The following is a 144,179-nucleotide window of genomic DNA, read 5'->3' as shown; positions in this document are numbered from 1 at the left end:
AGCTGTCACTTGGACTTAATTGTTATCCCGGGAGGTCAGACTGGAGGAAGAAGCCGGGAGTTAGCGGTAAGTCAGAACTTTGTTTTTTTTTCTACAGGTTCATGTATATTGGGATCGGAAGTCACGGTCCATGGTGCTGAAACAGTTTAACTCTTTCAGCACCATGGACAGTGACTATCTCCTGACGTCGCGTACCGATAATTTTTTTGCCGGGTTCGGCCAAAACGAGTTCGGCCGAACCCGGTGAAGTTTGGTTCGCTTGTCCGGATTCGCTCATCGCAAAGACACTCCGTTTGGATGTTCGGAAACAGAAAAGCACGTGGTGCTTTTCTGTTTTCATTCATCCTTTTCACTGCTGTTGCGTGAATCACGCTCGTCCCACGGAAGTGCTTCCGTGTGGTGCGCGTGATTTTCACGCACCCATTGACTTCAATGGGTGCGTGATGCGCGAAATACGCAGTTATTGAACCTGTCGCGCTTTTTGCGCAGCAGACAAACGCTGCGCAAAAAGCACGGACTGTCTGTACTGCCCCATAGACTTGTATTGGTCCATGCGTGCCGCGTGAAAACCACGCGGCCCGCACGGACCGAATACACGCTCGTGTGAATCCCCCCTAACATATATGTTTTTATATGTTTCTGATATTTTTCAGAACTTGAGATGTGTGGGATAAAGTAGTGATCATGGGCCCAGACATTTTTGCAGACTTCCTGTTTGTCACACCGTTCTACATTTATCCTCCTTTTAGCCTGAAATTTCTGCTCACAGGGAACAATAGAATGTATTCAACTGCACGGTAGAGGAAGATATATACCTTATGTTTAGTATCTTGTTTTATGCATGTATAGCGACCTATTATAAGTCATTTTTTAACTTTGACAATTTTATAATGTTTTGTAAATATTGGAAAACAATGAAACTCAAATTAGGCAAATTATGTGTTTAATCACAAATAATTCCACAATAAACATTACAGGGCATGTTTTGACAGATCAGTATAAGTAATTTCAGCACAGTCATTCTCTGACAAATAAACAGACTGACTAATTCCAGTTCCACCGGGACACTTGTTAACTCTTTTTTTAGGACATCAGGTAATGTTGACTTACTATGATTGGCAGACAAATAATTACAAATCTTGTGCCTAGGCTGCCAGGGTTTCTATTCAAATGAAATGTCAGAAGGTACTTAAACAAAATCTAAAGCTAATGTGCTCTCCTAGCATAAAGTTGTTTTACATTCATACACATACATGGACTAAAGTAATGGGACACCTAAATATTACACCTACAGGAGCTTTTATGATATCCCATTTTAAATCCATAGGAAATAATATGGAGTTGGTGTCCCCCCCCCCCCCCCTTGCAGCTAAAATAGCCTCGACTATTCTGGGAAGACTTTCTACAAGATTTTGGAGGGGGGGCTGTCTAAATTTTTGGCCATTCATCGAGATGAGCATTTGTGAGGTCAGACACTGATGTTGGACGAGAGGGCCTGGCTCGCAATCTCTGTTCTAGTTCATCCCAAAGGTGTTCGATGGGGTCGAGGATTGGGTCCTCTGCGCGGGCCAATCAAGATCTTCCACACCAAATTCACTCAATCATGCCTTTATGGATCTTGCTTTGTGCACTGGGGCACAGTCATGCTGGAATAGAAAATGGCCTTCCCCAAACTGTTCCCACAAAGTTAGAATCATACAATTTTCCAAAATGTCTTGGTATGCTGAAATATTAAGATTTTCCTTCACTGGAACGGAGGGGCCTAGGCCAAACCCTGAAAACAAAATCCATGGCATCATCCCTCCTCAACCAAACTTTACAGTTGGCACAATGCAGTCAGCCAGGTAACGTTCTCCTGGCATTCGCCAAACTTAGACTCGTCCATCAGACTGCCAAATAGAGAAGTGTGTTTCATAACATTGCAGATCACGTTTCCACTGTTCCAGAGCCCAGTGGCGGGCACTTTACACCACTCTATTTGAAGCTTGGCATTGTGCTTGGTGATGTAAGGCTTGTGTGTCGCTGCTCGGCCATGGAAACCTATGCCATGAAGCTCCCGGTGTCACGAAGGGTCTGTGGACCCACTGGGCCATACCGCATTGGCGGTAAGGCAGCTGGTCAACAAGGTGCAGGTGAATGTCTATAGTTCGTATAGGTACCTGTGGCAGCTCAGACAGCAGCAGGGAAGGCTCGGCTAGGACTAGGCAGCAGGTAGACATCATGCGAGGTGAAGCAGGTCAGACGTGGTATACAGCACGACACGACTTTGGCATAGCACAGTGCTCGACCAGGATAGTATGGAATGCAGGTAACAGGAACAGAAACAGGAACACACTAGGAGGCCATCACATAGACAAACTAGAAAACATCAACAACACTCAGGCATAGAAGCAGGGGGCTGGACCCCTCTTATAGTCCAGGGTACTCACGGGTCATAGTTCATCCTATTATAAAAGTCCGGTACACGTGCTGCCCCTATAAGAGCGGGCATGAGTGTGCGCGCGCACCCTACGGGATCCGGATGAAGTGAATGGAAGCGAGCGCTGGTGTCTCCTGAGGAGGAGGCTGGCGCCAGCGCTTGCCGACTCGTGGCTGCGGCTGTCAGGAGGGGATTGGAGCTGACAGCCCGCAGCCACGGACATTACACCCAGCGAGCAGTTTTTGTGCGGATGTTAATGGCAGAGGAGGTTTGGAACTCTGCAGTTATTGAGTCAGCAGAGCGTTGGCTACTTTTATGCACTATGTAGTAGTGGTGGCATCCTATTACATGACCACGCTCTAATTCAGTGAGCTCTTCTTTCACAAATGTTTGTAAAGGCAGACTGCATGGCTAGGTGTTTGATTTCATTTACCTGTGGCAATGGGACTGAATGAAACACCAGAATTCAGTGATTAAGAGGTGTGTCCCAATACTTTTGTCTATATAGTGTATCTTCATTTGATGTTTTTTATTTATTTTATTAAATGGGTAGACCAAGATTAGAAGAAAGGGCCTCCTTTTTTCCACAGAAACCGTGCCACTTTTGTCCATGTGCTGTATCTGGTATTACAATTTCTTAACATATCTTTAATGGCTGTTGGAGCTCTGTTTTTCTGATACAGAAATTCAAATCCACTTCATAGACATAAAATATAATATGTGTGCTCCATTTAGCCACCACTATAGGGAGTGATAACTGCATGCTGTTGTATATTGAACTCAATAATAGCACAGTGCTCAGTGAACTTCCATGCTACCTCTAGTAACCTTTGTTAATGAAGGGGATTTGAAGATCTGGATCAGAAAAATGGAGCACTGACTGCTACAAAGATACGTATACTATGAAATTTATCAGCACAGAATTTTGGACCTAAAAGCTCAAATATGTCCCTTGAATAGCTGGCTTGGCTCTTATATATGACTGTAATATTACAAGCCCTCGTTTTCACTAAGCCATGACCCTTTTTGGGCATTTCATTGATGAATTGATCTCAAATTATTTGTACCACAAAGCTAGTGCAACTTAGGCCAGAATTCTGGTGCAACACCAAAAAGTTAGTCTGCCCAAATGTTTCAGTATGTTAACCTTCCCAACTATGGAATAATGGTAGCATATATCTTTGTATTTACTATTGGCAAAAGTTAGTGTTGCTTGCTGCAGATGTTATTCGTTTTGTGGATTTAAGTGTAGACACTCGGCAGCCTTAAAGGGCTAGACAGAATAGATATTACTTTGCAGGCTTCCACTTGTAATAATGATCTTCTTTTAAACTTCTATTTACAGAGAACAAATGAATATGTTGATAAAGGTGATTTGCATATCGGAAAAAATCCTTGCCCTTTTTCTAAGGCACATTTTCCAGCTATAGGAGGGGAAAGCCCACTATCATGTACAACACGACTCCCCATAGAGAAGACAGTCAATTTATTACGGTATCTGCCTATCTGTTTACTAATTAGATGGCGCTCTATAAGAGCTGTGTATAAAATACAGTACATGGAAACGCCGCTTACTGGATTAGTAATGTGAATCACATGACACATGTACGAGGTGGATGCACCTGCTGCTCCATGATCACAGACTACAAACCAAACTGTGTTCAGTCTAAGGCCAGTTTCACACATGCATAATATGGACGAATTTTGGTGGCTGTATTATGTCTGCAATTGTCCTGGGTTGGGCTGGGATTTGTGACTGTAATACAGCCTTCCACTAGAGGGAGCTTACTGCATACTTTTCTATTATTGGGTTCAATGAACTCCTAAGCTACCCCTAGTGGTATATTTAATTTAAAGAGTGACTGTCATGACAATGGCACTATAAATGCCGAAATCTATTAGGTGTCCATGAACTGCTTGGAATCACTGATTGGAGGAGACTGACAGGACTCTCTTCACCTTTATGGCCCCTGCACATCTTGTCACTGGGACTGTGGGAGCATTGAACAGCACCCCTGACATATGTAGCATATGATTTGAGTAATTTCCTATTCTGATGCCCCCTTCTTCTCAAAATTATGTAATTTGATTAATAGATACGTACAGAAGGACATCACTTCCGGTCTCAGTGACTATAGATTCTAGTCCCCTAACAGACCTAACTTGTGGTGACCCTCAATAATGCATATAGGGGCCTGGGAAAGAACAGGACAGGGAGGCTACACGCAGTGGCGTAACTACCGCTATAGCAGCCATAGCGGCTGCTGCGGGGCCCGTGGCATGAGGGCCCATAAAGCCATAAAGCCCCCTCTGTAGAGAACGCAATACAGCCCCCCTGTAGATGGCGCCATAGAGCCCCCCTGTAGGTAGCGCCATACAGCACCCCCTGTAGAGAACGCCATACAGCCCCCCTGTAGATGGCGCCATAGAGCCCCCCCTGTAGGTAACGCCATACAGCACCCCCTGTAGATAACGCCATACAGCCCCTCTGTAGATAGCGCCATACAGCCCCCTCTGTAGATATCTACAAAGCGGGCTGTATGGCGTTATCTACAGGGGGGCAGTATGGCGTTATCTACAGGGGGGCTGTATGGCGCTATCTACAGAGGGGGCTGTATTGCGCTATCTACAGAGGGGGCTGTATTGCGCTATCTACAGAGGCGGCTGTATGGCGCTATCTACAGGGAGGCTGTATGGCGCTATCTACAGAGGGGGCTTGTGCGCATGCGTGACCAGCGCTCCTTTTTATTTAGCTGCGCAGACGCCGGAAGTCAGAGGTTAGTCATGGAGAACTTCAGGGGACTTTCGGTCCCCCGTTCTCCCTATCGCTGCCACAATCACACATGTATCCCCTGTCCTGTGGAGAGGGGATACATGTCTTCTGTCCTTTCACACTGTAGGTTGCATTTTTTTGGGGAGTTGGGGACGCTGTATGGCGTTCCCTACAGGGGGGGCTGTATGGCGTTCCCTACAGGGGGGGCTGTATGGCGTTCCCTACAGTGGGGGGGCTGTATGGCGTTCCCTACAGGGGGGGCTGTATGGCGCCATCTACAGAGGGGGCTGTATGGCGCTATCTACAGAGGGGGCTGTATGGCATTCCCTACAGGGGGGGGGGCTGTAAGACGTTCCCTACAGGAGGGGGCTGTATGGCGTTCCCTACAGGGGGGGCTGTATGGCGTTCCCTACAGACCCCCCCTGTAGGGAACGCCATACAGACCCCCTGTAGATAACGGCATACAGTCCCCTCTGTAGATAACGCCATACAGTCCCCCCTGTAGATAACGCCATAAAGCCCCCTCTGTAGAGAACGCCATACAGCCCCCCTGTAGATGGCGCCATAGAGCCCCCTGTAGGTAGCGCCATACAGCACCCCCTGTAGAGAACGCCATTCAGCCCCCCTGTAGATGGCGCCATAGAGCCCCCCCTGTAGGTAACGCCATACAGCACCCCCTGTAGATAACGCCATACAGCCCCTCTGTAGATAGCGCCATACAGCCCCCTCTGTAGATATCTACAAAGCGGGCTGTATGGCGTTATCTACAGGGGGGCAGTATGGCGATATCTACAGGGTGGCTGTATGGCGCTATCTACAGAGGGGGCTGTATTGCGCTATCTACAGAGGTGGCTGTATGGCGCTATCTACAGAGGGGGCTGTATGGCGCTATCTACAGGGGGGCTGTATGGCGCTATCTACAGGGGGGCTGTATGGCGCTATCTACAGAGGGGGCTGTAGGGCGCTATCTACAGAGGCGGCTGTATGGCGCTATCTACAGAGGGGGCTGTATGGCGCTATCTACAGGGGGGCTGTATGGCGCTATCTACAGGGGGGCTGTATGGCGTTATCTACAGGGGGCTGTATGGTGTTATCCACAGGGGGACTGTATGGCGTTATCTGCAGGGCGGCTGTATGGCGCTATCTACAGGGAGGCTGTATGGCGCTATCTACAGAGGGGGCTGTATGGCGCTATCTACAGAGGGGGCTGTATGGCGCTATCTACAGGGAGCGCTGTATGGCGCTATCTACAGGGGGGCTGTATGGCGTTATCCACAGGGGGACTGTATGGCGTTATCTACAGGGGGGCTGTATGGCGTTATCCACAGGGGGGCTGTCTGGCGTTATCTACAGGGGGGCTGCATGGCGTTATCCATAGGGGGACTGTATGGCGTTATCTACAGGGGGGCTGTATGGCCTTCTCTACAGTGGGGGCTGTATGGCGCTATCTACAGGGGGGCTGTATGGCGCTATCTACAGAGGGGGCTGTAAAAAAGGCACTATCTACAAGGGGGGGGGTTGTGTGACACCCAGGGGAGGGGGGGGCCCCAGTCAAAAGTTTGCTATGGGGCCCAGTCTTTCCTAGTTACGCCCCTGGCTACACGTATGAACCCACAAGCAGTGTTGAAGGGTGACTCCCAGTCTCAGGGGTAAGTTAGGAGGACACAGGCTTGAACTAGGGAATGGAACGTAGATAATTCTAAACTAAAGGTGTAAATGAGCCAAGAGCTTGGGGTTGCATTAGATTGGTAAGGGGAAGGTTTTTTTTTTTTGTGGGGAATTTGACTTTATGGCATTTTTCCTGTACCTACTCTATATACCTTGTTTCATTCTATAATTCTTTACAAATAGATTGGATGAATTGGAGACTTGTGATAGACTTGTTTTTGTCTGAATTGTGAATTATTTTTATTTTAATTGTTTGAAACAACAATTTCACTTGCCTTTGCACACTAAGGAGTATTGAGAGGTTGCATTGTAAAAAAGGAATATTTTAAAAGTAAAATAACAATTGTGATGTTTTAAAATTAGATTTTTAAAAGACAAATGTATTGATACATTAATACTTGAAAACACTTATTGTTCACAGTGGACATGAATGTGCCATTACTTGAAAGATAGAAATATATCCCAGTACTCCAGAGGCTTAAATGTCTAATTCTCTTTCCATGCTATACCATCTACTGTCAGTGGAAAGCAAACATCCAGAGTTTATCCCAGTGGTGTCCACGGAAAATAATGTCTGTGATAGACTGAAATAAAACACGTAATATCTTTTATTAACTGCAAACGGCAACGTGTCAGACAACGCTTTATTCATGTTTTGCTGAATCCCAGTTCCATATTTTTAAATATATATTAAAGAAATCCGTGTCATGAGGGGTTGAAATAATAAATTACATAAAAGGGAATAAGACTCTCAGAACAAATTAAAGGATTGATTTTGTAAAGCGGGTAGAGAGCTAGTAAAATGCAGCATTTTTCTTGCCAAGATTGTGATTGCTCTGATTTTATATTTTTGTTCTGAAGCTTTAAATGAAAGAAATAATAGTAAAGTAAATTAATCACTTCAATTGTTTATCCAGTGAGGGATTCGAATATGTTAAGCCATGATTTTATATCTCTCAGTTTTTAAAGGAACAGTCAAATCTAATTCTATGTGTAGAGGACACTATAGATCACCACATTTACTCAACAACGTTAAGTAGTAGGAGGATAATTTTAAAAATACATAGACTCAAGACTATTTGGCCTAGAGTGCAGCTGAAACATCTGCCATATCTCCAATACATGCCTATATTGCCATCTTACTTTTCTGAGAGATCTCCATTTAGAAAAAATGATGAATTCCAGAATGGTTAATAGATGATATAAGAATGTCAATGGTTCCATGAGAAATATATATGGTCTCTAACTCGTACAAATCAAATACGTAACTTTACATTGAAAAAATACATATATCCATCCAGTTCCGCCTATTATCTTGCATTCATGCATGAGGCTATTGTTTCATGGATATATACATGGAGACCATGGTCAATCCCCTATGCATTTCAGATACATTATAGAATAAAAAGGATTTTGAATTCAAGGTGAAATCCGGTCAAAGTGACTTCTTGATATGTCATAGATACATGAAAGTAAATCAAATTGGTGAAGACTGTGATCTTGAACAACTATTGATTTCCAGAATGAGGGGGTCTATATTTCTGTTATTGTTACTAATCAGAGATGTCTGTTACTTGAATCAATGGCAGTGGGCCAAAGTAGTCTAAATGTTCCCTGTAAGTACCGTAATTGGCGGTCTGAGATCCCAGACTCCATTAATGCGATCTTCTCACATCTATCACAAGATCATATGAACACATACTTGCATATAGCACAGGTATATACCGTTATTGTATGCCCATGTAGTTTATGTTGCTTTTTTGGTTGCATAAAGGGCTGTTCGATGCACCCTCTTTTTCCTATGAGCAAACAGCTTTTCACATGATTAAACTTGTACGAAAGTGATAACATTTCTTTTCTATAGCCATAGCTTTAAAGGTAAAGAAATAAAGCCTTTTTTGTTATGAAAGAAGTGGCAAATTCACTTTACTACCCAACTAGCTGTTCAACCAGCTCATATCATAAATGTGTGAGGTCAGTAAGGCCCAAAATACCTTGTCTTTATATGGTTAGGGACAGTTTTAACAGTGTGTCTGAATAAAGGTGCCGTTGTTATTTTTACTATTATACCGCATTCATTTGCCAGATTTGTCTTTTTATATTAAATGATTTTATTAACCATAAAATTATTTTTGATAAATGTACTGCTGATAATACCAACCAGCGTTGTGAAGTATGGTTCATACACTTAAAGCATATGTGCATCTTTGTAAAGAAAAACAAATATTTTTAGACATGTATTTGTATGCTTGGTGAATTTCAAGCTATATTATTCAGACGGATTTCTGTATTGTTTCTTTTATTTTTATGATTCGCTGCATTTTCTATTTGCTTGTTGGCCTACAAGTTCAGATCTCATTGGGTGTTCCCTGCAAAGCACATTATCTCTATCCCTTTCCCTTCTCTCAATGTTGTTTCTTTTTAGTCTGTCTTTCCTACTTTCCTCTCCCACACTGATATGACTGTGCAATCTGTAATAGCCCAGATCAGAGTAACCTCTGATCCCGGCTGTTTTATCCCCTGGATGCTGCAATCAATAGCGACCGTAGCATCTAAGGTGTTTAACAGAGGGAGGGGGCTCCCACTATCAGCCCAGGAACGCGCTTGGAGGCGAACACGGGGTACCAATGGGTTATAATGGCAGCCAGGGCCTAACAGTCTCCCAAGTCTGCCATAAGCATCTGCCTATTAGACCATGGCATAATAGTCAGTCTGGCAAGGATACACTGACAGGAAATAATGCCTTGGAATACAAAGTAATTCAAAGCATTATATAAACGATCAAGCGATCGCAGCTTTAAGTCCCTTAGTGGCACAAAAAAGTAAAATTATGTTTAACCCCTTAATGATGAAGCCTAGTGGCCTTAAGAGTCGCTCCCATTTTTTTCAAATCTGACGTGTCACTTTATGTGAGAATAACTTTATAATGCAGTTATCTATCCAAGTGATTCAGAGATTGTTTTTTCGTGACACATTGTACTTTATGTTGTTGGTAAAATTTGGAGGCCACGCTATGTGATTATTTATTAAAAAATGTGAAATGTGTTGAAAATTTAGAATTTTTTTAAAACTCTTCTTCGTGCTAGACAGATAGCCATACCACCCAAGATAGTTAGTTAGTATTTAACATTTACCATATGTCTACACTATACTGGCATCATTATTTTTAACATCCTTTTATTTTTGTAGGATGTTAGAAGGCTTATAAGTTTAGTAGCAAACGTGTCAGTCACTGCACTGGTTGCCCATACTCTTCAGAATTAACCCCTTAAGGACGCAGCCTAGTTTTGGCTTCAAGGCTCAGAGCCCATTTTTCAAATCTGACGTGTCACTTTTTGTGGTAATAACTCTGGAATGCTTATACCTATGCAAGTGATTCTGAGATTGTTTTCTCGTGACACATTGGGCTTTATGGTAGTGGTAAAATGTGGTCTATATATTCAGTGTTTATTTGTGAAAAAAAGCAAAATTTAGAGAAAATGTGAAAAAATAGCATTTTTCTGAATCTGCTTGCAAGACAGATCGTAATACCACACAAAATAGTGACTAGTTAACATTTCTACTATATGGTGGCATCTTTTTTTGAACATTATTTTATTTTTCTAGGATGTTACAAGGCTTAGAACATAAGCAGCAATTTCTCATATTTTGAAGAAAATTTAAAAAGCCTCTTTTTTTTAGGTACCAGTTCAGTTCTGAAGTGGCTTTGAGTGCCTTCTATATTACAAACCTCTATAAAACACCACATTTTAAAAACTAGACCCCTCAACATATTCAAAACAGCATTCAGAAAGTTTCTTAACACGTTAGACGTTTCACAGGAAATTATAGCAAAGTAGAGGTGAAATTTACAAATTTATTTTTTTTGTCAGAAAATCCTTTTTATTACATTTTTTTCTGTAAAGCATAAGGTTTTACCAGAGAAAGACACTCAATATTTATTGCCCAGATTCTGCAGTTTTTAGAAATATCCAACATATGGCCCTAGTGTGGTAATGGACTGAAGCACCGGCTTCAAAAGTAAAGGTGCACCTAGTAGATTTTGAGATCTCCTTTTTATTAGGCACCATGTCCGGTTTGAAGAGGTCTTGTGGTGCCAAAACAGTGGAAATCCCCCAAAAGTGATATTATTTGGCAAACTACACGCCTCAAGGAACTTATCGAGGGGTAAAGTGAGCATTTAGACTCCGCAGATTTTTTGCTGCATTTTGTGGAATTAGGCTGTGCAATTCAAAATCACCTTTTTCCAATAAAAGGTACAAATTGTCATTTTTTAGAATGAATAACAGACAAAAAGCACCACAACATTTGTAAAGCAATTTCTCCCGATTACGGCAATACCCTATACGTGGTCATACACTGCTGTTTGGACAAACGGCAGCGCTCAGAACGGCAGGAGCGCTATTTGGCATGTAGATTTTGCTGGATTGGTTTCTAGGCGCCATGTCGCATTTGTAGAGCTCTGAGGTACCAGTACAGGGGAAACTCCTTAAAAGTGACCACATTTTGGAAACTAGACCCCTTGAGGAATTTATCGTAGTTTTCATGGGGTACATGCGACTTTTTGATCAGTTTTATTCTATTTTTTAAGAGCCGTAGTGACTAAAAAACAGCAATTCTACTATAGTTTTTCGTTCCTTTTTTTTACAGCGTTCACCGTGGGCTATAAATGACATATTCACTTTATTTTGCAGGGCGATAGAATTACAGCAATACCATATGTTTATATTTTTTTCATGTCTTATGGCGTTTGCACAATAAAATGCCCTTTATCAAAAATAATTTACTTTTTGTGTTGCCATATTCTAAGAGCCATAACGTTTCTATTTTTCCATCAAAAAAGCTGTGTGAGGACTTGTTATTTGCGTAACGAACTGCAGTTTCGAATACCATTTTTGGGTACATGCAACTTTTTGATCACTTTTTATTCAATTTTTTGGGATGTGAAGTGACAAAAAAATTGTGATTCTGGTATGGTTTATTATTATTATTTTCTTTTATGGCATTCACCATGTGGGATAAATAAGGAAATACTTTTGTACGTCCAGGCTGTTACGGACACGGCGATACCAATTATGTATCGTTTATTAACTTTTTTTTAACCCCTTCCCCCTGCATTCGAAGAGCTATAACTTTTTTATTTTTGCGTCGACATAGCTGTATAAGGTCTTGTTTTTTGCTGCACAAGTTGTACTTTTTAATAGCACCATTTTGGGGTACATATAATTTATTGATTAACTTTTATTAACTTCTTTTGGGGGGGGATAGAAGAAAACCTGACATTTTGCCACTCTTTTTTGCGTCCTAAATCTACGTTGTTTACCGTGTGGTATAAATAACAAAATAACTTTATTCAACGGGTTGTTACGATTGCAAAGATACCAAATTTGTATAGATTTTGTATGTTTTACTACTTACACAGTAAAAACACTTTTTTTTTCAACATTATTTGTTTTTCTGTCTCCATATTTGAAGAGTCATAAGTTTTTTTATTGTTCCTCTGATGCAGTTGTATGAGGGCGTTTTGTTTTTACGGGACGACTTGTAATTTTTATTGGTACCATTTGAGAGTACATGCAACTTTTTGATCACTTTTTATCACATTTTTTTTAAACAGCAATTTTTCCATTGTTTTTTATTTTATTTTTTACAGCGTTCACTGTGAAAGTTAAATAATGTAACAGCTTTATAGCCGGGGTCGTTACAGTCGCGGTGATACCAAATATGTGTAACTTTTTTGCTTTATTGTGTTTTTTAATAGTAAAGCATTTTGTAAGGGGGGAAAAGTGGGTTTTTAATTTATTTTTTTTCCACATTTTTTATTAACTTTATTCAACTTTTTTTAACTTTTTTTACTAGTCCCACTAGGGGACTTTAATATGCGATCCTCCGATTGCTTTTATAATACACTGCAATACTTTTGTATTGCAGTGTATTACTGCCTGTTCATGCAGGCATTTACTACGGGCAGACCTGGGGGCCTTTATTAGCCCCCGGCTGCCATCGGAGACACAGATACTCGGCGATCTTATCGCTGGGTGTCAATGGGATTAGAGGGAGCTCCCTCCCTCTCTCCAAAACCACTCCGATGCGGCGCACGCTATTGAGCACCGCATCTGAGGGGTTAAGCAGGTGAGATCGATACTAATATCGATCTCACACGTTCGAGCAGGGATGCCCTCAGCCCTCAGCTACATCTACATTTATCGGCTCCCTGCTCTGTTTACTTTACTCTGATGCAGCGCCGTGAAAAGGCTATTGCATCAGAATAAAGCCCACTAATGACCGCCGTGAAAAGGCATATTGGCGGTCATTAAGGGGTTAATAATAAAGGACTGATAAGAGAAAAAAGGGGAATTTTTACTTTTATTACACTAAAACGTTTTTATTTTTACACAACTTTTTTTATTTTGTCCCACTAGGGGACTTGAAGGCAGGAGGCTGTGATTGCAATTCTAATAAACTGCACTACACGCGTAGTGCAGTGTATTAGAGCGGTCAGCTACTCGCTGACAGCAAGCATAGTGGGTCCTGACTATGTCGATGACCCCTATTGTCCAGATCCTCCAAGTGTTTCTGATAATCAGAAATAGCAATATGTTGTGCCACCCCAGTAGTTTGAAACTGGGAGACGTATTGGCGGGTAGAGTTATGGTCATCTTCTAAGGACTCCATTCTATTGGAGATTTTCTTATTGTCTTGTCTGACAGTAGCGATAGCTGCATTGCATGTATCCTTCACCTCAGCAATAAGTGACTTAAAGTCATCTCTGGTACGAAGCTGTCTTAAAAAAGACTGCCAGTCATGTCGGTTGGGAGTGGGACTCTCAGAATCTGACGAAGATAGCCATGGCTGCGAGTCTGAGCCATGACCGCATGGCTGCGGAGATCCAGAAATGGAGAGGTTCTCTAACTCAGGTTCCCGCCCTGACCGGCCTGAGTCTCTGGGGCATTTAGAAGTAAAGACATCACTTTTTGGGGTCTTGACGGTTTGGGAGAGAGTGGAATGTCCACAGGGTGTATCGGTGAGTCACTGACCTGAAAATCCTGTCGTGGGGAAGAGGATGACCCCTGAGAATCAAGTGCCTCCGACTCCGGTTCTTCAGAATGTAGAGTAGAAGCTATAATAGAAGATGGCGGCAAGCCAACCCCATTGCCATCCCGGGAATCCAGCTCAGGGAACTGGTCAGGAGGTGGTGCAGCTCCGACCACCAGCGGTATTAACTGAGCTGTGTCCACAAGGCGATCTCGCTCATCAAGCTCCGATGGACACCAGGAGGACTGTGACGCAGCATCCTGGGAAGGTGCGGGCAATGGCGCCTGTCCCGCTGGCATGTCTGAGCGCAGGAAGGCGTCCATGGTTCCAGCCATCGAAGTTCCAGAGGATGCCAATTTGATGTCTGGCTTCTTAGCAGACCGTCTCGCCATCATGGGTACATATTTGTAGGCTACAACGAGTATGATTTTAGGCTGTGGGACGGAGGAGCTATTGACTGTGCGACCTACTCCATCGGCTTCCGGGAACGCCCCTAAATTTGCTAATTTTTAAGAGTTTTAAAATTCTGTTTTTTTAGGGAGCAATTCAGTTTTGAAGGGATTTTGAGGAGCGTATATAATAGAAAAACTCCATAAATAACCCCATTATAGATACACCACCCTTCAAAGTATTCTAAATGGCATGTATGAACTTTGTTAACCCTTAGGTGTTCCACAGTAATTAATGTAAAATGGAGATACATTTAAAAAATTAAATTTTTGGGGAAAATGTTCAAATTAAAATCCATTTTTTTCTGTAATACAGCAGGCGGCTATTCAGAAACAAAGGTCAATGTTTGTTACCCCGATTCTGCAGTTTGTACAAATATCCCATGTGTTACCCTAGTGTGCTACTTGACTTAAACACAGTCCTCAGAACGGAAGGAGCCCTTGTGCATTTTGATGCCTTCATTTTATTAGGATGATTTTCAGGCACCATGTCACTTTTGCAGAGGCCCAGGGGTACCAGAACAGTGGAAAACACCCAACAAATAACCCAATTTTGGAAACTACAGCCATTCTGGAATTTATCAATGCGAATAGTGAGCCATAGGAGTATCATAAAATGTATTAATGTTGGGCATTAAAAAATTTGGGGCTAAAGTGATGTTTTTTTGGAAAAAATATCATTTTTTATTTTCTTCACTGACAGCTGGAATTACAGCCCCCTGGTATCCTGCTGCCGATGTTCTCCTGCAATCGCTTAGCTGTACTCCCCAGCTGTCTCAAACGGGATAACAGCCCCTGCTCTACGGCTGCCTCTTCTATAGTGTCAGAGCATTGTGCACTCAGGGCTGGCTTTATGTAGGACCTTGGGCGACACAGACTTAGTGGGCTCCTTTGTGGGGAAAGTCACGGCGGCAGTAAAACATCAGAGAATGGCAATTTGTGCCCCCATATAGAAGTTAGGCCCTGTTTATGCTCCCATATTGAAGTTAGACCCCCAGTTTGTGCCCCATATATACAGTGCCCTTTGTAGATCGTGCCACACAGCCCCTGTAGATATTGCCACAGTGCCGTTTGTAGATAGTGCCACAGTGCCCTCTGTAGATAGTGTTACACAGTGGCCTCTGTAGATAGTGCCATAAATGTCCCAAATAGGAAAACCCCTTTAATATTACAAGATTGAAAATATATTTTTGTTTTAGTTTGTTTTATTTGACTTTGCATGGAACCATTTCATTTAAAACAGTCCAGTTTAATTGCACCAAAAGTAAAAGCCCATTTATACGGGCCTATAGTCTGCCGAACATTGGCCCGTGTAAACATGGCATATTTATCATCCTTACAAATATGACATAAATTATGTACAGTGGATATAAAAAGTCTACACACCCCTGTTAACTGCCAGGTTTTTGTCATGTTACAAAATCAGTACAAGATTAATCATTTCAGAACTTTCTCCACCTTTATAATATGTACAATTCCATTTAAAAACAAACTGAAATCATTTAGAGGGAAAAAATAAAAATAACAAAACTAAAATAATGTGGTTGCATAAGTGTGAACACCCTCCTACAATTAGGGATGTGGTTGTGTTCAGAATTAGCCAATCACATTTAAACTCATGTTAAAGGGGTTTTCCCACGAGGCACATTTATGACATATCCACAGGATATGTCATAAATGTCAGATAGATCCGGGTCCCACCTCTGGGCCCGCACCTATCTCTAGAAAGGGGCCCCTAAACCCCGTTCTACCTCTTTTTGTATCGTCTTATTTACGACCATGAAGGTAAAAGCTACAGCTACACTGTCTTCGTAAACGCCATAGAACTGACTGGAAGTTACAGAAACAGCGTAGCTCGCATGCTACGCTGGTTCCGTAACTGCTATTCACTACTATGGGACTTACGTGAACTCCCGACCATGAAGACAGGAAGTGGCCGGGAGTCAGTGATAGCAGTCAAAGCTAGGACGGGGTTTAAGGGGCCCCGTTTTAGTGATATGTGCGGGTCCCAGAGGTAGGACCCGCATCTATCAGACATTTCTAACATATCCTGTGGATGTCATAAATGTCCCTCGTGAGAAAACCTATTAAAATGGTAGTCAGTACACAGGTGCCATTATTTATAGTCATTCTGAGTAACCCCATATAAAGTTCAACTGTTCTATTAGGATTTTCCTGACATTTTCTTTGTTGCATGCGACAGCAAAAGCCATGGTCCGTAAAGAGCTTACAAGACATCCAGGGGATCTGATTGTCGAAAGGCATCAGTCAGGAGAAGGGAACCAGATAATTTCCAAGGCATTAGATATACCATGTAACACAGTAAAGATAGTCATCAAGGAGTGGATTACATTATGCACAACATTGACATTACCAAGAACTGGACGTCCCTCAAAACTTGATGAAAAGGCAAGACGAAAATTGGTCTGGGAGGCTACCAAGAGGCCTATAGTAACATTAAAGGAGCTGCAGGACTTTCTGGCAGGTACTGGTTGTGTGGTGCATGTGACAACAATCTCCCATATTCTTCATATGTCTGGGCTGTGGGGTAGGGTGGCAAGATGGAAGCCTTTTCTAACAAAGAAAAACATTCAAGCCCGGCTATGTTTTGCAAAGACTTTCATCAAGTCTGCCAAAAGCATGTGGGAAAACGGGTTATGGTCTAAGACCAAGGTTGAACATTTTGGCCATAATTTCAAAAGGTATGTTTGGCACAATGCCAACACTGCACATCACCAAAAGAACACCATTCCCACTGTGAGGCATGGTGGAGGCAGCATTATGCTTTGGGGCTGTTTTTCTGCAGCTGGAACTGGGGCTTTAGTCAAGGTGGAGGATGAAGAGGAATTTCACATTTCAGCACAACAACAACCCAAAGCATACCTCCAAATCAACAAAACAATGGCTCCAGAAGAAGATCAAAGTTTTGGAATAGCCTAGCCAGAGCCCAGACCTGAATCCCATTGAAACTTTGTGGGGTGACCTGAAGAGGGCTGTACACAGGAGATGTCCTCGCAATCTGACAGATTTGGAGCGCTTTTGCAAGGAAGAGTGGGCAACAATTGGCAAGTCAAGATGTGCCATGCTGATAGACTTCTACCCAAAAAGACTGAATGCTGTCATAAAGTCAAAGGGTAATTCAACAAAGTATTAGTTTAAGGGTGTGCATATTTATGCAACCACATTATTTTTGTTTTTTATTTTTATTTTTCCACCCTAAAAGATTTAAAGAGGCTCTGTCACCAGATTTTGCAACCCCTATCTGCTATTGCAGCAGATAGGCGCTGCAATGTAGATTACAGTAACGTTTTTATTTTTAAAAAACGAGCATTTTTGGCCAAGTTATGACCATTTTCGTATTTATGCAAATGAGGCTTGCAAAAGTACAACTGGGCGTGTTGAAAAGTAAAAGTACAACTGGGCGTGTATTGTGTGCGTACATCGGGGCGTGTTTACTTCTTTTACTAGCTGGGCATTGAGAAGAGAAGTATCATCCACTTCTCTTCAGAACGCCCAGCTTCTGGCAGTGCAGATCTGTGACGTCACTCACAGGTCCTGCATCGTGTCGGCACCAGAGGCTACAGTTGATTCTGCAGCAGCATCAGCATTTGCAGGTAAGTAGCTACATGGACTTACCTGCAAACGCCGATGCTGCTGCAGAATCATCTGTAGCCTCTGGTGCCGATGTGTCCTCGCTCGTCTGACACGATGCAGGACCTGTGAGTGACGTCACAGCGTGATCTCTCGAGAACACGGCTGTGTCTGCACTGCCAGAAGCTGGGCGTTCTGAAGAGAAGTGGATGATACTTCTATACACAACGCCCAGCTAGTAAAAGTAGTAAACACGCCCCGATGTACGCACATAATACACGCCCAGTTGGACTTTTACTTTTAAACACACCCACTTGGACTTTTGCAAGCCTCATTTGCATAACTACAAAAATGGTCATAACTTGGCCAAAAATGCTCGTTTTTTAAAAATAAAAACGTTACTGTAATCTACATTGCAGCGCCGAACTCACATTATTACACTTGCACATACACTATTCATTTATTATTTCTTACTACACATCCCATGCACCACATACCACTCCCCTCAAGACTAGTGGGAGTGGCTATTATTATTTAAAGCACCTGCTCACTCGCCTTCATCAGCGTTTCAGACCTGGCTGTGTCCATTTGTAAGTATGGCCTTTTTCGGTGTTGTTGCATAAATGTCCTTGTTTTTATCTGTTTTGTCTAGAAGTCTTCTGCTGCTTGACGCCTCCACTGGACTCAAACCTCCAGCTGCCTTCATGAAGTCTCTCCTCCACACACGTTGTCACACCGCTGTGGAGGAGGAGAAGGGGGCGGGCCCTATGTGAACAGTGGGCCCTTATGGTTTTGCTTTGGTGTAAAGAACGGGCCCTGGCTCCGTGATGGGACCTGTTCCTTTCACCAAAGTGAAATCATAAGGGCCCCTCTGCTGTGAGCAAATAATTTCAACCAGTCGAGAGCGGGCCCCCCTTTTTTCAAATTTATGACTGGGCCCCTGACTGCAGTACCGCCAGTACAGCCCTGATGGCGGCCATGCACACAGGGACACAGTGCAGAAAACAGAATGTCCTGTGCAAAAAATTGAGCACAGATGCTGATCAGTGTGGCGGTCACTGATCAGTACTCAGCAGCCGCAGGACATAAAAAGGGGGAGTGTTGGGAGGGGGAGGGGTACAGCAACAGGTCTGGGAAATTAAGGGACAGAACTAGTACTGCTGCTAAAAAAAAAAAAAAAGAATCAGCAGCACAGATGATGATCATCATTCAGTGAGTGATCACACATCATGATGCAGACCACTCAGCAGGATGCAGAAGAGGATCACAAGACCATAAGGCCTCAGAATCGGTAAGTATAGATCACAGATGGTAGTGCACCAGCTCTGAGGAGGGCGGAGCTGGTGCAGGGTGTTTGAAACACCCACCATGACTGCAATTGGTCGGTCTAAGCAGATCGTAGCGATCAGGGAGTGGCACCACCGCCACGGCCTCATGAATACATGGTAGGGATTGGTGATGTCCTAGACAGCACCCTATGCCCTGTTGCACCGGCTTTCCATTACGTATACTTACGACACATGTCGGGAAAGAGGTTAAAAAATCCAAAAACTCGTAACAAATTCGTTATGTGTGCAGGGCGCCTAACTCGTCCCACAAAAAACAAGCGGTCAAACAGATACATTGCCATAAAAATAAAAAAGTTATGACTCATGGAATGCGACGTAGAAAAACTATAAAAAAATGCTTGGACTTTAAGGCCCCAAATAGGCCGGTTCTTAAGGGGTTAAAGATATATATTTTGTAATTAAAATGTGTTTATGCTTGATTATATATTATAATACATTTAATTACACTTAAATGAAATACTGTAATTCCTTATTGCAGTTGATTTAGTTGTTTGATATCCTGTATACATTGAACGGGTACTTATAATGATGCAATCCATGATATGCAAAGTCAACATACTCAGAACCTAATAAACATTTATTTTCTTTATCAGTGGTTCTATTAATCAGGGTTAAAACCAGAACAAGCAAGTTAACTGTCTAACACGATAAACTGGTTTACCATACGCCATATCACTCATTCCAATAACCTTCCTGGATCATAAAGGGCATAGTTGTGAATGTCTGCATATGAATGACACTACAATTCTCTTGAACTAGCAGCAACTTGTCCTCAATCAGCTTGTAGTCTCATATTCTAAATGAACTAGAATAAGATGCACATTCATATTCCCAAGCAATCTCCTAAAACTTTCTTTAATATCTTCAGCACAAAATGTACGTTGCAAAATGGTTAATGACCTTCAGGTTTTTAAACTCAATTATATTTTTTCTACTACTTGCCTCATAGATGTTTTTCTGCAGGTTTAGTCCCTAAAGAAACTTTAGTCTTTGTACAGAGATCTTAACATCATCATTCCTTTCTAAAATATTTGACCTAATCATTAGTGATTTTATAATACTCCTGGGTTCAAGACACAAACAGAAATGAAGAGATTATAGAGAGGTACCAAGAATTCGTATAAAGTGGCAGTGCACATGCCCAACCGCTTCTCCAGACAAATTCCTCTCTTTACTGTGGTCGTGTAGTGTGGGTTCTAGTGATCGGTGTGGATAAAAGCTGTCAGAACCCACAATTTAAGATTTATTATCTATGCAATGGATACTAATATACCCCTTTAATAAGGAAAAATGTATTTAATTGTTTTTTTTCCCCCTTATTTTAACCCCTTTTCGACATATATTTTTAGTGAAGTTCCATTCATCTGGATCTGCCGTCAGTTGAAGGTCCGAGCTGATCACCAAATCTAAGACTATATTCATACTGGTCGGATTTATCATAGGCCATTTTGACTCGTGGATCTGTGGCAGAAATCTGAGGCTTATCTGCCACAGAGTCCCGTATAGAGACTGCCAAACAGTTCCCTCTGTAGATAGTGGCACACCTAGTGTCCTTTGTAGATAGTTACCACGCAGTGCCCTCTGTAGACAATGCCATACAATGCCGCTTTTAAATAGTGCCAGAAAGTGCCCCTTAGGGCTTATTCAGACGAACGGGATATACGTCCGTGCAACGCGCATGATTTTCACGTGAGTCCGCTGCGAAAAACTCACGACATGTCCGTTCTTTGTGCGTATTTCGCGAATCACGCACCCATTGAAGTCAATGGGTGCGTGAAAATCACGCACACCACACGGAAGCACTTACGTGGGACACGCGTGATTCGCGCTACAGCTGTAAAACTATGAATGAAAACAGAAAAGCACCACGTGCTTTTCTGTTTATAAACATCCAAATGGAGTGTCATAATGATGGCGGCTGCGCGAAAATCACGCAGCCGCGCATCATACGGGGCTGACACACGGAGCTGTTAAGTACCTTTTGCACGCGCAAAACGCACACGCTCGTGTGAATCCGGCCTTATAGATAGAGCCTTACAGCTCCCCCTATCGTTAGTGCCCTACAGCTCTCCCTGTAGATAGTGCCCTACAGCTCCCCCTGTAGATAGTACCCCCAAAAAAATAAACTTGTACTCACCTAGCCCCATTCCCACGACTAACAGGCCTCCACAACAGGCCTCCTCAGCCTTGTTAGGTCTGAAGCTTCTGAGAAGTGACCCTTGTGTAGGCCGGCGCGATGCAGTGATTTCTATGTGCCGGCCTGCACAGGGATCCTGTCCCAGTGCTTTTTAGGCTGCAGGCCTAACGTGGCCTGTAGCCTAGAGAATGGCTGAGCAGGGGGCTGATAGCTCTCTGTTCTGCCATTGTATTTGCTTCCTGAGGATGCAGATACCATTGAATGTGGCTGTCGCAGTCCGTAAATGTCTAGAATATTACAATATAACATTATTTAACCCAGGGGCGTAGCTAGGGGGGGCAGGCGGGGCATGTGCCCAGGGAGCAAGGGAAGGGGGGGGCGCCGAAGAGCAGCTGATCGCTGCTGACAGGCACCCCGTATGTTGGACACCTGCAGCAGCTTAGGAAGAGCCAGGAAATTAGGGCGTTCTGACTGGGGTCTGTGACGGCCAGGGAAAAGACCAGTCCAGTCACCTGACTTGTCACCTGACCTCACATCAGTGACATGAGGTCAGATGACTCAGGTCAGGGGACAGGTCCACTCCCGTGCTGCAGCCTTCCAGCTCTGAAGTTACTCATGCCGAGAAGCAGAGAGGAAGCTCCGCCCAGAGCCTGTCCTGACCTGTCAGCAAGGAGACATGGTGAGTGTCTGTGTGTATATGTGTGTGTAGTGTGAATACAGTGTGTGTCTCTGTGTTTGTATGTGTATATGTTACAGTGTGTGTGTGTGTGTGTGTGTGTGTCTCTCTATCTGTCTGTGTCTCTGCATGTGTTTGTCTCTTTTATATCTACTACATTAGCTGTACTCAGAGAGTTATCAGTGTGCTATCTGTAGTGTTACATAGGACTGCAGGTAACACTACTACATTATCTGTACTGTGTAGCAGAGCTGAGATTATAATTTAGCACAATGTGTTATCTGTGGTGTTACATAGGACTGCAGGGGACACACCTACATTATCAGTACTCAGAGAGTTATCACTGTGCTATCTGTAGTGTTACATAGGACCGCAGGTAACATCTACTACATTATCTGTACTGTGTAGCAGAACTGAGATTGTAATTTAGCACAATGTGTTATCTGTGGTTTTACATAGGACTGCAGGGGACACAACTACATTATCAGTACTCAGAGAGTTATCACTATGTGTTATCTGTGGTGTTACATAGGACTGCAGGCAACAGCTACTACATTATCTGTAATCAGAGAATTATCACTGTGTTATCTGTGGTGTTACATAGGACTGCAGGCAACAGCTACTACATTATCTGTAATCAGAGAGTTATCACTATGTGTTATCTGTGGTGTTACATAGGACTGCAGGCAGCAGTTACTACATTATCTGTACTCAGAGTTATCACTGTGTTATCTGTGGTGTTACATAGGACTGCAGGTAACATATACTACATTATCTGTGCTGTGTACATATGTGCCTGTGTGGGTATATATGGGTCTTTTTGTGAATGTGTCTTTGTGCTTGTATATTTGTGCCTTTTATGTATTTGGATATGTTCCTGTCTGTGTACTTATCTGCCGGTGTGTGTGCGTATATGTGTCTGTACGTCTATATATTATCCTGTATGTATGTATTCCAGAATGTGTGTATGTATATTTGCCCGAATGTCTAAATATCTGTCTTTATGTATGTACAGTATATATGTTCTAATGTGTCCATATATGTGGTTACGTTTTGGTTTGTGTAGGGGGCAGCAATAGAGAGTCCCGCACAGGGCGCCATCCAAGCTAAGGCCGGCCCTGGCTGTCACCAACCCTAGTCAGAAGGAACTCCGCCGCTGCCTGCGCCGCATGACCTCCTCGGCTTCTCCGGTAAGTCACACCAGGCAGAGCGGAGAGTGGTAGCGGTAGGCTACCGCTCACCGGTCTGTTCACAGTGTGGCGCTATTTAAAACGGGGGAATGTGGCGCTATTTACAAGGGGGGGGAGTGTGGCGCTATTTACAAAGGGGCAGCGGGCTGTGTGTGGCACTATCTACAAGGGGGGGGAGTGTGCCGCTATCAACTAGGGGGGAAGCGGGCTGTGTGTGGCACTATCTACAGGGGGCTGTGTGTGGCCTCTTTAATTTATTTTATGTTAATTTATTTTTATGTTAATTACATTATAGAACTATATTGCTTGTAAAATGTAGAAATGCTTTTATACTCGCGTCACATTAAAAAAATTGTGAAAATAAATTACACCTCATTGATTGGTAGGGAAAGAAAACATGGCGAGGGGGAAGTAGATGTCGAGAAATAAGTTGGGGAGGGGGCGCCAATCTGAATCTTTGCCCCGGGTGCAGGATAACCTAGCTACGCCTCTGATTTAACCCACACTGTGAATGCACATGACAAAATATTATAGCGAGCCGCAGTATAGACCCACTCCGCATGACATACTATTACATCATGGGTCAGGATGGGGGCTAAATTGCACACACATTTACTGTAAGCTGCTGCAGGACACTTCTGCCAGTGCTTACTTCAAGGATAGACACATTGAAATCCATCATGCCCCACACTTGTTTCCCCAACAGTCTGGCTGTGCCATGCACGCTAGATTGTTGAGGGGTCAGATTTATTGACAATTACCTAACGCTTACGTATGGCAGCTTAACACTGATCTCAGTCTGTCATTGGGAGGCCCATCATTTATATGCTCACAACAGAAACATTTTGGCCTCATGCACACGACCGTAGTGGTGTGCGCGGCCGTGATTTGCGGCTTGGACGGCCACGAAGTGTCACTTGCGGGCTGCCCGCAAATCACGGGCCGCCCGCAAAGTACATTCATTTCTAGGAGCCTGGACCACAAAACACGGCCGTAATAAGACATGTCCTATCTTTTTGCGGTCCAGGCTCCTGGGCAATGTGCGCGCGCATGGGCCCATTGAAATGAATGGGGCCACAATTCACCGGCAGAATTGCGGGTGAATTGCGGTCGCAGAAATACATTTGTGTGCAAAGGGCCTTTCTATTTACAAATGCTGATCACCACAACATAGCTTATGTTATCACACAAGATATTACAATGACAGTAAAATTCATCAACTGAAACCACTTCAAATCAATCATCTACAGTGATTATGGTTAGATCTGGTTGGAATTCCGCTTAATACACACAAATTCTGTGGTGCATGGTTGGTGTATAGGCTGAAATATGTCTCTCAACGTATATGCCGACAAGACTTCAATGGTCAAAAATTTGCCAAACAGTTGTACTATTGGAATACGTTTGGCTAGTATATGTGGTGTTCCTGGAAATCCAACTGTATTGAAAAGCATAGTCAACTGGTGCTTTTTTAGTACAATTGCATAAAAAAAGGTATACGGCAGAGTAGGATCTTTTTTTTATATAGCAGTTAATGTAAGATGCATGCAACTGTATAGGCAACAAGACGGGACTGTTTCAAACATGGCAAACATGTCCGTGTGAATTTAGCCTTAGCTGAGTCATATGCCCACTCATAGCATGTAAACATTTTGCCTATGATTCCAGCTCACATTTCAGCTGAATAAATCCTACAGTCCCAATCAGAGTCTAGATACCATTGTGGTCTGATTTCCCAACCTCTGATTCTAACTGATTTATTAGGGTATGTGCACACGGCAGCGTCCGATACGGCTGAAATTACGGAGCTGTTTTCAGGAGAAAACAGCTCCGTAATTTCAGATGTAATTGCTCGTCCTCGCATTTTGCGAGGCGTCATTGACGGCCGTAATTTAGAGCTGTTCTTCATTGAATTCAATGAAAAACGGCTCAAATTACGTCCAAAGAAGTGACCTGCACTTCTTTGACGAGGCAGTCATTTTACGCATCGTCGTTTGACAGCAAACCCATTCAAATGAATGGGCAGATGTTTGCCGACGTATTGGAGCCGTATTTTCAGGCATAAATCGAGGCATAATACGCCTCGTTTACGTCTGAAAATAGGTCGTGTGAACCCAGCCTTACCGTTCGCGTCAGTGGTCAGAACCATTCACTTCTCTGTATACACTTTGCAGTCATTTATGTTAATGAGACAAAATGCCTATTTGAACTGGCCAATTATCCTTCATTTCTGATTGAAACTATACAGATCAGCGAAATTATTGTTATCGGCGGCACTATCGGTAAATGTAAATACTTCTCATAGTGACATTTAACAACCAGATTGAACAGATTGAAGAATTCATGCTGACGCCCTGTTCTTGTGATCCATTGCTTATGAACAAATCAGGTGCATAACTAGGAAAGACTGGGCCCCATAGAAAACTTTGGACTGGGGCCCCCCTCCCCTGGGTGTCACACAACCCCCCCTTGTAGATAGTGCCTTTTTTACAGCCCCCCCTGTAGATAACGCCATCCATACAGCCCCCGCTCTGTAGATAGCGCCATACATCCCCCTGTAGAGTACGCCATACAGCCCCCTGTAGATAACGCCATACAGCCCCCCTGTAGATAATGCCATACAGCCCCCCTGCAGAGAACGCCATACAGCCCCCCTGCAGAGAACGCCATACAGCCCCCCCTGTAGGGAACACCATACAGCTCCCCCCCTGTAGGGAACGCCATACAGCCACCCCCCCCCTGTAGGGAACGCCAGGTGCGTATCTAGGATAGACTGGGCCCCATAGCAAACTTTTAACTGGGGCCCCCCTTACCCTGGCTGTCACCCCCCCTTGCAGATAGTGCCTTTTTTACAGCCCCCCCTGTAGATAATGCCATCCATACAGCCCCCCCTCTGTAGATAGCGCCATGCATCCCCCTGTAGAGTACGCCATACAGCCCCCCTGTAGATAACGCCATACAGCCCCCCTGTAGATAACGCCATACAGCCCCCTGCAGAGAACGCCATACAGCCCCCCCTGTAGAGAACGCCATACAGCCCCCCCTGTAGGGACGCCATACAGCCCCCTGTAGAGAACGCCATACAGCTCCCCCCCTGTAGGGAATGCCATACAGCCACCCCACCTGTAGGGAACGCCATACAGCGTCCCCCCTCCCAAAAAAATGTGACCTACAGTGTGTCCTACAAAATACATGTATCCCCTCTCCACAGGATCTCCACAGGATAAGGGATACATGTGTGATCGCTGGCAGCGATAGGGAGAACGGGGGACTGAAAGTCCCCTGAACTTCTCCATGACAAACCTCTGACTTCCGGCGTCTGCGCAGCTCAATAAAAATGAAAGGAGCGCTGGTCACGCATGCGCACAAGCACGACCGGCGCTCCATTCATTTCTACGTAGCTGCCGACACAGACGCCGAAAGTCCGAGGTTTGTGATGGAGAACTTCAGGGGACTTTCAGTCCCCCGTTCTCCCTATCCCTGCCAGCGATCACACATGTATCCCCTGTCCTGTGGATGTCCTGTGGAGAGGGGGGGGATACATGTCTTTTGCTCTATTTTGCGCCTTCAGGACCAGACACCGTTTAGCCATTTTTAGCACGTGTTAGTTAAATGGCTATAACTTTTTTATTAGTTGGGCTAACGACGTGATTTTTGCGACGTTTTTTCCGTAGACAATGCAGGTTTCATTTTATATCGTTTTTATACACACCTTTTTTTGCTATTTTAGAATTTTTATTCATAAAGTTTGAAAATAATAGTAAAAAAATAAGCTTTTTTACATTTCAGCTATTTTTTTTTTTGGTAATAACATCGTTTTATCCTAAAATAGACCTTTTATTTGTGATCGTCATTGTCTACCGTAAATTTTTATATATTACATGTCTATATTAGGGTAATTGGGTCAGCGCTAGCGTTACAACAATGATTGGCGGGGGGGAACGTTTTTTTTGGGGGGTGGGTATTTTATGTGTATTTATTATTTACATTTTTTTTGCACTTTACTTTATTATTTTTTTATTACTATTGTCTGTCCCCCAAAGGTCAAAGAAGACCTTTGGGGAACTTTATATATTTTTTTTCTTTCTTTTACACCATGTTTTTCCACTGTAACTGGAGCTGTTACAGGGGAAATCAGCCCTCTCATAGTGACGATTGTCACTAATAGGGCTGTGCTGGGTCTAGTAAGACCCAGCAGCAGTCTGCCACTAACGGCACCCGGCGATCATGTGACCAGTCACATGATCACCGGGAGGAATAGAGACAGCGACGCTGCTGCTGTCTCTATTCCTGTACACAGCGCGCATACAAGTGATCAGAGAAGACAGAAGCAGCGAAAGCTGCTTCTATCCTCTCCTCAGGTTCCCCGGCAGTCACTGACAGCCGGAGACCCGACATTCAGCTGCCCGATCGCGCGGGCTGCAAGTTAAAACCTGAGCCGTAGAAAGTCTATGGCTCGGGTTTTAAGGACCCTGACCGCTGGCCGTAAAAATACAGCCAGCGGTCGGGAACCAGTTAATGGCAGAGCGGGGAGATACCTCCCTGCTCTGCCGTAGTGTTCAGTGGCGTCCCGCTGTAGCAGCCATAGCGGCTGCTAGCGGAGCCTCCGACCATGGTGGGAGCCCGTGCCGGCGGGCGACACGGGCCCCCTCATGCCGCGGGCCCCGTAGCAGCCGCTACTGCTGCTACGGCGGTAGTTACGCCACTGGAACAAATATAATAAAGTGAGTGGCTCCCTTGTCAGGCTCATGATAAACCATATCATATTGCACATCTCTGATGTAAAGAATTATATTAATGGTACTAAATATTCATTATTTCACCAATACACACATAACTCTGCTAAGCCACACTAGCAAGAAATGTTTCCTAATTAGCATGTGTGTAAAACTTGATTCATCCCTACGCTGCCTCAGTCATAATTTGTTATTTTTTAGGAAGTTTTAGTTGGTATACATTTTTGCAACAAATGTAATTATTTACCTTGAAGCTCAATACAGATCTGACATTTCTCTTCTGCAATATGTCCTAAATATATCAATATATGTCAGTATGTAGCAGAAATGTAGCAAGATGTGAGGCTTTTGATTTGATCTTTAGTCATGTTGAGTGTAAGTTACACTACCGTTCAAAAGTTTGGGGTCACCCAGACAATTTTGTGTTTTCCATGAAAACTCACACTTATATTTATCAAATGAGTTGCAAAATGACTAGAAAATATAGTCAAGACATTGACAAGGTTAGAAATAATGATTTTTATTTGAAATAATAATTTTCTCCTTCAAACTTTGCTTTCGTCAAAGAATGCTCCATTTGCAGCAATTACAGCATTGCAGACCTTTGGCATTCTAGCTGTTAATTTGCTGAGGTAATCGGGAGAAATTTCACCCCAAGCTTCCAGAAGCCCCTCCCACAAGTTGGATTGGCTTGATGGGCACTTCTTGCGTACCATACGGTCAAGCTGCTCCCACAACAGATCTATGGGGTTGAGATCTGGTGACTGCGCTGGCCACTCCATTACAGATAGAATACCAGCTGCCTGCTTCTTCCCTAAATAGTTCTTGCATAATTTGGAGCTGTGCTTTGGGTCATTGTCCTGTTGTAGGATGAAATTGGCTCCACTCAAGCGCTGTCCTGAGGGTATGGCATGGCGTTGCAAAATGGAGTGATAGCCTTCCTTATTCAAAATCCCTTTTACCTTGTACAAATCTCCCACTTTACCAGCACCAAAGCAACCCCAGACCATCACATTACCTCCACCATGCTTGACAGATGGCGTCAGGCACTCTTCCAGCATCTTTTCAGTTGTTCTGCGTCTCACAAATGTTCTTCTGTGTGATCCAAACACCTCAAACTTCTATTCGTTTGTCCATAACACTTTTTTCCAATCTTCCTCTGTCCAATGTCTGTGTGCTTTTGCCCATATTAATCTTTTCCTTTTATTAGCCAGTCTCAGATATGGCTTTTTCTTTGCCACTCTGCCCTGAAGGCCAGCATCCCGGAGTCGCCTCTTCACTGTAGACGTTGACACTGGCGTTTTGCGGGTATTATTTAATGAAGCTGCCAGTTGAGGACCTGTGGGCATCTATTTCTCAAACTAGAGACTCTAATGTACTTGTCTTGTTGCTCAGTTGTGCAGCGGGGCCTCCCACTTCTCCTTCTAATCTGGTTAGAGCCTGTGTGTGCTGTCCTCTGAAGGGAGTAGTACACACCGTTGTAGGAAATCTTCAGTTTCTTGGCAATTTCTCGCATGGAATAGCCTTCATTTCTAAGAACAAGAATAGATTGTCTAGTTTCACATGAAAGCTCTCTTTTTCTAGCCATATTGAGAGTTTAATCGAACCCACAAATGTAATCCTCCAGATTCTCAACTAGCTCAAAGGAAGCTCAGTTTTATAGCTCCTCTAAACAGCAAAACTGTTTACAGCGGCGCTAACATAATTGCCCAAGGGTTTTCAAGTGTTTTCTAATCATCCATTAGCCTTCTAACACAATTAGCAAACACAATGTACCATTAGAACACTGGAGTGATGGTTGCTGGAAATGGGCCTCTATACACCTATGTAGATATTGCATTAAAAACCAGACATTTGCAGCTAGAATTGTCATTTAGCACATTAACAATGTATAGAGTGTATTTCTGATTAATTTAATGTTATCTTCATTGAAAAAAACTGTGCTTTTCTTTCAAAAATAAGGAAATTTCTAAGTGACCCTAAACTTTTGAACGGTAGTGTATGTCAGACTATTACATTACATCATGTTTATCCTATAGTTCAATTTCATTCAAGTTGATTAAATGACAAAGCTGTGTATGTAGACTCTACGTCTTTTAATGTTATAGTTTTCACCCTTAGGGTCAGTTCACACTTAGTTTTTTGGTGCTGATATTGATGCGGAAACCGAGTCGGAATTAGCGCCAAAAAACTTCCTAAACCACCTCCGATTGACTTTAATGGGAGGCAGAGGCGGTTTTTTCCTCAGCGGCTTTCAGCTGCTCGTGGGGGGAAAAAAATGGCATGTTTTTTCTTTCCACGGTCCCGCCTTTGACCTCCCATTGAAATTGATTGGAGGCAGAGAAAGTGTTTTTTGCAGCATTTTTTGCCTGCGGCCCTCATTGGTCATGGGCGAGAAATGCTGCAAAAACCGTGGCAAGAAAGTGCAGGCAGGTCAAAATCTGCCTCCAAATTCCTTGCAAATTTTTTTTCTGCCTGCAAGTTCCTCTGTGTGAACAGGGCCTTACATTTAATAGTAACCGTTAAAGTGGGGTCTATAGTTTAATACCACATTCAGACGTCCATACTGCGATTAGCGCCCAAATTCCGCCCATAAAACAAAGACCCCTTTAGATCATTAAACTCATTTCACTTTTATTATGACATTGATTCCATTTAATCATCACCACTGTTGCCAAACCCACTGTATCCTTTTCATCCATGTCAACTAACAGAGAAGAGCCTGTCAAGAATGAAGCCGAACTAAAGCAGGAGGGCGACACTTGTATTTGTGTATATCACCTATACATCCTCCTGCTCCAACTCCGAATTATTCTAAGCAGGTGCTATACTAGAGCTCATTTGGCGCATGTGGAGAGACTGGAGCTTTTGAAGCCTGTTTCTGCACCTGCACCAGATGCTGGAAGATTTATTACAGTGCCTGCACAGAATAAAGCCAAGCAGGAGGATGAAGTGGTTATGTGATATACACACTTGTAAAACCTTCACCCTGTCGCTCTCACTCCGCTTCATAATGTTCAAACTCTTCTCTGTGATGTGACAAGGATGAGGAGACCATGGATCCAGTATTTATATTGGCACCAGTTGTGGTTGCTGCTCAGAGGCAGAAACATAATAAATGGGAATTGACACAAAATATGCAGATATTTTACTCACGAAGGGTATGTTTACACACACACGATACACAGTGGAATTTCAGAAATTTTTCCGCACAACTTTTCTGTTTTTTTTCCCCTGCAGCATTTGTGTGTGTGTACATGTATGTATGTATGTATATATGTACATATATATATATATATATATATATATATATATATATATATATATATATATATATATATTAATACACATATATATATATATATATATATATATATATATATATATATATATATAGTTAACCATTATGGATTGTTATACTCTACTCTATATCTATGCATTTCTAACCAGCTAACTATATATATATATATATATATCAACAAAGAAATCCAGAAGTGGTTGCAAAAAAGAGTGTGGTTTATTAACCTATGAAAAATTGCTAGGTTTCAGTCCTCTCATTCTATTAACAGGCACTGAAACATAGCAATTTTTTCCTGGGTTAATAAACCACATTCTTTTTTGAAACCACTTCTGGAGTGCTGCGATAATTTCTTTGTTGCTGTGTCTAAAGGACCGTGTGGATTATGGTCAAGTACGCACAGCACCATATACTTTTGAAGTGCTGCTTTTTTCTATACTCTCTCTCTCTTTCTCTCTCTCTTTCTCTTTCCCTCTCTCTCTCTCTATCTCTCTCTCTCTCTCTCTCTCTCTCTCTATATCTATCAATATATATATATAAATATATAAATATATCTATAAATATATATATTTATTTAGCTGGTTAGAAATGCATAGCTATAGAATAGAGTATAACAATCCATAATTTTTATCCAGAGGTCTTTATTATGAATTCTTAACCTTGAATGAAGGATGTAGGAACACTGTACTAAAGCAATTGCTATTATTCACTTAGTTAGGGTATGTTCACACGGCTTAGCAAAATACGTCTGAAATTACTGAGCTGTTTTCAGGCGAAATCATCTCCTGATTTTCAGACGTTTTTTTAACTACTCGTGTTTTTCGCGGCGTATTTTACGGACGTTATTAGAGCTGTTTTTCAATGGAGTCAATGAAAAACGGCTCCAAAAACGTCCCAAGAAGAGACATGCACTTCCTTGACGCGGGCGTGTTTTTACGCACCGTCTTTTGACAGCGACACGTAAAATAACACCTCGCGGGAACCGAACACCGTAAAACCCATTGAAAGCATTGGGCAGATGTTTGTAGGCGTAATGGAGCCGTTTTTTCAGGCGTAATTCGAGGTGTAAAACGCCCAAATTACTTCTGAAAACAGTGCGTGTGAACATACCTTAAGGGCATCCCCAGACGTGGCGGATTTCTTCCGCCACTGTCCGCATCAATACCACACAGAATCTGCGTTGCACTTTCCCTAGTGAAAGTAAAAGAATGTCATACTCACCCGGCCGTTGTCTTGGTGACGCGTCCCTCTTTCGGCATCCAGCCCGACCTCCCTGGATGATGCGGCAGTCCATGTGACTGCTGCAGCCTGTGATTGGCTGCAGTCGTCACTTAGACTGAAACGTCATCCTGGGAAGCCGGACTGGAGGAAGAAGCAGGGAGTTCTCGGTAAGTATGAACTTCTATTTTTTTTACAGGTTGATGTATATTGTGATCAGTAGTCACTGTCCAGGGTGCTGAAACAGTTACTGCCGATCGCTTAACTCTTTCAGCATACTGGACAGTGACTATTTACTGACGTCGCCTAGCAATGCTCCCGTAATTATGGGTGCACACACGTAGTCACCCGTAATTATGGGTGCACACACGTAGTCACCCCTAATTATGGGTGCACACACGTAGTCACCCGTAATTACGGGAGCCCCATTGACTTCCTCAGTCTGGCTGTAGACCTAGAAATACATAGGTCCAGCCAGAATGAAGAAATGTCATGTTAGTAAAACCAATACGCTCCGCAGCACACATAACATCTACATAACATCTGCGGACTTCATTACGGAATTTTGAATCTCCATTGAAGTCAATGGAGAAATTACGCAATGAGTCTGCAACAAGTCCGCTACACGTCCGCAACAACCATTGTATGCAGCGGACACAAAACTCCGCTCCGCAGCCTATGCTATGCAGCGGAATTGTCCGCAACGTGTAAACGAACACAACCACAAAGCTGTGGAAGGCAATGGAAAAACGTGTACGCTTCGGATTTCCGCTGCGGACTGTCCGCAGCGGAATTCCAGAGCAATTCTGCTACGTGTGGTCATGCCCTTAAAGTGTTAAACGCTCTCTCTAATCCTGTCGCTACATGCTCTTCTGGCAGAGATCCTGTATTCCTTGTGCTTCATCCAGCAGTATAAAAGGTGCAGTCATATGGTGTAACCCGATCTCAATGTCTTTGAAGGACATTGTTCACATTGTGAAACGTTTTAAATATTCATTTAGTTTACATTTTCACAGGGTTTTAAGCACGATGCCAGATGTGGCGGATTTTTTCGGCCGCAGATTTTTTGGTGATTTTGTTTTTAGATTTTGCTATGGATTCTGCTACTGATTTGCCTTAGGTATTGTCATTTGCATTGCAAGGAGTAAAATCTATGGTGAAAATCTGCAAACTTTCCGCAACATAATGAGCATGCTATTGATTGGAAAATCCACATTGCTTTTTTCAGCTATGTGTGGATAAGGTTTCAAAACCTCACCCACATGTATTATATGGTAAGTTGTTGCAGATTTTTGCTGTTGAATCTGCACTGAAGATCGACCACAATTCCATTGGCTCAGTTCACACGTTGCATAAATACTGGGGTTTTTCCGCAATGGAATTTGTTGCGGAAATTTCACAGCAAATACAGTAGCAGCAAAGTGGATGAGATAAAACAAATCTCATCCACACGTTGCGTAAATACTGAGCGGAAAAAACACTCAGACATTGACCTGCGAAGTTTTATTCCACAGCATGTCAATTTTATTTGCGTAAATGCTGATTATTTGTTGCAGGTTTTCCCTATTGAATTCAATGGGAAGGTACAACCCGCAACAAATCGTAACTCAGAAAAAACAAAAACTCAGAAGTCTGACGTTTCATCCCATGTGACCACTGCAGCCAATCACAGGCTGTAGCGGCGGTCACATGGGATGAAACATCATGCCAGGAGGATGGCCTGGATGACGTCAGAGGGCCTGCCTCCTGGGATGACGCTTCATCCCGTGTGACTGCCGCTGCAGCCAATCACAGGCTGCAGCAGTCTCCTGTGATGAAAAGTGCTGCAGTTTTCTGCAGCGGATATTCCGGGCGAAAAACTGCACATGGCGGATACGCTGCGTGCCATTACGCAGCGTATCCACCCCGTGTGAACACAGCCTTAGGCTTTATTCACACAAACGTGTTTAACGTCCGTGATACGTGCGTGAAAATCACACATTCCGTGTCCGCTGCGTAAAACTCACGACATGTCCTATACTTGGCCGTTTTTCGCACATCACGCACCCATTGAAGTCAATGGTTGAGTGAAAATCACGCACAGCACACGGAAGCACTTCCGTGTGTCGCGCGTGATTCGCGCAACAGTAGATCAAGAAATGAAGGAAAAAATAAAAGCACTTCCTTAATTTCTTTTTCTAAACATCAAAACCGCATGTCATAAGGATGGCATATGCGTGAAAATCACACAGCCAGGCACCATTCACTGATGACACACTAAACTGCAACGCGCGCAAAACGCTGCGTATTTTGCGTGCGCAAGACGCACACGTTCGTGTGAATAAGGCCTAATAGAAGTTTTTGTTAGTTTTTAGACTATTGTCTGTCGTGTTATATTATATTTCATTCATGACTATATTCATGAAATTATAAAAAGCAGCTGAAGTTCTTCGTTGTCTTGGGTGGAAGAATTATTTGTCATTAGACTTCAGTGACCTTGAAAGAAATGTTAAAATCTAAAGCTGGAATCCACAGTGTTTATACAACCTCCAACTATTTATTTAGTATACATTTATAAATGATTGCTGACTTTTCCCTGAAAATCAAATGTAAACTGTATTGTCATAACCATAACACTAATGCCTGTTGCACACGACCGAGTGCCACTCGGGTAGTTTTTCACGGCATCCCAGTGGCACCCGATAGTTTTCACGGTCCCATGCACTTTAGCAGGTGAATCGGGTCCGGGAAAACAGACCTGGCTTTTCAATTGTCAATTGTCCTATCTTTCTACGAATCACAGACAGGACCCGGCCGGCACACACATGTTGTGTGTATGAGGCATTGGGGCGATTGCTCCTGATTTGCAGCACAGCTTTGTTATTAAGGGTGCTGTCCAGTTTAGACAACCCATTTTCATATACCATATTAGGAAATTCTAAGGCCGGGTTCCTACGTAGCGTAAAAGCGGCGTAATTTCCGCAGCAGGTATTCTGTGTGGAAATTCCACAGCATTTACAGTTGCAGAAAATTGTATGAGATTCAGAAAATCTCATGCCCCCGCTGTGGAAAAAATACGCAGCAAAACCATTCATAAATTGACCCTCGGTGCGGATTTTAAATCCGCAGCATGTAAATTTTTGCTGTGTTTTTTTTGTTGCAAGCTTTCCCCATTGAATTCAATGGGAATCTAAAACCCACAACAAATAGCCAAGTGTTGCGTCTTTCGCAAAAATCGCAACTAAGAAAGAAAAAAAACCTTATATTTACAACCTGGGCGTTGTCATAACAACACTTTCTTCTGTTCTTTTTCCAGGCCTCTTGGGATGACGCTTCATCCGATGTCTGCTGCAGCCAGCTACAGGCTGCAGCGTTGACATGGGCTGCAGTGTCATCCCGGGAGGCCGGGCTACACATCAACTGAGGGACGCGTTAACATTACTTTTTCTAGCGATGAAAATTCTGCCGAAATCTGCACCACAATGTGGTGTACTTTTTCAGACGGAATGTACTGCGAGTTCAATGTCTGCAAGGCCGGCATTAGGGCGGGCAAACTGGGCAATTGCCCAGGGCCCCATCCTCTCAGGACCCCCTACCTGTGGCTGCTATGGGGCCTGAGGTATGAGGGGGCCCCACCGCCCGGCCCATAACATTTATGGAGTGGGTGGTATGGGCCACTTAATTCCCGGTGGTATCGCTAGCACCGGAGGGGGCCCCCGGTGCTTGGGACAGCCACATTCACTTGTATCTGTGTCCTCGGGACACAGATGCAAATGAATACTATAGGCTGCAGGTCACTTTAGGCCTTCGGCCTATAAGTCGCTGCAAAGATCCCTGGAAAGATCCCTGCACAGGCCGCCTGGAGGCTGTGTGTTGCACCGTCCGTTGAGGGAACGGGGCAACGTAAGTACAATATTTTTTTTGGGGGGGTGTGGCAATATACAGGAGGGATTGCTGTGTAGCACTATATACAAAGGGGGGGGGGGCTGTGTGGCACTATATACAAGGGAGGGGGCTGTGTGGCACTATATACAAGGGGGGCTGTGTGGCACTATATACAAGGGAGGGGGCTGTGTGGCATTGTATTCAAGTGGGGCTGTGTGGCACTATATACAAGGGAGGGCTGTGTGGCACTATATACAAGGGAGGGCTGTGTGGCACTATATACAAGGGAGGGCTGTGTGGCACTATACAAGGGAGTGCTAGGTGGCACTATATACAAGGGGGGCTGTGTGGCACTATATACAAGGGGGGCTGTGTGGCACTATATACAAGGAGGGGCTGTGTAGCTCTATATACAAGGGGGGCTGTGCAGCACTATATACAAGGGGGGCTGTGTGGCACTATATACAAGGAGGGGCTGTGTAGCTCTATATACAAGGGGGGCTGTGTGGCACTATATACAAGGGGGAGCTGCTGGCACTATATACAAGGGGGTTGTGTGGCACTATACTAACGGGGGACTGTGTGTCACTACCACCTCAATGTGGTGAGGTTTTTCAGACTAAATATGCTGCGGGTTCCAGGTCGGCTACGCTGCGTAGTTTTTACACAGCGTATCGACCCGTGGGAACCCTGCCTTAAAGAATATTTCCACCACAAACAACCAATATAGAAGCACCTGTTGTCACTTGTCTTTCATAATGAAAGAGAAAAAAGCCCAAATCTCTGTTAGCAAGCCATATCTAATCTCCAAACTTCGACCACTGCTTTTTCTTTTTTAATTTACTAATATATGTCCATTTATAACATTTTGTGTGCAAATCCTTTTGAATATGTTAGTGTAATCTGCCTTTTGGGGAAAGACATGCCTTCCATATAGCCAGCCATTACAGATGGAATTGGCCCATTGAAGAGCTGCTCAAGTTAGTCCCAGCCGTCTATTTCCAAAGGTTGAGTTAAACTCTGATGACTACTCCTATCTGCCCAAAAAGGAGAAGGAGGTTTGTGAAGAATGTCCAAGCCCTCGTGCACATCACAAACACTGGAAGAGGGAAAAGGGGGAGTGTATTTTTATATTCTTCTTTTAAAGGCATGTTTCTAAGGGTATGTGCACACGGCTTATTTTTGGCGATTTTTCGGGCGGTAAACGGACAAAAAATCAGAAGCAGAACGCCTCCAAACATCTGCCCATTGATTTCAATGGGAAATACGGCGTTATGTTCCAACGGAACACCCACAAAAAAGAAGTGCATGTCACTTCTTGAGACGTTTTTGGAGCCGTTTTTCAATGAGGAGCATCTGTGGTCATTTTTTCGACATGGCACCTGAAAACCAATCCAGCAAAATCTGCACGCCAAAAAATGCTCCTTCCATTGTGAGCCCTACCGTGTGCCCAAACAGCAGTTTAGGACCACATATGGGGTATTTCCGTGCTCAGGAGGAATTGCTTTACACAACTTGGGGTGATTTTTCTCCTTCAGACCTTGTGAAAATGAAAAAAACTTTACCTAAACTATTGCTTTTCAGAACAAACAATTAGGAGATGTAGGTCACTGCTTGTGTCTGGATATTTATACATTTTCTCTGCTTCTCTTTATTAAAAAATTTAAATCCTCTGACGTCACCTAGCAATTCTCCCATAATTACGGGTGCACACACGTAGCCATCCGTAATTACGGGAGCCCCATAGACTTGTATGGGCCTGCCTGTGCCGTAATTACGGCCTGAAATAGGACATGTTCTATATTTTTTAACGGCCCGGGCACCTTGCCGTACGCAAACGGGAAGTCTAATAGATGTCTTTTTTTACGGTCGTGTGCATGGGGCCTACCTGTATGTTTCTAGGTAACAAATCTTATCACAGACGTGGAAGTAGCATGGTGTTTTAAAAGCCCGGGCTACACCCAGGCTATTTGTAGTGCTGCTGATTTATTTAAACTACTGAGCTACCACTGAAGTCCAAATGAGTACGTGAAATCTTAGACTGCAGTTGTCACTCAATAGTTAAAATCAATCAGTAGCACTACAAAAAGTCTCAGTGTAGACCTGGCTCTAGTGTGATGAATAATCAAGTGATACCTGAAGATGCGTTTACATAAAGGAAGTGACCTTGTCTTTCTATCTTTCGTTCTTTTGTTCTTTTTTTCGTTCTTTCTTTTCGTTTCTCTTTATTCTCATTCTTTAATTTTTTTCTTTCTTTTCATTCTTTTACTTGCTTTTTCTTTCTATCTTTCTTTCTTTCTATCTACCTTTCTTACTCTTTCTCACTCTTTCTCTATCTTTTTCCTAGTTTTTAAAGTTCGACACTTGGGCTGTAAATATATTTAAAAGAAAGCTATAAACATATGGTAGTTTTGAAACGTGTTTTTTCTTTTTGCAGTACCTGAGGAAAAATGCAAGCTGTTAGAGTATTTACAGTCAGGGAACAGCATTTATTAAGTGGTGAGCATATTGTTTGGAGACCTACATAGTTCTAATAAAACAAAATATATATATTCTGCTGTAAAGTTTTATTACTTATGACATCTGCAAGGTTTTACTAATGTTAATGATTTCGCCCAGAACAGAGATGACCCCCTGAATATCCTCTGCACTGAATCCCATGTAAGCAGCCATCTGTAAGGATCATTGGTTTGGGCACATTCCCTTGTATTCCGTTTGGAATGAAACGTAATGTAACTGCTTTGAAAATATTGAAGGATAATAATCAATGCACATGTAGGTGTTTGCGCTTGTGTTAGGTACTACCTTGTAAAATATAGGAAAAATCATAGCACCATTACAGGGATATAAAGGAAAAAGGAATCGATGCCTGTGCTTGCAATATTTTCAAAGCAATTTCTGCTTTCTTCTCAATTTAAAGGCCATGTACACCTTTGAAATTGCGTTTTATATATATATATATATATATATATATATATATATATATATATATATATATAAATAAATGGCTATCAATGTGTTTAGTGCAACTTTCTAAATACTTTTTATAAAAAAATATTTTAACTTTTTTAGATACAGCTGCTTTGTATTCTGTATACAGAGCAGCTGTATCTAGCGCCGAGACCTGAATCCGTCAGGTCCGCGGGACTGATGGGTTCAGTGTCAGCAGGTCGGATCAACCTGTAATCCATCACATCTAAGTTATGAACTTAGATGTGATCGGTAACATCTCGATCCTGCGTGTCAGAAACACTCAGTACCGGCTGTCACTGAGTGTGAGCTGTAAAAGCTTTTTGTTTTACTTTGTCACTGAACCCGTCAGTGCCGTTGACCTGACAGATTCAGGTCTCAGCGCTAGATACAATTGCTCTGTATACAGACTACAAAGCAGCTGTATCTCAAAAAGTTAAAATAATTTTTTATAAAAAGTATTTCAAAAAGTTGCACAAAACACACAGATAGACAAACAATTTCAAAGGCGTACATAGCCTTTAATGTGACACAATTAAAATGTTCCTATTGAATTTGTTTGAAGAACCCTAAAAGCATTGTATCTTTTATGCTGGGTTCACACGTACTGATTACAGTACGGGACAGCTGTCCTGCAGAGAGGCAGGGACTCCTAGCGTCGTACATAACTATGATGCTAGGAGCCCGGCTCCCTGCATTGTGTTCGGTCCGGGTCTTCCGGCCGAAATACATTCCGTACATTACGGACGTAACATGGTCGTGTGAACCCAGCCTTATATGTATCTGTATGTTTCATCCAGTCCCATTGCCACAGGTGTATAAAATCCATCACCTAGCCATGCCGTCTACCTTTACATACATTTGTGTAAAAATGGGTCGTTCTAGAACTCACTGAATTCCAGCGTGGTACTGTAATAGGATGCCACCAGTGTAATAAGTCAGTTTGTGAAATCCCCCCCCCCCTAGCTAGTCCACGATCAACTGTGAGTTGTATTATTGCAAAGTGGAAGCGTTTAAAAAATGTAATTGTGAGCTCCACTCTGGGCAATGCATTCTCTGTACAGTACTACAGGTATATATTGTATATATAGCTATTATTTCTGTTGTAGGTATTTTCCACGCTTATTCTATCATCCATTGCAGGCGTCTCGTTTTCCATTAGTACATTACATCTGGGAAAGCATTTGGGTTGGGTTGCCTTAGGCATAAGTGAAAATACTGCTAGGAATCCCAGAGAGTGAACCAGCATCTGCAGGACCAGCTCAAACCGCTCTTAACCCCTCCCAATCCTTCAGTAAGATCATTGTGAGCCTACTCCTCCTACTAAAACATTTCAAACGTCAGTGAAACACTCTAGTGTATTCATTCATACTTCTAAAAAAAAGATTTAAAAAGCCAGACGTGAGTAGGAATTCCCGCATTACTCAGGTAACCAGATTGAGCTTATTTTTTTCTCCTGTTGTCAAGTGATGTGTGTTCAGATTTAACATACAGCCTTCACCGGTCTGCTTTCTCCTATTCAATCCCATGGATGTAGTAATGTGTACTGTAATAATTCCTGGCCTATTGTTCTACAGGTTATTCTGGTTGCTTGTGTCTGTCTTTGGTGTTCCTTTGCAAAATATTTGTACAATGTAACTTCCATTGTGGATAAACAGACTGCTCAGGCTCTGCTGTGAAATATTTCTGTGTCCTACATTTCAGGGGGCGGTGAGCGTCTTCCCTGCTGCCAATGGAGAGGAATAAATGTGTCATTGTGACGTAGAATAGTCTACACACAGACTCACTGTGCCATGTTTACACTCAGTAGGGATGAGTGGCATCGGAGATATTTGCAGACTGATTTATTTACATCCCTAACAATTTACAGGCAAATACCTTCATACAATAACACAAATATTGTAATGATCATTGATACTAATCTTCATCAATCTGTACTGTATGCTTGATTTAGTTTGTGTGTAAACGGTAAAAAAAAAATACCTTTAGTACTCATTGTACAGTACGCTCTGCTTATGTAATACACATGAAAATTTGTGACCATATGGTATCATCAAAAGTGCTGTTCAGAGGTTGAGAACTGCATGAGACATATCCAGAATGTGGTAATGCATCTGTAATGAATGTAGTACGTTAGTGGGAAGTATGGCACAGTTTTGCTTGGTTAATCATACCCTTATGTAGGATAATCAAATCCAAATTTGCAGATGAAGCAACACAACCAGATTGTATCCGAGATATCAGCCCATAGAACATTGGCTTTCCTCCTCATTTGCCTACAGATTCCGTCATTGTGATTATTATACAGAGATCCTGATATATATCAGTATATTGTTTCTATTTCTATGTATGGTGCTTATAATTCATGCCGCCTTCCTTGAAGGTTTTCAGATGTTATTGTGTAACGACAGTACATAGATGTAATTCGTTATTTTTTTTACAATGATGAACAGAAAAAAACAAAACACCTATAATATCAAAGTGAACACAAATCTCCTCAGTGATCTATATTTATTAGAAATATTCAATTCTATTGTATACAGAACTCTTCATCCAACTTCTAATATGTATTTAGTAGGCCTCAATAGAATCAATTTGGCATCAGTGCACAGGTCTCCATCAGCATTACATGCATGCTGTTTTTCTCTCTATCTCTTTGCAAAACAGAGCTGTGTCAAGTTTCATGAGGTCCAATCACAAATTCTCATTTGGATTTTGGCTAAATTCACATACAGAGTTTAAAGAGGCTCGGTCACCACATTATAAGTGCCCTATCTCCTAGATAAGGAGATCGGCGCTATAATGTAGGTGACAGCAGTTTATTAGCGTTTTTAGATTTATGCTAATGAGTTGCTTAAAGCCCAAGTGGGCGTGTTTTTACTTTAGACCAAGTGGGCGTTGTACAGGGGAGTGTATGACGCTGACCAATCAGCGTCATTCACTCCTCTCCATTCATTTACTAAGCGCATAGGGATCCTGTTAGATCCTTATGTGCTGTGTTATACTAACACATTAACAATACTGAAGTGTTTAGACAGTGAATAGACATTCCACGGGATGTCTATTCACAATCTCTGCACTTCGTTACTCTGTCTGTGGTAGTTACAGCAGAGGACGCGTGATCTCGCGAGATTACGCGGTAAATGACAGGTTACAACGAGATCACGCTTCCTCTGCTGAAACTACCATAGAAACAGTAACGAAGTGCAGCGATTGTGAATAGACATCCCGTAGAATGTCTATTCACTGTCTAAACACTTCAGTATTGTTAGGCTGGGTTCACACGAGCACATTAACGTCCGTAATGGACGGACGTATTTCGGCCGGAAGTCCCGGACCGAATTCAGTGCAGGGAGCCGGGCTCCTAGCATCATAGTTATGTACGATGCTAGGAGTCCCTGCCTCTCTGCAGGACAACTGTCCCGTACTGTAATCATGTTTTCAGTACGGGACAGTAGTTCCACGGAGAGGCAGGGACTCCTAGCATCGTACATAACTATGATGCTAGGAGCCCGGCTCCCTGCACTGAGTTCGGTCCGGGAATTCCGGCCGAAATACGTCCGTCCATTACGGACGTTAATGTGCTCGTGTGAACCCAGCCTTAATGTGTTAGTATAAGACAGCACATAAGTATCTAACAGGATCCCTATGCGCTGAGTAAATGAATGGAGAGGAGTGAATGACGCTGATTGGTCAGCAGATATAAAAAAATGGCGACAGCACCCTGCAACACTAATGCCACCTAAACCACTAAATATAAATAGATATGCACTAAAGCTCAATCTACCTACAAATAGGGAGGTTCTTAGTGCACATTTTGATCAAAAAGTGTTAGCCCACCTGCCACGACAAGGCGACCTCTGTAAGGTGGGAACCTACGCTGCACATACACCCAGAACTGGGACTAAGCCTACATATATACCTGGGGATGGTAGGATCCAGCATTGAACTGATTAAAATCACCCAGGGCAGAGTGGGAGGAGTGCAAGAACAACAAGTGGAGGCAGTCACTAACCCCACATATATGGATACCATAAACACAACAAAAATTGAACAGCACATTCCAACTAAATGATACAAAATACGCAGGTGCAAGAACACCTGTGACTGCAGATATACAGCAGATATATTGGTCAGCGTCATACACTCCCCTGTACAACGCCCACTTGGTCTAAAGTAAAAATACGCCCACTTGGGCATTAAGCAACTCATTAGCATAAATCTAAAAACGCTAATAAAGTGGTAAAAATAGATTGTTTTTTTAAAAAAAAAGCATTACTGTCACCTACATTATAGCACCGATCTCCTTATGTAGGAGATAGGGCACTTATAATTTGGTGACAGAGCCTCTTTAACAGTGTTTTTCATTGCGTTTTTTTCTTGTTTGGTTAAAATGCTGCAGCCATATAAAGTTGGCTAAAAGTCTATAGCAAAATATGACATACAAAGTGGGGACTTTTCTAAGACAGGCTGTGTAAACACTAGCCTAAACTAAACTGTAAGATACGCGAATCTTAAATGAAACTGTAAGATGCAACAAACTTATTAAAACGTACCTAACATTTCAAGTGACTTTTCAGAATATGCTGTTATATGTGCACATGAGAAGTAACTCTATTTCTGGCTATAATATGACTTGTATTCTGCATGTTTTAGCAGTTTTCCTTTCTGCAGGCACTATCTCGAAGTCTCAGTTTCCTCTTAGCTGGTGTGCGAAGCCTAATGGCTATCATGTTTTCTATACACTGCTCATATAGAAGTAAAGAGAATCCTGCTCTTCTATCTCTATCTTTCACACATATAGAAACAGCAGCAAAAATGGAGGAGATTACACAGCAGTAATGAGCAGTGTAGCTGTGAACCCTGCATAGCAGGGAGCAAAAACATCTACTAGAAGTTGCAGCACGGTGTGTGTGTCTCTCACCGTCTGCTCGTGCTCCCTTCTCTCCATAGACTTGTATGGGCAGATGTCACCTGATCCCACAGTGAGCTTGTAATGACAGGATAGGGAGACAGACAGGTGAGCCCTAATCTACCCGCCACTCAGTCCCTGCCTACTTGCACAGCCCGTCCTAGGCGACGGTGTACAACTGGGCGACGGTCCCTACGCTCAATATGTGCACGACAGACAAACAAGACAAGGGAACACAAAAGCAAAGGAATGTGGGGCAGTTGCCCACGGCAACACCGTGAGCAACATAGTGGACGAGCCGAGTCAAACCATGTGTGTACGTGGTAACAAATGCAGAGCAGGAGAATAGTCAGTCAAGCCAGGGTCAATATGAAGCAGAGGTCAATAGTAACAGCAGGAACAGCAGAGCCAGGAAACGGAAGAATCACAGGCAAAGGACAAGCAGCAAATGAAGGTATAATTGGACCAAGGGCGGGAGCTAGAACCGTCTGGCCAGGCTGCGATAGACTCTCCCACTCCTCAGCCTACCAGCTTGAGTGGTAGCAGATCGAGTCACTCTAGCAGACCTAGGAATAGATGCAAGCTGATTAACCACGGGCGTCGACACAGAAGCTGTGTCAGGCAAATCCTTCACAGAGCTGATGGTCCTGATGGAAAAAGCATTAAATTCAGGGTGATTTAACAGTTAGGGGAGGAAGGGAATCTTATAAGGGAACAGAGAGGCATTTTTCTATAATAAGGCATAGTTATTTTAAGTCCCCTGAAGTTCTCCATGACAAACCTTGGACTTCCGGAGTCTGTCGGCAGCTCCATATAAAGGAATTGTGAACCAGTTGTGCCTGTGCGCATGCGTGACCAGCGCTCCTTTCATTTTTATTGAACTGCGCAGACTCCGGAAGTCCGAGGTTTGTCATGGAGAACTTCAGGGGACTTTCGGTTCCCCGGTCTCCTTATCGCTGCCAGCAATCACACATGTATCCCCTAGCTTGTGGATAGGGGATACATCTCTTTTGTAGGACAGGACAAACTATAGGCTGTTTTTTTTTTAGGGGGGGATGGTTGGGGGCTGTATGGCGTTGTCTACAGGGGGGCTGTATGGCGTTATCTACAGGGGTGGTTTGGGGCTGTATGGCGTTATCTACAGGGGGGCTGTATGGCGTTATCTACATGTGTGGTTTGGGGCTGTATGGTGTTATCTACAAGGGGGTGCTGTATGGCGTTATCTACAGGGGGGGTTTGGGGCTGTATGGCGTTACCTACAGGGGGTTTGGGGCTGTATGGCGTTATCTACATGGGGGTTTGGGGCTGTATGGCGTTATCTACATGGGGGTTTGGGGCTGTATGGCGTTATCTACAGGGGGGTTTGGTGCTATATGGCGTTATCTACAGGGGGAGTTTGGGGCTGTATGGCATTATCTGCAGTGGGGAGGCTGTATGGCGTTAGCTACAGGGGGGCTGTATGGCGTTATCTACAGGGGCGCAGTATGGCGTTATCTACAGGGGCGCTGTACGGCGTTATCTACAGGGGGCTGTATGGCATTATCTACAGGGGGGCTGTATGGTGCTATCTACAGGGGGCGCTGTGTGGCGGAATCTACAGGGAAGCACTATCTACAAGGGGGAGTTGTGTGATACCCAGGGGATGGGGGGGCCAGTTAAAAGTTTGCTATGGGGCCCAGGTTTTCCTAGTTACACCCCTGGTTGTAAGTTTCATTGTGGTCTACGACGCTCTGTGAGACACGTGAAGAGAAGGGGCTTGCTTTATTTATACCTGAATATTCTTTCATGCTAATCAGCCGTATACTGGGTCAAGCCATGCACATAAACACGCACACACAAAACATGCATAATAAGGGGCCAGGTTTTAGACCCCCATTTAGCTTTGTAATGTTGCCATGGTGAGATGCCAAACATAAAATCTATACATTTACATGCCTTCCTGACTGTCATTACAGTTCAATCATACAAACTATTTAAGTCAATGGTATGGTTACCTGCCCTGTCTGTAAAGTAGTATAATAGTTATTCAACAATTACATTCCACATAAGAACTGATGTCAAAGTTTTTTTTTCTAAGAAATAGTTGAGTATGAATTATGTAATTTATTTAAAGAGAACCTGTCAATTTTTTTTGGTGTTATTGTTTCTATGGATCGATCATTGTATAGGAATGTTATAATTACATATTTTGTGTCATTATATGTTTGGATTACCTGAGTACTGAATGTCTGTATACACCTGAATTCAGACTTTGAAATCTAAGATAGACCACACCCACTGATATGTGTCATGTGACTGGCTGCAGCCATATATATATATATATATATATATATATATATATAAAATTAGGAGTAGTCAGGAAGGTAGAAAGGCAATCCATGGTTCCGTAGCGGTGATATAGCAGAGCTCAGTTTGTGGTACAGTGATTTAAAAGAGTTTGCAGTAGAAGAGATTGAGAGAGAAGTCAGGGACAGGTCAACCATAAAGTTTAAGTTCAGCCTATAGCAACACCAGGTGCAGGAACAAACACTTATAACTGGCACTGAGGCCGGTATGTAGGGGATTTAAATAGAGCGCCTAGTAGGGATGTCACGATACCAGAATTTGGACTTCGATACCGATACTTCGTTTAGTATTGCGATTTCTATACCAATTCGATACTTTGCCAACAGTAATAATAAAATAAAGTTCTTCCGTTTTCTGATGTGAGGCGCGAGGTGTGATGAATTTTGAATGTGCCTCACATTCAGGCCGGATTCACACGAGCGTGTGCGTTTTGCGCGCGCCAAAAATGCGGAGTTTTGCGCGCGCAAAAGGTACATAACAGCTCCGTGTGTCAGCAGCGTATGATGCGTGGCTGCGTGATTTTCGCGCAGCTGCCATCATTATGACACTCTGTTTGTATGTTTGTAAACGGAAAAGCACGTGGTGCTTTTCTGTTTTCATTCATAGTTTTTACTGCTGTTGCGCGAATCACGCGCGGCAGCCAGAAATACTTCCGTGTGCTAGGCGTGATTTTCACGCCCGCTTTGACTTCAATGGATGCGTGAAGCACGAGAAACGCACAAATGTAGGACATGTCATGAGTTTTACGCAGCGGACACACGCTGCGTAAAAATCACTAACTGTCTGAATGGCCCCATTGACTAACATAGGTCCGTGCGAGGCGCGTGGAAATCATGCGCGTTGCACGGACGTATATCACGTTTGTCTGAATAAGCCCTCATAGTAATGAATCCCATCATGTTTCTCAGTTTAATGTGTAAGGTACATGATGGGGTTAATTACTATTAATGTGAGGCACCTGGAGGTTAAATTCATCACACCTCGTGCCTCACAATAAGTGAAAGAAAGCAGTTTTTATTTTATTTTTTTACAGCGTGCACATCATAAATTATGCAAAAAAATAATTGTGAAGGTTATTACGGCCGCGCCAATACCCAATATGTGAATATTTTATGTATTGAGACTTATTTTAATGTTTATTGTAAAAAAGGTGTATGTGTATTTTTTTTTTATTTAACATTACTTTGTTTTTACTTTATTTTTAAACTTTAATGTACTGGCATATATCTATATGCCAGTACATTAGCCTGTGTACTGATAGTACACAGGCAGTTGTTAGGACATACCTAAGTATTCCCTAACAGGAAATATGGTAGGACAGCCCTGGGGTCCTTCAATGGACCCTGGGCTGTCTGCCCATACATGGTATGTCCCTCAATCGCGTCACAGGGAATTTCTGTGACGCGATCCAAGGGGCATCCCCCTTCTCACTTCCTCTTGAACGCTGCAGTCAGCTTTGGTCGCAGCATTCAGGGGAATAGCGGCGGAGATGAGAGGTTTCTCTGATCTCTGCCATTATAGAGCGGGGCTGTGGTTGTGTAATACAGCCATTGCCCCGCTCCTGACAGGAAGTGCGCGTGCGGTCAGCATGAGGTTATACGGCCGGCCCTGCACTATAATAAGCGGCGGCGCAGGCACTGAGGACAGAACAGGGGGGTGTTCTGCAGTGTGCCCGCCATGTTCTGTCTTCAGTGCCGCCACTCATTAGTGTAGCGCCGGCCGCATCACATCATCCTGACGGCGCACATATGTCAGGACTCAGGAGCGGGGCAATGACTGTATCACACAGTCGCAGCCCCGCTCTCATACATTCATGTGTTAATATACTTAGCTGTGCGGACGCACAGCTAAGTATCGAAATACATGAAATAACGGTATCGAACGGTTTGGGGATGCACAGTATCGAAACAGTATCGAAGTTTCGATGCATCGTGCATCCCTAGCGCCTAGGGCCGTGCTCTTGGCACATGTGCAAACCAACATCCCTGCCAGCCCTAACACGATACTTATTGCGGTGGCCAGCAGGGAGAAACGGCAATGGACCGCCGAGAGGTTAGTACATTCTATGAGGGGCCATTGGAAACTTAGAACTAGTCTTGTGAGGGTTCAGAGAATGAAATTTCCTTTTTAATATCTCTGCATGGACTCACTTGGCTGGTACCATAGGCCTTCCAATGGATCAAATACTGAAGGGAGCCCCTAACCATTCCAAAAGCCACTATTCACAGGATCTCAAATTCCTGATGTCCTTCTACAATGACAGGAGGAGGCGGTGGTTTTATTATGTGAGATGGAGACCGGTAAGGTTTCAGCAGGAACATTTGGAATTATCAGGGATGTAGGAAATTGAAGGCAGAACGTAATAAGATTGATAACCTTTAGAATCTGGTACAAGCCTATGTACTTAGGACCTAATTTAGCAGAGGAAACCTTTAACTTAAAATTTTTTATGTCCGATTAGACTTTATTGTCTCTTTTAAACACAGGACCTGGGGAATATTTCCTTATTTTGTTTCTCTATGGACCTTCCTTGAATTCGCTGGACTTCCAACCAGATGGATCTCAAACAGTCAGATACTGCTTCAGCCTCAGAAGTGTCTACCTTTATGGGAATGAGAACACATTTAAGGACTAAACCCATAATTGCAGAACAATGGGGATGTTTTAGTAGATATTTGGTACCAATTATTTAAGACCAACACTGCCAGTGGGAAGTAGAATACTATTAATTCACCCAACAACACCTCATTACACCTTCATACAGATGAATGGACCCAAAAGGAAAATTATAAAGTATTGATCACTCAAAAGCGAAATCTAAAACTTAGCTTTTAATAGCTTTCAACCAATCATCCTGCCACATCAGATGGGTTCCTTCCAAAATATCTCTTTTAAGGATTTTAGGAGGACAACAATTGGCCCGCAATTTATGCGAATTCATCCTATTTAGCCCTACAAAGGAATTTTGTCCTCTGGCGGAAATGGGCAACTCCACAGATATTTCCCTCCGCAACAACCTAAATCACAATCAACATCACCACATAAAACAAACAGTGGTTATAAACAATAGCGCAGTTAAAACTCCCTATACGTTTTCACGCCCTATTACGGACATTTTATCTGAGAATAAACAAGTACAGGTCTTCAAAACTCCACATCTATCATCGTATGCCTCACCAATATCCCATAGTACAGACCAGTGTATAGCAATGTGACCATGTGAAAATGGGGATGTCTAAATAGATTCAGACACAGCACGGCAGATATTGGTCTAAAGTCTGATTCTGGCACTCTGTCTGTCCGTTGGTCTCAGGATGATAAGCAGAGGGGAAAGATAGGTCAATGCCAATTCTAGCACAAAAAGTCCTCCAAAAAATAGGTTTCCGAGGCAATATTTTCACAAACCCTATGTAGCCTGGCATGTGTTAGATGAAGAGTCTGGATAGTATCTGCGTGTTAGGTGGTTGCGGCAGAGATATGACATGACATTGCTTACTAAATCGATCAACCACAGCACAGATTACAGTTTTACCTTTGGAACTGGGAAGATCTATGATGAAGTTCATGGATATATAAGCCCAAGAGCCATGGTCTCTAGGGCACGGGGAGAGGCTTCAGAAGATCTGTGGGCATCATTTGATGTTATTTAGAATGGGCACAGCTCTTACAAGTGGAAACATAGACCATAGTATCCCACAAAAATGTAGGATACCAAAATAAACGTAATACTATTCTACAAGTACCCGAGATGCCCGTTTCCCAAGCCAATACAGCGTCTTGCGCTTCTTATAGTAGAAGAAGCCGTCGTACCCTAAGTTGAGATGGCACAAACAATCAACTGATAGAAATAGACTCAGGGGAAAGTTTCTGGAAAGCCTTATTCTCCCCTATCAGTTCGACAGTAATGGCAGAGACCACAACTCCCTCTGGCAAAATCAGATCCTCATCGAGGCCATCTGACTGTATCGGAACAAAACTTCTGGACAATGAATCAGCCTTCACATTCTTGCTACCTCGTCTCAATGTGATAATGAAATTAAGTCTGGTGAGAAATAAAGCCAACCTATCCTGTCTGGGATGTAATCTCTTTATTTGATTCAAGATACAAGATACAAAAGGTTTTTATCGTCAGTGATGCCAACAACTTAATGTTAAGCCCCCTCCAGAAAATTTCTCCACTCCTCAAAAACCCATATCATGAATAACAATTCTCCGTTCCTATATAGTACAGCATACCACATGCCAGGACAGCAACAGACCCAAGCAATAGAAGGACGCATCTATGCAAAAAATGGGAAGGCCTTCAGTCCAATACGATACACAGGGAGATGTGCTGCCAACAACGATAATATTTTCTGCTGTGTAAACTATACAATCAGCTGATAAACAAGCGTTTGTTCGTTCATCGGCTGATTGTTGAAGCATTCATATTCGTTTGCCTGATCATTGGCCCGTTTAAAAAGGTCTTTAGTCAATGGAGGAGGATCTTGGGACAAGACTGCTCCGACCCCTACGTTATCTAATTCAGCGATAAAAGGCTGGTGTGGTTGTGGCTGCATGAGCACCGGAGCAGACATAAAAGACATCTTCAATCTCTTAAAGGCATCTATGGTCCGCTGTAGGTGGTGTCCCTGATGTCACTGTCCATATATGGACAGTGATGTCAGGGACTTCTCCAGGAACGTAATCCCCAGCTAGAGCGTCGGCAATGCTCTGGCTGGGGATACCGCTCCTAGAGGGAGCCCCAAAGGCGCTACCTACAGGGAGGGAGGCTGTGTGCCACAGGAGGGGGTATCCGCTTCTAGACAGGGGCTCCCTTTAGGAGCGGAATCCCCAGCAAGGGCATTAGCAATGCTCTGGCCAGGAATTCCACTCCTAGAGGAGTCATGATGGCAGCAGCAGCACCCGGTGGCCGAGTAGGCCCCCCTCAAGGATAGTGAGCCCCGGCACTTGGTTACTTATGCTGGCCCTGTAACCAGATATTCATAATGCCCCTCTGGAGTATTAAAAGCAGTCTTCTATTCATATTCTCTGTCTGATCCAGAGAAGATTATATGCCCCTCTAAATTCGAGTTTGGTAAAGTACAGAGCAACCTGTAGTTGGTCAATAAGTCTTGTATCGAGATTAGAGGATATTGGTGCTTATTTGTGATCTTATTTAGTTCTGGGAAATCAATGCAGGGTCGTAAACCATCATATTTTTTTATCTAGAAAGAAAAATTCTGCCCCTATAGAGGAGGTATAAGGCCAACTCAACCCTTTTTGCAAACTATCAGCAATATAATCTTTCAATGACTTATTTTCAGGAGGTGAGAGATTATAGATTTATCCCTTAGGAGGGCAGGACCCATTAATAATATCAATAGTGTAGGAATGTGGGAGTAACCCATTCTTAAAGGGTCATTAAATATATTTATTTTGCAATTGTACATATAGAAATCCTATGTAGATATTGATGTGCCTTTTTTTGTGTTTTGTGTGCTCTAATGTGCTCTTCTCTCCCGTGTTGGGTTCCATAGGAAAACATGTTCCTGCTGTGTATTGCATTTTATGTGTGTCGTTTTTATTGTATTAGCTGTGGTTCATGGGCAGTGATGGCTTGCTGCCGTTGCTTTAGGGCATTTGGTGCCAAGAGAAAAGGTCCAGATGGTTCGGGTTGTTTTGCTGCACCTTAGCAGTGTTGGGGATGTGTACACAGCGTATCACATGAGGGTGTGCTAAGCATTTATAAAGTGGCTATTCCCACCTCACAAGGTTCAGTGCATGAGCTGTGGACCATTGTTAGCAGAGGTGTTGCTGCGTATTGCCAGAGAGCATCACTGTTATGTGAGCACCCTGAGTATTGGAGAGGGTCTGGAGCTGTGTCGGGAAATGGGAGCATCCTGACATGAGTATTCTACTTTTTGTGAGAGACAACATGTGTAGTGGGTGACATTGGAAGGAGCCTCTAAATTTTGGTAGGCCAGAAGTTCAAGCAAGGACCTGTATTTTAAAAGGACTTACCCCTTTATCAGGAAGGACTGCCCTATACTGAGTGAACTATACCTCTCATGTATCCTGAGAAGTGTTGTGTTGCGGTCTGCTGTGGTCATGTGTGAGTGTAACGCCGTAGCGTTATTTTGGTTTTTGCCATCAATTCCCTCCACACATTTGAACTCACGACACCACCACCAACTGGGCCTCACATTACATACTCAGAATCATTACAAGGTGGTAATTTGTCACATTCCTTTTCAGAAAAAAACATCAGAAAACTTCTGTAGTGCTCCGGCAACACGACAGCTGTTGTCTCAATTGAACTAAATAACAAGGCCAAGAAATGTGCGTGACATTCAGGATTCAACTTAATTATATTCCCTAGTCACTAATCTACCACTGGATTGTGTTTGCACAATCATGGCAACCCCAAGACAACTGTGACAAACAATGATTTAAAACCAGAAAATTACATTGATTTTATAGACATTCAACCCATCAGGACAGGTTTTTCTTGGTTGAAAAATTCACTATTCTCCTGAGACAGCGGGGTATTGTCAACAGCAGTAATACAGATGGGACATAGCAACTAATCAACCATAAATTTAACATCCTGACAACACTGGCATCAATAGAGTTAGCGGCCACTGCACTACGGAGGATGACCCTAGCTCAATCCGAATTAGGGTTATGTGATAGCTTGATAGGCAACATAATTGTAAAAGTATGGAGTACCTGTGTGCCTAGGTAAGCTTTCCTGGACTCACCTGGGAGCTGAAATTTTCTGTCTGTCATCGCTGGGAACATGCGTCGATTTGGTCTCCAGCCTCAGCTCAGTAAAGCAGGGTTCCTTGCCCGAGCTGCATGGGTTTACTAGCAGATGATTGAGGCACCTCAACGGCAGGAGTGGAAGTCTGAAAAAAGCCACGCTCTCTGCGACATTCTCACAATCTCCGATCCGGCTTAATAGACAATGACATGGCCAACTTGAGTGACTCAGGTAGAGCAAATGGAACAGCATGTCCTTGATGGCTTCAGATAGACCCAAACGGAATTGAACTCTCAGAGCAGGATCGTTCCACTTAGAGTATGTTCACACGCAGTGATCAAAAAAGTCTGAAAATACGGAGCTGTTTCCAGGCGAAAACAGTTCCTGATTTTCAGACGTTTTTGTAGCAACTCGCGTTTTTCGCTGCGTATTTTATGGCCGTTATTGGAGCTGTTTTTCAATGGAGTCAATGAAAAACGCCTCTAAAAACGTCCCAAGAAGTGACATGCACTTCTTTTTCATGGGCGTCTTTTTACGTGCCGTATTTTGACAGTGACGCGTAAAATTAAGGCTCGTGGGAACAGAACACAGTAAAACCCATTGAAAGGCGTAAAACACCTAAATTATGTCTGAAAACACTGCTTGTGAACATACCCTAAGACTCAATAGCCTAGCATCTAAATTCATGCAGTGTTCTTCCACTGAGAACTTTCCCTGAAACAGAGAAGAGACCCTATTTCTAGCCGGGTCATCATACAGTAGGCCCAAAGCAGAAAAGAAGGTATCTAATGAAGAAAGTGCTTGAGAATCGGGAGGATCTCCCTAGAGCAAGGAAATCACCAGACCAACGTTCTGTTGCTTAGTTCCAGAGGAACAAGGACATAGTTTAAAATACAGATGGCAATTTTCACAAAAAGCAGCGAATTCCTTGCAATTACCATATTTTTTGGACTATAAGACGCAGTTTTCATCTTAGAATCTGTGCTGTAATCTTCTGCTGCATCTTCTCTCATGAAAGGCAAACAGATGCCAGGAGCAGGAGACTGAGCGTTGGCTTTCCGTTCCAGGGTTCCGTCAGAGGTTTCGGTCGGGTGAACCCCGCAACGGAAAGTCAAACTGAAACCACAGCTTCCGTTTCCGTCACAATTGATATCAATGGTGACAGAAACTTTGCTAATGGTTTCCGTTTGTCACCATTCCGGCAGGTTTCCGTTTTAACAATGGAATCAATAATGCAGTCGACTCCACTATTGATTCCGTCGGAAAACCGGAAACCTGCCGGAATGGTGACGAACGGAAACCATTAGCAATATTTCCGTCACCCTTGATATCAATGGTGACTGAAACGGAAGCTATGGTTTCAGTTTGACTTTCTGTTGCGGGGTTCACCCGACGGAAACCTCCGACGGAACCCCGGAACGGAAAGCCAACGCTGATGTGAACAGGCCCTAACCCAGACATTTGTACACACAGCACAGTAAATCCGTGCAGGTACTGATCTGCAAGGACCTTATAGTCACACCCCCTCCTATGTACAGATCCACAAGAAGAGCAGATTCAACACCATTAACCCCGGCCACTCCAAAACTCTGATGTCTTGTGAGTTCAGGGGAGGGTGAGAGCACTATAGCTGCAAAAGGCAAAACTTTTTTTTCTCCTCTTTCATGCTACAATTCATGGGTGCGTCTTATGGACCAGTGCGTCCGATAGTCAGTAAAATACTGTAGAGAACCAATGAGACAGGTTTATCTTGGGTCCAGGAGTAGTGGCAGCAATACCCTAAAATTGTGACGCCTCTTGTTCAGCAAGGCGTTCAGCCAGTTCATGCATCATTTGCGTAAGGCTCTGCACTTGATCCACCAATAAATATACTTACTCATACTTGGCTGCCACTTATACTGGTGCGGTCTGGTTCCTAGGATACTCAGAGAAAGACCCAACCAGGCTGCACAATTCGCCTATAGCACCCCATTTTCCATGAGCTTGGTTAGGGTCAAGGTACACAACAATAAAGTTCAAGATCAGGATTTAGATAAACTAGGTAAGGGAACACACTTATAGCTTACACTAAGGCCAGCATGTAGGGGATCTAAAGAGAGCGCTTAGCGATTGTGACTAGCTGGGCTGGCATGCGCTTTGCGCATGCCCCACCGACATCCCTTGAAAGTGGAGGATGGGAGTAACAGTTCACAACAATAAAGTTCAAGATCAGGATTTAGATAAACTAGGTAAGGGAACACACTTATAGCTTACACTAAGGCCAGCATGTAGGGGATCTAAAGAGAGCGCTTAGCGATTGTGACTAGCTGGGCTGGCATGCGCTTTGCGCATGCCCCACCGACATCCCTTGAAAGTGGAGGATGCTCCGTATTTCAGCCACCACTAGGGGTAGCTTAGGAACTTTTGACTTACGCTTATACATTGAACTCAATAACAAAACAATACGCCACAAGCTCTCTCTAGTGGTAGCTGCAGTTACACAGAATTTCCTCATTTAAAGTGGTTTTGCCATCTTAGACAGACAATATGCCATAATTGTCTAATAGATGCAGGTCCTCACTCTGGGACCCGCAATTATATCAAGTACAAGGGTTACCGGACCTCCGTGTAGCCGGCTGCAGAATCTAGACGGAGACTAGTGGAGAGGGGGTTGCGCATGTGCGTGGCTCCCTCCATTCTGATGTATCACTGTTACGGAAACAGCCGAGTAGAGCTTTCCCAGCTGTTTCCGTAACTTCCATTGAACGGAATGCAGAGAGCCACGCACATGCAAGATCCTCTTTTCACTAGACCCCACCTGAATTCTGAGGCCGGCAGTCGATGCACTAGGCTACATGGAGGTCCGGTAACCCTCATTCTTGATATAGGTGTGGGTCCCAGAGCTAGGACCGGCATATATCAGACATTTATGTCATAACCTGTGGATATGCCATAAATGTCTAAGATGGGAAAACCCCTTTAATCACCCAGTCATTAGAGATATATTAAGAAATTAAACATCACAGAATGTTGGACCTAAATACTACATCATGTAAAAATAAAGGTGGACATTCACTTTAAAGCTAAATGCAAAGCGTTGTTTCCGAAATTCATGTGATACCTTCCGTATTATGGAAATATTCTATGGTGCCAAGTTAAACAAGTAATGTGGATCCATACGGGGTTCGTGGACAAAGCGATGTGGTGTGCATAAAGACTTAATAAATAACATAGCTACGTGTTGGATTGTGGGGGCAGTTCAGATCAGCGGAAACCCTTTAATTGACTGGCAGATACAGAATGAAATGGTTTTGACAGGTTAGCCTTGTTATTCTGATTAAATATAGGTAACTGCAAAGCGAACTATTCACATGCAATATGTAAGTTTAGCAGGAATGCAAAGTCCTTTCTCTACCCATGCTAAAAGCTATGCATTAGCTTTGAAAATCCATGAAAAACAGACTTGAATGTGAATATCTGCTGTAAAGGTCATTCTCTTAATAATAGGTTAGCACTTATATGGAAACAATGAACAGGGGTGTGAATGATAGCAACCAATGAGTAGCAGGAGCTAGTGGAATGAATGGAACTCACTCCTCACATGGTACGACACTGTGCAGTATAGGACATTACAGGGATACAGTATCCTTGTTCCTGCTGCATTACCAGGTTCTGTATTATTTTCTTATTTTCAGAGTTTTGTTTTTATTATGTAACAAATGTAACTATAAACTGTGGTTTATTATTTTGTGTTTCACCTTCTTAAACATCACTGCACGATGGTTGTGAAATCAGTTTGAGCCAAAAGAAAAAAGAATTTCAGTTAAAAGAGTTCTGCAAACAAATTTATATGCAATGTTAAAATATTAGTATCTATCATATACAGTTATTTTAGCCATGTCTGTTAGTTACTAGTTCAAGCTTGCCTCTATAAATATGACATTATTGACATGTCAAATGAATCATTGTGACAAATCAGTATTTTGATTCTTTACTCTATTTTTATATATGTATATATATTTATTTATGTATTGATGCCCATAGAACATAGAAGTTATTTTATGGATTGCTACATTCAGCAATACACCACTTCCCACTCAAAACTAACATGCCTGTTTTCATCAGCCTTTCTAATATGTCCCACCACATTACAGACACACTTGATGGAGGGGAGTATTAGATTGGCTGTCATTCCAGGGAATGTAAATGCCACTGTCCTTCTGATTTGGGACCACACTAACAGACTGGCTATGTTTGTAATTTTTCAAGGCTACAGATACTGGGACATAGTTGCTAACAGTTCCTGCTTTAAGAACTCATGAAACTCTTGTTTAAGGTCTCTTTCACAAAGAGTTTTTGTAGACTTTTTAAACCATTTTAAAAAATAGCTGCAGTTTGTAATATAATTTTTAAATGTGTTTTAGTGACATTTTCAATTTGTGTCATTTTGTACAAGCATTTTTCCAGGCATCTTTTAAGTTCTATTAAGCAGCCTATGGAGAAAGACATCAGGGAAAAAAACGCCATACCTTCAGCATATTACGTTTTGATAAAAACGTTGCTGCCCTTAAAAAGTCACTAAAGAGCCACAAGCCAAAAAGCTGTGTATGTAGACTTTCTCATATTTTACGATAGACATTTAACGATCATCCGGCTAAAGCGTTTTAATCTCCCTCCAAAAAAAAGAAAATACTGTGTGAGAAACTGCCCATACCTTGTGGTTGGCCTTAGTAAAGTCATACTCTCCTCCTTTATTAGGGGGCCACTAGAGATACAGGGGCCAGCGCAGGTGCTCCCTTGCACTAGTGATAAACTGGCCTTACATGTTATGTACTTACTTATTTGTACAAGTGGTTGGACAAGTAAATATATGCTAGGATCTGCATGTGGAATATCATTTAGATTTTGCTTAGTAGACATTTGTGCTTCTGACTAAATATGAAATTGTGGTATGAGCTGCCATGGTAGCAGTAGTAGATGATGTTGTCTCTGGCATCTCATAGATGGATCTATTTTTATCTGCCATCAGTAGTTGGCCATAGATTTTATCACTTCCTGTTCCACTGTCACCATTTATCAGACGTCCTGGTCAGCCGAGCAGTTTAACGTATGTGATATCACCAGGGTGAAACAAATCTGCAGGCCACTGAACAGCCTGCTGCTTTAATGGATCTACAGCCCCTCATCCTGAACTGCCAATCTTCCCAAGTAAATTTGGCATACCTCCTCCAAGCAGACAATTCTGAATCCGTCAGGTTAGCAACACTAACACTGACAAGCAGGATCCACCTGTAATCTATCAAATCTAAATTATCAACTTAGATGTGATAGATAGCAGCCCGATGTCAGAGACACACAGGACCTGCTGACAGGGCTGGCATCAGCACCCGGCGAACCTGGGCAAGTGCCAGGCCCACTACCCTTGAGGGGGGCCTATTCGTCCGCCAGGTGCTGATGCTGCCGCAATACCTTCTCCAGGAGTGGAATCCCTGGCGAGAGTCTTGCCGGGGATTCTGCTTCTAGAGGGAGCCCCTATCTAGGAGGTGGCGTAACTACCACTGTAGCACTGTAGCAGTCATAGTGGCTGCCACAGGGCCCTCTGTAATGCACGACCATCGTGCCCAGTGGCCCCGCTAGCAGCCGCTATGGCTGCTACAGCGGTAGTGACATCGCATTCAATAGGACACAGATACTATTGAATGCTATGGCAGAGCAGGGAGGTATCTCCCCGCTCTGCCATTTACTATGCTACAGACTCCCAGACAGAATGCTAGTAGCGCTCTGCCCAGGACTCTGGCTCTGGGGTTGCCCCTGACATCACTGTCCATATATGGACAGTGATGTCAGGGTGAGAGAAGGAGTCCCAGGCAGAGCGCTAGAAGCGTCTCTGCTCCGGGACTCCGTCTTTGGGGAAGCCCCTGACATCACTGTCCATATGTGGCTAGTGATGTCAGGAGGAGAGAAGCAGTCTCAGGCAGAGTGTTAGAAGTGGCTCTCATCCGGGAAGCCCCTGACATCACTGTCCATATATGCTAGTAGTGCTCTGCCCGGGACTATGGCTCTGGGGTTGCCCCTGACAACACTGTCCATATATGGACAGTGCCTTCAGGGACTTCTCCTGAAGCAAAATCCCCAGCCAGAGCATCGGCAAAGCTCTGACTGGGGATTCCACTCCTAGAGGGAGCCCCAAAGATGCTACCTAGAGGGAGGGGGCTGTGTGGCACTAGCAGGGAGAGGGGCTGTGAGGCACTAGCTGGAAGGAGGGGGCTAATGGGCACTACCTGGGAGGGGGCTATGTGGCACTACCAGGGAGGGGGTTGTGTGGCTCTACCAGGAAGGGGGGCTGTGTAGCACTGCCAAGAAGCGGGGCTGTGTGGCAATACTTGGGAGGGGGGACTGTGTGGCACTACCAGGAAGTGGGGCTGTGTGGCACTACCAGTAGGGGGACTGTGTGGCACTAGCTGGAAGGAGGGGGGCTGTGTGGCACTACCTGGGAGGAGGTGGGGGCTGTGTGGCACTACCTGGGAGGTGGGGGCTGTGTGGCACTACTTGGGAGGGGGCTGTGTGGCACTACATGGGAGGGGTGTTGTGTGGTACTACCAGGAAGGGGGCCTGTGTGGCACTACCATGGTAGGGGGGCTGTGTGGCACTAGCTGGGAGGAGTGGGCTATTTGGCACTACCTGGGAGGGGGGCTGTGTGGCACTATCTACAGAGGGCACTGAATTTATGACGGTACAAAATGGGGCCTAACTTCTATATGGGGGCATAAACAGGGCCTAACGTCTATATAGGGGCACAAAGTGACATTTTCTGTCGTTTTACTGCTGCCGTGAGTTACCCCACAAGGGGGCCTACTAAGTCTGTGTCTCCCAAGGGCCCACATAAACCTGGATCCCGCCCTGCTTGCTGAAACCGAACCCTTCAGGTCCACGGGACTTACAGGTACAGAATTCAGTAAACAATACAGCTGCTCTGTATACAGTAAACAACAACTTTTTGTATCTCAAAAAGTAAAAATAATCTTTAATAAAAAGTATTTTGAAAGACACACTGATAGACATTTTTATTTAAAAAAAAAGAAAAAAGGATTTGAAAGGTGTACATAGCATTTAACTAGGGCAAAACGACCATGTTCTGCTTCCCTGGCAGACACAGCTGACTAGAAACATTTTAGATCAAGTAAGACAGGCAACAGGAGCAGACCTCTAGACCCCAGATATTAAAAGTTGCAGGCCACCTGGCCACCAAGGTTTAAAATGCCACTGGGTCTTTGTTAGCATCTATGTTTATCACCAACCGGACTCTAAATATATAATTTCGTCCAGAGACCGGACACTAAATTACCAGTTGACAACCAGACTGGACAAACCACTGACCACCATAATCCACATGCTGAATATCCTAATGCTTTAAGAGGTGTACCTGCTTTATGGTACAAGTGGCCTTTACCTTGCATACTTATCTATACCTATGCTGGTATAACAGCAGTTCAGTCTTCTACCTACAATGAACTAGGTAAAAGGGGGGCACCATTCCAGGCTTTGGTATTGGGCTCTGTGAATACTAGTTATGCCCTTGAGTGGGATGCATAAACTCATGCTCTTCCTAAGTGGTGCAAATGCATTAATAAGATTTTGTTTTCAGCATAATATAATTAGATTCACGAGTTAAGCAAATTCACTTAGGAAAATGTTGCTTTATTTGTAGTCACAGATGCAACAATGGCAATAACCAGCAGTTGTCTTTTAATAAAAAACGTTATACGTTCTGTAGACTATAGACTGCATCAGACACAGATGTCAGAAGAATATTCAATATACGTATATCAAGACTGCTCATTTACATTGATTTGTTTAAATCAAAACGTGTTCATATATAAAAAACGATTTGATAAATCGGTAACATTTTGTAGGCATTTTGTGTGATCAGTCTGAGAGCTGTATAAGTGCTCTTTAAAAGATGGAAATATGGGCATGTGGGAGATTGTGGTGTGCCTGTTATGCAGGGGAGGCTGCTGTGCTTGAGCGAACAGTCCCATCATCTATACATCATCTCTTTGGTTTTAATCCTGATTGCAGAGTCCTTCAGTAAGATTAAGTAGAAAATCTGCTGTTTATAACAAATGCCTCCTCCATAATCAGTGAATGTCACGTACAATGTGTCATTTAAAAGCTCTGAAATCCATAATAGAGTAACATGACATTCCGTTTTGTTTTTTGCTGCTTCCAAATATTTGTGTGACTCCAAAATTGTAATGCAAGATCAAAGGAATAATAGAAAATAGAATTGTTGCATGATCATTTAAAGGGACAGGCTTTAGGGATTATGTTTATTTTGGACATTGTGTTGGACAATCATGAGACACTTTAGTTCAATCTTTTCCTTTCTTAATGACAACCACCATCTATTTCATTATAGTGAATGGGATGTTGTCACAGTCCCATCTATGTCATATCAAATCTATCGATCGATCTATCGATCGATCGATCTATCTATCTATCTATCTATCTATCTATCTATCTATCTATCTATCTATCTATCTATCTATCTATCTATCTATCTATCTATCTATCTATCTATCTATCTATCTATCTATCTATCATCTATCCATCTATCTCAGCTAAACTTTACTGTATTGTTTCTTATTCAGGTTCTTTTCACAGCGAAGCTAATACTAGTTTGGGACTTTCAACCCTTAAATGTGTAGCCTAACTAAACTGCATTCTTCAGACGTTACAGCATTTCAATATTCCATTTTAGGAATGTATTCCTTTTTAAACTTTAAGCTGAAGTACATCTAAAGCAATTATTCTGCCTAAATCTGGATGTGTTGCCATTACAGTAAAACTTAGATCAGCATAATAAAGAGACATATAGACAACATGAATATTTATAACCAATTTGCAAGCCAAGGTCAAAAGAACAAATCCTCTAATTATTTGGTGCTGGGACACACACAGTAAACTGACTGGAGCACAATAACAGTAATGTCACACGGATGCACCACTGGCAACCATATTCCCTTGTACTGATGCCAATCCTGGTTTATTATCATCATACATACCTAAGAAGTACGGTCTGGTGGTCTACGGTTGATTCCCCAGTTGCAGAAGTTCTAAGTCAGAGGCATGGATTTAGTGGGTGCAGAGGAAGTAGTTTCATCTAGCCCTGGTGCCAAAAGGAGCCAAAAGGCCCCTCTGCCAGATAAGAGAAACCAGTATAATAAATGGCACATAGTAAGTAAGGGGTTCTTTACAAACTTTGCATTGGGGTCCAGGAGCTTCAAGATAAGCATTTAGACTTAGTAAAGCTAATTAGAAACTTTCAGATCATAGAGTCCCCTTTAATATTCTAGGCCCCTACATTTTTCCTCTGAGGATCTAATTGAACCCCACATTATGAGACACTAAGTATTTGAACCTTTGGCTATTGTATCACCATGTAGTATGTAAAAGAAACTGGAAATCTTACCGTTGATAATATTTTAATGTACACTGCAACTGAGTTTCCAAACTTTGTGTATCACTCTAGAAACCTGAAGGAAAATCCATTTATGTTGTAGACTTTTGAGATTGTATTTTTAACTGCATGTACTTACTTCTCAGTTGTAGAAAGTAGACACATTCACTTATAAATGGACTGTCAATATGCCTCTAAGCTTTACATGCCATAATAGTTTTTAGTGTTAACTAAAAATTATTTTCTGTATAAAATCCATTATCTACTGTACAGTGCACTCTAACAAGAAATAAATATGTTTTCTGAACAAATCTGCTTGACTTAAATTATGGAAATATGGGCAGTGTGCCAATTCAAATTATTGTGTGTGTGCAAACTGCTTTGTTAGAAGCCCTCAAAAAGGCAGAAACACTTTTAGTTAATGAGTCAAAGTCGCAGCGTGGCTCCTACTCTGATTAGATATGATTAATTTTCTGTTTATTTTACAAAAGTTACCACAAAACGTACTAAAATGTCCTAAATCACTGTTACTCCAATGCTATATTAACGTAGAGCTCGTTTGTTTTCTTAAAATATGTTTTTGTAAAAATAACTGATCATTTTTTTAATGGATCGGACAAAAAGAGCATATTATTGACATATAGTTGCGTCACTTTTTTTGTAGAATTTAATTGTTTTGGAAATGTTGTAAGGGTAACCATACACAATGTGGTAGTTTAATGCGAGGCTAAAACTACATAGCAAAGCAGCCTGTGGTTTTACAGCAAATTACCATTTTATTGCTTTGCAGGTTTTGACCGGACGGCTTGTACAAGTGAAGCGCATGGTTTCAATGGGTTTCATCTGTAAAAGCTGCCCGGCAAAGCTGCAGCAATGTGTGGTAAATCTTGTGCTGCTTTGCCGTGCAGTTCCCACTTTGCATCACTCTACCGCTACATGAACGGGCATCCTGAGCCTAGCCTTATTGCTGCCAGCAGTTGTAGCATTGACCACTCATTTGCGTGTACTACTAAAAAATGTAGTGGACATTAAATTTGTTATGTAAAACTCTTATCAAGATCAAACTACTCTTTTTCATTTTAAAGTCTCCAAGTGACAATCTCACTGCAGGGGGTCTCGCTGCTGGAACCTTCACATTCAGCTGTTATTGATAGGGGAGCTGCAAATTACATGCTTATTCTGCAGCATTTCTTCACAGTTGTATAGCTTATACATGGTACAGAGGTTGACCTTCACCAGGCCCGCCTGCCCTCTAAGGGAAAGATGCAGTAAAGAACAGCGGTGACATATCATAATAATTTCATAATGATGCAATAACTGAAGTCTGACTTATCTTACTATAAAACTACTCTCTTTTCTACTCGCTTTTTCCAAAAGTCCCATAGAAGGGAATGGGAGTTACAGAACAGTATAGCCTGCTATGCTCCTCTGTTTCATCTATCTATCTATCTATCTATCTATCTATCTATCTATCTATCTATCTATCTATCTATCTATCTATCTATCTATCTATCTATCTATCTATCTATCTATCAACTATCTATCTTCTATCTATCTATCTATCTATCTATCTATCTATCTATCTATCTATCTATCTATCTATCTATCTATCTATCTATCTATCATCTATCTATCTATCTATCTATCTATCTATCTATCTATCTATCTATCTATCTATCTATCTATCTATCTATCTATCTATCTATCTATCCATCCATCCATCCATCCATCCATCCATCCATCTATCTATCCATCCATCTTCAGCTTGTATCCAGCTCTGTGAAATTTGAAAGTCTTCTTTATCATCACATACAGCACCGTAGTTTGAATTGGGTTAAGCCAGTCATAGACATGAGGTAGATAGAGTACGAAATGGCTGATTTCAAGTGTTTTTCAACAATATATGACACTGATGGGTATTTTCTTTCATGCAAAGATTTATTAAACCATAGACAGTCTGACATTTTTAAGCCAGTTATAATGTGAAGTATATGGTATGATCAGTTGAGATTTTAATAGTACTTTTTTTGCCCTTTTCTCCTTACTGCATCTGGCATATTTTTGCCTGTGCAATTTTGGTGTTGTGGTCATGAGATATTTGCTGATAAATCTGTAAGCGTCTATGACAACTGGGATATTACTTTACATAAATACAAGCTATCTTAATAATCAAGACATCAATTATATTACGTAAAACTGTTTGTTTTTATAACATGAACACAGAAACCAGAGCAACTTGATCTCCTGTCACGTACACTAAATGCGGCAATAACTCCATCACTAAGTGGGGCAACTTATATAAACCGGTTTGTCTACCTTTAAAGTTACAAAACACTTAAAAACATAAACCTTTTGTTTTATATATAATTATATTAGATTACTGCTATGCCTTTAGTAGAACTGTTTTAATAAAATGTCCTTCATAGTGAACAAATACTACAACTCAGTGATTTAGCTTGAATTAAAGGGAATGTATCATGTATTTCATTTTATTTCCATTAATAGTGTCATTTTTAATAGATTTTTTAATGTCAGTCCAAGTGGTCGTGCAAGCCCCAAAAAATTTGTGTGCTACAAAAATTCAATCAAACCCAGCCCTGCCTCCTTTATTGTAGCATAAAATATGTCACCACAACCGAATAAAAAAAGACAGGGAAAACTTTTCTATGGCAAATTAAAACCATTTATTGATTTATAAACAAACTGTAAACCTATTTCTCCTCCTGCCTGGCTGGCCGCTGCGTGCTAGTTTTTGCATCAAAATGACGTAAACCATGAATCATTATGTCAATGTGGTCCGTCTGGTGTGGATGGTATTCGATATACGCTGGATTTGGCACTGTATCCTGGTTTTCTTTATAAACAGAAACCAGGATGCGGATATAAAGAGAGCTTTAAAAAGTATAGAGTGGAGTATAGAGCGGACTCAGCGCGTGAGGGTTTTAGCTGTGCATTACAGCCTGCACTAACGGCCAGGAGCTGTTCCTGGCCATATAACCACTTAGATGCCGTTCTCAATAGCGACCCGGCATCTAAACCATTAGAAGTTGGCTCCCTCCGACGGCTCATCGCCCCCCTCCCCGCTACAGGCTTGCGTATTGCTGATGGTTATCATGACAGCCCGGGGTGCCTCATAAAGGCCGCCAGGTTTGCCTTCTTTCGCCCACTGTTAAGCCCTGCCTTTGGCAGGGCTTAACAGAAACCTGTAAAAATTACAATGCACTGCAATACATTTGTATTGTGGTGTATTGAACCAGCGATCTGACTATCGCTGGTTCAAATCCCCTAAGAAGACTAAAGAAAAACTTAAAAAAATAAAATTAAGTAACGTTTTCAGTAGTGTACCAAAAAAATTAAATATTATTATTAATAAAAAAACTTTGACCATTTTTTTCCCTAAAGAAATGTTAAAAAAATAAAAGTTAACATAACTGGTATTTCCACGTCTGTAAAACTGAAACTATGACAATATAATGTTATTTAACCTTCTCGGTTAATGCTGTAAAATTTTTAAATAAAAAGTGAACAAAAAGTCGCAAGTAATCTTATCAACCCATAAAATAAAGTGAACATGTAGTTTTTACCACATAATTAACGCCATGAAAACAAAACCCCCCAAAAAATGTTGCAGTTGCATTTTTTTGCCCATTTTACCTATTTCCCAGTACATTATATGGTATATTAAATGGTGCCATAAATTGTCCCACAAAAAAGAGCCCTCATACGGTTATGTCGACGAAAAAAATTGGAAAAGTTCTGGCTTTAGGAAGGCATGGAGGAAAAAATTACAATTTAAAAAAAAATTGTCCATCTCATAAAAAAAAAACTCTATTTTGTAATGTAGCTTTTGATGTCAAAAATACATCTGTTCCCTACTCAGCTTTCTTTACATAGTTTTACTAATTTGACTCATTCCCTCGTCACCGGGTCATGTCATTGAAAAGACAAACTTCAGTCACATGCTTACTTGAACTGGTTTGACATGTCACCTGATGTGTGCAGCATTTGTGGATGTATAAATGGAGTGGGTGACTCTTAAGGGCGGGTTCACACGTGGCGGAATTTCACTTAAATTCCGCTGCGGACACTCCGCAGCGTTAATCCGCAGCGGAGCCGTTTGTCCATTGACTTACACTTTAATTTAGCAGTGTTCGTTTAGACGAGGCGTAAAATTCCGCTGCGGAGCATAGGCTGCGGAGCGGAATTTGGTGTCCGCAGCATGCTCTGTCTGTTGCGGAGCAGTGGCGGACTCATGGCGGAATTTCTCCATTGACTTCAATGGAGAGTCAAAATTCCGCAATGAAGTCCGCAGATCTTATGTGTGCTGCGGAGCGTATTGTTTTTACTACCATGAAATTTCTTCATTCTGGCTGGACCTATGTATTTCTAGGTCTACAGCCAGACTGAGGAAGTCAATGGGGCTCCCGTAATGACGGGAGCGTTGCTAGGAGACGTCTGTAAATAGTCACTGTCCAGGGTGCTGAAAGAGTTAAGCGATCGGCAGTAACTGTTTCTGCACCCGGGACAGTGACTACCGATCTCAATATACATGTATCTGTAAAAAACATATAAGTTCATACTTACCGAGAACTCCCTGCTTCTGTCTCCAGTCCGGCCTCCCAGGATGACGTTTCAGTCTAAGTGACGGCTGCAGCCAATCACAGGCCAAGCACAGGCTGCAGCGGTCACATGGACTGGTGCGTCATCCAGGGAGGTCGGGCTGGATGCCGAAAGAGGGACGCGTCACCAAGACAACGGCCGATAAGTATGAAATTCTTTTACTTTCCCTAGGGAAAGTGCTGTCCCTTCTCTCTATCCTGCACTGATAGGGAGAAGGGAAGCACTTTTCCCGCAGTCCGCAGCAGCTAGTCCGCATCAATTTTCTGCACATTTTGTGCAGATCCGCAGCAGAATCTGCAACGCAGATTCTGTGCGGCATTGATGCGGACAGTTGCGGAGGAAATCCGCCACGTGTGGTCATGCCCTAACTCTTTATGTTGATAAGTTCAAGTTTCCATTCCATTTAAGTTGCTGCTGTCTGAAGATTCCGGACAGCGATGATCTGTAGCCATTCCTTCTTTAAACATTTTCTGCTACAGACTTGTGTAATGTAATTATTGTTTTTGTTAGGGCGTATGTAGTTTTATATAATACACTTCAATTAAGAATTGGCTGATGTCAGAACTGTGCTCCTTGATATCTGTCATTAGAGTTAGGGTATGTTCACACAGCCTATTTTCAGATGTAATTCGGGCGTTTTACGCCTCGAATTACGCCTGAAAAAAATGGCTCAATTACGTCTGCAAACATCTGCCCATTGCTTGCAATGGGTTTTACGATGTTCTGTTCAGACGAGGTGTAATTTTACGCGAAAAATACGGCCGCGTCAAAGAAGTGCATGTCACTTCTTGGGACGTTTTTGGAGCCGTTTTTCATTGACTCCATTGAAAAACAGCACCAATAACGTCCGTAAAAGACGCCGCGAAAAACGCAAGTACTTGCAAAAACGTCTGAAATTCAGGAGCTGTTTTCACCTGAAAACAGCTCCGTATTTTCAGACGTATTTTGCGTTTGCATGTGAACATACCCTGCGCAATGGTTTCAGACGTAATTCGGGCGTTTTACGCCTCTAATTACGCCTGAAAAAAAACCAAACGTCTCCATTAGCTGACATCTTTACCTTGCCACATTGTAGATTCTTTCTCCTGCTCTTCACCCACACACTCCTCAAGGTAAGCAAGATGTAAATCAATATTAACCCCTTCCCGCTTTGGCCACTTTTGACCTTCCTGACGGAGCCTCATTTTTCAAATCTGACATGTTTCAATTTATGTGTTAATAACCTCGGAATGCTTTTACCTATCCAAGTGATTCTGAGATTGTTTTCTTGTGACACATTGGACTTTATGTTACTGTTAAAATTTGCTCTGTACATTTAGTATTTAATTGTGAAAAACACCAAAATTTTAGTGAAAAATTGCAAAAATGTGCATTTTTCTAAATTTAAATGTATCTGCTTGTAAGTTAGGCAGTTATACTACACAAAATTGTTGCTAATTAACATCCCCCATATGTCTACTTTAGATTGGCATTGTTTTTTGAACATCCTATTATTTTTCTAGGACGTTACAAGGCTTAGAAGTTTAGCAGCAATTTCTCACAATTTCAAGAAAATTTCAAAAGGCTATTTTTTCAAGGACCAGTTCAGTTGTGAAGTGGCTTTTAAGACCATATATATTAGAAACCCCCAATAAGTCACTTCATTTTAAAAACGTTACCCCTCAAAGTATTCAAAACAGCATTTAGAATGTTTCTTAACCCTTTAGACGTTTCACAGGAATGAAAGCAAATTAGAGGTGAAATTTACAATTTATTTTTTTTTTGTTGTTGCAGAAATTAATTTTTTAATCCATTTATTTTTGTAACACAAAGTTTTACCAGAGAAATGTCACTCAATATTTATTGTCCAGGTTCTGCAGTTTTTGGAAATATCCCACATGTGGCCCTATTGTGCTTTTGGACTGAAGCACAGGCCTCAGAAGCAAAGGAGTACCTAGTGGATTTTGGGTCTCAATTTTTTGGCAACGTGTCAGGTTTGAAGGGCTCTTGCCAGTGGCGTAGCTATAGGGGTTGCAGCGGTCACAATAGCGAACGGGCCCTGAAGCCAGAGGGCCCGCGGCCCCCCGCACCACATCAATAAAAAGTTACTATAGTAACTCGGGCCGCGGGCCCCTGTTACTATGGTAACTGACAGTACTTACCTTCCTGGTTACGGAGCGCAACGGAGATCCTGATGTCACAACGTTATGCGCCGTGCACAACATCGTGATCCCGGATAGAGTCAGGACAGAACTTCCGCTGCGGCTGAAGAGGATTGTGAAATCTAATATCCCTGTCTGCTGAAGCTGATTGGCGGGGTCCGACTCCCGGAAGCCGGCCAATCAGCTGTTTTGAAGGGGCTGCTTCCCCTTCATTCCGGTCACTTGCTCACACTGTGAATCCGTGTCGGCGATTCACAGTGTGAGCGAGTAAGGGAAATGAAGGGGAAGCAGCTCTGGTACGAGTGCTGCGGCCCCTTCAAAACAGCTGATTGGCGTGCTCCCGGGAGACGGCCCCCAACCCATCGGCTATTGATGGCCTATCCTGAGGATAGGCCATCAATGTTTAGGGACTGGACAACCCCTTTAAGTCTACGATGTAGCAGGCTTAGAGGGCCCATGAGACAGGATCACAGATTGTGTGATGCTGTCTGCTGGGCCCTGTATCTAAGCCAATCACATGGTAGGCTTAGATACATGGCCCATGTGTGATCCTGTCTGATGGCCCCTGTATTTAAGCCTACTACACGGTAGGTTTACAAACAGGGCCCCAGCACACAGTAATCTTTTACTGTATAAGATTACTGTCTGCTGGACCCTGTATCTAAGCCTACCTTGTGGTAGGCTTAGATACAGGGTCCCACAGACAGTATCACACATGGGCCCTGTATCTAAGCCTAACACGTGTTACTAATAGTTTTTTGTGTTTTTTCTTACAGGTTCGGTCTTTGGACTGCATTGGATTCCAGGACTACTTCGATGACGGCTTTTTTTATTATCAATAAAATTGTTAATGGGGGTTGTGTGTTTTTTTTATTTCAATAAAATATTTCTTCTATGTCTTTGTGGTTTTTTTTAAACTATATTACTACCTCCTTAGTAATGGCCACCGGCTGATTGACAGCGTCCATTACTAAGGCAGGGCTTAGTGTTAGCCGGTGCAGAGGCTAACACTAACCCCCTTTATTACCCCGGTACCCACCGCCACCAGGGCTGCTGGGAGGAGCAGGGTACCATCCAGTACTTGACCATCTTTAGTGATGGTACGGCAATGGGACGGTATTATCAGGCTGGGAAAGGCCAGAAACAGCGGCCCTTCCCATCCTGGTAATGCTGCCTGCTGCTGTTTTATTGTATCTGGCTGGTTATGAAAAATAGGGGGATCCTACGTCATTTAAAAAAAATAAAATAAAAAATAATTGGAAAGTACGATGTGGGGTCCCCCCCAATTTTCATAACCATCTAGATACAACACAGCAGCATACCAGCCTGCGGCCGCCCCGGTGACTGACCGTCACTACAGATGGTCGGGTACTGGTTCGTACCCGGCTCTTCCCAGTACCCCTGGTGGCTGTGGGTACCGGGGTAATAATGGGGGTTAGTGTTAGCCTCTGCACCTGCTAACATTAAAATCCCGCCTTAGTAATGGAGGCTGTCAATCAGCCGGCAGCTATTAATAAAGTTTAAAAAAATACAAGCACATAGAAAAAATATTTTATTGAAATAAAAAAACACAACCCCCATTAACCATTTTATTGAGAATAAAAAAACGCTGTCATTGAAGTCGTCCTCGAATCCGAAGTAGTCCAACAACCGAACTTGTAAAATAACACAAACACACAAAAATTATAAAAGCAAAACAATTATTATTCTTACCTTTCCTGGGTCCAGCGCTGGAGCCGCAATGTCAGCAAGCTGAGCCCTATATCTAATCCAATCATGTGTGATACTGTCTGCGGAGCTGTGTATCTAATCCAATCATGTGTGATACTGTCTGCTGAGCCACTGTATCTAATCCTATCATGTGTGATACTGTCTGCTGAGCTACTGTATCTAATTCCATCATATGTGATACTGTCTGCTGAGCCACTGTATCTAATCTTATCATGTGTGATACTCTACTGCTGAGCCACTGTATCTAATCCTATAATGTAGAATCCAAAAATCAGGCAGCACTCCAAGGTGTAAGCAAAGTAGAAAAAGGTGCTTTATTGGTCCATAAACACACGACGACGTTTCAGCTCAACACAGGAGCCTTTCTCACTTGAGAAAGGCTCCTGTGTTGAGCTGAAACGTCGTGTGTATATGGACCAATAAAGCACCTTTTTCTACTTTGCTTATACCTTGGAGTGCTGCCTGATTTTTGGATTCTACTACAGCAGGTCTGTTAGCCCTGACCTGGGCAAGCCGGCACCCATCCATAATTCACAAGGCTGTGCGGCTGACATTGTATTTGGACTTTAATCCTATAATGTGTGATATTGTCAGCGGAGCTGTGTATCTAATCCTATCATGTGTGATACTGTCTGCGGAGCTGTGTATCTAATCCTATTATGTGTGGTACTGTCTGCTGAGCCACTGTATATAATCCCATCATGTGTGATACTGTCTGCTGGGCTGTGTATCTAATCCCATCATGTGTGATACTGTCTGCTGAGCCACTGTATCTAATCCCATCATGTGTGATACTGTCTGCAGGGCCCTATCTCTAATCCTATCATGTGTTAGGGTATGTTCACACGGCAACGCCAATTACGTCTGAAGTTACGGAGCTGTTTTCAAGCGAAAACAGCTCCTGAATTTCAGACGTTTTTACTAGTGCACGCGTTTTTTGCGGCGTCTTTTACGGACGTAATTGGAGCTGGCTTTCATTGGAGTCAATGAAAAACGGCTCCAATTACGTCCCAAGAAGTGACATGCACTTCTCTGAGGCGGGTGTCTTTTTACGCGCCGTCTTTTGACAGCGGCGCGTACACAAAAGCCCGTCTGCACAGAACACCGTAAGACCCATTGAATTCAATGGGCAGATGTTTGCAGACGGTTTGGAGCCGTTTTTTCAGGTGCGTAATTCGAGGCGTAAAACTCCTGAATTACGTCCGTATATAGGGCATGTGAACATACCCTAAGGGCTTATTCAGACGAACGGGATATACGTCCATGCAACGCGCATGATTTTCACGCGCGTCGCACGGACCTATATTAGTCTATGGGGCCGTGTAGACAGGTGCGTGATTTTTACGCTGCGTGAGTCCGCAGCGCAAAAGTCACGACATGTCCGTTCTTTGGGCGTATTTCTCGCATCACGCACCCATTGAAGTCAATGGGTGCGTGAAAATCACGTATGCCACACGGAAGCACTTCCGTGGGACAAGCGTGATTCGCGCAACAGCTGTGAAAAGGATGAATGAAAACAGAAAAGCACCACGTGCTTTTCTGTTTACAAACATCCAAACGGAGTGTCATAATGATGGCGGCTGCGCGAAAAGCACGCAGCCGCGCATCATAAGGGCCTGACACACGCAGCTGTCAAGTGCATTTTGCAAAACGCCACGTTTTTTGCGCGCACAAACGCACACGCTTGTGTGAATCTGGCCTTATACTGACTGCTGAGCCACTGTATCTAATCCTATAATGTGTGATACTGTCTGCTGAGCTGTGTATGTAATCCCATCATGTGTGAAACTGTCTGCTGGGCGTTATATCTAATCCTATCATGTGTGATACTGTCTGCTGAGCCAATGTATCTAATCCTATCCATAGTTTATAGGGTTGTAGTGCTATAGATATACTACGCTGTCTCCTATACATACACACACACGCAATTTTTTTCTGGGCGGACACATATGTATTGGGGCTATTTCCCCTGACATTTTAAGTCGTTAGTGACGCTGCTGGCTGCTAGTGCGGCATTGTTGGGTCACTTAGGAGACCCAGCGATGCAGCTGAAAGCTGCGGACCGTCGGCCATGAGAAGTTTGCGGGGGGGGGGCCCAATAAGCGCCCTTTTGCATCGGGACCCATGAGCCTTTAGCTACGCCCCTGGCTCTTGCGGTGACAAAACAGTGGAAATCCCCCAAAAGTGACCCCATTTGTGAAACTACACCCCTCAAGGAAATTATCTAGGGATATAGTGAGCATTTTGACCCTACAGGTTTATTGCAGAAATTATTGGAAGTAGGCAGTGAAAATGAAAATCGACATTCTTTCAAAGAAAATGTAGGTTTAGCTAATTTTTTTCTCATTTCCACAAGGATTAAAGGAGAATAAGCACCGCAACATTTGTAAAGAAATTTCTCCCAAGTAAAACAATACCCCACATGTGGTCATAAATGGCTGTTTGGACACACAGCAGGGCTTAGAAGGGAAAGAGAGCCATTGCTTTTGGAGCTCAAATTTAGCAGCAATGGTTTGCGGAGGCCATGTTGCATTTGCAAAGCCCCTGATCGACCAAAACAGTGAAAACGCCCAAAAAGTGACTCCATGTAGTGAGCATTTTGTTTCATAGATTTTATTAGCATTGGGCAGTGAAATTAAAAACAATCCTTTTTCTTCAATAAAACAAAGCTTTAGCTCAAAATTTTTCATTTTCTCAACAAATAAAGGAAAAAAAGAACCCCAACATTTGTAAAGCAACTTCTCCGGAGTATGGAAATACCCCATATGTGGTCATAAACTGCTGTTTGGGCACATGGTAAGGATTAGAAGAGAAGGAGCACCATTTGGCTTTTGGAGTGCAGATTTTGCTGGATTGGTTTCTGGGCGCTATGTAGCATTTGCAAAGCCCCTGTGGGACCAAAACAGTGGAATCACCCCAGAAGTGACCCCTTTTTGGAAACTACACCTGTCAAAGTATTCACCTAGGGGTGTAGTGAGCATGTTAACCCCGCAGCTGCTTTGCAGAAATTAGTGTGTACTCGATGTTGCAGAGTGAAATTGGGATTTTTTTCTATAGATATGCCAATATGTGGTGCCCAGCTTGTGCCACCATAACAAGACAGCTCTCTAATTATTATGCTGTGTTTCCCGGTTTTAGAATCACCCTATATGGGGCAATAATCTTTTGCCTGGACATCCAACAAGGCTCAGGTGTGAAAGAGTACCATGCGATATTGAGGCCTAATTTGGCGACTTACAAAGTATTGGTTCACAATTGCAGGGGCTCTGATGTGAAATAATAAAATAAAGCCCTAAGAAGTGACCCCATTTTGGAAACTACACCCCTCAAGGCATTTATTAAGGGGTGTAGTGAGCATTTTCACCCTACAGGTCTTTTCCATAAATTATTGCTCTGCGGATGGTGCAAAGTAAAAATTTTAATTTTTCCCCCGATATGCCATTTCAGTGGCAAATCTGTCATGCCATTTTATGCCATTGGAGACACACACCCCAAAAATTGTTAAAAGGGTTCTCCCGGGTATGGTGATGCCATATATGTGGAAGTAAACTACTGTTTGGGCATGCTATAGGGCTCCGAAGGGAGGGAGCACCATTTGTCTTTTGAAGCGTAGATTTTGCTTGGTAGTGGTTTTGTTTTGAGTTTTACTGGTGTTTCAGTTTATAATGTGGGGCACATATAATCTGGGCAGACTACATCAGGGGCATAGTCAGGTGGTATAATAATGGGGTAAAAAAATTAAATTAAATAATCCATAGATATTTGTTACGCTGTGACACAATCATTTATGCACAGGCCAGTGTCGCACTGATAAATGGTGTCCTTACTGATCCCCCTTTTGGTCCACACTCCGCACCTTTGCAGTTTGGGGAACTTTTAGGTCATTAGGTGATCCCTAATCTACCCGCCACTCAGTCCCTGCCTACTTGCACGGCCCGTCCTAGGCAACGGCGTACAACTGGGCGACGGTCCCTACGCTCAATAAGTGCACGACAGACCAACAGACAAGGGTACACAGAAGCTAAGGGAAATGGGGCAGTTGCCCACGGCAACACCGTGAGCAACAAGAGTAGTGAACGAGCCGAGTCAAACCAGGAGTGTACGAGGTACCAAACGCAGAGCAGGAGAGTAGTCAGTAAAACCAGGGTCAATTTGAAGCAGAGGTCAATAATATTAGCAGGAGCAGCAGAGCCAGGAAACCAGACAGAATCACAGGCAAAGGAGGAGCAGGAAATGAAGGTATAAATAGACAGAGGGCGGGAGCTAGCTCCGTCTGGCCAGGCTGTGATTCTCCCACTCCTCAGCCTCCCAGCCTGAGTGGTAGCAGATCGAGTCACTCTAACAGACCTAGGCACAGATGCAGGCTGATTAACCACGGGCGTCGACAAAGAAGCTGTGTCAGGCAAATCCATTACATCCTGGTTCCCTAATTTTAGTGCCTTGATAAATCGCCTCTTAAAACCGAAGTTATGTTCCCCTCGGGCCTGCACAACCGCATATTTTTATTTCCTGACTTATTGGAGCCTTAACTAATTTTATTTTTTCATATACGTAGTGGTATGAGGGCTGTTTTTTTGCGGGATGTAATAAATAACATAATATTTTTATAGTTTAGGTCGTTATGGTCACGGCGATACCAAATACAGTTAGGTCCAGAATTATTTGGACAGTGACACAATCTTCATGATTTGAGCTCTGCATGCCACCACATTGGATGTGAAATGAAACAATTGAGATGCAATTGAAGTGTAGACTTTCAGGTTTAATTCAAGGGGTTGAACAAAAATTTTCTGTAAACGTTTAGGAATTGCAACCATTTTTCTACGCAGCATCCTCATTTCAGGGGCTCAAAAGTAATTGGACAAATTAACATTACCATAAATAAAATGTTTTGTTTTTTTAATACTTTGTAGATCATCCTTTGCAGGCAATGACTGCCTGTAGTCTGGAACCCATGGACATCACCAAACGCTGGGTTTCCTCCTTTGTGATGCTTTGCCAGGCCTTTACCGCAGCTGTCTTCTGTTGTTGCTTGTTTGTGGGTCTTTCTGCCTTCATTTTTGTCTTAAGCAAATGAAATGCATGGTTGAGATCTGGTCATTGACTTGGCCATCGCAGAATATTCATCTTCTTTGCCTTAAAAAACTCCAGGGTTGCTTTCACAGGATGTTTTTGGTCATTGTCCAACTGCACTGTAAAGCGACGTCCAATCAACCTTGCTGCATTTGTTTGAATTTGAGCAGAAAGTATATCCCTGAAAACGTCAGAATTCATCCGGCTGCTTCTGTCTTCAGTCACATCATCAATAAACACCAGTGACCCAGTGCCTTTGGCAGCCATGCATGCCCATGCCATCACACTGTCTCCACCATGATTTACAGAGGATGTGGTGTGCTCTGGATCATGAGCCGTTCCAAGCCTTCTCCATACTTTCTTCCTCCCATCATTCTGGTAAAGGTTGATCTTAGTTTCATCTGTCCAAAGATGAAGTTTGGCAAAGTCTAATCTGGCCTTTTTATTCTTGAGGCTGATTAATGGTTTGCACGTTGTGGTGAACCCTCTGTATTTGCTCTCATAAAGTCTTCTCCTTATGGTAGACTTAGATACTGATACACCTACTTCCGGGAGAGTGTTCTTCACTTGGGTAGATGTTGTGAAGGGGTTTTACTTCACCATGGAAAGGATTCTGTGATCATCCACCACTGTTGTCTTCCGTGGACGTCCAGGCCTTTTGGAGTTCACGATTTCACCAGTGCATTTTTTTTTCCAAGAATGTACCTGTTGATTTGGACACTCCTAACATTTGTACTATCTCTTTGATGGACTTCTTCATATTTTTTCAGCCTAACGATGGTCCGTTTCACTTGCATTAAGAGCTCCTTTGCTTCCACAGGGGCGTAGCTAGGGGGGGGGGGGCAGGCGGGGCACGTGCCCCGGGTGCAGCTCAGAGGGGGGCGCCAGCGCCACCTCCTCCTGCACTATAATTGTACCTGTGTCGCAAGGACACAGGTACAATTAGAAGCAATGAATGACCAGGCACGTTCCGTGCCCGGCCATTCAGCGCCTCTCCACGAATGAAGCGACTGGTACCTTTTGTACCAGTGACGCTTCCGTCGATGAAAGGCGCTGACTGACTGGCAGGGAAAGTCATCCTGCCCAGCCAATCAGCGCCTTTCATAGACGCTGTGTTCAACCCCCTGGAGACCTGCGCTGAAGAGAGCAGGTCTCCATGGCTGCCGGACGGCGTGGGAGCGGGAATAAGGTGAGTTTGAATATTTTTTAATTTTTTTATTTGTAATAGAAGTGTGCGGCTGTATCTGCGGGGGAGGGGGGACTATATCTACAGAGGGTGGGCTATATACAGGGGGACTATATTTACAGGGGGACTATATCTACAGGGGGTGGGCTATATACAGGTGGACTATATCTACAGGGGGTGGGCTATATACAGGGGGACTATATCTACAGGGGGACTATATCTACAGGGGGTGGGCTATATACAAGTGGACTATATCTACAGGGGGTGGGCTATATACAGGGGGACTATATCTACAGGGGGCTATATACTGGGGTGGGCTATCTACAAGGGGACCATATCTACAGGGGGTGGGCTATATCTACAGGGGGTGGGCTATATCTACAGGGGGTGGGCTATATACAGGGGGACTATATCTACAGGGGGGCTATATACTGGGGTGGGCTATCTATGGAGCATCATATACAGGGGTGGGCTATAGCTACAGGGGGGGGCTATATAGTATATAGCCCCCTGTAGATATAGCCCACCCCTGTAGATATAGCCCACCCCTGTAGATATAGCCCACCCCTGTAGATATAGCCCACCCCTGTAGATATGGTCCCCCTGTAGATATGGTCCCCCTGTAGATAGCCCACCCCTGTAGATAGCCCACCCCTGTAGATATAGTCCCCCTGTATATAGTCCCCCTGTATATAGTCCCCCTGAAGATATAGTCCCCCTGTAGATATAGTCCCCCTGTAGATATAGCCCACCCCTGTATATAGTCCCCCTGTAGATATAGCCCACCCCTGTATATAGTATCCCACAAATAGCTCCCCCTATAGTGCTCCACAGAAAGCCCACCCCTGTATATAGCCCCCTTGTACATATAGTCCAAACCTGTATATAGTGCTCCACAGATAGCCCACCCTTGTATATAGTATATACAGGGGTGGACTATCTGTGGAGCACTATATACAGGGGTGGACTATCCAGTGGAGCACTATATACAGGGGTGGACTATATGTACAAGGGGGGCTATATACAGGGGTGGGCTATCTGTGAAACACTATATACAGGGGTGGACTATATGTGGAGCACTATATACAGGGGTGGGCTATATCTACAGGGGGGCTACATACATGGTTGGGCTATCTGTAGAGTACTATATACAGGGGTGGGCTATATCTACAGGGGGCTATATACAGGGGTGGGCTATCTGTAGAGCACTATAGGGGGAGTTATTTGTGGGACACTATACAGGGGTGGTCTGTATGGGGGCACTATCTACAGGGGCTCTATGGCAGGCACTATCTACAGGGGGCAAAGTGTGTGTGGGGGGGGGCACGGTGTATGGTGTTATTATAATTAGTGATGCAGTGTAAGGCGCTATTATATTTAGGGGCGTAGTGTGTGGTATAATGATAACTTTATATTTATTTATAGGTGCAGAAATGTTGGAAAAGTGAGAAGCTGAAGACATGTGAGCGGCAAACTGCAGAAATGGGCTGTGAACGGGAGAAGCCACCATAGAGGTCTGGACCGGATGGAGAAAAAGAACTAGAATCTGAGACGTCACCGGTGAGTCACTTAATGTAAATGTTTATTCTGCCTGTAATCAGCACTGTAGTCACTGTATGATCTGCAGCGAGATGATAGGTGGAATGATTATGATAGGATTTATTTTTTGTGAAACAGCATCTCCCAGCACATCCTTATCATTGTTTGGGCCATGCTGGGAGCTGTAGTTTTACACCGTACACACCTATACGGCAGGGGTTGCACTAAATTGAGCTGTATTTGTGCTGGTGCTGTATATACGTATTGAGCTTGGTTCTGGTGTTGTGTATAGAACCATATTGCTTGTAAAATGTACAAATGTATTTATGCTCGCGTTACATAAAAAGAAATGACACGTCGATTGGTAGAGAAAGCAAACACGGCGAGGGGGAAGGAGATGTCGGGAAAGAGGTTGGGGGGGCGCCAAACTGAATCTTTGCCCCGGGTGCTGGAGAACCTAGCTACGCCTCTGGCTTCCAAATGCAAATGCCACACCTGGAATAAACTCCAGACCTTTTACCTGCTTAATTGATGATGGATTAACGAGGGAATAGCCCTTGCAGTCCATTAAATGGCATTTGAGATAATTGTCCAATTAACTTTGGTCCCTTGAAAAATAGGCAGCTACATATTAAAGAGCTGGAATTCCTAAACCCTTCCTCAAATTAGGATGTGAATACCCTCAAATTATAGCTGAGAGTCTGCACTTTAAGCCATATTGATGATATAACTGTATATTCAATATGTTTTGGTAAACAGATAAAATGCCAAAACTTGTGTCACTGTCCAAATAATTCTGGACCTAACTGTATGTATGTTGGTTTTTTTTCAATAATAAAGGACTTGATAAGGGAGAAGGGCGATTGTGTTTTATTTTATTACTTTAAACTTTTATTATATTTTTGACAACTTTTTTTTACAATTTTCTTTAGTCCCACTAGGGGACATGAAGGTCCAACTGTCAGATATATTTTCTAATACATATCATTACCTATGTAGTGCAATGTATTAGATCTGTCAGTCATTCACGGACAGCAAGCCAATTAGGCTTCGCCTCAGGGCGGGGCCTAATCGGCTTGCGTAATGGCAGAGCAGGAGGCCATTGTTAGGTCTCCTGTTGCCATAGTAGCAGTCGACTGCTGATCTGCTGACAACCACAAAGATGCAGCGAACGTTTTCGATCGCTACATCTAAGAGGTTAATGGCAGGGATCGGAGCTAGCTCCGGTTCCTGCCGTTACAGGTAGATGGCAGCTGTAACATACAGCTGACATCCACCGCTGATGACACTGGCTCATCTCCTGAGCCGGCGCCATCTTGCCGATGGCTACGGAAGCCTTTTAGGCCCCGCCTCCGGGCAAGGGCTGGAAGTTTTCCGCACTAGGCAGATCGGGAGGCCACTATTAGGCCTCTGGTTGCCATTGCAGCCACCGACAAAAGGGCGATTTCATTGCTAGGGTGCCGATGAGCTGCAAACACCTTAAATGCAGAGATCGCTTTTGACCGGTACATTTAAGGTGTTAATGACGGGGATCGAAGCTAACTTTGGTCCCCGCCATTACAACAGGCTGTCAGCTGTAAGATAAAGCTGACATCCGTCGATGATAGCACCGACTCTTCTGAGCCGGTGCCATCCATTTGTCATAAGTATACGTCATTTTGCGGAAAGCACTGGCTTTACATGACGTATACATTCCGACAAATTCACTCATATTTAAGGCTCTGCCTGCACTTCCCAATCACACCCTGGTCTCTGGAGGAGTGGATGTACTTAACAAATTTTTTCCTGAAATCCGTATTAGGCTAGGACTAAACTTTTTATCACTCGCTACCAAAAATCATACAAAAATCACTTTCCATAGGACTGCATTAAGTAGGTTAAAAATCTCTTCAAAATGTATATATTTTTTTTTCATTCGCTAGTAAATACATTTTTCTTCCATAGAGTAATATAAAAATCACTTGGGAATCTCTTTAAAATAGCTCATTATGGTTTTGATGACTTACTTGGCTATAGAAAAAAAAAGTCTTACTCCAAAAAGTCTGTGTGTAGCCCTAGACTAAGGCCCCGTGCACACGAACGTGTTTTTGCGTCCGCAATTCCCCCCAAAAAATCCACGGGAGAATTGCGGACCCATTCATTTCTATGGGCCCATACACACTATCCGTGTTTTCACGGGTCCCCGCATGTCCGCAAATCCGTGCCGCACAAACTCAGGACATGTCTTATTACGGCCCGCAAATTCGATGCGGACATGCCCATAGAAGTCAATGGGCCCGTGGAAAATGCGGGTACACCTCCGTGTGTCAACCGCAGTTTGCGGATTTGCGGAAGTGTTGCTAGGCGACGACCGGGAATGAGTTCTGTCGTCATCCTGTTTTACCGAGGCTTTTTTTTTTATCCGCATTTTGCGGATTACATACGGATGAACTGCGGATTACATACGGATGAACTGCGGAGGACATTTCACGGAACACGGTCCTGGAATTTGCGGACCAGAAAAACACTACGGTCGTGTGCATGAGGCCTTAGGGTATTGGCACTTTTCTGACCATTCACAAACATTGCAGCTGCCATAGAGCAGACAAACTCTGCTGAACGGTCCATACAGCCAATCCAAAAAGGATGTGCTTCCCTTCAATATGACTACCAATTTAAATTTAAAAAAAATTCTGCATTAAAAATAATGTTAACGTATATTTACTTTATTTTTCTGCTACATACTTACATTTAATTGCCGGAAATAAAATACATGATACCTTTTAAATCACTAAGTTAAAGTACGTTCCAAGCAATGATTTCATTTCATAGTTGCTAATACTGGCCTCAGAACAGAAAGTTCTTAGATCTTTTTGAAACTACAAATTCAAATGATAAATCTTTAGGTCAGTCACGTAACATGTCACTATTTTATACGGTTTGCAGTGTATGACTTATGTACATAGATGCTGATTTGCGTGTCCTGCACAAAAATTATAAAAAATTTCTTCGGATCATGGCCTGTAACATTGACCTCGACAAGGCCTCGCACATTGCAGCATAACATACTTTCATACAAAACGTTGTTCTGACATGTCGGAGCCTCTGTAGCAAAGTAAAATAGCTGAATGACATAATTGTATGTAATTTTATTTTACATACAAACATATCATTTCCTAAGAAGGAAACACATAAAGCAAAATTTAAAGCCCTCTTCAGTTTTTGTGTTTTTTTTTTTATACTAAGGCTATGTTCACACAAGGCGGATACGCTATGTAAAAGCACACAGTGTATCCGTGATTTTTCCGCTCAGTATTTACGCAGCATGTGGGTGACATTTGTTCAAGTCTCATCCACTTTGCTGCTACTGTATTATGCTGCGGATTTTCCGCAACAAAATTCATTACGGAAAATCCGCTGTATTTACACTACGAGTGAACTGACCCTAAAAGTGGTGAGCATAAATCAATCAAGTGTCCTACATCCGGCAACGGGCCCGGATTACAGGTGTTGTTTCAGTGTCTTTGGTGTCCCTTCTAGCTGGTAGGACCTTCAAGATAAGCAAACCTTCTATACAGTAAAACTTGTAAGGCCCTGTTCACACAGCATGTATTTGATGTGTCTGCTATTCAAATGAATGGGAAGGTGCACAGTTAGTACATACAACGTGTTTGTTTTACGCAAGCGTATTTAAAAAGACGTGTAAAAAAGAAGTGTCAGGTCAATTCTTCAAAAGAAAGGATGAAAACGCATCAAAAACACCTGCATTTTAAAAAGTGCTTCACAAGAAACACTAGCGTATTTGAGATGTTTATACGTCATTTTTTTTTAGCACCTTGTGAACATGCCCTAATGCCAATGATTGGTGGGGGTCAGAGCACTAAGAGAACCGATCGCTAAAACGAAGTGGCAGAAGCGCTCAGGTGAGCGCTGCGCCTCTTGGCTTCAGATCGGCTGTTCTCGGAAAGCTGAGCGGTGTACAGGCTCAATATAAAGTCTATATGTCCATACATTTGCTTGGTTATCTGAGGAAAGCGGATCAGAAACTAAGTAGCACAGCGCTCACCCAGGTGCTTCTGTCGCTTTGTTTTAGCGATAGGTGGGGGTCTCAGTGCTCAGACTCCAACCTGTCAAAACTTCTGAACTCACTATGGCATGTCAAAAGTTTTTTAAAAGTTTAGTTACCCTTTAAGAAGTAGGGCAGAAATATGGATAAGGTTAGTAGTGATTTGATTATTTTATTGGCACTAAATGTGCACTTTGATCCACTTTTTATCTGGGCAAAGTATGGATCTTAGTGGACACAATATAGTACTATGTGGGTACTGTATGACTTTATGTAAATACGAAGATGGTGGATGGCTTACATGTCACAGACAGGGCCAAGGGCGACCTTCCTCGTACAGGGGTTGGTCTGGCAATTCAGGCCTAGTAGGCCACAATATGGCTGACTGACTTCATGTTTCACTAGTCTCCCACTAGCCACTGGACACTGAGCTTCCAGTGCACTGACTGACCTTGGCCGTTCATTGCAACACCTACAATTTAGATATAGCCAGCAAACCAACTATCCTTTGCCGGACCTGCAAGGGAACAGAGTTAAATCATCATAACATCAGCACAACACTATACACAGTGCATTTAATATGGTGGCTGGACTTATCACTGACTGGACACCACCTAGTGGGGAAAAGAGACAAAACCAGCAGATGACAGTGTACAACAGAATATCTCAAAGGTTCAGTGCACAATTATACATGCGTACCATGTAGAATGGCACGGAGGGCCCAAAATACAATAAAGCAGGTAAAGCAACATTTCTCTTTAACTCAGGGATTTATCCCCCTCACTTTACAGATATACCATAGTATTCTCTAGGTGTACTGACACCACATGGGCACTATATGTGTTTTGTATGGCTTTCCCTGAACAGGTTGCACAGGCTATATGTCTACCTGTGGGTTAGCTTATACTTTTCTTTCTTTCATGGGAAAATCCCTTTAAGCAATTATTATCTCCATCATGAGATAGATACTAGGGGGGTAGTAAATAACTCGGATATTAGCTGCAGTAAAACAGCAATAACAATCAGAGCATTTCTGCCGAATATGCATGGTATTTCTTAACAATGTCAAGTACATTACCATAATTTGAATTACTTGTCTTGATGTCATCAACATTTCTCCATGGACTATACCCCACCAAACAAACAAACTTGGTTATTTTCTCCATAAATTATTATACACGTAAAGAAAAATTTAAGTCATAATGTGACGCCATAAACACCGTGAAAGTGTGCAGTAGTGAGTAACGTATTTCTTTACTACACATTATTTTTTTTTAAACTAAAGTTTTTCATCTTCTTTTGCAGGACATTTCTACTTTAAAAAATGCCGGATATGCCAGTGGCAATGCAAAACACCCCTCCAGATGGAGGATGGGGATGGGTTGTAGTTTTCGCATCTTTCATTTCAATTGGTTTTTCATATGCATTTCCCAAAGCCATCACAGTGTTTTTCAAGGAAATCCAGGAGATATTTAACACTTCATACAGTGAGATTGCATGGATATCATCTATTATGCTGGCTGTTATGTATGCTGGGGGTAAGTCGGACCACCTTTTTTTTTTTGATGCTAGCAAAACTTATGATATTTCTTTGTTAAAAAATTATACAGATTAATGGGATTTACTATAAGCGGAAGAAATCATTTGAGCTTTTTATACACATGTCTGGGTTGTTTGTATTTTCTTTTATTTACGGTCCTCTTGCCTCTTTGCCATTGAGTTAAGCCATTCATCTGAATTGTATAAAAAAGAAGATGTTAATATGTTTTCTGAATGGAAAACACTGGTTGGATTTATGTAATAATTTCATGCTCTTGAATGTGAACTTGGGCAATTTTGTCTACTATAACAAATTCATAAAGGCATAATTAAGGGCGTTCCAATGATGTTTTAAAAAAAAATAATTAAAATATTTAGCCCTCCTTATAAAAGGACTTTTGCAATAAGAGGCTTCTTAAAATTAGTTCTCCATCCCTCCTTCCCCATTCGGACCACTGGACAGAGCATTACTACAAGTCCGTATGAGACCCCCATCCTTTACATTCTGCGTAATCTACAAAACACCTATAAATTGCACAGAGATGCTTTTTGCTGTAGATAAGGCATTCCCCACTGCAGCCCCAAAAAGGGGGGGATTACAACCTTCAGTGTTGTAATGTTTGCATGCAGCGGTGCTCAGTTCAGCGGGAGCAGAAAGGAGGTGGTGGGAAAAGCCTCATATTGCAAAGACCTCTTATTCTTCAAGAAAAAGTAGGCTAAAAAAAACAAAAACCAAATAAAACTCCACACATCCCGGAGTACCCTCTAAGGCAGTCTTCATAATGCAAAACATAGTATTCTACTGACTTCTTCCATCCATACGTGTGTTGCACTCTATGTTGTCTTAACATACGAAAATTAAATTTTGAAGCTTCAACCAGGAGGTCACTGCCAATAAGCATCAGTATGATACAGTTATATACATACCTGACCAAGCTCCAGATAAACAGAACTTGTCATAAATCATCAACTATACATGGATAGCCAAAGAGTGCACGACAAATGTCATGGCATTTATTTATTCCCTAGCTCTTAAGCTGAAAAATGACTTGGCAATTCACATTTCTACATATGTGTAGTTTTCTTGAATGTCAGTATTTTAATGGGCAAATTTTGACAATGTGCAGAACTGTTATTAAAAATATATATGTGTATGCCTCTGAGAAAGTCAAATGTGTACCTTATTTAGTAATCCTTTATTTGTAAAATAAACCTTTGAATTAGAAGTAGACATAAATTACTTGTTAAAAAAAAACTAAATATAGATACTGTATTTTCACCAGCCCTGTCCAGTAATCATATGGTAGTATCCGCAGCAGTCTAGCTTTTCTCAGTTATAAGAATTTGTTTTAATTTTCATGAAGTAAATCCTCATTGGTGGCTGTAGATAAACAACGTCAGCACAAGGCACAATGTTTCGGAGGTATGCCCCCTTTCTCAAGAGTGTAGATTTGTGTGATAAACTCTCCTTTTTTTACAGAAGATTTTAAGAAATTTAGAATAATCTGTTTTGCCGTCTTCTTCAAATTGAGTTTTAGGGAGGATAGAGGCTTGAGAAAAGTAGTGTATCTCCCAAATCGTTGTGTCTTGCAATAAAGTTGTTTGTCTATAGCAACCAATGAGGATTTAACTCCAGAATCTTTTGTCTATGCTGAGCTGCAAACAAATATCTAATATCTATGGCCAGCTTTATTCTATACAATTATGTGACAAATATAAAAAATTAGGATTGATAAACTCAATTAGATGGAAATAAATTGCACCAATCGATTCAGGATCAAAGTACAGTTTGTCTTACACAAAGTGGATATAAAAAGTGTACACACCCCTGTTAAAATGCCAGGTTTTTGCATGTTACAAAATCAGTCCAAGATGAATCATTTCAGAACTTTTTCCACCTTTAATGTGACCCATAATCTGTACAATTCCATTGAAAAACAAACTGAAATCTTTTAGGGTGAAAAAATAAAAATAAAGAACAAAAATAAAGTGGTTGCATTGGACCCATAAACTAATACTTTGTTGAATTACCCTTTGACTTTATGACAGCATTCAGTCTTTCTTGGTAGAAGTCAATTGTTGCCCACTTTTCCTTGCAAAAGTGCTTCAAATCTGTTAGATTGCGTGGGCATCTCCTGTGTAGATGGCTCTGGCTGGGTCATTCCAAAACTTTGATCTTCTGGTGAAGCCATTTTTTTGTTGATTTGGAGGTATGCTATGGGTGGTTGTCGTGCTGAAAGGGGAAATTCCTCTTCATCTTCAGCTTTTGGCTATGTTCACACGGGGTCTTTTGCCGAGTTTTTTGACGCGGAAACCGCGTCGCAAAACTCGGCAGAAACGGCCCGAGAACGCCTCCCATTGATTTCAATGGGAGGCGTCGGCGTCTTTTTCCCGCGAGCAGTAAAACTGCCTCGCGGGAAAAAGAAGCGACATGCCCTATCTTCGGGCGCTTCCGCCTCCGACCTCCCATTGACTTCAATGGGAGGCAGGAGAAAGCGTGTTTTATGCCCGCGGCGCTCAATGGCCGCGGGCGAAAAACAGCGCGATAATTGCTGTTCACACGGAGTATTTTGGGGGAGGAATATCTGCCTCAAAATTCCGTTTGGAACTTTGAGGCAGATATTCCTCCCCCAAAATACTCCGTGTGAACATAGCCTTTTAGTAGAGGCCTGCAGGTTTTGTGCCAATATTGACTGATATTTGGAACTGTTCATAATTCTCTCCACCTCTCAATTCTCTTGACTAAAACCCCAGTTCCAGCTGCAGAAAAACAGACCCAAAGCATAATGCTGCTTCCACCATGCTTCACTGTGGGTATGGTGTTCTTTTGGTGATGTGCAGTGTTGGCTTTGTGCCAAAAAGTGGCCAAGAAGTTCAACCTTGGTCTCAGACCATAACACATTTTCCCACATGCTTTTGGCAGACTTGATGTAGGTCTTTGCAAAACATAGCCGGGCTTGAATGTTTTTCTGTGTTAGAAAAGGCTTCCGTCTTGCCACCCTACCCCACAGCCCAGACATATGAAGAATATGGAAGATTGTTGTCACATGCACTACACAACAAGTACCTGCCAGAAAATCCTGCAGCTCCTTTAATGTTGCTATAGTCCTCTTGGTAGCCTCCCGGACCAATATTCGTCTTGCCTTTTTATCAAGTTTTGAGGAACGTCCAGTTCTTGGTAATGTCACTGTTATGCCAAATGTAATCCACTTCTTGATGTGTAATCCACTTCTTCACTGTGTTCCATGGTATACATAATGCCTTGGAAATTCGTTGGTACCCTTCTCCTGGCTGATGCCTTCAACTATCAGATCCCTTTGATGTTTTGTAAGCTCTTTACACACCATGGCTTTTGCTGTCATATGCAACAAAGAAAATGTCAGGAAAATCCTAATAGAACAGCTGAACTTTATATGGGGTTACTCAGAATCAATTTAAATAATGTAAGCTGTGTACTGACTACTATTTAATATGAGTTTAAATGTGATTGGTTAATTCTGAACACAACCACATTATTGTAGTTTTGTTACTTTTATTTTTCCCCTCTAAATGATTTCAGTTTGTTTTTTAATGGAATTGTACAGATTATGGGTCACATTAAAGGTGGAAAAAGTTCTGAAATTATTCACCTTGTACGGATTTTGTAACATGCAAAAACCTGTCATTTTAACAGGGGTGTGTAGACTTTTTATATCCACTGCACCTACTTTATTAACCTGACCATAAATGTAGAGTTTGTAGTGTTGATCTGCAAGCATTTCTTCTAATACATCACATATCCCTGACCTGTGTTGTAACCTCAAGGACAAGTTTAGAGTACATCAAGCAGGGCACTGCAGCTTTTATGCAGAACAGAATGTTAAGGGGCTTCTGACAATGTTTTACATTTGCATTATTGGCCCTGATACTAGGAGAGAACATCTGTAATACATGCAATTTATTCCCAGCTTCACGGAACGAAGTTGAACTCTTCTAGGAACTGATGTTAATGCATTAAATTTTTCACATGGTTTAAATGTTCTGTATCATGCGACATAAACCTTATTCTACATGGCTGCATGGATTTTGAATTGGTGTTGTTGAACAAAAGTTTGGGTAAAATAATTGAATAAATATCCCATTGTTTTACGAAAATAGTATACAAACACACAGACTCATTCCACAAATAGTGGAAAGGCTGATATTACTTGGCTTGTGGCCTCTCCTTTACATCATAACTGGTTATGTGGGTGGGTGGGTGGGTGGGTGGATGTATGAGGCGGATATTGACAGAAACCACAAGGGAGTGGACTGTGTAAAAAGGCTGCTGCCTCTAAAAAGCATAACAGAATCATAGGTGTAGATATCTATTTCAGGAACACAAAACAATCCTTGGAATATGATATATGCCTTCCAAACAAAATTTTTCTAAAAGACAAAGGTTTAATCGTGGATGTAAAAACAAAATGTTTTTTAAGAAGAAGACCTTTCCATTAAACCTTGTATAACATCTGCTGTTCACTCGCGTTAGCTACAATTTTTCTGCCGCAGCCCTTTTTCAGATTTTAATTTTAGTTTTTTCCTCCCCACCTTCCAAAAGCCATAACTTCTTTATTTTTCCGTCAATATAATACTATGAGGGCTTGATTTTTGCAGGACGAGTTGTCGTTTTTCGTAGCACCACTTACTTTGCCATATAATGTACTACAAAATGGGCAAAAAATTATTTGTGGGGTAGAAAATGAAAAATACAGCGATTCCTCCATGTTTTTTTGCACAACGTTTTTACGGAATTCACTGTGAAATTAAAAAAATGTTAACTTTATTCTATGGGTCAATATGACTACAGCGATACCAAATATGTATAGTTTTTTCTATATTTTACTACTTTTACAAGTAAAAACCTAAGTGTAAAAAAGAAAATTTATTTTGTGTCGCCAAATTCCAAGAGCCACAACTTTTTTTATTTTTCCGTCGATTTAGTGGTATGAGGGCTTATTTTTTGCAGCATAAGCTGTAGTTTTTAATAATATTATATTGGTGTAAATGCGACGGTTTGATCACTTTTTATTGGGAGATTAGGTGACCAAAAATATCGAGATTCCGGCATTTAGAATTTCTTTTTTTTACGGCGTTCTCTGTGCGGGTTAAATAATGATATATTGTAATAGTTCAGACTTTAACGGACGCGATACCAATTATGCTTATTTATTTATTTTTTTACTATGCTCTAGGGGGAAAATGGGAAAAGGTTTTTTTTTTTGAACTTTTAATATATATATATATATATATATATATATATATATATATATATATATATATATATATATATAAATATATATTTTCTTTTTTTTACACAAAAAAAACTTTATTTAACTCATTTTTACTTCTTTTATTAGTCCCCCTAAGGGACTTCAACCAGCGATCGTTAGATCGCTTGCTCGATATACTGCAATACTAATGTATTGCAGTATATCGTGATTCTGACAGGCATCTATTAAGCCCTGCCGGAGGCAGGGCTTAATAGGTGCACAAAGATGGCGGACCTGGGGACCTTCATTAGGCCCCCAGGCAGCCGTAGCAAGCATCAACCCCCCGCGATTGCATTGCGGGGGGCGCGATGAGCTGTTAGAGGGGGTCGCCCCCCTCTTTCTAATGATTTAAAAGCTCTGTTGACCGTGGCATTTAACGAGTTAAACTAGCGGGATCGCGCTCTTGCGCGATGCCGCTAGTTACTCAGAGGTGTCGGCTGTAACAAACAGCCGACACCGGCATCGTATGAAGCGGGTTCACTCTGTGAGCCCGCTCCATACTTCCCCTACCCGACTTTGGCGTATGGATATGTCAAATGTCGGGAAGGGGTTAAGGCAGGGTTCCCAAAGGGCGGATATGCTGCGTAAAAACTGTGCGTATATCAAACGTATATCAAGCGTATATATCAAACCTGGAACCCACAGCACCTTCTGTCCGAAAAATGTGGTGCAGTTTTTCGAACTGAATTTCAACTGCGTAAAAAACCGGTCTTACTTACCTCCTCCGTCTTCTCTGCGCGTAGTCCGGCCTCCTACGATGACGTTGCAGACCATATGATGGTGCAGCCTGTGATTGGCTTCAGCGGTCACATGGGATACAACATCATCCCAGGAGGCCGAACTGCAGGAAGAAAAAGAGCATTCTGCGGAAGTATGTTTTTTTTCCAGAGTTGCATTTTTTGCGGCATAATCTCTGCGATTACGCTGCAAAAGTCGCAACACTTGGCTTTCTTGTTTGGTGTGGGTTTTGCTTCCCCATTGAATTCAATGGGGAAAACCCGCAACAGAAAAACAACAAAAACGCAGCATAAATTAACATGATGCAGAATTAAATTCTGCACCGCAGGTCAATTTATTATCGTTTACGCTGCATTCGTTTTCCGCAGGGTGGGCATTAGATTTACTAAATCTCATCCACTTTGCTGCCACTGTAAATGCTGCAGAATTTCCGCACACAATTTAGTTGCGGAAATTTTGCAGCGTTTACGCTACGTGGGAACCCAGTCTTAAAGTATCTGTGTATGGCATTCAGTATAGCGAATAATAGTATCATGTTTTGCTTGAATAAAAGATGCATGTGCCATAATTTGGGATTTCTGACACCAGAATTGTGCAATGCACAAATGCAATAATACATTTCCCCAAAGTGTTCTGGTTTCAATAACATTCTTACATGCCCTATTTAAGCAGATTTAGTTAATAAAGACTTCCTTGATAGAGAACCCCCTTTATTAGGTAGAGCAAAGAGCTGGTGCCCAGTGATATAGATGTTTTCCATGGGTGCCAATCACATTCCTTGTTGTGGCTCTGAGCATATACACGGTTGCCCTCCCCCGAATAATAGCAGCTGATCACATGGGCTTCAACCAATGTTGCTTGTGGTCGTACAGATTGTAACGAGAAAGATTCTTCAAGGGAAATCTCTAAGGCTATGTTCACACGCTTAGCAAAAAACGTCGGAAAACACGGAGCTGTTTTCAAGGGAAAACAGCTCCTGATTTTCAGACGTTTTTTTTAGCAACTCGCATTTTTCTCTGTGTTTTTTACGGCTATTTTTGTAGCTGTTTTTCTATAGAGTCAATGAAAAATGGCTCAAAAATGGATATGCACTTCTTTTTCGCGGGCGTTTTTTTACGCGGCCATTTTTAAAAACGGCTGCGTAAAAATACGCCCCCTCGGGGCAGAAGGCCGTATTTCTCATTGAAATCAATAAGCAGATGTTTGGAGGCGTTCTGCTTCTGATTTTTTGAAAATAAGCCATGTAAACATACCCACAGCTTTAAAAAGTTTAACTATTGCATAATGGAATTAAATCTAAAATACTACTGCATCCAAAGAAGATAATGAAAATGAAGTATAATTATATGGTATGGATCATAATGATGTTTGCTTTTATGGAATAAGATTATGATAAACTGTGGTAGTGCCCCCACATTTCAAGTTAGCAGCTACTTTAATTAGCATTTTCTTTTCTTGAATAGCCACCCTTCTTTGTAGCCTAAAGGATTCGCGTTGACAGTGAGCAAAGATCGCATTTAAGAGATGCGCACCATAACTGATGTTGCATTGCTGCACATTGCCAAAGGCAGACAACGTGAATATATATATATTTTTTCTATTTTGTGCTTATGCGTAATCGTTTTACAAAGTCAGACGTATGAATCTCTCCTTGAGCGTCTCATCTGAGAGGTGTAGCAAAAGCTATATTATATGATAACTTTGGCTTTAGACCTTGTTCACACAGTGCAGATTTACTGCAGATTTTGCATGTATTTTTTTTAGCCAGAACAGAAACAGAAGAAATATATATAGAAAGGCCTTAAAGTGTCTCCTCTTCTGAATCCAATTTTGGTTTTGGCTTAAAAATTGCATTCAAAATCTGCATCAAATTTTCACTGTGCAAACAAGGCCTTATGGTACAGTGATACGTGGCACATTTGCCTTGTATTTTTGCAGCCTTAGGATATGCAGAAAAACTTTACAATGTCTAATGGGCAACAGATTTCTCAATTTCTCACCTTGCAAAATATTTTCACCATAGGCTTACATTGTAGAGTTTTACAAGGCAAATACACCACGTGTGACCTCTTTGTAAGGCTTCGTTCACATCTGCGTCAGAGTCCCGTTCTGACGTTCTGTCGGAGCTTCCCGTCAGAACGGGACCCTGACTGAAACAAACGGAAGCCATAGGTTTCCTTTTGCATCACCATTGATTTCAATGGTGACGGATCCGGTGCCAATGGTTTCCGTTTGTCTCAGTTGTGCAAGGGTTCCGTCATTTTGACGGAATCAATACCGTAGTCGACTGCGCTATTGATTCCGTCGAAAAAACGGAAACCTGCCAGAACGGTGACAAACGGAAACCATTAGCAATGTTTCCGTCACCATTGATATCAATGGTGATGAAAACAGAAGCTGTGTTTTCCGTTTGACTTTCCTCCGACGGAACCCCTCAACGGAAAGTGAACGCTGATGTGAACAGGCCCTAAGACAATTCTTAGTAAATAGAGGGGGATCTCCCATTTAAAACCCTTATTTATAGCTGTGGAATGGAGAGCGGCTTGAAAGAGCGTCTTTCACCCTTGAGGACCTGCCACGCAAACAGTACACAGTTCTGCTTTGTATCAATGCAATGCTTTATTTTCCCTGTGGTGGTGCTGCAGGTAATCTGAACACATACTGCCAAGTTTCCCCCACATATAACTGCTAATCATTGGGAGTCCCAACAGCAAGACATTTTGTGATTAGCTTTTTGTTGTGAGACATTTCTAACAAAAATAGAATGTACACAACCCCTTTAACCCCTTCCCTCAGCAGCCATTTTTCGGATTTTAATTTTCACCTTTTGCTCCCCACCTTCCAAAAGCCATAACCTTTTAATCTTTCGATCAATATAGCTGACGAGGGCCTGTTCTTTGGGTCCCGTTGTCTTTGTGGGCTGAAATGGGAAACAAACAGTGATTCCTCCATTGCTTTTTATTTTGTTTTTACGCCTCACCGTGTGGTAAAGATGACATGTTAACGACACTTATATCTCTATATATATAGATATATCTACATATACAGATATATATATATATATATATATATATATATATATATATATATATATATATATATATATATATATATATATATATATATATATTATATTATATTTTACCACTTCTACAGGGAAAAAGCCATAACTTTTTTATTTTCTGCCGATTGAGCGGTAGGAGGGTTTATTATTTTGGTGGGCGAGCTGTTGTTTATATTTGTATTGTTTTGGTGTACATGGGACTTTTATCACTGTTTATTACATTTTTTCTGGGAAAGAAGGTGACCACATTTTTTTTTTACGGCATATACTGTGCTGGTTAAATAATGTTATATTGTAATAGTTCGGACTTTCACGGATGTGGTGATGCCAGTTATGTTAATTTTCTTACATTGCTTTTGGGGAAAAATGGGAAAGCGTCTTTTTTTAACGTTTAATATATTTTTTAAATATATTAAAAAAAGCTTTATTCAACTGTGTTTATTTTTTTTTTATTAGTCCCCTTAGGAGACTTGAACCAGTGATCATTGGATCGCTTACACGATCCTTTTGCAATACTAATGTATTGCAGTATAGTGTGATTCAGGCTTGACTTATAGGAGTACAAAAATGGCAGATGAAGGCCGCCAGGCTGTCATGACAACCATCGGCACCATGTGATCGCATCATGGGGGGTCAGTGGAATGTCGGAGGCGCTGTCCCCTGTTTCTAACGGCTTAGATGCCGCGGTCGCTATAGACCAAGACATATAAGGGGATAATTGAGCGGTATCCCACTTGAGCCGGATTTCGCTCATTACACTGAAGTAACATACAGCCGACACACTCATTCTATGCAGCACGCTTAGCCCGTGAGCCTGCTCCATACTCTCCCACCCGACCTCCGCCCCGATTGGAAAGGAGTTAAAAGCTCTGTTGTTATGTTTAAAAAAAATGAGCTATAAATTGTATATGTGTATTAATTATGTAGATTATACTAAGAAGAGCACCAAATCTATTTAATTTCTTTAACAATTCTCTCACATACCTATGTATTATGAATGGCTGGAGGGCCTTCACCGCAACCTCTGGCTCTTGTAGTATTCTCTAGGCTCCCAGGCACAATGTGGAAGTGGTGGCTCACTTTGTCTGATCATTAGGCCTTATTTACATGAGCGTTGTGCACCTCGGACGTGAAAAACTATCTCGCATTTCCCATAGATGAGTCTATGGAGGGATGTGTGAAGCGTGAAAAAATAGGACATGTCCTATTTTCACACGGTCTGTTGAAACAACGGATGTGTGAACGGCTACATTGAATTACAAAGTTCCGTGGGACGGCCGTTTAACACGCTCGTGTAAATAAGGCCTTATAGATCATGCCAACTAGGAATAGATCATTACAATTTATAGAAGATAAACATTGTATAATATGAATAATAATCCTTCTGTAATGACAGGGATAGGGAAACAGACAAGTGAGCCCTAATCTACCCGCCACTTAGTCCCTGCCTACTTGCAACGACCCGCCCTAGGCGACGGGGTACAACTAGGCGACGGTCCCTACACTCAATAAGTGCACGACAGACAACAGACAAGGAAACACAGAACAAAGGGAAACGGGGCAGTTGCCCACGGCAACACCGTGAGCAACAAGAGTAGTAAACGAGCCGAGTCAAACCAGGAGAGTACGAGGTGCCAAACGTAGAGCAGGAGAGTAGTGAACAAGCCGAGTCAAACCAGGAGTGTACGAGGTACCAAACGCAGAGCAGAAGAGTAGTCAGTAAGCCAGGGTCAATACGAAGCAGGGTCAAATAGTTCAGAAGCTGCAGCAGGGCCAGGAAACCAACAGAGAAGAATCACAAGCAAGGAGGAACAGGAAAGGCAGGTATAAATAGACAGAGGGCGGGAGCTAGCTCCGTCTGGCCAGGCTGTGATAGGCTCTCCCACTCCTAAGCCTGCCATCCTGAGTGGTGGAAGATGGAGTCAGTCTCACAGACATAGAAGCAGGTGCAGACTGATTACCTTTGGGCGTGGATACGGAAGCTGTGCCAATTAGGATGAGTATCACTTTTTATTTGACAAAATTACTTTTGAAGTTTTGCAAACGAGCTTTTACTTTCAACATATTCCTGTATCTTGCCCATAATTTTTATTTCATCTATATGTCAGTCAGTTCTAAATCCAATTAAGCTCTTATTTTCTCAAGCCGTGGGCCAGCTGGCCACATAAGCAAGGATGCCCGTCTTGTATATTCTGTCAGTGATAGATAACACATGATATATGCAGGCTCATCATCTCTACTCTTGAAACTCTTCATTCATCATTCATGTATTCATCCTAAAGTTTTAAAAAGCTGCACATTGTTTTGCCGGACACATAAGCCAATATCTGGTAAATTCTTGTATGTACCACAATGTTTAGGAAGTTCAGCAAATTATATCTACCAGGCATTGTCATCACTGCAAAAGATGGTAGGGAGTTGTGGATTTGCATTTAGTTGGTTATATTCTGTGTCCACAGCTTCAAATAACATGGATAGTCACTCTCTCTTGTGGCTGTTCAAGCAAATAAGTAATGGCGGTGGCAGGAAATAATAGTCATGGACAACTTACCAACCACCGTAGTTCTAATACACCTGAGCTGGGTAAAGACAATGCCTTTGAGCAGCATTTATCTAATTTCTCTCTTGTTTGTTTGCTTTTATCTTTGCAGACTTTGCACTACAAACTTGAATGTATCTTACTCAAGGGTTATAAGCACATTCTGCCTATGAGCCCTCAGGCACTGCCCTAATGCTCAAATGGTCAGTCTACCCCTGGGCAACGGTTATTGGGAGCCATGTTGACAATAAATTTGTGGTGAAACTATTGAAAGATGAAGGGCAATAATGAACTCAGAAAGACTACTGTATGTTCAATCACCCATTAAAAAAGGTCAGGATAAGAAAACAGGATGATGATGGGCTTACATATTTATTTGACTACTGTATCCTCTTCACCCTTAAAGTAATAACAAAATTTAAGAAATTACTGTAGGTTCTGAAGGGAAAAGACAATATAGAAAGGTAAGCAGGGGTGTTTCATAGTACCTGGAAACACTACTCTGGGCAGTTCAGTAAAAATAAAATCTAGTTAACGGCTGTAATTCTTTCTGCCACTGCTTATGAATTTATTATTGAATTCAATGATCCCTTTACAGCGAGCTTTCCCTAGTGGCAGTTGCAGAAAGACAGAATGTTATCACTATGGATGTGTGAAGGGAGATTTGAAGCTCTTTATCAAAAAATACTTTCTGGACCCATTTATGAAATAAAATACAATTATAGGAACATTTCCTGCCCGAAACCACCACTACCCCCTGCACCATCCTAAACAATCTATTTATTTTCATTAAATTGTTATATATTTAGTTACCTGTAAACCATTAAAGAACCATAGACCTCCAGAGACATGAGATATTACCCCATAATACCATATAGAATGTATATAAATGTTAACCCCTTCTTTACCTTAGACCGCCAGAGATATTTGGTATTAACTTCAAAACCACTGTAGATCACCAGGAGAATGACTGGAATACTAACACCTAAACTACCCCATGTAAAGTGTATGATATAGTTTATGTAGTTGGGAATGCCCGTACTCTTCTAATCTAGAATAAAGTTAAAAGGAAAAATGTAATATATCAAGCATTATATAGATATAATATATTATATTACTATATCACAACAATACTTGTACATAGCATTCCAGAATATCCAGGGGCCCTTTTGGCATTGTAAAATATATGTAGCTGAAGTAACAATTTCACTCTCTTTGTTTACATGGGAAGATTTACTAACTGTCACATATTGAACTTTATGACCTAAAGGAAATAAGGAATACACTTTGACAGACTTCATTGTATTATAGTGTTTCTAGAGTAAATTTTTGCAAACATTAACTTACATTCATTCATTCATTCTTTTCTTTTCTTTTTTATATTGGGCTTTCCATGAAGTACAATGTGCAATATGTCAGGAAAAAATAGTTTGATAACGTTGTGAAATGCCAAATAAACGTAATAACCTCAAAATCAGACATATCACAATAGTAATAATAGTAATAATTATAATATTTTTATTATTTAATAGTTTTATAACTTGAAAAAAAACACAGGTCGATCAAGTCGAACCTTTCTCAATAAATTACACGTCAGTCATTGCTTGTTTAATTATAACCCTCAATGCCATTTGTCAGTAAATAAATAGGCATCTAGCCTGCTTTTAAATGCTGACATAGTATCTGCCATCACTACCTCTTGGGGTAGGACATTCCATAGTTTGACTACTCTAACTGTAAATAACCCTTTCCTGAATTGATGTCTGAAATTTCTTTATTCCACATGCCATGAATGTCCCCTAGTCCTTTGTAGAGTTTTTGGAAAGTACAGATTATGTGCAAGTTCTTTGTATTGACCACACATATACTTATACATGTTAATAAGATCACCTCTGAGGCTGAACAAGCCCAATATCTCTAGCCTTTCATTGTAAGAGACACCTTCCATCCTATTTAATAATCGAGTCACCCGCCTCTCCAGTTCTCCTATATCCTTTTTACAATTTGGAGCCCAAAACTAAATTCCATATTCTAGATGTGGCCTTACAAGGGACTTATAGAGGGGTAATATTACATTTGAATCACAGGTTTTTATCTCTCTTTTTATACACCCTAAAATCCTGGTTGCTTTTGCAGCTGTTGCTTGACATTTAATTGTGCTTAGCTTATTTCTAACCAGAATACCCAGGTCCTTCTCTTGTTTCATTATCCCCAGTTTTATTCTACGTATTTAATGTATATGCATTAATAATATTATTGCATCCTTGGTGCATTACTTTACATTTAATTATCAACATTAAATTTCATCTGCCATGTTTTTGCCCATGCTGCCAGCTTATCTAGGTCTTTCTGTAATATTTAATAATCAAGCTGAGTTTTAAGAATCCTACAAAGTTTTGTATCGTGAGCAAAGACTGATACCTTACTACTAATCCCATCCACAATTGGGCCGAACACGGATACTTGTGGTACCCCGCTGCTGACTTCAACCCATTTTAAATAAATGCCATTTATAATGACTCTTTGTTTTCTGTCCCTTCACCAATTCTTTACCCACGTGCATACATGGTCCCCCCAGTTCCTGACTCTGTAGCTTCAGAACAAGACTATTGCGTAGAACAGTATCAAAGGCTTTTAAAAAATCCAAATATAAATCAAATCAGCAGCATGACCAACATCCAGATTTGCACTTACCTCCTCATAGAAACCGATCATGTTGATTAGGCACGACTTGTTGTTTAGGAATCCATGCTGGTTATTAGCTATTAGATTATTCACTGCTATATACTTTTGCAGTTCATCTCCTAGAATCCATTAAAATATTTTACATACCACCAATGTAAAACTTACTGGACAGTAGTTTCTCAGTTCCACCTTCCTACCCTTCTTAAATATTGGTACAACATCAGCCGTCCTCCAATCCTGTGGCACTGATCCTGTTACAAGAGAGTCTAAGAGGATGAGATGCACTGGTCTGTCCAGGGGCGTAGCTAAAGGCTCATGGGCCCCGATGCAAAGGTTCTTCTTGCCCCCCCCCCAAACTTCTCAGGGCCGATGGACCGCAGCTTTCAGCTGCATCGCTGGGTCTCCTAAGTGATCCAACAATGCAGCACTAGCAGCCAGGGGCCTCACTAAGAACTTAAAACATCAGTGGGAATAGCCCCAATACATATGTGCCCCCCCCCAAAAAAAAATGTGTGTGTGTGTATGAATATGTGCATATATATATATATATGAGACAGCATATCTATAGCACTACGACCCTAAAGCTAAGATTAGATACATTGGCTTAGCAGACAGTAGCACACATTATAGGATTAGATACAGTGGCTCAACAAACAGTATCACACATTATAGGATTCGATATAGGGCCCAGCAGACAGTTTCACACATGATAGGATTAGATACAGTGACTCAACAGACAGTATCACACATGATAGGATTAGATACAGTGGCTCAGCAGACAGTATCACACATGATTGGATTAGATATAGGGCCCAGCTCGCTGACATTGCAGCTCCAGCGCTGGACCCAGGAAAGGTAAGAATAATAATTATTTTCCTTTTTGACGTGATACTAATTATTTCTGTGTGTTTGTTTTTTTACAAGTTCGGTTGTTGGACTACTTCAGATTCGAGGACTACTTCGATAACTGCATTTTTTTTTATTCTCAATAAAATGGATAACGAGGGTTGTGTGGAATTTTTATTTCAATAAAATATTTTATCTATGTCTTTGTATTTGTTTAAACTTTATAACTACCGCCCTAGTAATAGTCGCTGGCTGATTCACAACGCCCATTACTAAGGGTGAGACTTAATGTTAGACATGAAGAGGTTAACACTAATCCCCATTATTACCCTGGTACCCAGCGCCACCAGGAAGAGCCGGGTATGATCCAGGGGCACTGAGGCGGCCGCAGTCTGGTATTATTAGGCTGGGAAAGGCCAAAAACTGTGACCCTTCCCACCCTGGTAATGCTAGGCTGCTGCTGCTATGTTGTGTCTGGCTGGTTATAAAAATGGGGGTACCCCACATTGTGCTGCCCAATTATTTATAAATAAAAATGACGTGGGGTGCCCCCCATTTTTCATAACCAGCCAGATACAATACAGCAGCAGCAGGCTAGCATTACCAGGGTGGGAAGGGCCACTGTTTTTGGCCTTTCCCAGCCTAATAATACCAGCCTGCGGTCACCCCAGTGCCCGACCATCACTACAGATGGTCGGGTACTGGATCGTACCCGACTCTTCCTGGCACCTCTGGTGGTGGTGGGTACCGGGGTAATAATGTTGGTTAGTGTTAGCCTTTAACACTAAGCCCCGCCTTAGTAATGGACGCTGTCAATCTGTCAGCGGCCATTAGTAAGTTGGCAGCGATAAAGTTAAAAAAAAAATACAAAGACATAGAAAAAATAGATTTATTGAAATAAAGCAGCCCCACACAACCCTCATTAACCATTGTATTGACAATAAAAAAGCCGTCATCGAAGTAGTCCTCGAATCCCACGTAGTCCAACGACCGAACCTGTAAAACAACACAATAAAAAAACATTAGTAAGGGCCTATTCACATCACCGCTGCCCTTCCGTTGATGGGTTCCATCGGGTTAACCCTTCAACAGAAAGGCAAACTGAAACCTAAGCTTCAGTTTCCCTCACCATTGATCTCAATGGTGACAGAAACGTTGCTGAAGGTTTCCGTTTCTCACCGTTGTGGCAGGGTTCCATTGTTTTGCATTGTCGACTGCGCTATTGATTCCGCCAAAACAACGGAACCCGTTCACAACGGTGACAAACGGAAACCATTAGCAAAGTTTCCATCACCATTGAGATCAATGGTGATGCAAACGGAAGCTAAGGTTTCCGATTACCTTTATGTTGAGGGGTTAACCAGACGGAACCCCTCAATGGAAGGGCAGTGGTGATGTGAACAGGGCCCATGTAAATGTGAGATACTGTTTGTTGGACCCTGTATCTAAGCCTAATGTAGGCTTAGATACAGGGTGCAGCAGACAGTATTCTTATGCAGTATAAGCTGGGGCCCTGTATCTAAGCCTAACACACGGTAGGCTTTAAAGGTTGTCCAGTCCCTAAACATTGATGGCCTATCTTCAGTATAGGCCATCAATAGCTTATGGGTTGGTGTCAGACACCCGGGACCCCCGTAAATCAGCTGTTTTGAAGGGGTTGCAGCCGCTTGTACGAGTACTGCTTCCCCTTCATCATGACGTTATGCACTGCGCACAGCGCTGTGATGTCAGTACCTCCGATGTGCTCCAGGAAGAGGAGGGGTAAGTAATGTCAGTTACTATAGTAACAGGGGCACGTGTAGTTTATTACATAGGCCCCAGTTACTATGGTAACTTTTCATTGATGTGGTGCGAGGGGCTGCGGGCCCCCCTGGCTTCTGGGCCCGGTCGCAATTTGCGACTGCTGCGACCCCTATAGCTACGCCACTGGGTCTGTCCATTACAGAGCTCAATTTCCTTAATACCCGACTCTATCAATATTTAATTTGCTCAGACGCAGCTGTCTTAAGCAGGTAGTATTGGGTACAGAACTTTTATTACTGTCCCCTGAATATCTGGCACTAACAGCTCATGACTCAACACAAATGAAAAGTATGTGTTTAACCCCTTAACCCCTTAACGACATGACACATACATGTACGTGGCAACTGTTAAGGGAAAGCATAGAGTGGGCTCACGGGCTGAGCTCGCACCATGCTTTTTGGGGGATAGCTGTGTAATACAGCCGACACCTCGCTGCAACCGTTTAAACTCATAGATGCCGCAACCGCGTCATCTAAAGCAGTGTGCCGATGGTCAGTTATGGCAACTTTTTCCCATTTTTTCTCTAAAGCAATGTAAAATAAAACCAAAGTTAACATAACTGGTATCGCTGCTTCGGTAAAAGTCCAAACTATTACAATATAACGTTATTTAACCAGCTCGATGAACACCGTAAAAAAAAAAAAGTAAAACACCAAATTTCTGTTTTTTGGTCATCTTAGCTCCCAAAAAATCAAATAAAAATTGATCCAAAAGTCACATGAACCCCGAAATGGTACCAATAAAAACTAAAGCCCGCCTCGCATAAAAAAGCCCTCACATCGCTCAATTGAAGTAAAAATAGAAAAAAGTTATGGTTCACAGAAAATGGCGACACAAAATAGTAACCCATAGAATAAAGTGAACATGCAGCTTTAACCGCACGATGGATGCTGTAAAAACAAAATCCCCCTAAAAGAAAATGGAGCAATGTCCACGGAAGAATAAAAAAGTTATGGCTTTTGGAAGGTGGGGAGGAAAAAGCAAAAATGAAAGTTGGCCGTGTCATTTAGGGGTTAATATCTCAGCCCTGTCTTTGTGCTCTACATTTATATTTCCATGGTTATCCTTAAGAGGAGAGAATAACATATCATCAGATTTATTTTTTTTGGGCAAAAATATATTTATTTAAAAATTTGGGGATTTATTCTAATGTTGTTATCAAATTGTTTTTCCGTGAATAACTTTGATAACTTGTTTTTTACATTTCCTGTTGAAATCTTTGTAAGTCTGGAATGCTTTTTCTGAACTTTTAGCCTTCAATGTTTTAAATGCTTTTTACTTTTGTTTTATGATATTCACTGCCATCCTATTCATCCATATTGGTCTCCTATTAGTAATAATAATATCTAAACTTCTGCTAGATTCCACGAGAACTTTTGAAAATGCAGCCTAATTCAATAACCTTATTATGCAATCACTTCTAAAAATTCTTCCACTGACATTGAATAAACTTGTGATGCCTGGACATTTTTTTTTAAAAAATATCCAGCTTATTGCCTATTGGTGGGCCCTATTATAGGATAGCTCAGACAATACTTTAAAACAATTGTTTCTAGTGTAGTATGTCAATAACAAATTTGGCTAGAAACATTTTTATCAATATCGCAAACATTTTGCAAACGGAACCATGATACATTGTCTTTCTTATATCTATTCTGAAAGTTCTAGGCTTGACCTCCAGTTGGATGTTTTTGATAAGTTAAGATACATTTACAATCAATTTATTTAGTAGGTTTTCTTCACACATATTTCAAGGGCAGCATGTCTACTGAATTTCCCAATTACCTAGAATAACATTTAAATGCAGACAGTTCTGCTTTATAATACTTTCATGGTCATCTTGTTTGTGTTCATAGTTGGTTGGCATTTATTAATATTTTAATCTTTGCTAAAGATATATTCTGGGATGAGCCAGAACACCATATGGACAAGCAGCTGGTTTACTGTAATTTTATATAATGAATTCTCAATATGAAATAAGTGATAAACATAATTATCATTCTTTTACATATTTGTTGGATGGCTTTTGTTTGTATATTTATTTCCATGGAGAGAGAAATGAAGGTAGAAAGTATCTAAAGGTCACCAAAGTCAAATCATTAGTGCAATTTATAGCAAACTGCATAACCACAATTTTCAAAGTGGTCTCGATAATTTGTTATATTCATAAAGGTGTTGGACTACAAACACTGGGGTGTAGACAGGATGCAATCATTTCTGTAATTGTGTTTCTAATAACACTGATAATCTGTGCATGCAGCAACTTTCAAGGATACAAAAACGAACAATAAACTTTAAGGTATCATTACACTATTCTGCTGATGTAAGGAGGATAGAAATGAGTGCCTTGGGGATATTATTGGTTTAGTTCAGCTAATGGCTAATGGGTACTTAGTAAGCTTGTTATTATTTCCTACCATTTAGTGCCAGAAGATGCTGCATTTATTGATAAATTGGAATACTTTTAAAATTAAACAGTTAAATATCTTTATTTTTAGGTGGATTAAATGTAGGGGAATCATGGAGGATTTATAAAGGATTTAATAAGAAAGTTTTATTATTCTTGCCAGGTCAGGAACTTTTACTTATTTTAGCCCTCAAATACAGTTAATGCTTTATTTGCAGTGTTTCTATCATAAAAAATACCTTTCCCATTTTTTTTCCTTCCCTGTGTCCCCATTGGTGCTGCTGCCAATCTGTGCTGCCGGAGGCGGGTTCTAAGCAGAGTTTCTTTCCGCCTTTATCAAATTACAATATTGGCATTGTATTTATCAGATCCAGAGTACTGACGGCATATACAATGTGATATCAACAGTATGCACTCCCTTAGAAACCAATGAAAGTATGATGAAATGAAACAATAAAAACAGAGTAGAAATGTGAAGGGGATTTTCTGGTAATGCAGAACTTTACAATACTGACAAGCTGAGAAGAAGGAGTCTTTTCAGCTATACTGCCATGGTACTGCAGAGGCTTTGCTCCTTCCCTGACATGCAGGGCAGAAGGATATTTCTATTGGCTGCTCTGCAGTCAACAGAGGATCGCTATGCAGAGAACTTGCTGTCAGGAGAGTGACTCAGCATGTCAACCATCACTCAGTTCATTAGGTGGGCATTCAAATTGTTGTAAACTTTAAACACCAGCAGGCACCACATTATGTAACTAAATGTCATAGCTCTCCACTAAATCGTTATTTTTAACAACATGCAAATGGAAAACATCTTTTAGGAGTAGTTACGGGAAGTTCAAATGGATATAATGAAGTGAAAAATATAAAGGAAAAAAAATCCATTCTTTATAGACACTTCATAATATTAAAACTCAGTTAAGATGATTTAAGTTTTTTCTGGAAGGACTCTGAGCGTGGCAATCCCAATATATAGGAACATAGTAGGAATGTTCTTTCATTGTTACTGGTTTAGGGACATCAATCATAAAATTGGTTGTGTCATTAAGGGGTTATTAAACAGAACATATATAGACATGTCATTATAAATATAGCAAATAAGTAGACGTGAAAATCAAAAATACCATATTTTTCAGATACCCCCTGACCTCTTCCTTAACCCCTTCCCGACCCATGACGTGCCGGCATGTCATGAAGAGGGGAGGGGAGTAATGTTTGGAGCCGGCTCATGCGCGGAGCTTGCTCTATATACTGCAGGTGTCAGCTGTGTTTTACAGCTGACACGCTGCTCTAACGGTCAGGAACACCTATCGCGCTTCTTCCTGGCCATGTAACTGGTTAAAGGGGTTTTCCCATGAGGGACCATGTGGCACCGTGCATTTCTGCCTTTTTCTTCTACAGTCATTTAGAAGCCTGTAAAAATAAAAATGTACTGCAATACATTTGTATTGCATTGTATTGTACCAGCGATCTAACGAGCGCTTGTTCAAGTCCCCTAGGGGGACTAATAAAATGTGTAAAGAAAGATCAGACACATTTTCAGGAGTGTAAAAAAAATAAAAAAAATATTAAAAGTTAAAAATAAAACTTTTAAAAAAGAAAAAAAAGAAAAAATCAATTGGTATCGCTGTACGAACTATATAGCAACCATATACAATATACCATTATTTAACTTGCATGGTGAATGGTGTAAAAAATGTTTGAAAACACCAGAATCGTTGTTTTTTGGTCACCTTAGCGTTAAAAAGAATGAAATAAAAAATGCCAATAAATCCTACAGCTCGTCCAGCAAAAAAATAATCCCTCACACCGCTCAATCAATGAAAAAGTATAAAAGTTATGGCCCTCAGAATGTAGTGAAACAGAACAATTTTTTTTTAACAAATAGTTTTTGCTTTGTAAAATTAATAAAATATAAAATAATTTTTTCATATTTTCTGTTGTCTAAAATCTGAGTGTGTCTTATAGTCAGGTGTGTCTTGTAGTCCGAAAAATAATTAAAAGTAATTATGTTTTATTATCCAAAATCTAAACTGGTGGTTAGATTAAAAGTCATGTGCAAGATAAGAAAAAAAAAAGGGATCTGCTTTTTTTTTTTCCATAAACCCTAATCAATGGTATTGCAGCTCATCCTCATTTAAGTGAAAGGGGCTTTGCTGCAATTCTATGGCTGGCCCATGAACAAGATTTTCTAATCGTGGGAAACCACGGACAGACTGAGAGTGATCTGGGTCCACAAGTCCTTAGAAACCACTATTGTCATAATTCACTTAAATGGGTTAATAAAATAAGTTTGAGGAGCAATTATTACTTGCATTTAATTTTAAGGAGTGATCTATTTGAGTACTGTGCCCCCCTAGCCACTTGGCCTTGGGCACTGCTCTATTGGCTGAATAGTGAGTCCATTCCTAGGGCAACCCCTTATAACTCAAACTTTATAGGCCCAATATAGGTCTCATTATAAACTCATGTATGACGCAATATTTATAAATCCTAAAATGTAACAATATTTACAGCTGTCTAAAAAAGTTAGTATGAACTTCTATTAAGTACTGTAAATGAGTTCTCCTTCTCCAGGGGTAATAAATAAGGCTATGTTGCCTACTTTGTTATTCAATTTCTTTGGTATTTTTTTTTCTCAAGCTAACATTTCGATATCGGTATAGAAGTATGCAGCTTATCCATTATGAATAAACATAAAAGCTTGGGCACCAAAGAGTGGCTTACAAAGTGTATTAGCCCCTTGGCAACCACTGTAATTTATATCTTTGCAGAACTTGGTTGAACTTGATGGACATGTGTCTTTTTTCAACCATTCTAACTATGTAACTATGTAACCCATTGTTGGACTGGCCGACAAAAAAATGAAACAATACTCTGGTAGGCATAGATTCAGATACATTATCATACTTGCCATATTTCCAAATTTTCACTTAGTAAGGCACGGTCCGTGATTACAGGCATGGCCGGCCACGCACGGCTGCGGACAGTCACCCGCATTTGCAGGCAATGTTGAAATGATAAATTATGGGAGCACGGTCCATAAAATAAAAAAATAGGACATATACTATTTTTTACAGATGCTTTCTACGGACCAGACACCTTTCCATAAATATAGGGGAAGGTGTCCATTGGCCATAGAAATGAATAGATCAGTAATTTGATCCGCAATTAAGGTCCGTAATTGCGGATCAAAATTACGGTCGTGTGCATGGGGCCTTACGCTCCAAACAGTTCTGTTTCCTTTTCTGCCTTTTTTTAAATAACTTTTACCCATAAAGTCATCCATTATACATCCATTATACATATTTACATTTGTTCTCCAATGTTCTAAAGGTGTTAGTCAGTTTACTAATCATATTCATAAACTATCAGAAACATGCAAGTCGTCATATATGCCAGCTTCCAAAGGTAGTTTTACTGTATTTCTTCCCTGTCTGCAATGGAAGTGTTTCAACTTTGTCTTGTGAATCACTTCTTTAGTATGCTGATGGAAATATTCCCAGAGTTTACACATTTCCTATGTAATCACTCGGAACACATTCAAGTGATGGCCGTGTATTACCCGGCCGCATAGACTTCTATGGCAGCCGGACGGCCGGGAGAACGGCCGAAAATAGGGCATGTCCCATTTTTTGACGGCCCGGTTTCCTGGGCCGTCAAGAAATCGGTTGTGTGAATAGCCCCATTTCGTGTCTATTGTTCCTACTGCAGCCATGTGACGGACGTTTTTTGAACGGGAAACCCTATAGTGTGAATAGGACCTTAGTCCTAACAGCAGAATAATAATGGGGTATTTCTACCCCTGTGTACTAGTAGGACAGATTGAATTTTTTTTTCTGTAATCAAATTCAACATTAAATAACTAGAGTCCCCTCCCTATAAAAGAACGTCTAGCCCCTCCGACCTTGTGAATATTATAAAGTAGTAGCCTTAAATAAGGAGGGAAGCTTGTGCTGCTGTTAGGACTAGGGGAAAACAGATTACTGTTAGAAATCGAAACTTCCCTTACGTCCTACCACTAGCACAATCATAGGGATTTAGCAAGAAGTAAACCCATAAAATTGACCGGTCAAGGGCCGTATCCTCGGAGAACCCAAAAAATCAGCATATAATGGTTGATAAATATTAGGTGCAAGCTCCAAGCTGCACAGCAGATCTGATCCAGCGGGATCAGACTTTATTCAGCCTGAGAGGTAGGGCCTGCTCCAGTAGAGTGAGCTCTAGAAAAATGAGGTGGATCAGATTTCTAATACTGTAAGCCAGTCTACTGGCCTCGTCACTCCATCTACCCAGGGTATGTTTGGTGGATTTTAAGCATTTGTTTCTTTCAGGAAACAATAAATTCTCAACCTCCTGATCTCTTACCCCAAGCGAAATAGATCTCAAAACAAGACAGATCTAGGAATGGAGATTATGTTCATGAGAGGAAGACTCATGCCAGAACGCTGGAAGAGAGCTGACCTGATTACAGGTTACCAATGAGGGAACTTTATGAGTGACGTTTGCCACGGAGGAATCTGATATATGGATCCACTAATGACCAGGCTTGAAGCTCCACTATTCTATTGACAGATGTTATGGCTGGTGCGGAAATACCACATCAGGGCTGCCATCAGGAATTTCAGGGCCCCATAAAGCCAAATTGTCTGGCCCCCCCCCCCCCCCGCAGTGAGGAGAACATTGATTTGAGCGGCGGTCAAGCATGCGAGCTGCCACTTCATTCAAAGTGTATGGGAATGACTAAATCAGCCGAGTACAGTGTACTTGGCTGTTTCCCACATTCTCATAGACATTGAATGGAGTAGTGGCACATGCTTGACTGCCGCTCTGTACAAGCTCCTCCTGCATGAGAAGTTTTATTTTACTCAAAATGTCCAACATGTAAGGCTGGGTTCACACCTGCGTTCAGCTTTCTGTTATTCTGCTCCTTCAGAGGAGCAGAACAACAGAAAAATAAGAAGCGCTGGTTCCATTGCACAATGGATAACACCGGCCGCCTACTAAACCCATTGACTTTAACGGGTTTTGTCGGGTTTCCTTTGGGGTGTCCGTGGTTTTAGCAAAAACAATAGGGCAGCATGCTGAACTATTGTATCCGATATTCTTGGCCGGATCTGCGATGGAGGCCTCTAATAGAGCCTCTAATGCAGATGTGAACAAGGCCTAACACAAAAGTTAAAACTGGTAATTTTGTGCCACTTTATTTTAATATGTTTAAACAAGAGGAAAGGGGGAAAAAGACATCTATAAAAAATCAACAACAAATTACAATTACAAATTCTACGGAAGCAACTGCCTAATTAGAGACAGACCGCAGCTTCAGGAGCACATCATAAGGGTAGGAACACGCTAGGTGGAAACGCTGCATAAAACTACACAGCATAACCGTCCTGGTAGCCACCGGGAATTCCGCCAGAAAAACCACATTAAATAGTGGTGCAGTTTTTCGGGCGGCATGAAATCCTGCAAGGATCCTCCTATCATGACTTTTCATCCCATGTGACTGCTGCAGCAAATCAAAGGACGACAGCATCATCCCAGGGGACTGGGCTGCGCTCAGAAAAGAGAGACACGTCACCTAGACTACGGCCAGGGTAAGTATAAACTGTTTTTTAAGCTCTTCCCGACATTTGACGTATGGGTACGTCATGGACAGCTAGTGCTTCCCACATTTTGCCGTATCCATATGCCAAATGCTTGGCATCAGCTCAGAAGCTGAGCCGGTGCCATCATCACCGGATGTCAGTGATATCTTACAGCTGACATCCTGCTGTAATGGCGGGGACCAAAATTAGCTTAGATCCCCGCAATTAACCCCTTAAACGCAGCACTCAAACGCGATCGCTGTATTTAAGGTGTTTGCAGCTCATCGGAACCCCAGCAATTAAATTGCCGGGGTTCCGGTGGCTGCAATGGCAACTGGAGGCCTAATACTGGCCTCTCAGTCTGCCTAGCTTGGAAGTCGGTCAGGACCCGCCCGGAGGCGGAGCCTGATCGGCTTCCGTAGCCGCCGGCAAGATGGCGCCGGCTCAGGAGCTGATCCGGCGTCATCAGCGGTGGAAGTCAGCTGTATGCTACAACTGACATCCACCTGTAACCGCAGGAACCGGAGCTAGCTCCGATCCCTGCCATTAACCCCTTCGATGCCGCGATCTAAACGATCGTTGCATCTTAGCAGTTGCTAGCAGATCGCCAGCCCTGACAGGCAATCAGGACTGGCGACTGCTGCTATGGCAACAGGAGACACAATGGCTTCCTGCTCTGCCATTACGGAAGCCGATTAGGCCCCGCCGGGAGGCGAAGCCTAATCGGCTTGCTGTCAGTGAATAACTGACATATCTAATACATTGCAATACGTAGGTAGCGAAATGTATTAGAAAAAAAAAATCTGACAGTTGGACCTTCAAGTCCCCTAGTGGGACTTGAAAAAAAGTGTAAAAAAAAGTTTCAAAAAAGTGTAAACAAAAGTTACAAAAATAAAAGTTTGAAAACATAATAAAAGTTTCATGTAATAAAATTAAACACAATCGCCCTGTTCCCTTATCAAGTCCTTTATTATTGAAAAAAATAAAATAAACCATACGGATTTGGTATTGCCGCGACCGTAACGACCTGAGGTATAAAAATATTATATTATTTATTGCACGCGGTGAACAGCGTATAAAAAAACGTAAAAAACTATACCAGAGTTTGTTTTTTGTCACTTTGCCCTACAAATATTGGAATAAAAAGTGATCAAAAAGTCGCACGTATCAAAAAATTGTACTTATGAAAACTATAGCTCGTCTTGCAAAAAACAAGCCCTCATACAGCTCCGTCGACAAAAAAGTTAAAAAGTTATGGTTCTCACAACGTGGCGACAGAAAAAATACATTCTTTTTACAAAAGTAATTTTATTGTGCAAAACGTTGTAAAAGATAAAAAAGTGCTATAAAATATGTATCACCGGAATCGTACTGACCCGCAGAATAAAGGTAACATGTAATTTATAACGCGTGGTGAATACTGTATAAAAAAAACTAAAAAAAAATATGCCAGAATTGCGTTTTTTTTGGTTACCTGGCCTCCCAAAATATAGGATAAAAGGTGATTAAAAAGTCGCATGTACCCCAAAATGGTACCAATAATAACTACAACTCGTCCCACAAAAAAAAAAGCCCTCATACCACTACGTCTATGAATGAATAAAATTAGTTAAGGCTCCAATAAGTCAGGAAATAAAAAATATGCAGTTGTGCAGCCCGAGGGGAACATTTCTTCTGTTTCAAGAGAACCAGGAAGGGGAGGGCCCAAACATATCTGCTGGAAGTGGGGGTACCCGTATTATACGAGGACAACACTAACCAGCAAAATTACTCAAACTGCAAAGGTGCGGAGTGTGGACCAAAAGGGGCATAAGAAAGGATGCCATATATCAGTGCAGACTATGCCCCTTATATACTCTGCCCAGCTTACATGTACCCCCACATTCTAAACGGAAATACCAGCAATACTAAAACAAATCTACTACCAAGCAAAATCCGATCTCCGAAAGCCAAATGGTGCTCCCTCCCCTCTGAACCCTACAGCGTGCCCACACGGTAGTTTCCTTCCACATATATGGCATCGCCATACCCAGGAGAACCCTTTTAAGAATTTTTTGGGTGTGTGTCGCCAGTGGCATAAGCTGGGCACAACATATTTGCCACTAAGATGGCATATCTAGGGAAAATTAAGACCCCTAGGGAAAATTATTAATTATTATTAATTATTATTAATCCGCAGCGCATTCATTTATGGAAAAGACCTGTGGGGTGAAAATGCTCACTACACCCGTTAATAAATGCATTGAGGGGTGTAGTTTCCAAAATGGTGTCACTTTCTTTTTATTATTTCACATCTGAGCATCTGCAATTGTGAACCAATACTTTGTAAATCACCAAATTAGGCCTCAATTTTTCATGGTACTCTTTCACTCCTGATCCTGGTCGAATATCCAGGCAAAAGATTAGGGTCACATGTACGGTGTTTCTACAACCGGGAAACACCGCATAATAATTAGAGAGCTGTTTTGTTATGGTGGCACAAGCTGGGCACCGCATATTGGCATAGCTTTGCAAAAAATCCCATTTTCACTCTGCAACATCGAGTGCACACAAATTTCTACAAAACACTTGCAGGGTTAACATGCTCACTACACCCCTAGGTGAATGCATTGAGGGGTGTAGTTTCCAAAATGTGGTCACTTCTGGGGGGTTTCCACTGTTTTGGTTCCACAGGCGCCCAGAAACCGATCCAGCAAAATCTGCACTCCAAATGGCGCTCCTTCCCTTCTGAGCCCTGTTGTGTGCCCAAACAGCAGTTTATGAGCACATATGGGGTATTGCCATACTCGGGAGAAATTGCTTTACAAATGTTGGGGTTCTTTTTTTCCTTTATTTGTTGAGAAAATTAAAAATTTTGAGCTAAAGCTATGTCTTATTGAAGAAAAAGGATTGTTTTTATTTTCACTGCCCAATTCTAATAAATTCTATGAAACACCTGTGGGGTCAAAATGCTCACTACACCCCTAGATGAATTCCTCAAGGGGTGTAGTTTCCTAAATGGAGTCACTTTTGGGCATTTTCATTGTTTTGTCCCCTCAGGGGCTTTGCAAATGCGACATGGCCTCTGCAAACCATTCCTCGTAAATGTGATCTCCAAAAGCCAAATAGCGCTCTTTCCCTTCTAAGCCCTGCCGTGTGTCCAAACAGCTGTTTATTGCCACATGTGCGGTATTGATTTACTCGGGAGAAATTGATTTACAAATTTTGTGGTGCTCTTTCTCCTTCAGTCCTTGTGGAAATGAGAAAAAATTAGCTAAACCTACATTTTCTTTGAAAAAAATGTAGATTTTTATATTCACGGCCTACTTCCAATAATTTCTGCAAAAAACCTGTGGGGTCAAAACGCTCACTATACCCCTAGATAATTTCCTCAATGGGTGTAGTTTCCAAAATGGGGTCACTTGTTAGGGGGTTTTACACTGTTTTGTCCCCTCAGGGGCTTTGTAAATGTGACATGGCCTCGACAAACCATTCCTGCTAAATTTGAAATCCAAAAGCCAAATGGCGCTCCATCCCTCCTAAGCCCTGCCGTGTGTCCAAACAGCCGTTTATGACCACATATGGGGTATTGTTTTACTCGGGAGAAACTGCTTTACAAATTTTGCAGTGCTTTTTCACCTTTAGTCCTTGTAGAAATGAGAAAAAAAATCGCTAAACCTACCTTTGAAAAAATGTAGATTTTAGTTTTCACGGCCTACTTCCAATAATTTCTGTAAAAAACCTGTGCGGTCAAAATGCTCACTATACCCCTAGATAATTTCCTTGACGGGTGTAGTTTCCAAAATGGGGTAACTTTTGGGGTGTTTCCACTGTTTTGGCACCACAGGACCTCTTCAAACCTGACAAGGTGCCTAAAATATATTCTAAAAAAAAGGAGGCCCAAAATCCTCTAGGTACTCCTTTGCTCCTGAGGCCAGTGCTTCAGTCCAGTAGCACTCTAGGGCCACATGTGGGATATTTCTTAAAACTGCAGAACCTGGGCAATACATATTGAGTTGCATTTCTCTGGTAAAACTTTCTGTGTTAGAAAAATAATTGGATTAAATATTAATTTCTGGAAAAAAATATGAAATTCCTGTGAAACATCTAAATGGTTAAGACATTTTCTAAATTCTGTTTTGAATACTTTGAGGGGGAAGTTTTTATAATGGGGTGACTTTCAAAGCCACTTCACACCTGAACTGGCCCCTGTAAAAATAGCCTTGTAACGTCCTAGAAAAATAAAAGGATTTTCAAAAAACGATGCCAATCTAAAGTAGACATATGGGGGATGTTATTTAGCAACAATTTTGTGTGGTGTAACTGCCTGTCTTACAAGCAGATACATTTAAATTGAGAAAAATGCAAATTTTTGCAATTTTTCAAAAATTTTTGGTGTTTTTCACAATTAAATACTGAACGTATCGAGCAAATTTTGCCAGTAACATAAAGTCCAATGTGTCACGAGAAAACAACCTCAGAATGGCTTGGATAGGTGAAAGAATTCCGACGTTATTACCACATAAAGTGAAACATGTCAGATTTGAAAAATGAGGCTCTGTCAGGAAGGTCAAATGTGGCCAAAGAGCGAAGGGGTTAAACTTAACCTCTTCCCGCGCTGCTCCGCAATAGTACGTCCTGCAGAGGGGTTAGTTCCCGCATCCAGACGTACTATTGCGGAGTAGTTCCCGGCGCACACTGTCCTAACGGACAGTGTCCGGGAATCGGGAGGTCAGCTGTCCCTGACAGCTGACACTCCAGCCTTGCCGGTCAGCGGACCATCGCCGCTGATTTCGGCAATTAACCCCATAAATGCGGCGACGGATTGCCGTTGCCGCATTTAAGTGGTTTGAAGCACATCGGCTACCGATGCTTGTCGTGGCAATCGGAGGTCAGACAATGACCTCCAGGTTGCCATGTACGGAAGCCTCGGAGGAGCAGCCTCCTGCCGCTCCTCCTCTGCTTCCTGTCAGTGTGACTGTCACGTCACAATGACAGTTGGAGTGCATTACACTACGTGTGTAGTATAATGTACTCTAGCAGCGATCAAAGCTCCAAGTCTAAGTGTCCCCTAGTGGGACAAGTGAAAAAAGTTAAAAAAAGATAAAAATGTTTTAAAAAAGTGTAAAAATAAAAGTTATAAGTTATATAAACAAACACTTCATTTTTTTCCTATAATAAGTCTTTCATTATAGGAAAAAAATGAACACGTTAAAAAAAGTACACATATCTTGTATCACCGCGTTCGTAACGACCCCAACTATAAAACTATAATGTTATTTTTCCCGCATGAACACCCCAAAAAAATCTATAAAAAACGACACCAGAATCGCTATTTTTTGGTCACCACCCCTCCCAAAATAGAGAATAAAAAGTGATCAAAAAGTCGCATGTACCCGAAAATAATACCGATAAAAACTACAACCCATCACGCAAAAAACAAGCCCTTACACCGCTTTTTTGACTGAAAAATAAAAATGTTACAGCTCTCAGAATATTGTGACACAGAAAATAAATTATTTTATAAAAAAGTGATTTTATTGCGCAAACACTGCAAAACATAAAAAAAACTATATCCATATGGTATCGCCGTAATCGTACCAACCCGCAGAATAAAATATAATGGTCATTTATATTGCACGGTGAACGCCACAAAAAAATAAACTAAAAACATTGTCAGAATTGCTTGTTTTTGGTCACCCGGCTTGCAAAAAAATGTAATAAATAGTGATCAAAAAAATCGCATGTACCCCAAAATGGTACCAATCAAAAGTACAGATTGTCCCGCAACAAATAAGCCCTCACGCAGCTCCGGTGGTGAAAAAATAAAGAAGTTCTGGCTCCCAGGAATATGGCGATGCAAAATGTGCAGAGCGTTCTAAAAGCGGGTAACATCCGACACCATTTATCAGTGCGACACCGGCCACACATCTATGAATTATTATTTATCTACCGCATTTTTATACCCTCTTATTATGCCCTGATGTTCTCCGCACAGATTACATATGCCCCCACATTATAAACTGAAATACCAGCGAAACCCAAAACAGAAAAACTACCAAGCAAAATCTGCGCTCCAAAGGCAAAATGGCGCTCCCTCCCTTCTGAGCCTTGCAGCGTCCCCAAACAGCAGTTTGCGCCAACATATATGGCATCGCCATACCCGGGAGAATCCGCTTAATGTTTTATGAGGTGTTTGTCTTCAGTGGCACAAACTGGGTACGACATATTATGCACTAAAATGGAACATCAGTGCAAAATTGTAATATTCACTCCATCCGCTGTGCATTAACCCCTTTGAGCACTATGACTTAATAGCACGTCATGGTGCGGGGGTGATGTATGGAGCGGGCTCTGCACGCTGCGGGCGTCGGCTGTGTATTACAGCTGACACCCGGGACTAACGGACAGGAACAGCGATCGCTCTGTTACAGGAGCCTGTAAAAATAACAATATACTGCAATACATTAGTATCGCAGCATATTGTACCCGCGATCCAATGATCGCTGGTACAAGTCCCCTAAGGGGACTAATAAAATGTGTAGAAGAATTCAAGTTATTAGTAGTGAGAAAGAAAAAAAAGTTAAAAAGAAAACAACCCCTTTCCCATTTTTCTTCAAAAGTAATGTAAAAAAATAAACAGAATTGATATCGGTACGTCCGTAAAAGGCCGAACTATTACAATATACCATTATTTAACTCGCACGGTGAACACCGTAAAAAACGTAAATAATTTAAACCGCCAAAATCGCTGTCGTTTTCGTTTTTACCGCACGGCGAAAGCTGTAAAAACGAAAACCCCAAAAAATGGAATCAGATTTTTTTCCTATATCACTATATTTTCCAGTTTTTTTTACAGTTTCCCAGTACTTTTTATTTCACTTTAAATGGTATCAATAGAAACTACAATTCCTCCCGCAAGAAATAAGCTCTCACATCACTCTACTGACGGAAAAAGAAAAAAGTTATGGCTCTTGGAAGGCGGGTAGTGAAAAACGAAAATAAGAAAGCAAAAAATGGATCAGTCCTGAAAGGGTTAATTCATTTCTAATGAAAAAAATGCATGACCCCATGTGGGGTATTTCCGTACCCGGGAGAAATTGCTTTATAAAAATTGGTTGTTTATTTCTCCTTTATCCCTTGTGAAAATGAGAAAATTCAACATTTTAGTGGAAAAAAATGGTGATATTAATTTTCTCTGCCTTTTTTCTAATAAATTCTGCAAAAGACCCATGGAGCCTATATTCTCACTATACCCCTAGAAAAATTCCTTGAGGGGTGTTTCCAAAATGGGGTAACTTGGGGGGCTTCCACTGTTTTGGTCTCTCCAGGGCGTTGCAAAGGCGGCATGGCACCGAAAAACAATCCAGCAAAATCCGTGCTCCAAAATCCAAATGGCGCTACTTCCCTTCTGAGCGTTGCCATGGGTCCAATCAGCAGTTTATTACCACATATGGGGTATTGCTGTAATCAGGAGAAAATGCTTTAAAAATGTTGTGGTTCTTTTTTTCCTTTATTCCTTTTAAAAATTTAAAATTTCTATGTTTTTTCAGAAAAAAAGTTGATTTTCATTTTCACTGCCTAATTCCACTAAATTCTGCAAAAAACCTGTGTGGTCAAAATGCTAACTATACCCCTAGATAAATTCCTTGAGAGGTGTCGTTTCCAAAATGGGTAACTTTTGGGGGGTTTCCTCTGTTTTGGTCTCTCCAGGGCGTTGCAAACGCGACATGGCACGAAAACCAATCCAGCAAAATTCGTGCTCCAAAATCCAAATGGCACTCCTTCCCTTCTGAGCCCTGCTGTGGGTCCAATCAGCAGTTTATTACCACATATGGGATATTACCGTAATCGGGAGACATTGCTTTACATATGTTGGGGTGCATTTTCTTTATTATTTCTTGTAAATATTAAAAATGTCTATGTTTTTTCAGAAAAAAGTAGATTTTCATTTTTACAGACTAATTCTAATAAATTTAGCGAAAAACCTGTGCGGTCAAAATGCTAACTATACACCTAGATAAATTCCTTGAGGGGTGTAGTTTCCAAAATGGGGTAACTTTTGGGGTGTTTCCACTGTTTTGGCACCACAGGACCTCTTCAAACCTGACAAGGTGCCTAAAATATATTCTAAAAAAAAGGAGGCCCAAAATCCACTGGGTGCTCCTTTGCTTCTGAGGCCGGTGCTTCAGTCCATTATCACACTAGGGCCACATGTGGGATATTTCTAAAAACTGCAGAATCTGGGCAATAAATATTAAGTTGCATTTCTCTGGTAAAAACTTCTGTGTTACAAAAAAAAAATGTATTAGAAATTAATTTCTGCAAAAAATATAAAATTTGTAAATTTCACCTCTACTTTGCTTTAATTCCTGTGAAACGTCTAAAGGGTTAAAACACTTTGTGAATGCTGATTCGAATACCTTGAGGGGTGCAGTTTTCAAAATGGGGTGACTTCTGGGGATTTTCTAATATATAAGGCCTTCAAAGCCACCTCAGACTGAACTGGTCCCTGAAAAAATAGCCTTTTGAATTTTTTTTTAAAATATGAGAAATTGCTGCTAAAGTTCTAAGCCTCGTAACGTCCTAGAAAAATAAAAGGACGTTCAAAAAACGATGCAAACATAAAGTAGACGTATGGGAAATGTTAACCAGTAACTATTTTGTGTGGTATTACTATCTGTTTTACAAGCAGATACGTTTAAATTGAGAAAAATGCTAATTTTTGATAATTTTTTCTAAATTGTGGTGTTTTTCAGAAATAAATACCAAAATTATCGACAACATTTTTTCACTAACATAAAGTACAACATGTCACGAGAAAACAGTCTCAGAATCGCTTGGATAGGTAAAAGCATTCCAACGTTATTACCACATAAAGTAACACATGTCAGATTTGAAAAAATCGGCTGGGTCCTGAAGGCCAAAACAGGCTGGGTCCTGAAGGGTTTAAAAATAGCTTCTTTCTAATTTGTGATTTTTGCCGCAAAAGTCGCAACACATAGCACTTTTTTTTGCTGAGTTTTACTTCCCCGTTGAATTCAATGGTGAAAACCCGCAACAGAAGAGCAACGATTCTGTAGCATGAATTGAGACGCTGTGACATAAAGAACCCCACCGCAGGTCATATTTATGAAGTTTTTGGTTTTTTTGGGCAGATTTTTCCTGTTGTGTGTGGATGAGATTTGTTTATATCTCATCCACACGGCTGCTACTGTAATACACTGCAGATTTTCTGCAATTAAATTAGTTGCATAAAATCTGCGGTGTTCACGACTAGTGTGTTCCTACTCTAATAATAAGGACCAAATGACACAGTTATTTGGCACTGATTTTGACACGGAAACCGCATCTGAATCAGCGTCAAAAAATTTCAGAAACCGCCTCCCATTGATTTTAAAGGGAGACGGAGGCGTTTTGTTTCGGGGTGGTCTTCAGCCGCTGACGGGAAAAAAAACTGGGATGTTCTTTCTTGCCGCAGTTCCGCCTCTGATCTCCCACTGAAATCAATGGGATGCATAAAAATCGTTGTTCACTGCGTTTTTTTGCCTGAGGTCCTCAATGGCCGCGGATGAAAAATGCAGCAAAAAATTCGGCGAAGTACAGGCAGGCACAAAAAATCTGCCTCAAAATTCCTTCAGAATTGTCCGTGGTCAGTCCAGGCTGCTATTAGAAAGCTAAATCCACTAAAAAAACGTATGTAGAAAAGCCAATGCAAAATCCTGTGCTATAATCATTTTCTATATAATTGGAGGTACACTGTACTGATGTATTTGTTTTTCATTATTTTCATTAATAAAACATCAAATGCAGTACAATAGTGTGACAAATCTCTTTGTTGTTTGTATTATAGGTCCAATAAGTAGTATTCTGGTAAACAAATATGGCAGTCGTCCAGTCGTCATGGCGGGAGGTTTGCTCTGCTCCATAGGGATGATTTCAGCATCGTTCTGCAACAGTGTTCTTGAACTGTACCTTTGCATTGGTGTCATTGGTGGTAAGTGAGAAAAACAATGCACAGTATAGCAGAGTATGTATTTATCTATCATCTATCTATCTATCTATCTATCTACACAAAAGTTTGAACAGCACATTTCAACAAAATGAAACAAAACATGTAAACAGGTGCAAGAACGCCAGTGACTGCAAATTTATACAGCACACAAGAAAATGGTGTCAGCACACTGCGAACACTAATGCCACCTAAGCCACTAAATATAAATAAATATGCATTACTGCTAATTCTACTTACAATAGGGAGGTTCTTAGCGCACATTTTAATCAAATTTTGATCAAAAATCAGTTCCAGAACTGGGACTAAACCTACATATTCTTGGGGATGGTTTTGTGTTGTTTATGTGATTCATATAGGTGGGGTTAGTGACTGCCTCCATTTTTGTTCTTGCACTCCTCCGATTCTGTCCTGGGTGATATTAATAGTTTAATGCTGGTTCCTACCATCCCCAAGAATATGTAGGTTTAGTCCCAGTTCTGGATGTATGTGCAGCATAGGTTCCCACCTCATAGAGGTCACCTTGTCGTGGCAGATGGGCTCACCCAGTTTGATCAGAATGTGCGCTAAGAACCTCTCTATCTATCTATCTATCTATCTATCTATCTATCTATCTATCTATCTATCTATCTATCTATCTATCTATCTATCTATCTATCTATCTAACTATCTATCATCTATCCTCTATCTATCATCTATTTACACTGCCATTCATGTACAGTCTAATAGAGGCCGTTTATGGGTATCACCAACCACAGTGTTCATCATCCCTGACAATGATCTATTACATTTGGAGAAATATTGCAGCATGTAAGAGAAGCACAGTGAACACAATGTTTTTTTCTCCATCTAGGTTTTGGATTGGCATTCAACCTTCAGCCCTCTTTGACAATTATTGGGAAGTATTTCTTCAAAAAGCGCCCCATTGCAAATGGTCTTGCTATGGCAGGAAGCCCAGTATTTTTAAGTACATTAGCTCCTCTTAATCAGTTTCTCTTCAATAAATTTGGATGGAGAGGGAGCTTTTTCATTTTAGGAGGTCTCCTATTAAACTGCTGCGTGGCTGGATCCCTCATGAGGCCCACTGGACCTAAACCTATAAAGAAAGATGAGGAAAAAGCGGACCAGAAACCTCAAGAGAAAAAGCAAGAGAAGTTAACAGTTTGTCAGAGCATTAACAAGTATTTAGACTTGTCACTCTTTAAACACCGTGGGTTTCTTATTTACTTATCTGGGAATGTCATCATGTTCCTAGGTTTCTTTGCTCCAATTGTGTTCCTGGCTCCCTATGCTAAGCATATGGGCATTGACCAATATTCATCTGCATTTTTATTGTCTATCCTAGCTTTTGTAGACATGATTGCAAGGCCTACCATGGGAATGGTGGCAAACTCCAAATACGTACGTCCAAGGATACAATATTTTTTCAGTTTTGCCATTCTGTTTAATGGCATTTGCCATGTTTTGTGTCCCTTTGCGAATGATTACACTGGACTAGTTATATACTCCGTATTTTTTGGTTTGGCTTTTGGTATGGTAAGCAGTGTACTATTTGAAACTCTGATGGACCTTGTTGGACCAGCAAGATTCTCCAGTGCTGTTGGACTCGTGACCATTGTGGAATGTTGCCCTGTTCTAATTGGGCCTCCATTGGGAGGTAAGAATGCATTTTACTGTTTCTCCATACACAACAAATGTAAATTTAGTCAAATAATTACTCAAATAGTCTAAAAGAAATAAAAAAAATTTCATGACAGGAAAAAAACTGAATCATGAGGTCCACCTTAGTATATGTTAACCCCGTCGCGTACCACGATGTAACAGCACGTTGTGGTAAGGGGGGTGGTGTTTGGAGCATCCACACCCGCTGAGCCCACTCTGGACGCAGTGGGTATTAGCTATATTTTACAGCTGATACCCGGGACTAAAGGCCAGGATCAACAATCGCGATGTTCCTGGCCATTTGACCCCTCAAATGCTGCGGTCAATGACGACCGCAGCAGCTAAAGCGTTAAAAAGAGCGGGCGGCCCGCTCTGACAGCTCATCGGCCCCACCACAACGTGATCGTGGGGTGCCGATGGTTGTCATGGCAGCCCAGGGCCTAATAAAGGCCCTAAGCGCTGCCAAAAAAAAACTTTTTCCCATTTTTCTTCTAAAGTAATGTCAAAAATAAAAAAGTAAACGAAATTGGTATTGCGGCATCCGTAAAAGTCTGAACTATTACAATATTTCATTATTTAACTCGTACGGTAAACGCCGTAAAAACTGTAAAATGCCATAATCTCAGTTTTTTTGGTCAACTTAGCGGTGCAAACATTTTTCCGAAAAAGTGATCAAAAAGTCTAAGTATGTACCAAACAGTGGTATCAATAAAAACGACAGCTCGTCCTGCGAAAAATAAGCCCCAACACCGCTCAATCGACAAAAAAAGAAAAAGTTTTGGCTCTAAGAATGTGGTGAAACAAAACATCATATTTTTTTTTTTTAAAGTAGAAAATAAATAAGAAAACTTTATAAATTTGGTATCACCGTAATCGTATTGAGCATAGAATAAAGTTAAGTTGTCATTTTTACCGCACGGTGTAAGCCATAAAAACGAAACGCAAAAAACTATGGGGGAATCGCAGCTTTTTCCAAATTCAGCAAATAATTTTTCTTAAGCTTCCCAGTAAAATATATGGTACTTTAAATGGTTCCTAATAGACACTACAACTCCTCCCACAAAAAAATAAGCCCTCACACCACTCTATTGATGGAAAAATAAAAAATGTATGGCTCTTGGAAGGTCGGGAGTGAAAAAGAAAAATCAAAAATCAGTCCAGAAGGGGTTAATATTACAGGGCTTCATAAACTGTGAGGTTGGCTCCTTTGAATCCTCCTGACCTTTTATATGCTCTGTTTTAATGTTCGCTCTGGCTGCCTTGCTGTATCATGATTATTATCATTATTATTATTATTATTATTATTATTATTATTATTATTATTATTATTATTTATTTTAAAGCACCATTAAATCCAGGGCACTGTACATAAGAAATATAGAAGGGTTTAAATACAATAAACATGAGCTTGCTGAGTGGGAAACTGATAGAGAAGGAGTGATGGCCCTGTCCACAGGGGCTTACAGTGTAAGTCAAATTGCTCCTTATCTTAGAGGAAGTGACTCCTGCAAAACACATACCTTAAAATGAATGTCCACCTTTTATTATCATTTGTTTTAAGGTCCAAAATTCTGTACTGATAGTCACAGAGTTTAATTAGAGATTTCTGGCTGCCTACAGCAGCTACTAAGGAGAGTTTAGTAGCCTACTGCTTGTGAATTTAATATTGAGTCCAATGGGAACTATATACAGTACCAGCCAAACCTTTGGACAAACCTTTTTATTTCATGGCTGTCATCAAAGCAAAACGGGGCTACTTTGAAGAAACGAAAACATCAAACAATCTGGTTTGTTGTACACTTTTTGTTTACTGCTTAATTCCGTATGTGTTCCTTCATAGTTATCATGTCTTCAATATTAATCTACAATGTAGAAAAACAAACAAATAAAAACCATGGATTGAAAAGGTGTGTCCAAACTTTTGACTGTTACTGTATATTCCTATACCCTAAGCTCCACCTAGTGATGGCTACAGACAACCATAATTTTAACATTTTAAAGCAGCTCTCTAAGGGTATGTTCACACGAGGGCGTCCGTAACGGCTGAAATTACGGGGATGTTTCAGCCTGAAAACATCCCCGTAATTTCAGCCGGACCGGCATGTGCAGGCGCTTGAACGCCGCGTCAATTACGGACGTAATTGGCGCTGCTATTCATTGGAGTCAATGAATAACGGCTCCAATTATGGCCAAAGAAGTGACAGGTCACTTCTTTGACGCGGGCGTCTATTTACGCGCCGTCTTTTGACAGCAGCGCGTAAATTACGCCTCGTGTGAACAGACAAACGTCTGCCCATTGCTTTCAATGGGCAGATGTTTGTCAACGCTATTGAGGCGCTATTTTCAGACGTAATTCGGGGCAAAAACGCCCGAATTACGTCCGTAAATAGGCCGTGTGAACATACCCTCACTATGTCAAACCGTTACGGTTTGACATAGTAAAAATGCATTGTAAGGGTATGTTCACACGGCAGTGTCCATTACGGCTGAAATTACGGAGCTATTTTCAGGAGAAAACAGCACCTGAATTTCAGACGTAATGGCATGTTGCAGGCGTTTTTCGCTGCGTCCATTACGGACGTAATTGGAGCTGTTTTTCTATGGAGTCAATGGAAAACGGCTCCAATTACGTCGCAAGAAATGACAGGCACTTCTTTGACGCGCCGTCTTTTGACAGCGGCGTGTAAAAAAAATTACCGTCGGCACAAAACATCGTAAAGCCCATTCAAATGAATGGGCAGATGTTTGCTGACGCGTTGGAGCCGTATTTTCGGACGTAATTCGAGGTTAAAACGCCCGAATTACGTCCGTAAATAGGGTGTGTGAACCCAACCTAAAAGTGACTTCCAGTCCACACAACAGACGCAAAGGTGGACATTCACTTTAGGCCCCATGCACACGACTGCCAATTTTGTCCACAATTACAGACCTTTCCGTATATTTGCCGTAGAAAGCCTCTGCAAAAGGTAGGACATGTCCTATCTTTTGCTTTTTACAGACTGTGCTCTCATACTTTATATGGGAGCATGGGCCGAAAATGCGGGTGGCTGTCCGCGGGCAACAGCGGCCGTCCGTGCTCGTAATCACGGACCACGATTACGGGCACGGCCGTGTGCGTGAGGCCTAAAGGAACTGGCTCTATATTGGAGTTTCACTTTAATTCTTACATAAAAAGTGCAGTATCATAAAAAAAAACTAAAGCACAAGAGAAAGCTATAATTTATCACAGCTCTTATTGATTCTTATATAATTCTAAATAATAAACACAGATATGCTATTATGGCATAGTACTGTTCTATTTTATTCCATAATGGAGGGAAAACAAAAGCTAAGGGTTATTTCTCAAATTATTTAAATTTCCTCCTAAAAAATCCAATGTCAAATTTTAAATTCTTTAATAACATCAGATTAGGTATAATTTTCATGACTATTCATTTACACATTTATTGTTATCCTTGCTTTTTTTCTAGTTAAACAGTAAATGAATATTGTAGTCTCTGAATAATATATACCATCTGATATTTCTTAGAAAACAGCAGCCATTTATTTTCTAAAATACAACTATGGTTCCAATAATCAATAAAGTAGTATTCTCATTTTAGGCATTTATGGCGTCTCTACGGTGCTGCTTGCATGGCTCCTTTTGTAACTCCCATAGACTTCTATTTTTTCTTTCTTTGTAATGAAATGGTGGTTACGCTTTAAGAAAACCAACTGATTGCTTCCTATGAGAATTTCCTCAATTTATATATACAGATGAAAACTTCTTTGCAATATTATCAGTAGATGAAATACAATCCAATGTAATAACACATGGTACCATGCAAATTACTCATGTGTTAAGTAGTAAACCCTGATATAGCTGTGTCTGTCATATACTGAGTTTATTAATAATTGAAGCTTTAACAGTTCGAAAAAATAACAGTATATTTTTCTTTTTACTGGTCATGAATGTGGAGAAGGGAGAAATAAGCAAGTAAATATTTAGAACTTACCATTAACTGACTGCTTTACAGACAAACCTGCAGTAGATAGCGCCCTCTAGTGACATTATACACTTTTCCAATACATAAGAACCAATACATAATAGCAACAATTTTTGATCCCCAAAATTTTAAGCTGTTTCTGAGATGATATCATGATTCAAAGGGCCAAATAACAGCTAGGTTTTATCATGTCTACAGGTGAAGAGACACAAACTTTGAGCAAACTTTATTTGGAGAGTTTTCAGGCGTTGTTTGTGCCACTGACAAATGGTGGACAAATAGTTATAATAGTTAACATTTCAGTCAGAAAACTCCATGTTAAAATAAAAAAAATAATTATTAACTAGAATCAGATCTATAAAAATGTGTTTTTTTTTTAAAGAATTTCTAGGAACCGCCCCTACTAAACTGCATTGTTTACTCATACAATTGGTTGTGGCTGTGTCTGGTACTGCAGCTAACTTCCGTTCACTGAAATAGGACTGAGCTGCAGTACCAGGCAAAGCCACAAGCGGAGGGTGTCACCAGATTTTTTGAAGAAATTTCTGAGACTGAAAAAAATCTGAAAGTAGTTTCTAAATAGCACATGCTGCAGGAAAAACACTATTCAGATTTATGGAACAGATTTTTCAGTTGCAGACATCTCTATATATATATATACACACACACATTTATATAACATTTTTGGAGATGTGCTATATTTTTGCAAACCATAAGACCAACTTGCCATTTATTTTAGTAGATTTTCCTAATTGAAGATGTTTTGCTTCCATTTTGATTATTATTATTTGTAACACAGCAATATTTTTACTTAATATACTTTGTCTTTTAGGTTGGCTGGTGGACTTAACGGGGAACTATAAATACATGTACTTTGTATGTGGCATGATTGTGATTGTTGCAAGTATATGGTTATTTATTGGAAATGCCATCAACTACAGACTACTGGCAAAAGAGAAATTGGCAAATGAAGGGAAAAATGCAGCGAAGGAGGCGGAGCCTTTAAACAACCCAGAACCAATTGATGTGACCAAAAAATCGAATGAATCAGACAGAGAAACTAGTATATAACATAGACTATAAATTATTGAATCATATGCAAGTATTATTTAAAACACTATGCTGATTATTGGATATTGTGGATTCTGACAGGTAAACATTGCTGCATATACATTTCATGAAATTAATGTTACAAGGTTTAGGGATGCTTGCACTTGTCTAAATAACAAAAAGCAAGTTCCATTTTTAATATATTTAACATGGTAAGACATTTTATAAACAAATATTTTACTTGATATCATGTTGACATCAAGTATTTAATTATCAGAAACATAAGGTAGCCTTTCATGTCATCTTTGAAAATTGAAAGAATTATATGAAATACAAATGTAATAATTAAATAAGAATGTAAATATTATAGCGATATTATTATTTTAGATTTTAGGTGGATTTCAAATTATCTATTATTTTGACATGTCTTGAATCATTTTTTATCATTTCAATATGAAGAAATGAAGGTCAAGAAGTACATTTTTCAAATGAGAGACATACATATATATATGTATATATATATATATATATATATATATATGGTGTCCGCAGTGTGCTGTCACCATTTTCTTGTGTGGTGTATAAATTAGCAGTCACAGGCGTTCTTGCACCTGTATACACGTTTTGTTTCATTTTGTTGGAATGTGCTGTTCAAACTTTTGTGTTGTTTATGTGATCTGCCTCCATTTTTTGATCTTGCACTCCTCCGATTCTGCCCTGGGTGATTTTAATTAGTTTAATGCTGGTTCCTACCATCCCCAGATATATGTAGGCTTAGTCCCAGTTCTGGGTGTATGTGCAGCATAGGTTCCCACCTCAGAGGTCGCCTTGTCGTGGCAGGTGGGCTCACACAATTTGATTAAAATGTGCGCTAAGAACCTCACTATTGTAAGTAGATTTAGCAGCAATGCATATTTATTTATTTATAGTGTTTAGGTGGCATTGGTGTTCGCAGTGTGCTGCCACAATTTTCTTGTGTGCTATATATTTGTTGCCAACACAGATTATTTTTGTATACTGCTGATAAAATAAGTTATTCTCTAAAGAATGAGTCATACTACAGACTAAAGCCCCATTCTGACGGATGTGATTTGGCCACAGCTTAGTGTATTAGGCTTCAATATGGAAGCTAAAATCCGGCCACATTACAGCCGTCTACAGTAGCTGCACAGTTACGGACGGAAAATACACAGCAATTCCGCTACGTGTGGACAAGCCCTTATAGAGGTGGCCAGAACATCCTTGAATCTCGTAAGTTTGAGCCACCACCTGGGTATGGATTATAGACGGAGAGTCCACCACACCGGCTGTAGTTGTGGTTCTGGTCTATTAATACTGTTCATACTGTTAATGCCCAACCTTGCAGGATCGGTTCAGATATTACTCAAGGCTCCTGTCATATAATAGTGTTTCCAAAGTGCAGACTGAAGTAACGAAACCCTACTTGTATGAGTGGACTGTAAGGTAACACGCTGTACAGAACGATTCAGTCTGGGAGATGCTGTGACCTCAGTCCTGACTACCTGTGGTTACAATGCTGCACTTATTTTAGTACCAATATAAAATGAACCATACTGCAAGTCAAAGGGAGTAGTCTGAGTTAGTAAAATGTCAGGGCGTGTTTTATTTTGGTGGCTTTGTCTCACCTGACAGATGATGGCAGTAAGGAAGAGATGCATTCTTCAGCGGGTGCTCTGTAAAGTGTGTGGTATTATTAGACGTGGGTCATTCAGGAATTGGGCTGATTCACCTTTTGTTGACACAGAATAATTCTCGGTAGTTTTTCAATAGGCGCGTCTTCTGGTTTGGGTGGAGCTTTAAAAGTGCCACAGAGTGAAGAGTGTGACCCTTTGAAGGTGCCTTAGGTGAGATGCATGGTCACTGGTGCAAATAGTGCTGTTCTTGCTAATATTCTAAGGCAGGTTGAAAAGCTGTAATTTAACTGGCGGCTTTGTGCAGCGGTCCCACTTTTGCTTTGCTGTAGCTTTTATAAATCGCCCCTTTTACGGAGGGAGCAAAGTTTCTCTCATCACTAAATCTGTATCCAGTGAAAAATTGACAAATGGCATCATGTCCAATTGGTATATAACCCCTGATCTGTAACTACCTCATAGTGTTGTATTGCGACTTTATTTGGATTATAGGGTTTAAATGGGGCACAGTCCAATATGTGGGTCTGAATGAGGCTTTAGTCATCATGCAAAGGGCAGGAACATGCAAAGGTACACTATGGCCCCACTGACTGCTATGGGTACAGTATTACGGCTCTGTACAATTTAAAAATGGTATCGTGCCTTAATACGGCCACACATGAGCCCTGATATAACAGGGAACATTTTTGTAAATACAAGCAGAAATATAAAGAATTTACCACTGTCTGTAATATTAAAATGATCTTGATTACTGTATGGTTTGCACTATTCTTAATTATAGATTGTTTTTAATCTCAAGTTAAGGGTTAAAGTGAATCTGTCATCAAAATATGCTGCCTATACATAGGACACAATATTCTGATGACAGATCTGCTTTTATAATTACATAGAGAGGCAAAGGTTCTCCATATCATTAGATCGTTTTTTCAAGTGCATTCTCTGATTTTGCTTTTTTAAATTCTCTCTAAGTTATGATGCTGTAGAAAAAAATGGCCACATAGAAACTTGGAAGCGAGGTTTGGCCTCTTGGTGCAACCCTCAATGAATTGCACCAAAAATTCTTCCCATAAACTCTCTATGATGAGCCATGACCTGTTGCTCCCACTTCCCCATCACGACCTGCTGCTCCTCCCCTCCATCCCAGTTCCTTTAAATTGACAGAGCTGCGGAAGTGGTGAGGAAGGGAGAATATGGTTGCAGATATTGGAACAGTGATAGAATGAGGGACATGGAACATTGATCAGGTAGAGGACAAATTGACCCGAGCGTGAAAAATACCAGAGTGTTTATCATGTGCTGTCGCTACACTTTATACAGTATAATTTTCTTCTGTTCTCAACCTTTTTTAAATCTATTCTGAGAAGGCAGCAAAACTCTTTAAAGATATTAACCTAATTTTTACATAGTTACATAGTTGATAAGTTTGAAACCAATAATCCTACCGTGTTAATATAGAGAATGGCCAAAAACCGATGCCAATTGCCACATATTTGGGGTAAAAAATCCTCAGACTCCAAATATGGCAATCAGATTAAATCTCTGAATCAATGTCTCATCTATATAATCTATCACTCCTAACAAGCGATTTTAGATATATTACTCCTTTTACATTTTAGTAATATCCACTTCTTTTAGCTTGTGGTGTATTAAGTACTTTTTCTTAATAATAAGTTATTTAATTCAACCAAATTAACATGTATTCTCCCCTGCAGCTATAGACTTGGCTGGTCACATCTTTCAATAATGTGCCTCTGTTCTATAATCACTGAATCTAGCTAAAGCAATTATTCTTAGCCTTGTCTGCAGGGCTTATTCTTATTGCATGTTTTGTGCAATCCCTTTCAAGAGTACAGGTGAAACTATCACACTCAAGACTTTGGATGAGCAGTTCCCCTCCTTAAATAGTCATCCTGCTCAAATTTTATATCTGTGAAAAGTACAGCATGACCTTGTTTGTGTATATTTACCTTCAACCATTGTACAGTTCACATTTACTTCACATTTGGGGAGTTCCATCACTTTTAAAAGCGAGAATACAAAATCATACAGCGCTATTCTTCCCATCAATACAATAGAAACCTAGATAAAACCCTGACATACCCATTATAAGTAAATGGGGTCCTTCGGACACTTTTTGTATCTACTGTACAACTGATCCACCACATCGTCGTGGCTTTCATTAAGTCATGATGCCAGTGGGAACAGAGCCTTATTTTGTACAGATCCTAAGTTATAGCCCAGCGCTTTATTCACAATTCTTTGGCTTCGAAGATAAAATCTTTCAGCTTTATTTTTTGCATAGCCAATAGTCAATTGCTCTGGTAATCGGCATGTTAGAAAATGTAGTCTGCACAAAAGGCAATATACAATATTACTCTGTCTTCAACTCTATTATAGGAGCACAACTAAACTCTTAGGAGCATGTATTTTGACAAGCATAAAAATAGTTTCCTGTAGCAAGTTGCATAATTGTAAATGCAGATTTGGGCAGTAATACAGGCTGCGTTTCAGGATCTGTACAAGATAAGTAATGTAATGTGTTTCCAATGTATTGTATTTATATGTAAACTGTAAAATGGTGTTCAAACAGGAGCAAAGCTATAGGGGGTGCACAGATGGCAGTTGCACCCAGGACCTGGTGCTTTATAAGAAGACACCAGTATTATAAATGGCACAGGTGGGGGAGGACTGTTTCAGATTTTACATTGGGACTCAAGAGATTCGAATTACATGTCGGTGTTCAAAGGTGAACATACCCTTTAACAACCATGTTTCTAAGTGATTGAGTAATAGACGATTTCTAACAGAGAGCTTATTGATATGCCTAAAGGTATATAGCAGCTAGCAGCCCCATTACCCTACTCTCTTGTACTGACATGAAACTTGTTGCGGCATTATATATCACAACTACTGTATTTACAAATTTTATTAACTTTTTATGTTGTTAAATATTATATGTAAATGATAAAATGGTGCACAAATAAGAATATACCCTTCAACACTTGTAAAAAAAGATGATTAATCCTTTTAAAAATTATATCAATTCACTAGGAAGTGAATATTCTCATTTGCTTGTGGATCTTAAACCTAGAGATTCGATTGTCCCATTGCATATAGCTGAACCAACCCACTTTTGTTCAAATTCTGAATCTTGTGAGCCCATTTTATTATCTCTACTTGCAATATTACCCAGACATTGGATCTCTTTAGTGTTGCTGACAGCATTGGATTGGTAATAAGGCAAACCTAATGGAAATGAAAGATATGTCTTACCCAAATGACTGATAAGCTCTAAGTGCCTGCTGTGTTCCACAAGGAACATTGCGTAAGGAAGTTGCCTCTCAAGGCAGCAAATCTCTGTCTGAACATGCCCTGACTATTTTGCTGATCTGTAAACATGCAGTAGTAGAGCTGCAGAATGCTAAAGGGTTAGTAAGAATTAAAATACAAGATTATTTTTGCAAGAGATACTTTTCTTAACATATTACTTCAGGCCCTCCCAATATGATTATGATTTACTTATTTTCGACAATCGTTAAACCTGAAGGAAACTATCCCCCACCATCAGTGAAGATCGTCTTGATAGAAATGGCCATCAGATGTTTGTCAATAACTTTATAAACCACCGATCATTCATTGAAGGTTTGAAAAGTTATTACATATAAAGGGTCTTTGGCGGCAGAACATACAAATGTTAGAAATACTTTCAATTAACCACATTCAGTACAGCAATATCACTGCCAGTGATAATAAATAAATGAAATGTACAAATCAATTATTTATTATTAAATAGATTCGAACCTAATTTATATAAAATCTCTGTTATGCACTGTGAAAACATGTATAAAATGCAAAATTTGACGTATTGCTATACAGCAATGTATGTCCTTACATATAGTGCCTTCAGTGGCGGATTAAGTAGACCATGGGCCCTGGGCTGTTACCCAAACTTGGGCCCCCCTTCCTCACCGCCGCCCTGCCGCGCCGTAACTATTTTTGACACTACTTTTTTGGGCAAGCATTAACAGTGTTACGATTTCCCTTGTCACAGGGCTGTGTCCCTACATACTGACAGTATCACACTGTGCAGGGACACAACCTCCTGACAAGGGGAATTGTCTATCAGTCCTGGACTGCAGAAAGACTTTTTGTGAAATACAAGGATTCCTATAATAAACATGTCAGGAGAGGTGACAGATTCTCTATAAATCTAGTGACTCACAGGTGACGACGTCTCAGATTCTAGTAGTTTTTTTCCTCTTTTCTTCTCCATCCGGTCCAGCGCTCATGACGACTTCTCCCGGCCATGACTCATTTCTGCAGAATTTGCCACTCAGACGTCTCCTCACTTTTCCAACATTTCCACACCTATAAACGAAAATAAAGTTATCATGGTGCCACATACTGTGCCCCTAAATATAATAGCACCAAACACTGCGCGCCTGAATATAATACCACACACTGTAAAACACCACATACACACAGCCCCCTGTACATAGTGCCACACACAGCCCCTGTAGATATTACACACCCCCATAGATATCGCCATACACAGCCCCCTCTATATATCACACATCCTCCCCGTAGAGAGCGTTACACACAGCCCCATATAGATAAACTTTATGAATAAAAATTGTAAAATAGCAAAAAAGGTGTGTATAAAAACGATAAAAAACGAACCCTGCATTGTCTACGGAAAAAACGTCGCAAAAATCACGTCGTTTTTATTTATTTTTTATAAAAATGTGTGTTTGGTGCAACTTTGTAATTACGTTTTATTAAAAAATATTTTCACTTTTTGAGATACAGCTGCTTTGTATCCTGTATCCGTCAGGTCAGCAGGACTGACAGGATCAGTGACACGCAGGATCCACCTCAAATCTATCACATCGAAGATTATAATTTAGCGCAGGGCCCGTTTCACTGATCCCGTCAGTCCTGCTGACCTGACGGATACAGGATACAAAGCAGCTGTATCTCAAAAAGTGAAAATATTTTTTAATAAAACGTAATTACAAAGTTGCACCAAACACACATTTTTATAAAAAAGAAATAAAAACGACGTGATTTTTGCGACGTTTTTTCCGTAGACAATGCAGGTTTCTTTTTTTTTAGCGTTTTTATACACACCTTTTTTGCTATTTTAGAATTTTTATTCATAAAGTTTGAAAATAATAGTAAAAAAATAAGCTTTTTTACGTTTCAGCTATTTTTTTTGGTAATAACATAGTTTTACCCTAAAATAGACCTTTTATTTGTAATCGTCTTTGTTTACCGTAAATGTTAATATATTACATGTCTATATTAGGGTAATTGGGTCAGCGCTAGCGTTACAACAATGATTGGCGGGGGGGACGGACGGTTTTTATTGGGGTGGGTATTTTATGTGTATTTATTATTTCATTTTTTTTGCACTTTACTTTCCTATTTTTTTATTACTGTGGTCTGTTCCTCAAAGGTCAAAAAAGACCTTTGGGGAACTTTATATATATTTTTTCTTTCTTTTACACCATGTTTTTCCACTGTAACTGGAGCTGCACAGCAGCCCCAGTTACAGGGGAAATCAGCCCAGATTGTCACTAATAGGGCTGTGCTGGGTCTAGTTAGACCCAGCAGCAGCCTGCCACTAACGGCACCCGGCGATCATGTGAACAGTCACATGATCACCGGGAGGAATAGAGACAGCGCCGCTGCTGCTGTCTCTATTCCTATACACAGCGTTCATTGAACGCTGTGTAAGAAGACATCGGAGAAGACAGAAGCAGCGAAAGCTGCTTCTGTCTTTTCCTCAGGGTCCCCGGCAGTCACTGACAGCCGGAGACCCGATCGCGCGGACAGCAAGTTAAAACCCGAGCCGTAGAAAGTCTATGGCTCGGGTTTTAAGGACCCGTCCCTGACCGCTGGCCGTAAAAATACAGCCAGCGGTCGGGAACCAGTTGGGAAGGAGGATAAGCCTGCTGTACTGACCTCAGCGCCGGTGACCGACCGTCTTGCAGATTCGGAGTAACAGAACAGCCGTCCCTCGCTGTTCTGTTACTCAATGGCGGCGGCCCGCACTTGTCAGGGAGGCGTGTCCTACCCCTTTCCCGGCCAATTCCCTGCTCCTCCCCTCATCTTCGTTAGTTAGCAGCGCTAGCGCGCTGAATAAGTAACTTTGCAAGATGATGTGCGGTTCGGGCTGCCATGGGCCCCCTGGGAGCCTCGGGCCCCGGGCGGCCGCCCGAATCGCCCATATGATAATCCGCCACTGAGTGCCTTATGAAGACAATATTGAGAAATGTCACAAAATAAAAAGTCTCATCTGCAACATTTTGCCCTATTAGAAAAAATTTCTTCTTTTTTTTAAATATGTATTTGAATGGGGAAAAAACATGAAACATCATTGAAATCAATACAAAAAGAGTAATCTAAAATATTAAAAAAAACGTAACAGTCTTTTTCATTTCAGCTGTTAAAAAAAGTTATAATTTAACACTTGTTTATGTGTAAGTTTATTCTGATTAATTATCTTCTCTTTTATTCTTCTCTTCTGTTAGGATACTCACACGCAAATTTTTCCACGTAAAATAATGTTGCAAAAGTACATGATTCCTCTTTCTTGTACTTACATTTTTTTTTCTGAACAATAACGTTCTCTTCACTGCATGGCCAAAGCACCAAACAATATCATCCAATGGTTGGGACACTTGACAGCATCCGATTAATATTGCAATATTTTAAAATACGGCTGACAATTGGTGACACTGCGTATGTGTTGTCTACGAAGGAGGCAGGTGCTTCATCTAATTGTACTTTCAATTTGGTGTAATTTCACCTTCTACATATTGCAGATCCATTTTTTATCAAAGAATGAATTTAAAAATATAAACATTTCCTTAGATATTTAATAAATCTCCACTTGATGTAAATTCCATGTACAGTCTGTTTATCATAAATATACAACTTATACTTTTTAAAAATAGATGTCGAGAAAATGTATACTATAGCATGTTAATTCTTACAGTTCCAGAATGGCATGGTAAAACACAGGGAAATATGAAAGATTCATTAGCTGGACAAGTTAGGGCTTGTTCACATCAGCGTTCGGTTTCCATTGATGGGTTCCGTCAGACCTTTCCGTTGGAGTAATCCATCAACGGAATGGCAAATGGAAACCATAGCTTCTGTTTGCATTACCATTGATGATCGACTGCGCTATTGACTCCTTAAAAAAAACGGAAGTGGAGACAAACAGAAACTTTTTGCAATGGAAGCATTAACATTGAAATCAATGGCAATGCAAACGGAAGCTATGATTTCCGTTTGCCTTTCCAATGAAGGTTTCCTCCGACGGAAAGGTCTGACAAAATCCATAATGGTGTGTTACAGGGGCATAGATATAGGGGAGGTAGCAGTCATACCCGCAACCTGGTGCCTGAGGAAGCCTAAAGGATCCTCTACCACATACCAGTATTATAAATGGCACTTGGTAGGCTAGAGACCCTGTGAGAGGCCCTGTTACAGATTTTGCACTGGGCCCCAGGAGCTTCACGTTATGCCTCTGTGTTGTTATTTTAGGTAACTATATTGAAAATTTTAATCAAGAGATTACCTCATGAAGATCACAGCTTTCCATATTCCATATACCTTATTAGTGCATATGGCTCATAGTGGGACCTTTCTCTTTGAGCCAGAAAGAATAGTCGTTCACAAAGAGTAGTTCTCACTTTGATATACCCAGCCTGTCCATCACTTACATGGTCGGCCATTCATTTGGATGGCTGACATGCAGTGCTACATTTCCCCTGTAGCAGACCCTGAGGATAAATGTGTGGACAGATATGACTTCCCCTAGTTGATCCACCAGGGTCAAGGACCTATTACACGGCTGATCAGTTGATCACCGGGTTGACACATACCCCTTAATAGTGCTATTTCTGCTCATGTTTTCTCTTTATAAATATAAAAAAAAAGAACTAAACTGAAGCCTGTTTAGCTGTAATGTATTATATACACTTTTCAGCATAGTGTCATTTCTTCCACAATATATAATTTCGATTCTTGTCTATGAATTATATTCAAACCTATTAGTTTATTGTATTATAAACTGTACATTCAAGTTATTGATATAATGTGGTACAATTGTAACTGTTACAAATTATACCAGGGGCAAAATTGGACTAGCCTGTCCTGCAGGTTAGCACTAGTGATGATATCACTGAGGTGTCGTGATGCCACACAATAAATGGCACTCACATGATCAACAGTCTGATCCTTATTGGATCTTAGAACTATAGTATTATTAACATGTCAATGTAATTAGTGTATTCTTTTAGATATCCTACCGCTTTGTTTATAAAACTTCTATGCAGACTGATGTGTCTCCATGGTTAAAGACTACAACAAAAATGTCTGTTATGTGTTACTATTTTCCATCTACCCTCTGCTTTATGCTAACCTACAGACAGCAGAAGAGCCGCCAAATGGGAGTGAAATAGCATAAGACTTTAGGATCTGACTACACAGGTTTTGTGTGAAGTTTGTAACCTTGGAGACACATAGGTCTGCATAGGAGCTATACACTAAAAATAGGCTAGTTAAAGGTTAACTAAACTTTTAAAAACTTTTGATGTCAGAAGTTTATATGGATGAGGGTACAACCACTGAGACCCCCACCGATCGCTAAAACTAAGCTGCAGAAACGCTCAAGTGAGCGCTGTGCCGCCGTGTTTCTGATCGGCTTTCCTTGGAGCGGTGTACAGGCTCAATAAAAAGTCTATGAGCCTGTACACTGCTCGCTCCTCTTTCCGAGGATAGCCGATCAGAAACAAAGAGGCACAGTCCTCACCCGAGCGCTTCTGATGCTTTGTTTCAGCTTTCGGTGGGGGTCTCAGTGTCCGAACACCCACCGATCAAAACTTCTGACGTCGCTATGACATGTCAAAAGTTTAATAGTTTTCTTACCCTTTAAGACTATTTGTGAAGTTTCTTGGTTTTTATTTTCTTATTTTAAATGCATTGGAGCAATACAAAATGGTTGCAAAGGTGGACATACCCTTTAAGATTGTCTTAATGTAATGTGTTACCAATTTGATTTAGTGTCTTGGTATTTCCTATTTACCTACCTATCTAAATCTTTTTAAGGGGTTATCCCACTACAACAACTTATCACCTATCCACAGGTAGGTGGCGGGTGATAGTTGTTTGATCGCTGGGAGTACAAATGCTGGGATCCCGACTGATCAAGAAAACAGGGGTCTCGAGTCCCTTAAATGAACAGAGTGGCAGTCAGAATAAATGGGTCCTCCCTTGGGTTCTGTTTGATTTTAATGAAGAAGTGCATGCACAGTCCATTAAAGTCAGTGTCATAACTGTTCGCTCTAAACATTTTTGGGTTCCCAGACTCTTATGACATGTCAATGAATCTTATAATAGGAAATACGCTTAACTTGTGGTACATTATTTCCCATATACAATACAGTCACTGAAGAACGTTATAATAAAAAAGATGTATAACCTATATCTATTGATATGAGTGTCAATAATTAGAAAAGCAGAAAGAAACACAGTAAGGCTCTGTTCACATCTGCGTTGGGGTCCCGTTCTGACGTTCCGTCATTGGTTTCCATCAGAACGGGACACTGAGCAGACACAATCTGACACAGATGGAAACCAGAGGTTTCTGTTTCCATCACCATTAATTTCAATGGTGACGGACCCAGTGCCCATAGTTTCCGTTTGTCTCTTTTGTGCACCAGATCCTTCGTTTTGCTGGAAGCAATAGCGTAGTCGACTAAAAAGGTTCAGTATGTTGCAACAATATCAAAGTTGTTATTTTATGGGCCGTTGAGCTGTCAGAACCAAGCAAGTCATAAAATAAGCAAACTATCTGTCTTGTAAGTAAATGTTCTGTTATTAAAATGTATCTCTTGTGTGTAGTCTAGGATTGCATAGTTTCCATGCAGTGTTTATGTATTTTTAAAACCTGAAAATATTGAATTTATATTACTGTGCAATCAATCTATAAAATGCCAAAGAAACAAATTAAATATCTAATTAAATGTTTATGTACATATCTGGTTTTATTTGTTTGGTGTAATTATTTTGTTGGACAGTATGGTCATGGCTGAGCCCGATCCATACCCAGCAGGTGTTGGCTGGGTTAAATCTGATCCCGGGTGTTTATTCGCTTAGATGCAGCAGTCAATAGCTGCCTCAGCATTTAAGCCATTACATAGAGTGGAAGTCTACTCCATCATGTCATGGACCCCCGCGAAGTGATCGCTTGGTTGCCGAGGGTTGTCATGGCAGAGGCGGGGTTAAATAGGAGATCGATAAAACTACCGTATACTGTAATGCATAAGTATTGCAGTGTATTGTACTAGTGATCTAACGACCACTTGTTCAAATCCTCTAAAAAAAGTATGCCAAAATTATTTGAATAAAGTTTTTACTACTATAATAAAACAAAATTAACAGTAAAAAAAAACGTTTCCCATTTGTCCCCTAAAGTAAAGTAAAAAAGAAAAAAAACATAAATGGTATCACCGCGTCCGTAAAGACCTATTTCAGTATTTGAGCCTAAACCACACATAGCCTGATGATCTTTTCCTAAGAAGATTCAGTTTCACAGTTATGTACTACACAAAAAAAATACAATGCAAAACATATCTAATACATCACCTTGTAGCATAACAAAGTACTATATAGGGACCAGCTCTTTTGGTGCCCAAAGCAGTGGTTTCAGAATGTGCCCCTCTAACCTTGGTCCATGAAATTCAGCATTAAAGTTACCAGATTGACAAACATTTCATTTTCCCCTGTTGTGCATTTCCTCACTAATCCCTATGTCACGTTGGATTCGTGGACCCACTGGGCCATACCGCCTTGATGGTATGGCAGCTGGCCAACAGGGCGCAGGTCACAGTCTATAGTTCGTATAGTGTAACTGTTGCAGCTTGGACAGTAGCAAGGCAGGCTCAGCTGGGACTAGGCAGCAGGTAGATGTCAGGCATGGAGTAGCAGGACAGCACAGCACGACTACAGCTCAGCACGGCACTTGACCAGGATAGCACGGATACAGTATACGGGTACGGGGAACACTGGGAACTGGAAAACACTAAGAGACCATTTGCATAGACAAACTTTGGGTACGACAACAATGCTCAGGCATGGGAAGAAGGGGCTGGGCCCTTCCTATAGCCCAGGGTGCTGTGGGAGCAATCAGCTCAATCTCCCACCTGCGTGCGCTTTGGCTTCTTAAGTCTGGACTGTGCTCGCGAAGGGACCCTGGTGGTCACTGTGGAACAGGACGGCCGTATGTGCAGACATCTCTGGAGAGAAAGGCGTCGACTGGATGGAAGGGGTTCGTGGTCAGCGACCACGGATGTTACACCCTAGTATTCATATTTTTACAGGGCTACACTAGGTAAAAGGTTTAAAGGCAGTACATTGCTGAACCCCTCAATGACGCCCATGGCGATAGCCTACTCTACCTACCTCTTATCCCACCCCATGTTTGAGGCATAATTTTAAGTTCCTGGGGCCCTATGCAAAATCTGTACCAGACTCCACCAATTATCATGTGCCATGTATAATGCTGGTATCCTCTTACAGTGCAAACAGTCCCCTTGGGTTCCAGGGCACAGGTATGACTGCAACCTCTGCACCCCTTGTAGTTACACCCCTGATATAGACAGATTTCTATAATGCCATAATATGTCTATGTGATAGCAAATCTGCAACAATTATATCCACTAGTACATAAACAGAAATTTTAACCACCTAGCAGTTAAACACCCACACTGTAGACCCACAAAATATACTGCCCTCCTATACAACAGCAACATAACAGATTTTTCTTATTAAAGGCTATGTAAACCTTAGAATGGCATTTTGTTTTTTTTAATTAAAAAGGTCAGTCCGTATGATTGGTGCAACTTTATAGTTTTTACTAAAAAGAATTTTTACTTTTTCAGATACAGCTACTCTGTATTCTCTATACATAGCAGCTGTATCGTTTGCTGAATCCGGGTCCCGTCAGGTACACTGGACCGACGGGGTCAGTGAAAGTGGGTCCTGCGTGTCTCTGACAGGATCCAACTGTAATCTATCGGATCTAAGTTCATAACTTAGATGTGATAGATTACAGATGGATCCTGTGTGTCGGAGACACGGAGGACCCGCTGACACTGAACCCCTCAGGTCTGCGGGACTGACAGTTTCAGGTCATAGAGAAAGATACAGCTGCTCTGTATAGAGAATACAAAGCAGCTGTATCTCAAAAAGTAAAAAAAAAACTTTTTCATAAAATCTATTTATAAAGTTGCACCAATCACACTGACTGACCTTTTTATTGCAAAAAATACCATTCAAAGGTTTACATAGACTTTCAGTTTCTTAGAAGCTACTATAAGTAAAAAGCAAATATTTTGATCCTTTGAAGCATTTTGAAGTAGATGTAAAGTTTGCAACTAGAAGACAAATTTAAAGGATTTGCACGTTCTGTTTAAAAATGATAAAATAACAGTATTATACTATCATGGAAGAAGTGGTTAAAGTGGATGATCATGCCTGGATGTGATAAGATCAGAAGAACACCATCATACCTATTAGTGATTATTGGACTGATGAGAGCACAGGAACATTCATTGGATTAATGTTTTTTAAAGCTGATTAAAATATTGATTAAATATAGAGAAAGGAAATTGAATTAAACATCAAGAGAAATGTATGTTTCAGTCACTAAATGAAATAAGAAATCCATATAATGCATTGGATTTACAATTAATTTAACATTTCTTGTTTTCAATTAGGCTGCTTGTTAAAGCAGGAGGAAGAATAAAAAAACAAGACCTACCAGACAGAAAGTAATTTAGAAAATGGGGGCGTGACTATGTAAATGAAGCTGGTGACATCACACCAAACGAAACTGCTTTTTACAGGTGTTATTAGTCCTTGTACACACTGTCTCTGAGCGCAGACCTCCATTCTGAGAGTTTGTGGCCCAGGAATCCCCACGGGTTCCCAGTTGCCTACAGAATCATGCACAAATACAGTACATACAATTATATCATTCAGTAGATATATAAGTGACAGATCAATTTCTTACACTAGAAGGTTTGCCATTAGTTCACCCATTTAATAAGAAGTCACAAAATGCTGATTCTGTACATTTAGTGGCATTTTAATAATGTTCCCTTTACAAGGATTATTTTTTCCTTGTCTATGTTTATTTGGCCTCTATTTTTACTATGTGTATCTGATATAACCTGAAATTGCATGTTCGTTAAAGCGGTTAAAGAGGACAACCTCTGTCTATATATGACTTATGAGGGTATATGAACAAATCTGTATTCACGAGAGTAAAGTTTGAATGAAATAAAGAGCTCCTCTTGTGGTGAACTCTTAATAACCTTGTGTTGCCCATTTAATGGACGCCAGCTAATAAGACATTTCCCCCACAGTGGCTGCAGTTTATCTTTTGGATGACGTTGTACCCATGCCCAACAGCTCATCATCAGGACTGCTACATTTAAAATACAGGTTGTCCAATTGGGACAACTCCTTTTGGATACAACACTCTGCTTAAACTGGAACAATATTCCGTTAAATCCCTCTGGTATAGTTTGATTGATGTTTCACACTGTAAAACATGGAGATTGTTAACTTTTAAATAATAGCAATAATTTCTGGAAATCTTATCGTTTCTAGACTTTGGACTTTACTGTCTTGGCACTACCGTATGGACACTAGTTTTTGCAGTATACTACATAGTGACTGTTGCATGGCTCTATTTTGTGACTATTAATGTTTGTCTACTTTGGGGTTGTCTACTTTGGACAATCCTTTTTTTTAAAAAGTTAATAAGATCACAGGGATGTCCCACTGCTAGGACCACCTTCAATAAACTATAGTCTATGGAGAAACCCAGTGGAAAGTGTTCAATATGGCAGCAGTACCACTGTCCTCAAGAACAAAAAACAATCTTTTATAGGCTGTGTATAGTCTGGTTAATAGATGAGAGTTTTATAGGCTGTGTATCGTCTGGTTAACTCAGAATTCCCTAATAGGGCATTTACAAATGTAGTTTTGTACCAGGCAACCCTTTTAAAGGGAGTCTATCAACAGAAATTGGCATACAAAAGCAGCAGCACTGTAAGATAGTGCAACCTCACCTGAATATAATGCTGTTTTCCTTTTTCAGATGTGTGGCTCCGTTTCCAAAATATAAGTTTATTCTTAATATGCAAATGAGCTGTTCATCCCTCCCTCCCTTCCTTCTCTGATTGACAGCGCCAGGCACTGAAGAAGCCATAATGATGCCTGGCTCTGTTTTCTCCTGAGCATGCCTCGGCTTCTGAATCGGTGTATTACACCACACTAATCTTGGTTAGTGAGACCTAATCGGCATGCGTGATTCGACCCGTAAAACTGCAGAGCTGTGCAGTGCATGTGCCAATCAGGGCCGGCCTTTGGACAGATGGTGCCACGTGCAAAATTATCTTTCGGCGCCCCACCCCATCATATAAAAAATCCCCCATAATTAAAGCATAATGCCCCCCACAGTAGAATGCCCTATACTAGAGGAATAAAATAACTGTCTGGCAAGGAGTACAGAGGAATTAAAGGTGGGTATTGCATCCGCACAAAAATTCTCCAGTAACTCTTAATATGAGAGAAAAGAGACCATATTGCAACAAGCAATAGAAAAATTGACAGGTCATATCAAAGAGAGGAAACACTTCCAATTTGTCTGTGACACCGTGGACTTCAAGGAGGGGAGAATTTTTGATTATAGTGCCAGAACTGGTATATCTCATGAACCCGATACTGATTTGTCTTAACCTGAACAGGAACAATCTGATTCTGAACATAGTTGAAACCCACAAAGAAGAGGGCTGGGTGGGAATGATCAGGATAGATACCCAACTCGTATGAACCAAAGAGGGAGAGGAAGGGGGAAGGGCCCCAACCCTGGTGGTTTTTTAGCCAAGAATCACCCCATCTCAGATTTTCTTCTGTGAGACAGGAGGGACATTTAGGTTTGATATCTGTACATCATGAGAGCCAAGCTGATGATCTACAGGTAATAAACCTTTCTTCACGGATATTAACAAGTGAAGAAATTCATGTTTTGAAGAAAGGTTTGTCTTTTGTCCCTACCAATAAATTGAATCTGTTCACATGGGCTAAGGACCTTAATTTTTTTGCATGTAAGTTAAAATGGAAGACATTTTTCAAAACACATGATAGACGACAGTGTCTTTAACTTGGTATATTGGAAGAAGACCTACCACACCACAAACTTTTAGAGGGCCTAGTGGGAGAAAAGTCACAGGGAGGCAGGGAAGGGTCCCTTTACTGAGTTGAGGGTCCCCTCAACCAAATATGCACCCTTGAGTGACAATACCAACATTGACGTATTTCTTAAGGTGGTTGAGGATCAACTTAGATAACTGCAGAATTCTGGGTGCTGTCGTTTTAACACCACTAAGGGAGAGATGGCAGGTTTACGATCACTGGAGAGCGATGACACTATTATAATCAAGCCTTCAGATAAAGGTGGTAATATCGTGGTGACGGATCGCATTCAATATTACAGAATGCGCCATCGTATCTTAGGCGATCAAAACTGCTATAGACTACTTACATGCGACCCAACCACGATTTTCAAAAACAATTTAAAGTGCATCCTTGGTCCTGCCAAATCCCTAAATCTCATCAGTGAGAAAGAAATTACATTTATGTTGATTGACCACCCACAATGTGCAACGTTTTATAGTCTTCCCAAAATATATAAGGGGGTAACTCCCCTCAAAGGTCGCCCAATTGTGTCAGGAATAGACAGTCTGTCACAAAATGCCAGTCTGTACCTTGACCAGATCCTCAGACCGTTTGTAGTCTCCCTCGCATCGTATGTGAGGGACATTGTGGACACTGAGGAAACTGGAGGATATACGGTGTGATCAGGATGTTCTGTTGGCTTCACTTGATGTTGGGGCTTTGTATAGCTCCATCCCTCATGATCATGGATGTAGAGCCGTGGAATATTTCCTGAATGGAAAAGGAATACAATACCAGGCCCACAATGAGTTTGTCATTAAATTACTGAGGTTCATCCTGGAGCACAACTTCTTCTTATTTGACCAGAAGATTTTCCACCAGCTCAGGGGAGTGGCGATGGGGAGTCCTTGTGCTCCTACCTAT

At 41.4% G+C, this 144,179-nt stretch overlaps 1 protein-coding gene across 2 annotated transcripts; it reads left to right on the top strand.

Annotated features, from left to right (window-relative positions):
- Positions 1-40,699: 40,699 nt before the first annotated feature.
- LOC142747910 (monocarboxylate transporter 2-like) lies at positions 40,700-126,623 on the top strand. 2 transcript variants are annotated; one of them, XM_075855024.1, is made up of 5 exons: positions 40,700-40,801; positions 84,456-84,688; positions 119,483-119,626; positions 120,495-121,298; positions 126,122-126,623. In XM_075855024.1, exons 2-5 carry the CDS (start codon positions 84,475-84,477, stop codon positions 126,358-126,360), a joined length of 1,401 nt encoding a protein of 466 aa, XP_075711139.1. In that variant the 5' UTR covers positions 40,700-40,801; positions 84,456-84,474; the 3' UTR covers positions 126,361-126,623. The 2 variants fall into 2 exon arrangements, with proteins under 2 accessions (XP_075711139.1, XP_075711140.1); XM_075855025.1 differs by lacking the exon at positions 40,700-40,801 and adding an exon at positions 56,963-57,024.
- The last annotated feature ends 17,556 nt before the right edge of the window (positions 126,624-144,179 follow it).

The sequence above is a fragment of the Rhinoderma darwinii genome, chromosome 3, assembly GCF_050947455.1.
Source record: "Rhinoderma darwinii isolate aRhiDar2 chromosome 3, aRhiDar2.hap1, whole genome shotgun sequence".
Classification (NCBI taxonomy): domain Eukaryota; kingdom Metazoa; phylum Chordata; class Amphibia; order Anura; family Rhinodermatidae; genus Rhinoderma; species Rhinoderma darwinii.
Note: the sequence above shows the minus strand (reverse complement) of the source record. Positions and strands in the feature narration are given on the sequence as shown.

What these genes read in the sequence shown, in the direction of transcription:
- LOC142747910 (XM_075855024.1), top strand. Translation starts at nt 84,475, where the DNA reads ATGCCGGATATGCCAGTGGCAATGCAAAACACCCCTCCAGATGGAGGA. An exon ending in GGCTGTTATGTATGCTGGGG is followed by an intron (nt 84,689 to 119,482) that starts GTAAGTCGGACC and finishes TTTGTATTATAG; the next exon opens with GTCCAATAAGTAGTATTCTG. An exon ending in TTGCATTGGTGTCATTGGTG is followed by an intron (nt 119,627 to 120,494) that starts GTAAGTGAGAAA and finishes TTCTCCATCTAG; the next exon opens with GTTTTGGATTGGCATTCAAC.